The following is a 144,179-nucleotide window of genomic DNA, read 5'->3' on the forward strand; positions in this document are numbered from 1 at the left end:
TGTGTTGCACCACACTGCTTTCGGCGCTCTGAGAGAGTGCATCAACTCCGATGTCTCTCTCCTGGGCGGGTGCAACTAGGCAACACAGTGACTTGAGGTTTTGTTCTCACTATAACGGAGGCCAAGCATCTACTTCGCCAATTGCCAATAAACCAGTGAATCGGACTTGCTGCATTCCACATTAGCAATGTCCAACATGGTCTTGCATTCACAAGAAAACTGACTAAGACAATCACTTGTTGTTAGACTGCACACCTCCTTTGCACATCCACTCCGATGCCCCTCTGGCACAATCCACACCAAGTCCAACTCCTTCAGTTTCTCCCCCATCAAGACCAGTATTACTTTAAGTTATTAATGTCCAACAGGGTCTTGCAATGGACAAATATGTTTAAAAAGGACAATAACACCTGTAAAAGCTGCTACATCCAAGTGCGCTACCATCTTGTCGGTACTCTGCCAGGCCTTACCTTCTGCTCTGAAGAAGGGAGATACAAATTAATATCAGCATGTAATTGGACCAGGGTAGAATGCAAGCCAAAGTTAGGGATTCTTCCCTTTAGTAAGAAGTTTAGTTTGTAAATGCTATGCCCCTGTTGTGTTACTGTACCTCCCTACCTAACTGTAGGTCTTTAATTCCTTATACATTTCCTGTTCTCTTTAGTTGTTTTGGATTGATATCCATACCCCTCTGCCAGTGAAAAGCTCTCAATTCTAGTCAAAAATATGCACTGAGTTACTTAATAGCTCAGAAAGTTATTTTTCTATTTTCTACCAACTAGCAAAGATGGAGGCTCAAATTAGTATTGCATGAGTGGTTCCATAAGAGTAGAGGTAGTGGCTTGTAGTACCTTAGATATGTGGCTTGATGTTAAGACATTGTGTTGATAAAGATGCATTACTGATTTGATTCATTTGCAAAAATGGCCCATAATGTGCCTTTTATATTGTAGAACAATGTACTAGTCCTGGCACTGTAACCTTTGTGAATTAATACCAGATATTGTTAATTGCAGACATGGCCACCATACAAAAATGATCCTTCTAAGCACTTGACAAAAGAGAAACTTCCAGTTTGCCCTAACAGACAACCAGCTTGCAGCTATTTTTTTGTGATCAAACTGCCAGGAGAGGGGTCCCAGCGGACGGCTGTATCCCCAGTTGGGATAATTTGCTGGACAGCTTTCCTTTTCAAAAGCTTGCAGCCTGTGACAGAGAAAAGGGTGTCACGGTTCACTGGTGGCTTCTGCCTGACTGTGACTGGCAGCCCTGGGTCTCGGTTCCAGAACCAGCAGTCTCCTGGACCCCCCCTCTCCACTGTGACGGCTTTAGCTCTGCCTTGGCACATCAACAAAGGCAAACCACTGAGCTCTCGCCCTTTATTTCATGCTTCTGCTGATGAACAGTGAATGATGTTAAATATCTTTTTGCAAGTTATTAAAGGTATATATATGTATTCTATTCCACTGGTTTCATCTTAAAGTCAGCAATGAATAAACTGGTTGTTAATTATCCCACATCTTTAATTGCAGAGGAGAGCCTTTCACTTGGAATCTGAATGTTGACACTGAACCTATTTGACACTAAATGAGGAGATCCTTGATAGATCTGAGAGGGTGGGTATGTTGTTTTCCATCAGTGTAGTTGTTTATACTGTGTAAATTATAGGAAGGTAAAGATCACTAATGTATGATGACTGTGTATGACAACTATTTTAATTAAATGGTGTTCTGCAGCTTATAAGACCGTGCGACCATAAGGCATAGGAGCAGAATTAGGCCATTTGTCCTACTGAGTCTGCTCTGTCATTCAACCGTGGCTGATCCTTTTTTCCCCCCTCAGCCCCACTCCCCAGGCTTTTCCCTGTACCCTTTGATGCCATGTCCAATCAAGAACCCATCAAGCTCTGCCTTAAATACATCCAACGACCTGGCCTCCACAGCTGCCCATGGTAACAAATTCCACAAATTCACCACTCCCTGTCTAAAGAAATTTCCCCGCACCTCTGTTTTAAATGGCCGTTCCTCTGTCCTGAGGCAGTGCCCTCTTGTCTACCATGGGAAACATCCTTTCCGCATCTATTCTGCATAGGCCTTTCAACATTTGAAAGTATTCAACGAGATAACCCCTCATCCTTCTAAATGCCAGCGAGTACAGACCCAGAGCCATCAAATGTTTCTCGTGTAGGGTTCTCAGTAATATTAATTGTAATGTTAACTGTTAACTGCTAATTATAAAATGGCTTCTCTGAAGTGTTATAATGAAATGGCTTCTTTGTAATGTTAACTATGAGGTAATGTTCTCTGTAGCTGAAATGTTTGGGTTATAGCTATAGATAACCGAGGAACTAACCAAGGAAGCTATGTTATTCTATCTGTATGAATGGGAACCTGAGTCAGTGCGCAGGCTTTTCGGGAGGAGAACCGAAGAGAAAGGACGTGCTGGACGCGCTCTGGTCGACCTCCGTGGTTGGTCCCAGGTGGTGGATCGAGGAGGTCGGAGGAGATCGAATGGTGGAAAGAAGGCCCCGTTAATTGAGCTCCAATGGTTGTGCACAAAGTGGTTGAACTCTGGTAAGTTTGGCGCCTTTTACTTTCCTTTTATATTGTATCTCTATTAATTACATAGTTCCAGTAAGATTTATAAAGTGTAATCTGTAAATCGTACATTGTGTGCTGTCTGATATTTGATGTGTGAGTTTGTACCAGGGTGCATTACACAGGAACTACGCAAATGTGAGACACGGTTTGGCAGGCGGACGGGATTTCTGCTAGACAAACACGAGCGGATAGCCCTGAGCGTTACACTTGTATGATAAACCTTTCATTCCCAGAATCATCCATGTGAACCTCCTCTGAACCTTCTCCAGTACTAGCACATCTTTGCTTAGATGAGGAGCCCAAAACTGTTTACAATACTCAAGCTGACTCCTCACAAGTGCCTTATAGTCATAGCTTCACCATTTGGTTCCATTTCTTTAATAATTAAAAATAGAAATGTGTATTCTGAATTTCTTGCTGCAGTTGTGGATAGCAAGACAGCAAATATGATCTCTTCTTATTTAAACCTGTTGTCCTTATGTTGCCATTTCTCCATCTTTATCCCTTCATCTTCTTCCCCAACTGTTTTACTCACTCTTCTTTCCCCTACCTCAGGTGAGAGATGATGTCAAGACATGGTGGGGAAAGGAGGCTTTGTGGGTTGTGGGTAAAGTGATTTCCACCAGCTTATCTCTTCCCACGCCTCTTCTCTTCCCCACTCTATCTGACTTATTGATGTTAATTATCATTTTTCCATTTCCACTGACCTCTCCGCTTCCTTACATTTCACTCATCGCATATTTCACTCGACATTAGTCCCCTCACTCTTTTCCTCATGGCACTTCTCCCAAGGACAAATACAAGTGAAATAAAGACCTCAAACCCTTAACCTATTTATTTCTTATGCATTTATTTTAATAAATCAGGATTATGAAATCCACAGTTATGAAAGCAACAAATTTCACGACATATGCCAGTGATATTAAACCTGATTCTGATCCAGCTTACCTTGTTTTGCAGCAGTTTCGAATAGATGTAGTCATATCTACTTGCTTCTTGTATTCCCTTTTATAATTCTTGCCACAAAAACATGGATCACAGATGGTTAGAATTCAGCTTTGTTTGCAAGCTGAACTCAAATTAAGACAAGAAAAGATAGAACTGATTAGGTTTGGATAGTAAGCAACAAAGGGTTTAACAGATATGTAACTAGTAAACTGTCATTTCAATAATAACAACCAAGCAAAATCTAACCAAAATGAAACCTTAAATGAAAGGGTTAATGTATGAGGAGCAATTGATGGTTCTGGGCCTGTATTTGCTGAAGTTTAGAAGAATGGGGGTGGGGGGGGGTCTCATTGAAACCTATTGAGTATTGAAAGGTCTGGAGAGAGTGGCTATAGGGAGGATGTTTCCTACAGTGGGTGAGTTTAAGACCAAAAGGCACAGCCTCAGACCAGAGGGATGTCTATTTAGACCAGAGATGAGAAGGAATTTCTTTAGCCAGATGGTGGTAAATCTGTGGAATTCATTGCCACAGACAGCTGTGGAGGTCAAGTCATTAAACATATTTAAGGCGGATGTTGATAAGTTCTTGATTTGTCAGGGCATCAAAGGTGAAGGTGGGACAATGGGGTTGAGAGGGATAATAAATCAGCCATGATGGAATGGTGGAGCAGCCTCGATGGGGCAAATGGCCTAATACTGCTGCTCTGTCTTATGGATTTATAATTCTTTATACTTAAGAAAAAAGATTTACCTAGAAATTTGAATTCACCCTCTTTTGGTTTGCAAAACATGTTACATATTGGGGTAATGACTTCTGAGATTTCTGTTAAGTTAGCCAAGAGTATATTAAAAGTGATACAACTGCATTCACCAGACAAGTACATGCAGGGGTGTCTCCCATCCAGCTGACATACACTGTAAATGCTGCACTGGTAACTGGGAAGCAAGTCAGTGTTTACTGAAAGCTCCACATAGCAGTTGGAGCATGGTGGGAAAATTGGATGTAAGGGGGAACCTCTAAGAAGTGAGTATTGTGCTACTCTTTGTTGTGCACACCCCCCTACCCATATCAATGTACCTGCCAAATTGACCTCAACCCCACAGATGTTTCAAAGCCACTTTGAAGTGCAGATTGATCACGAGGTCAGTGCTTTCAGCTGGATCTTTAGTAAAAGGCTGCTATCAGTGAAGAGAGGACCATTGATCACTGCTCCATCATTTTCAGCATAGGACACTGAGCCTAGGAGATGTCTGCTTAAAACATTAACAAGGTATTTCATTCAAAAACCCTCGGTGAAGAGATCCTAGAATTTTTGTGTGTGAAAGTGAATAACAGAATTGATATGCTTCCACAAGAATCTCCACTCGGTGCTGGTAGCAGAGAAAACAAGTGCTGTAAGTTCTTGATTTGTCATTGTCTTCAGAAATGACACCAGGCAAAAGACATCTGGAAGTGCTGACATCAGAGGGACAATGTGATCTGGGATCAGTCTACCATGTAGTTAAACATTATTTTTATGCACAGACAAGCACAATTTCTGGGCAATTTTGAATAAACTTTTGGAAATGAACCCACCAAGCATTTTTTTTTAGCAGTTTAGCCTCCCAGAGAACATCCAAGGAAATTGCATAGATTGATATGATGTAAGGTGAATCAACTGAGTCATAAATCTAGGCAAGGTTATCAGGCCAAGACTGAAAATACGATGAAGCCCTCAATAAAAACATTAAGACTTTAAAACAATTAGACTAAGTCAGTGCATGGTGAAATAGATATGGTAATGCGTCAGATGTACAGTCCAGTAGTCCATCCCATGCTTTATAGGAGACTTTTCCTTCCCTTTTCATCTATTCCATTCCTTTCATCTTTTGTATTCAGTTTCCCCCTCAATGCCTCTCTGCTATTTATCTCAACAGCAAGCGTTCATGTAACATCTTCAATGCAGTTAAGCCTTAAGATGCTTCAAAAAAAACCACTATCAAATAGAATTTGTCACTGTGCTTTATAATAAGACTGTTGAACCAAAGCTTGTGTATCACAGAGGACCCAAGATGACTAGACAAACAGAGACGGAGAGTAAGGGGAGGGTTTCTAGAGCATAGTGCCTGGAGGGCTGAATGCGAGGCCACTAATTATGGTGAAAATCAAATTCAGAAAAAGGCCAAATCTTAAGAAATGCAAAACTCTCAAAGGACTGCTGTGTTCAGATTTGGCTATCCAGCAGTAGGATAGATGCCATTAAGTTAGCAAGAGTGCAGAGGAGATATACAAAGATTTTTCTGGATTTGAGGGGCCAAGTTATGGAAAGAGACTGATCAGATTTTCAAAGAAGGGTAGGAGAATAAAGAAGTGTATAAAATCATGAGGGACATAGGATCAGTGTGCATAGTCTTTTTCCCAAGGTTGGGAAATCAACAACTAAAGATTGTGGGTTTAAACTGAGAGGTGAGAGATTTAATTGGAATCTGAGGGATAACTTTTTCACCCAGTGTATGGTTACTATGTGGAATGAGCTGCCTGAGAAAGTGGTTAAGGTAAGTACATAAGTAATATTTAAGAGGTAATTGTATAGTACAATGGATAGAAAAGGTTTCAATGGGCTAAATGGGACTAGTTTAGATGGAAATCTTCATCAGCATGGACTAGTAGGGATGAGCAGCCCATTTCCACACTGTATGACCCTATGATTCTGAATCTAGGGCTAGAGCAAGTTACAGAGTGGTAACTGAGGAGTGACAACTATTGTGAAATCATAGAATGATTTGAAAACAAGGATGAATAGGTTAAAATCAAGAGGTTACTGGACTAAGACAAGACAGCAAGCACACAGGGATGGGAGTACAAAATTTAGTGTGGATAATGATACAGAATTCTCCATGTAGTAATGTACTAATAATTCAGTGAGGAAAGAAATGTCTCCTAATTTCACTACTGGAGTTATCAATGACTATCTCACAGTTTTGGGCTCTAATTTTGGTCTCCCCCACAAAAGGAAAAAAATCTTCACTTTCATAAGACTAAATACCTCTGTCTCAAAACTCCTTGAACTTTTCTTTTTAAAGCAGCACAATGGCATTGACAGATATAAGATCTTGGGTGTGGTTTCATTCTAGTGAATCTTACATGTACCTTTTCAAAGCCATTTTATTTTATGAAGACCTTTCTAAGACTATTTAGGCTATATTCTAAGTAGGGAGAAGACATGTAGGTCATATATATTATTTGTAATATTTCGGTATCAAATTAAGTGGGTGAGTCCATTAAATTAATTAGAAGATTGATTCCTACCATCAGTGTCTAACAATCATCTTCTCTCCAGGATATGGTTATACGCCAGAATTGTGGTTAAATAAGCTTCCTCATGCTGTTACACTGGCATCCTGAATAAAATTAATTTCTTCCCAGATATGCACCAAATAAAAGGATAAATCTAATTTTAGATCAGGATTAAATTGAAAAATTCCATTCAGTAGCCAAAACAACACTACTTTAGAACATGAAAACACAGAAAGGATAGGGCAAATGTTCTGAGAGAAAATATTCTGGTGTGTGTTATTAATAAGAATATCCTCTGCTGTTTAATACCATTTAGTAGTTTTTCCATCAAAATTTATTGAAGTCTTGAAGAAAAACAATCATACCTAAGCTTCCACGACTGAGAAAAAGCTTTAGCTATAGCTCTGGCAATATAAATGCAAGCATGACTTCAGCAATTTCGTTTACATTCAATATGTCTATTTGATTATAGACAATAAAGAAATGGCTCGGCTTGCATAAGAGCCCCTACTCTATCGGAAAGAAAGGATTGGACAAAGGTCTGGCAAATGGGTTATAATGTGGGAAAATGTGAAATTGTCCATCTGGTAAGAAATATATAGAAAAGAATAATACCTAAATAATGAGGGATTGCAGAGCTCTGGGATGACGAGGAATCTGCATATCCTCATTCATAATTCACTAAAGACAAGTATTCAGGTACAACAAGTAAATAGGAAAACAAACAAAATGTTGTCATTTATTTAATGCAAGAAAGAAAGATTATACTTCGATTATAGGGGCACTAGAGAAACCTCAATACATTAGTGATCTCCTTAAACAGAGAAGGACATAAAGGTGTATGGAGCTGCTCAGAGAGTGATTACTGAACTGCATCTAGAAATGGAAATTGCCTTATGAAGAAAGATTGAACAAGTTAGGCGTATATCCACTAGGAGTTTATAAAAATGGATATGAGAGGCTGGTTCCTTTTGTCAGAGAATCTTAAACCAGGGGTCATAGTTTTTAATGATTAGCTTCTCTACTTAACACAGGAATGAGGTGAACATTTTCCTCTAAGATAGCCTAGAGTCTTTGCTTCCACTACTGAAAGAGAGATAAGAAACTTTGAACATTTTAAGGCAGAGGAGGATAAATACCTGATACTAAATAGGAGTGAAAAGTTACCAGTGATATACCAGAATGCAGATTTGAAGTTACAATCAATCAGCCACAACCCGATTGCATGCAGAACAGGCTTAAGAGAATCTGACACACATGCAGGTTTATTTTCACTGACGTATGTCATGAAATTGGAACTCAGCAGGCCAGGGGGCATCTATGGAAAAGCAGAAACAGTTGATGTTTTGGGCCAAGACCCTTCATCAATACTGGAAAAAAAGCGGAGAAGTCAGAGTAAGAAGGTAAGGGGACGGGTGGAACAAGTACCAAGTGGTAGGTGATAGGTGAAACAGGGATAGGGGGAGGGGTGAAGTGAAGAGCTGGGAAGTTGATAGGTGAAAGAGATAAAGGGCTAGAGAAGTGGGAATCTGATAGGAGATGATGGAGGACCATGGGAAAAAAAGAAAAAGGAGGAGTATCAGAGGGGGCTGGGGCAATTACCAGAAGTTTGGGAAATCGATGTTCATGCCATCAGGTTGGAGGCTGCCCAGACAGAATATAAGGTGATGTTCCTCCAACCTCAGTATGGCTTCATCGCGGCAGTAAAGAAGGCCATGAACTGACATGCTGGAATGGAAATGGGAACTAGTATTGAAATGGATAGCCACTGGGAGATCCTGCTTTTGTGTCGTATGGAGCAAAGGTGCTCAGCAAAGCATCTGCCAATCTTCATTGGGTCTCACCAATAGAATAGAGAACCAGATACAGTAGATGACCCAAACAGACTCACAGGTGAAGTGTCACCTCAGGGGGAAAGACTGCTTGGGGCCCTGAACACATCACGCACACTGGATCTTTTCAATGACTTCAAGTTCCCCGGTCCCAATCATCTCATATTCACCATAGTTGTCTAGTCTGTATACACCTCCATCAGGAGGCCTTAAGGCACTCTGCTTCATTCCAGACAACAAACCCAACCAGTTCCCCTCCACCAACACTCTCTTTTGTCTGGTGGATCTGGTCCTCATGCCCAATAATTTCTCCTTCGGCTCCTCCCATGTTCTTCAAACCAAAGGTGTAGCCATGTGCACTCACATGGCTCCCAGCTATGCCTGCCTTTTTGTCGGCTATGTGTAACAATGTATGTTTTAAGCCTACAGTGGTATCACTCCCCAACTTTTTTCTACACTGTATCAACTACTGTGTCAGTGCTATTTCCTGCACCCATGCTGTGTTCATCGATTTCATCAACTTTGCTTCCAACTTCCACCCTGCCCTCAAATTTACCTGGTCTATTTCCGACACCTCCCTCCCCATCACTCTGGAGACAGTTTATCTACTGATATCATTTATAAATCCATTGATTCTTACAGCTACCTGGACTATACCTCATCCCTCCCTGTCAATTGTAAAAATGATACCCCTTCTCTCAATTCCTCCGTCTCTGTCGCATCTGCTCTCAGGATGAGGGTTTTCATTTCTGAGCTAATGAGATGTCCTGCTTCAAAGAGGGTGCTTTCCCTCTTCCACCATTAATGCTGCAGTCACTCGCATCTCTTCCATTTCTCACGTCTCTGCCCTCATCAAAAATCCTCCCGCCACCCCACCTGGGATAGGGTTCATCTTGTCCTCATGTATCACCCCACTAGCCTCTGCACCCAGCACATAATTCTCTGTAACTTCCACCATCTTCAATGAGATCCCACCTCCAGGCACATCTTTCCCTCCCCTCCACTTTCCATTTTCGGCAGGGATCACTCCCTATGTGACTTACTTCTCTATTTTGTCCCTCCCCACTTATCTTCCTCTTGGTACTTAACATTGCTTCAAAGTGAGCATCTACACTCTGTCTGCAACAAAAAGCGGGATCTCCTGATGGCCACCCATTTCAATTCCACTTCCCATTCCCATTCCAACATGTCAGTCCATGGTCTCCTCTACGACCATGATGAGGCTACACTCAGGTTGCAGAAGCAACACCTTATGCTTCGCCTGGGTTGCAACCAACCTGATGGAATGAACATTGATTTCTCAAACTTCCGGTAATGCCCACAACCCCGCTTCTCCTACACCATTTCCCATCCCCTTTTCCCTTTCTTCCATGGTCTTCCACCGTTTCCTATCAGATTCCTCTTTCTCCAGCTTTTATCTCTTTCACCAATCAACTTCTCAACTCTTTACTTCATCCCTTCTCCTCTCCCGGCTTCACCTATCACCTACCACCTGGTACTTGTTCCTAATCCCCACCCCCACCTTCCTGTTCTGACCTCTCATCTTTTTTTCCAGTCCTGATGAAGGTTTTTGGCCTGAAACGTTCACTGTTTACTCTTTTCCATAGATGCTGCCCGGTCTGCTGAGTTCCTCCAGTGCTTTGTGTGTGTTGCTTGGATTTCCAGCATCTACAGATTTTGTCATGTTTACAAGTTTGTTGTTTAGTGGCAGTGGTACAGTGCATACTACAGATGAGATGCACCGAAGCAACTTACCCGGTCGTTGCACCTCCTAAACCCACCATTTTCACAACACAGCAGAATGGCAGCTGGTACACCAACACATAGAAATTCCCCTTCAAGTTGTACTCCATCCCAACATGAAAATATAGGCTACACTCATCAAAGTTGCTGGTGAACGCAGCAGGCCAGGCAGCATCTCTAGGAAGAGGTACAGTCGACGATTCAGGCCGAGACCCTTCGTCAGGACTAACTGAAGGAAGAGTTAGTAAAATTTGAAAGTGGGAGGGGGAGGGGGAGGGGGATATCCAAAATGATAGGAGAAGACAGGAGGGGGAGGGATGGAGCCAAGGGCTGGACAGGTGATTGGCAAAGGGGATATGAGAGGATCATGGGACAGGAGGTCCGGGGAGAAAGACGGGGGGGGGGGAACCCAAAGGATGGGCAAGAGGTATAGTCAGAGGGACAGAGGGAGAAAAAGTAGAGTGAGAGAAATAATGTGAGTATAAAAATAAATAACGGATGGGGTACGAGGGGGAGGTGGGGCATTAGCGGAAGTTAGAGAAGTCAATGTTCATGCCATCAGGTTGGAGGCTACCCAGACGGAATATAAGGTGTAATATAGGCTAGTAAGTTTGATGTCGGTAGTAGGTAAATTATTGGAAGGAGTACTAAGAGATAGGATCTACAAGTATTTGGATAGACAGGGACTTATTAGGGAGAGTCAACATGGCTTTGTGTGTGGTAGGTCATGTTTAACCAATCTATTAGAGTTTTTCGAGGAGGTTACCAGGAAAGTGAATGAAGGGAAGGCAGTGGCAGTTGTCTACATGGACTTCAGTAAGGCTTTTGACAAGGTCCCTAATGGGAGGTTAGTTAGGAAGATTCATTCATTAGGTGTACATGGAGAGGTGGTAAATTGGATTAGACATTGGCTCAATGGAAGAAGCCAGAGGGTGGTAGTGGAGGATTGCTTCTCGGAGTAGAGGCCTGTGACTAGTGGTGTGCCACAGGGATCAGTGCTGGGTCAATTGTTATTTGTCATCTATATCAATGATCTGGATGATAATGTGGTAAATTGGATCAGCAAATTTGCTGATGATACAAAGATTGGAGGTGTAATGGACAGTGAGGAAGGTTTTCAAAGCTTGCAGAGGGATTTGGACCAGCTGGAAAAATGGGCTGAAAAATGGCAGATGGAGTTTAATACTGACAAGTGTGAGGTATTGCACTTTGGAAGGACAAACCAAGGTAGAACATACAGGTAAATGGTAGGGCACTGAGGAGTGCAGAAGAACAGAGGGATCAGGGAATACAGATACAAAATTCCCTAAAAGTGGCATTACAGGTAGATAGGGTCGTAAAGATAGCTTTTGATACATTGGCCTTTATAAATCAAAGTATTGAGTATAAGAGTTGGAATGTTATGGTGAGGTTGTATAAGGCATTGGTGAGGCTGAATTTGGAGTATTGTGTGCAGTTTTGGTCACCAAATTACAGGAAAGATATTAATAAGGTTGAAAGAGTGCAGAGAAGTTTTACAAGGATGTTGCTGGGACTTGAGAAACTGAGTTACAGAGAAAGGTTGAATAGGTTAGGACTTTATTCCCTGGAGCATAGAAGAATGAGGGGAGATTTGGTAGAGGTATATAAAATTATGATGGGTATAGATAGAGTGAAAGCAAGCAGGCTTTTCCACTGAGGCTAGGAGAGAAAAAAATCAGAGGACATGAGTTAAGGGTGAAGGGGGAAAAGTTTAAAGGGAACATTAGTCGGGGGCTTCTTCACACAGAGAGTGGTGGGAGTGTGGAATGAGCTGCCAGATGAAGTGGTAAATGCGGGCTCACTTTTAACGTTTAAGAAAAACTTGGACAGGTACATAGATGAGAGGTGTATGGAGGGATATGGTCCAGGTGCAGATCAGTGGGACCAGGCAGAAAAATGGTTCGGTACAGCCAAGAAGGGCCAAAAGGCCTGTTTCTGTGCTGTAATGTTCTATGGTTCTATGGAAAATACATCACCCACTCCTTCTTTGCTACGCAGTCAAAATCCTCGATTTTCCAGCTGCTTCCTGGGTACTGAGGATGATTTGCTTCCAGTCCATTTCTCTGATCATTGAGTCGAATGGAAAAATTGCAGAGATTCACCAGTATCTTACCTGAATTAGATGACTTTGGGTATGAGGAGACGTTGGATAGGCTCAGCTTGTTTTCCCTGGAGTGAATAAGTTGAGTGGTGAACTGATAGAAGTATATAAGATTCTGAGATGCATAGATAAAATGGGCAGTCAATGTTTTCCCCAAATTAAGGATGTTAAAAACAAAAGGGCAGTGTTTTAACATGAATGGAAGGAGTTTCAAAGGAGACCTGACCATCTCCTTTTTTACATGGTTTATATCTGGAACATGCTGCATGAGGATGTAGGTAAGCACAAGAGAGTCTGCTGATACTTGAAATCCAACACAGCAAATACAAAATGCTGAAGGAACTCAGCAGTTCAGGCAGCATCCATAGAGAAGAATAAACAGTTAATATATTGGGTGAGATGAAGAGTGAAGTCCTGATGAATATTGACTAGTTATTCCTTTCCATAGATGCTACCTGATTTGCTGAGTTCCTCCAGCATTTTATGAGTGCTGCTCTATAATTACTAAGTTTTAAGAGGCATTTGCCGGACATTTAAATAAGCAAGATACAAAAGGATACAGTCATATTGCAAATAAATGAGATTAAGATGGATGGGTTAATTGTTAGCATAGAGCTAGTGGACAGAATGTGTAGTAAACCTCTATGATTCTATGACCCTATGATAAGGCCAATGTGGAACATGTCTGCTGCCACAGACAGAGCAAGTTATCTCAGTGGGGCAGATAGGCAGGTAACTTTTGTGAAATTCTTCATTTCATGACGGTGGCCCACTAACATCTTGTCAAGAACATTTAGTGATGGGCAATAACACTGCCCTTGCCTGTGAAGCCTTATGCATAATGAGTATTTAGTTAAAGCTATATTGTCTATAGATTTTTTCGACATTTTTTGATGTTACACAGTATTATGGCATATTTTCTAGTAGATGAAGTAAGTTTAAAGGGAATGAGGAACCAGTCTCCAGTGGATGGCAGTGCAACATGGGAACCTGGCCCCTAGTGAGCAGTAAATTGTCACAATAAACATCTCTGGATGAGACAGATCCCAAGCCAATGGGATTCCCAAACTAGTGGGCAGAGGACAGAGGATTATTGGAGTTTTATTTTACTTTGTAAACTTCAGAAGAATGTTGGACAAAAGACGATGAGATGGAGATAATCCACACACGTAGTAATCCATGATCCATAATCTTCATTTTTCAAGTTTTTCAGTAAGTGGAAAGGTAATTTTTTGAACATTATTTCCTAAGGGTTGGCTACAATAAGGTAGGATAAAGTTTCAGAATACCATTCCAAGACAAATCACTTTCATCAGTAATGACGATGAAACAGATGTCCTCTGTGATTTTGATAAACAAAATGTCACCTTCATTTGCAATACCACAGTACTTATTAGGTTTTAAACATCCCCATATCCTAACTGATATATGCCATGGTGAATGGTTGAGCGTTACAAATTTAAATCAAGAAAACATATCATAGTTCTAATAGCATCCCAAGATGTTTTTTAAATCTATTTTATAAGTTTGAGCATTTGTTAACTCGGCTGTAAATACCAGATTATAACTTTGGTTCTGGCTGGCTTCATAGTCTGATTCAATCATTCTATAAATATGATAAACTATCATCAGGAGCGACAGATGCTCACCACCAAAAACAGATTAGTTGGCCATTTATCCCTTTTGCTTTGTGTGGGACGGCAGTGACTGAAGATTGGCTGGAGCATTTGCCTTTATAACAGCACTGAGTGCATTTCAAAAGGAATTAATTGGCAGTGGAGCACTTTGGGGCATCCTGAGGATGTGACGGTCTATATAAATGTAAATTGTTCCTCTTTATTCCAGATCCAAAGAAGAATACTGCGTTTTGGAACCACATAATGGAGAGATGCAATAACAACTTGCATCTATACAAAGTGCTTTTATGTGTTAAATGTCTCAGGGCATTTTTACTGAGGGATAAGGAGGAACTGGTAGGTCAATGATCTAAAGAAGTAACCCTTCTTCTCTCTGTGCAGCTGTTGTCTGGCTGACTGCTCATTCCAGGATTTCATGTTTCTCTGCAGGAGCAGACAGGTCATGGTGGTTTGAAGATATAACTGAAAGCTGTTCAAAGTAGGACAGGGAGACAGAGTGAGAGAGAGCAAAGAGAGAGTGAGGGTTTTAGGAAAATTATTTCAGAATGTAACGCTGAGCTGAAGGGGTCTGCCTCTGATCCTAGAATAAACCAAGGTTGGGAAGTGAAAGAGATCAGAGTCACTTCTGAATCACTGAATAGACATGGTGTGGAAGGAGGATATTTTGACTATTGAGTCCGTGCTGGCTCTAAGCAAGAGCAATTCAACTAGTCACGCTCTCTGCCAATTCTCCATTGAAAACGTAGAGCCAGAACCAAATAGATTTACAGCTGAGAAGAAGGATTTTAAATGTGACATGTTGCTGAACAAGAGCTTCACTGTTAGGGCAGATAGAAATAGGGAGAGGGCAGCTGTGAGGAGAGGTGTTTTGAATGAAATGCATGGATGCTGACGAATGAAGGGACAATAAGAGAATGGAGGCCCCAGTGCTTGAACACAGGGTTCATCAGCAGGAGGTCAGAGAAAGGCAATATACAGAAGACGAAGGTAAGCCATCTTATGCACACGCTGAAATGGATGGCAAAACATGCAGCTCACCATAGGTTTGAGTTTGTTCCATGGCTCGAGTTAGCAGTCATAAAAGGACATGACACCTGTGTGACTCAAAGATAAGAATACCTCAGGCTTACCCATATTCTGTTGAAGGTAACAGACATTAAATAAAATTTGGGCTTGTTTCTCAACTTCAGCTGGGATTTGGGCAGGTATGTGATTGGGGAAGGAAGGAGCAGCAACACCCCAGCGGCCATATGCATTAATAAATCAGCTATCTACTTCACAGCAGGAAGGAAAATGTTCTGCAACGAAACAAGGGACACGAATTTTTGGTAGATCTTGTATAAGGCAAAAAATAAAAAGAGTACAAAATACCTTTGCTTTCATTGGGGCTGCAGAGAGTTTAATCAAGGTAAAAAAATACTTATTTTTACTTAAAAAACTGCCTCAAGATGCCCTTAGGAAATACTTCAGGACATCCTTAGTTTGTGATTTTGTTGGGCCTACCATGAAAGTGAATCCAATTCCGCCCCTCCCCCCCCCCGACACACACACACACACACACACACACACACACACACACACACACACCTCTAATTCACTCTTTCCTCATGCAACCAATGGAATATTTTGGAAATTGCAACTGCTGTTGTAAATTAGGATGAAGGGCCAATAAAACCCAGCTCACTGTTAGAGTAATGCTGATCATGGGTTCAATTATTGGCCAGAGACATGGAGAGAACTGCCCAACTCTTTCACATCAGCTTTCCCCTCTTATGACTTTGCCTGTGACTGGGAATCACCCCTGGCTTCGACATTCAAGCCTGACAGTCAAAGCCCAGTGGTATTTCTGCATGTGTCACCGAGGACCCCACAGACGGCTCAATGAGTCATTCAGAAGCCCAGATCAATTCCTGAATTCAAGATTCAAGATTCAAGATTGTTTATAGTAATTTTTTAGTACATGACTGCAAGAAAGAACAAAATGATTATTACTTCTAGCCTTTCTGGAGAGCCACAGGTTGCATAAGGAAATAGTATATTTTCTGACTGCACATCTGGCTTTGCCTGCAGGGTTCAGTCAAGGTTACCCCATGATTTCAGGCAAGTACCGTGACAGTAGCGTAAAAGAAATTATTGGAGAGGTACCATTAACCTGAAAAAGTTTTCAGTCCTACAGAATTAATGAGTAACATCACTGATAGGCAAGTATTTCTGAATGATAATCCAATGACAGCACACTTCCCAGTACTATTTATTATGAGTAAATAGGGTAATTTCTAGAAATTAATGTTTCTATATATTTCCATAATATTTATTAGTGTCAGTAATTGTTCAATTAATCTGTCGGGTATTCCCCAGGCCAGTCTGATCTGCCTAGATGCTGAATGTGGTACAATGGACTGATCATGTTACTTCATGTAGTAGACTTGTTAATATTGGCTAATTGCTTCCAAAAGAAATAACTTTTATTTAGCTTCAGAATTTAAAATGTAGCTCTATATGCAAAGAGTAATTTACACAGAGCTGGTCTCTTCTTTTAATAACTAGTGCACTAAGCCAAGAGAGGCAGTCTTATAAATAACCCTCAGACTGGAGTAACTATTGAATCTCTTCTTTGTGGAGATGGCTAAATCTCACAGAACCAAAATACTGCAACCTCCTCAGGAACCAAAATGCACTTTTGTAAATATTCTGTGTGCAAGCAAAGCACAATCTCTCTTCTGTATTTTACCTGTGTTATTCCATTATTTTATTTAATAATATATTTCTCACATTATAGTATTTCAATTCTTGCACTTTTTTTTACTTATTTTCTTTTTTTCTTCATTTGAAAGATTTAACACTGGTAAGAACTTTTATTTGTTATTCTACATCTCCACCTGCATTGATAAAAGCCTAAACTCTTACTCACTGCTGAAATATTCTCCACCAGTTTCTTTTCATCCCTAATCACTTTCCCCCATTGCCTCTTTCCTCTTATCTTTTATCCTCACACAAAAGGCAGCACCAGCCACACCAACTCAGACCACCCCTCACTTCCCCTCTTTGGGTTAAGTAGCAAGTCATCTGCCTCAGCAACATTCCTGATACAGGCTTTCGTTAGCACAGGGGAGGGCTGGCTGGAAGGAATCAGGGAACCCAGAATGCTTTTTATCGTGTCTCTGCTGGATCCGTGTGCTTCCAGGATGACAACAAGCTGTCTCAAACTCGCCTCATCCTTTCAGCCTCCACTCAGACACTCTGAAAAGACAAATACACACCAGACGTCACCCAATCTCTGTTATAGCCCGCTTTTGTGCCTCCTTCACAAAAGCACAAAGGAAGTGGGGGTAGGGGGAATCTTCACATTTCCTTTCCCTTTGATATGAGCTGTAAATCTTGTTCTCAAACTAAAAGCAAGCAGAGGATTTGAAGTCATTTCTGAACAAAGGGGGGGGGGGTCATTCAAATAAAAAAGAATTAAGTGCATCACGGCAGAGTCACAGAGCAACTTCTTAAGAGGCTGATACCATGTTTGAGTTGTATCTGCTGCTGATTTGAAATTGAATAGGACCCCATTGAGAGTTTCATTAAATTCAGATCAGACTTTCATTTCATATGGTTTCACTTGAGGGAATATGTCTAAGGCTCCAAAGTAATAGAATTAGTTTAAAGGCAAAATTTCAATCGTGGAACAGATGTGCTAACCCTCAACACCACCAGCAGATGTATGAGTGATAATGTTCAAAATAGTGAGAGCCGCTAGAAAGCAACAGGGGAGGAGGATGGGATTTGAGTTTGGGTTTGGTGTTGTTGCAGTGATTGGCGCAGAGAATAATAATGTCTGGTAAGAAATTTTGCTCACCCGATTATAGGAACAATATCATTAAGCTAGAAAGAGTGAATAGAAGATCTACAAGAATGTTGCCAAGATTTGAGTGCCTGAGTTATAGGGAGGGTGTGACCTTATATAGAGGTGTATAAAATCATGAGGGATAGGGTGAATGCATACAGTGTTTTTGTTCCAGCGCAAGGCAATTAAAGGGATCAACAATTGGAGGATATAATTATAAAGAGAGAGGGAACTTTTTTTTGCATTGAGCTTGGTGCATATATGAAACAAGCTGAAGTGGTTGAGGCAGGCAAAATAACAGAATTTAAAATCACTGAAGAATAATTTCCAAATCCGGACAAATGGGCATCTTGGTGGTGATGAATAGGAATGCTCACACTCACTTTGATGAACATTGAAGTTCCAGTGAACACCAGATCTACTGAACAAGATCTGGGTACTGAGGTATACAAATTTATGAGCAACACAGGTAAGGTGAATAATAAGAAAATTTTACATAGAACATAGAACATAGAATAGTACAGCACAGTACAGGCCCGTTGGCCCACAATATTGTGCCGACCCTTAAACCCTGCCTGCCATATAACCCCCCACCTTAAATTCCTCCATATACCTATCTAGTAGTCTCTTAAAGTTCACTAGTGTATCTGCCTCCACCACTGACTCAGCCAGTGCATTCCACACACCAACCACTCTCTGAGTAAAAAACCTTCCTCTAATATCCCCCCTGAACTTCCCACCCCCTACCTTAAAGCCATGTCCTCTTGTATTGAGCAGTAGTGCCCTGGAGAAGAGGCATCTTTTCCTCTTACTATCTTCTATACCTCTATCATGTCTCCTCTCATCCTCCTTCTCTCCAAAGAGTAAAGCCCTAGCTCCCTTAATCTGTGATCATAATGCATACTCTCTAAACCAGGCAGCATCCTGGTAGATCTCCTCTGTACCAATGCTTCCACATCCTTCCTATAGTGAGGCGAACAGAACTGGACGCAGTACTCCAAGTGCGGCCTAACCAGAGTTTTATAGAGCTGCATCATTACCTCATGACTCTTAAACTCTATCCCTTGACTTATGAAGGCTAACACCCCATCAGCTTTCTTAACTACCCTATCTACCTGTGAGGCAACTTTCAGGGATCTGTGGACATGTACCCCCAGATCCCTCTGCTCCTCCACACTACCAAGTATCCTGCCATTTACTTTGTACTCTGCCTTGGAGTTTGTCCTTCCAATGTGTACCACCTCACACTTCTCCAGGTTGAACTCCATCTGCCACTTCTCAGCCCATTTCTGCATCCTATCGATGTCTCTCTGCAATCTTCGACAATCCTCTACACTATCCGCAACACCACCAACGTTTTCCCATAGCAAAGGTGCTTAAAATTAGAAGACAAATGTTTACGGGAAGGAAAATGAAGTGTGGAGGAGATCAGAGGAAGAATTTTTTAAATCTGCCAAGGCATTGTCAATTGCTTTCCCTCCCACAGATGCTGTTCAACCTGCTGAGTTCCCTCAGCACTTTTATTCCACTGCGTATTCCAGCATCTGCAATCTCTTATATCACAGTAGCTAAAGAGGTTCAGTGACTACTTAGTTAAGTGAAAAAACTGCAGAGTTATTAATTGAGCTCATCTACGTAAATATATTAGATTGTTTTTTAGTGTTTTGATTTTTTAAACTTAACTTAATAATGTACTAAATATACTTAATAGTGATCCATTTTTAAATTCAATTTTGCACATGAATGCTTCTGAATGTTACAGACATTAGAAACCATCAACTTTCTGACAGTTCTAATAGCCAGTCAAACCTAGAACACAGTTTAACTAGCTAGCAAATCTTTTACGTGGGCAGGAATGGTCCCACCATATACTACTAATTCCTGTAAAGTAGCCCTGTTCTACAAAAGGCTTTGCCAACGAAAAAAGAAGTTGCACCTATTTCAAGTAAATATCAGCCAATGGGTAAGGCAGTGCCAAGAAATTCCAGGCCAACATGACAAAATTTTGGCAAAGACGAAGGAAAGATTTAGAATGTAGAACGTATATTAAAACAAAAAAACAGAGAACACAACAGCATAGTACAGCCCTATTGGTCCATGATGTTGTGCTGACCTTTTAACCTACTCTAAGATCAATCTAACTTTTCCCTCTAGCCCTCCGTTTATCTGTCATTCATGCTTAAGTGCCCCTAATGTATCTGCCCCTACCACCTTGCCTATGTAAAAAGCACCCACCACACTCTAATGTAAAAAGCTTACCTCTGACAGCCCCCCTATACATTACCCCAATCATCTTTGAATTATGGTATTAGCTATTTCTGACCTGAGAAAAAATCTCTGGCTATTCTCTCGATCTATGCCTCTTATGACTTATCAAAATGAAAAGCCTGAGCTCACTCAACCTGTTCTCATAAGACATGCTCTCTAATCCAGGCAGCATTCTGGTAAATCTCCGCTGCGCTCTCTCTAAAGCTTCTACATCTTTCTTATAATGAGGCAGCCAGAAATGAACACAATATTCCAAGAGTAGTATAACCAGGGTTTTATAGAGCTGCAACAGAGTTTTATAAGATTGTTGTTCAAACCCATGTTATTACTTTCTCAAAGGAAGAAGCTTTGATAAAAAGTATATGACCTTTCAACTTTATTAGCCATAGAATCAGACTTTCATACAACACAGTAATGGATCCTTTTGGTCTACCTTGTCCATGCTGAATGTTGTGCCTATCTATGTCAATCCCATTTGCCTGCATTTGGCCATATCTCTCTTTTTCTTTCCTGTCTAAATTCCCATCCAATTGTCTTTCAATCCTTGTAACGGTATCCTCCTCTACCACGTCCTCTGGTAGTTCGTCCTGGGTAACGACCTCCCATGTACCAATCAGATCTTCTTTAAGTTTCTCCCTTCTCACTTTAAACATGCGGCCTCTTGTTCTAGCTTCAAATCAAAATCAAATCAAGTTTAATTATCATTGGATACAGTCGAACGAGACAGCACTCCTCTGTGGCCAAGGTGCCTAACATATATTCAAAAAAGCGAGAGAGGAAAAAAAACACTCATCGTTATGCAAGAAAACACATATATAGTCCAAGTCCCTGAGCGACATGCAAGTTGATGGTACAGCTCCCGGCAATCCATCCTGTAATTCCACCCGTTGAACACTGGAGGGCAGCACTGATGGGAGAGGCCAGCTCCCAACTGAGCATGGACGCCAGGCTACACAGGCTCCTATGCCTATTCATCTGGACTGCAACATCAGGCAAGCCCATGGCTTGAGGCCTAATCCTGGGTACACTGAGCGCATGCTGCTGCCTTGTCACCTGTCTCACCACCAAACAAAGGAAACAGGCCTGTGGCACCTTATACTATCGATGTCCTATACTATCAGGGTCTTGCAATCGTAAGAGAAATATCCGAGGCAGTCACTCATGGTTTCGCTGAACACTGCTTTCACACACCAACTCCGATGCCTCTGGGTAGCAGGCAGCAGCATGGTCTGCACCTAGCTCAGCTCCTCTGAACATTCTCCAGCCCATCCACTGGCTTTACCTTCTCTGGCCTGTCTGCCGGTTCTCCTTCTCCAGCCAAGCATCAGCTTTTTCTCCGGCCCGAGCACTGACCTCTCCTTCTCTGAAATGAGTATCGGTTTCTCCTTCTCCAACCCGACTGCCGGTTTCTCCTTCTCCAACTCTGTCTTTGACACCCCAGCTGGCAGCTCCAAACAACAAACAAATCACTGATGTGGTAGACCTTCTGTGCCCGTTGCACTTGGAGTCCAGTATAGTCTTATGATTCCCCTGCTCTAAGAAAAAAAAAACTCTATGTTTCCTAACTTTGCCCCTCATGGTATCAAAACCTTATGTAAGATTGTCATGCATTCTGGTGAGGATAAACCCATCCTATCCAGTCTCTCCTTATAACTATGGCAACATCCTGGTGAATCCCTTTTGTACTCTCTCTATCAATACCACATTCTTCCTGGAATGTTGTGTCCTGAATTATGCACAACAGCCCAATGTGGTCTAACCAATGGTTTGAACAGCTGCAACATGATGTCCCCACTCTTACATGGTTCTTAAGCTCCAGGCTTATGAAAACAAGCATATGACATGTCTTCTTCATTTCCCTGTCCATCTGTGCTGCTACTTTCAATGAGATATGAATTTCTATTCCAAAGTGATTTTGTACATATACAATCCTAAGGCCCCTTCCATTTACTCGATATGTCCTATCAGAATTTAACATCTCTAAGTGCATTACCACACAATTGTTTGAATTAAATTCAATCTGCCACTTTTTCACCCACTTCTAGCTGATCTATGTCCCAATCTATTCTTAGACTACCTTCTCCACTAGCAAAAATGTCACCTGGACTTAAAAGATTTATAGACCTCAATCATGTGTATCATTTATAAAGATTACATTGTAATTTGCTAATTGTTATACTTCCCTTTGCCTCTTCTGACTGAACAATCTCCTCTGGCTGGAGCATGCATTTAAATTGCCTTAATTGCCAGTGCCACTCCAACACACCCAAAGAAAGCAACACACACAAAATGCTGGTTGAACGCAGCAGGCCAGACAGCATCCATAGGAAGAAGCACAGTTGACGTTTCGGGCCGAGACCTTTCTTCTGGACTAACTGAAAGAAGAGATAGTAAGAGATTTGTAAGTGGGAGAGGGAGGGGGAGATCTGAAATGATAGGAGAAGACAGGAGGGGGAGGGATGGAGCTAAGAGCTGGAAAGTTGATTGGCAAAAGGGATACAAGGCTGGAGAAGAGAGCGGATCATGGGACGGGAGGCCTAGGGAGAAAGAAAGGGGGAGGGGAGCACCAGGGGAAGATGGGGAGCAGGCAAGGAGCTATTGTGAGAGGGACAGAGACAGAAAAAAGAGACAGAGAAAGAAAAAAGAGAAAGGAAAAAAATAATGAATGAATGAATAATAAATAAATAAATTGATAAATAAATAGCTAGATAAATAAATAAATAAATAGAGGATGGGGTAAGAAGGGGAGGAGGGGCATTAATGGAAGTTAGAGAAGTCAATGTTCATGCCATCAGGTTGGAGGCTACCCAGGTGGAATATAAGGTGTTGTTCCTCCAACCTGAGTGTGGCTTAATCTTCACAATGGAGGAGGCCATGGATAGACATATCAGAATGGGAATGGGACATAGAATTAAAATGTGTGGTCAATGGGAGATCCTGCTTTCTCTGGCACACAGAGTGTAAGTGTTCAGTGAAATGGTCTCCCTGTCTGCATCGGGTCTCACCAATATATAGAAGGCCGCATTGGGAGCACCGGACGCAGTATATCACACCAGCCGACTCACAGGTGAAGTGCCGCCTCACTTGGAAGGACTGTCTGTGGTCCTGAATGGTGGTGAGGGAGGAAGTGTAAGGGCACGTGTAGCACTTGTTCCGCTTACAAGGATAAGTGCCGGGAGGGAGAATGGACAAGGGAGTCGCGTAGGGACCTTCCCTCACTCTTTCTGCTTTCCGCAGGGGTCGCATTTTACATGTCTGGTTTCTCCACATTACTGTTGGAATTGCATCTCAAAAGTACTTAATTGGTGAAGAGGTTCTTTGGAAAGATGTGCAATCATTAAAAACAATATTTAGTCATTGTTCACACAATAATTTGGCGGCTTGGTATAAAGGTAGCTACCTTAGTGTTCCATTTTCTTCATGACAATCTCCTTGGTCTATCCCACACAGAATGTGTCTGCCAACAATGGGGAGAGCACAAATCCTCTGAAATATTATGCCTATTGAATGGGGAATATAGGTTAAATGACAATATTTGAAACAAATGTAATCAGAAGAGACTGAATGCTTCAGATATCAAGAGAATGTTAAAGTACATTTCAGAAAGTGATTTATTTATCAGAGTTTAAAATAAAACCCAATTTCTTTGTTTTACTGAAATAGTACTTTTCACAATTTCCAAACAGGCATATTTTCATATTAATAGACTGTCTAGTTTCACACCTACACAGTGAGAAGCTAAACTCCCACAGCTGTCATCTTCCAAGCACCATATTGTTCAAAGCTTTGTCCAAATGACTAGCTGTCAAGTCCTCTCTCACTGCCAGTGTGATTATACTTTGACAGCTGCTTTTCAGTCAGGCTGGTGTGGCTGACAGCAACTGGCATGTTTCCTAAGGGGCTACCTCCACCTCTGTACCTTTGACCCGAACAGCAGGTAATTACTATATTTGGAACGGCTGACAAGCCCTGCAATGGCATGAGGCCATACCATAGCAAACCCTTTACACCCCTCAAGAAACCTCAATTTACTACAATGGCAAGCACCTGTCTGGACATACCTACATATTAAGAAAAAATTGCCCCAAATTGTTCATAAAATTAACCTTGTGAATACACTGCATGCATTTACTTGTAAACCTTTTATTGTGGAATTCGCAAGATATGCAAATATCAGATTATTAATATAGTTCCCAAAATTGGATGTATAATATTCAACTTCCTCAGAATATCACTTTATCTTTTGGAGTACAGTACATCTGCCATTTTAATAGAATTGGCATAGTTAGTATGAGGTTACGAAGGATGGATATGTTGAGGAGGGTGAAACCGATATTTACTTCTCAGAGAAATACATGAGATATAAGAAAAACTGGAATTAAAAGTTAAATACAGAGAGTACTAGTGTCAATCTCTAACATCACAGTGATTAGTTCATTTTTATCTTTTTATGACTCATCATCTTAGAGCAATATTCACTTCTATTGCTCCTCTTCAGCTCCTCTCGAATATTTGTGGTATGTTGAGTGGACTATACATTATGCAGCTTCAGCAAAGATGAAGAAGACTTATATTCAACTGCTCCAAGCATATGTCACCACATTAATAATCGTGTTATCTTGTTCAAAAAATTTTAAATGGTGCACTTATTCGTATTAAATATGCAATTGTGAATCTTGCAATTGCAATCCATTCCATTTTGCATCTTTTCATTCTGAATTACAGATGTCAAGATTAAATGTAATTTGCCAGTTTTCATAAATGGCAACGTATCTGAGAGGAGATGGAAGAGTTCTGTCTGTCAGTGTTTTCTTTACTTTGTGATAAAGGATTTTAAAAACAGTTTCTTAGGAACTGTGGACAAACTTTCAACTTGTGTTGAGTTTGCATTTTCATTAATGTGAAGAGCATCCATCACCATTGTGTCGAGGCCCATTAAGCTTAGGCCTCATGCTGTGTGTGGCTTTTTCCCACAAACAAAAAAGCCTGATGTTTAATGGCTCATTGTCTGAAATTCTTGAAAGGGATGATCTCAAGCTGTTCGCAAACCCGACATAACACTGAACTATTGTACACCTGGATTTTTTTTAAGCAATCTTAATTATTTTAACCATGGCATTAAATCATTTCTTCTGAACAGATTAACACCAATGCTAAATTAAACTGATCACGTGTCGAAAATAAGATCTATACTTTTGCAGCAAACTAGCCTCGTGCTTGGACATGCTAGGTTGGCACTGGAATGTATTGCAGCATTTATGGGCTGCCCCAGGACATCCTTAGGTGTGTTGGTTGTGAACACAAATGATGCATTTCACTGTATGTTTCAATGTATGTGTGATTAATAAATGTGAAATTAATTCTGCTCCGTACAATACAAAGTTGTCATCATTGAGACATAATTGAAGAAGGGGCAGGTTTGGCCACTCAGTTTCACAGGGTATAAAATATTCAGACAAGACAGTGAGCGAAGTAAGAGAGTGGTAAAATTGCAGTATTACTCAATGATAGCATTACTTCAATATTGAGAGAGAATATCCAGGAAAGCTCCTTAAATTAGTTAATATGGGTAAAGATTAAGAACAAAGATGGAATTGTCTCTTTGCTGTAGGCATGTTACAGATTTCTCAATAGCCGACAGGAGATAGAGGAACAGATACACAGGCAGATATCAAAAAGCTGCAATGAAAATAGAGAGATACATTCAGTGGCCACTTTATTACAAACCCTGAGTGGGAGTACTGTCTGTGAAGAGAGCTTTCTTTTTGATCAGGTCCTCACTAAAGATTAAAAAGGCAGAACTTCACAGCAGGTTTTCGGAGCTGGACTGTGACCAATCACTGAGCAAGATTCATCAGAATGGGTGAATAAAAATAATGCAAGCGCAGGCGGAGCGACCATTGTCATGAGTGTGCCGGTGTTTGGAATGCCTTTGGCTCATCAGGCTTCACCAAGATCAGGCTTGGGCCTGATAGTATCTGGTAATTTTCTGTTTCTGTTCTTAATTCTTCATTCCTCAGCTGTTAGGGCATAGTAGGGCAGTGAGAATGGGTCCAGGGGCAGTGTTTTATACTGTGTGTGAGATGTGTGAATTCTGGGAGACCGTCAGTCTCCTGGATAAACACATCTGCACCAGGTGCATCAAACTGCAGCTCGATGATCTTTGGCTCATATGAGAAAATGAGGAGGTGAAAAATAGGATCTACATGGAGGTAATCACCCCTAGGTCTCAGGAGACAGGTACCTGGATGACTGTCAGGAGAAGGAAGGGAAATGCACGGCCAGGTCAGAGTACACCTGTGGCCAAAGTATACTACCTTGGATAACGTTGAGGGGGACAAACTACCGGAGGGAGCTGCAGTGACCGGTTCTCTGGCATGGAGTCTGGTGCTGTGGCTCAGAAGAGAGGAGAGGTGAAGAGGACTGCAGTGGTGATAGGAGGTTCCATAGTCAGAGGAACAGAGACGAGATTATGTGGCAACGATAGAGGCACCCAGATGGCATGTTGCCTCCCAGGTGCCAGGGTCAGGGATGTCTTGGATCAGTTCAATGGCATTCTCAAGGGTGGGGGTGAACAGCCAGAAGTCTTGATACATATTGGCACCAATGTCATAGGTAGAACAGGTGAGGAGGTCCTGTAGAGAGATTTTAGGGAGCTAGGTGAAAAAAGGGACTTCCAAGGTAGCAATCTATGGACTGCTGCCCACAACACATGCCAGTGAGGGTAACAGCAGGATAATTTGGCAGATTTATAAAGCATTGGGATCTTTGCTGGGGAAGATACAACCTGCACAAAAAGGATAGGTTTCACTTGAACCCAAGGAGGACCAATATCCTTGGGGGGCAGATTTGATAGGATTGTCCAGCAGGGTTTAAACTAATTTGGCAGGGGGTTGGGAACTGGAGTGGTAGTGAAGATGAGGTTGGTTTACAAACAGAAGCAACATGTAATGAGGAGAGGCTGTTGACAGAGCAAAATTTCAGTCCACAGGAAGAGATACAACATAAGAGACCTACAAAATCAAAAAGGGTGAAACAGGACTGAAGGTGTTATATTTGAATACACGTTGTATATGGAATAAATAGATGAACACAGTTACAGATTAACATGTATGATGTTGCGGACATGACGGAATCATGGCTGAAAGAAGATTATAGCTGGGAGCTTAATGTCCAAGGATACACGTTGTATTGAAAAGACAAGCAGGAAGTCAGAAGGGGTGGCATTGCTCTGTTGGCAAAAGAATGAAATCAAATCATTAGAAAGAGATGACTCAGGGTTGGATGGTTTTGAATCATTGTAGTAGAGCTAATGGATTGCAAGGGTGAAAGACCCCATTGGGAGTTATATACAGACCCCCAAAGAGTAGTAATAGTGTGGTCTACAAATGACAATGGGAGATAGAAAATGCATACCAAAATGGCAATGTTACAATAGTCATGGGGGATTTCAATATGCAAATAGATTGGGAATCAGATGGGTGCTGGATCCCGAGAGAGGAATTTTTAGAATGCCTATGAGATGGACAGAATGCCTAGGGGATCAACAATTCTGGATTGGGTGTTGTGCAATGAAAGGGAATTGATTAGAGAGCTTAAGGCAAAGGAACACTTTGGGCCAAGTGATCATAATATGATAGAATTCACCTTGCATTTGAGCAGGAGAAACTAAAGTCAGATGTATCAGTATTACAGTCGTGTAAAGAGGCACAAGAGAGGAGGTGGCTAGAATTGATTGGAAAAGAATACTGGTAGGGATGATGGCAGAACAGCACTGGCTGGAATTTCTGGAAGCAATATGAAAGGCGCAAGATATCTATATATATCCTAAAGAGGAAGAAGCATTCTAAAGGCAAAATGACATAACCGTGGCTAACAAGAAAAGTCAGAGCCAACATAAAAGACAAAGAGAAGGCATATAATAGAGTAAAAATTAGTATGAAATAAGAGGATTTGGAAGCTTTTAAATACCAACAGAAGGCAACTAAAAAAAGTAATTAAAAAGGGAAAATGGAATACAAAGGTAAGCTAGCCAGTAATATTAAAGAGGTTAACTAAATTTCCTCAGATTCATAAAATGCAAAAGAGAGGCAAGAGTAGATATTGTACCACTGGAAGATCATGCTGGAGAGGTAGTAATGGTAGTAAAGGTAGTGAGGAAATGGCAGATGATCTAAATAAGTATTTTGTTTCAATCTTCACTCCTTAGTACACTAGCTGTATGCCAGAAACTCGAGAGTCTTAGGGGGTAGAAGTGTGTGAAACTGCCATAGCTAGGGAGAAGTTTCTAAGGAAACTGAAAGGTCTGATAGTGTACATCCCTTGTTCTAAAAGAGGTGACTGAAGAGATTGTAGAGGCATTCATAATGATCTTTCAAGAATCAATAGATTCTGGTATGGTTCCGGAGGACTGGGAAATTGCAAATGTCACTCCACTCTTCAGCAAGGAGAGAGGCAGAAGAAAGGAAATTATAGGCCAGTTAGTCTGCCTCAGTAGTTGGGAAGATGTTGGAGTCATTTGATAAGGATGTGGTTTTGGGGTATTTTGAGGAACATGATAAAATAGCGCATAGTCAGCATGGTTTCCTTAAGGGAAAAGCTTGCCTGACAAATTTATTGTAATTCTTTGAAGAAATAACGAGCAGGATGAACAAAGGAGAATCGGCAGATGTTGCATATTTGAATTTAGAAGGCCTTTGACGAGGTACTACACTTGAGGCTGCTTAACAAGTTAAGAGCTCGCGTTGTTACAGGATAAATACTAGCATGAATAAAACAGTGTCTGATTGACAGGAGGCAAAGAGTAGGAATAAGAGGAGCCTTTTCTGTCTGGCTGCCAGTGACTAGTGGTGTTCCATAGGCATCTGTTTGGGACTGCTCCTTTTCATGTTAAATGCCAATGACTTGGATGATGGAATAGATGGCTTTGTGGCAAAGTTTGCAGATCACATAGTCATAGTCATAGTCATGGTCATACTTTATTGATCCCGGGGGAAATTGGTTTTCATTACAGTTGCACCATAAACAATAAATATTAATAGAACCATAAATAGTTAAATAGTAATACGTAAATTATGCCAGTAAATTATGAAATAAGTCCAAGACCAGCCTATCGGCTCAGGGTGTCTGACCCTCTAAGGGAGGGGTTGTAAAGTTTGATGGCCACAGGCAGGAATAGCTTCCTATGACGCTCTGTGCTACATCTCGGAGGAATGAGTCTCTGGCTGAATGTACTCCTGTGCCCAACCAGTCCATCATGTAGTGGATGAGAGACATTGTCCAAGATGGCATGCAACTTAGACAGCATCCTCTTTTCAGACACCACCGTGAGAGAGTCCAGTTCCATCCCCACAACATCACTGGCCTTACGAATGAGTTTGTTGATTCTGTTGGTGTCTGCTACCCTCAGCCTGCTGCCCTAGAACACAACAGCAAACATGATAGCACTGGCCACCACAGACTCGTAGAACATCCTCAGCATCGTCCAGCAGATGTTAAAGGACCTCAGTCCCCTCAAGAAATAGAGATGGCTCTGACCCTTCTTGTAGACAGCTTCAGTGTTCTTAGACCAGTCCAGTTTATTGTCAATTCATATCCCCAGGTATTTGTAATCCTCCACCATGTCCACACTGACCCCCTGGATGGAAACAGGGGTCACCGGTACCTTAGCTCTTCTCAGGTCTACCACCAGCGCCTTAGTCTTTTTCACATTAAGCTGCAGATAATTCTGCTCACACCATGTGACAAAGTTTCCTACCGTAGACCTGTACTCAACCTCATCTCCCTTGCTGATGCATCCAGCTATGGCAGAGTCATCCGAAAACTTCTGAAGATGACAAGACTCTGTGCAGTAGTTGAAGTCTGAGGTGTAAATGGTGAAGAGAAAGGGAGACAAGACAGTCCCCTGTGGAGTCCCAGTGCTGCTGATCACTCTGTCGGACACACAGTGTTGCAAGCACACGTACTGTGGTCTGCCAGTCAGGAAATCAAGAATCCATGATACCAGGGAAGCATCCACCTGCATCGCTTTCAGCTTCTCCCCCAGCAGAGCAGGGCAGATGGTGTTGAACGCACTACAGAAGTCAAAAAACATGACCCTCACAGTGCTCGCTGGCTTGTCCAGGTGGGCGTAGACACGGTTCAGCAGGTAGACAATGGCATCCTCAACTCCTAGTCGGGGCTGGTAGGCGAACTGGAGGGGATCTAAGTGTGGCCTGACCATAGGCCGGAGCAGCTCCAGAACAAGTCTTTCTAGGGTCTTCATGATGTGGGAGATCAATGCCACCGGTCTGTAGTCATTGAGGCCACTGGGGCACGGCGTCTTCGGCACAGGGACAAGGCAGGACGTTTTCCACAGTACAGGAACCCTCCGGAGCCTCAGGCTCATGTTGAATACATGGCGAAGTACTCCACATAGCTGAGGGGCACAGACTTTGAGCACCCTGGTACTGATACCATTCGGTCCTGCAGCCTTGCTTGGGTTGAGACGTTTCAGCTGTCTTCTCACCTGTTCAGCTGTGAAGCCCACCGTGGTGGTTTCGTGTGGGGGAGGGGTATAGTCATGAGAGCAGGGTGGGAGCACATGAAGATAGATGGGGAGGGGAGGTAGTTTTGAGGAAATAGAGAGGAATATGAGTTGGAAAGTGCATTCATTCACTTCGGTAGAAGAAATAAAAGAATAGATTATTTTCTAAATTGAGAGAGAATTCAAAAATCTGAGATGCAAAGGAACTTGGGAGCCCTTTTGCAGGATTCCCTAAAAGTTAATTTGCAGGTTGAGTTGGTGGTGAGGAAGGCAAATGCATTGTTAGCATTCATTTCAAGAAGACTAGAATATAAAAGCAAGGATGTAATGCTGAGGCTTTGAAAAGCACTGATGAGGCATAACTCGGAGTATTGTGAGCAGTTTTGGACCCCTTATCTAAGAAAAGATGTGCTGATATTGGAGAAGGTTCAAAGGAGGTTCACAAAAATGATTCCGGGATTGAAAGGCTTATCATATGAAGAGCATTTGATGGCACTGGAATTCTATTCACTAGAATTCAGAAAAATGAGGGGTGACCTCATTACAACCTATCAATTGTTGAAAGGCTTTGATAGAGTGGACATGGAGAGAATGTTTCCTATGGTGGTGGAGTATCGACCAGAGGACAAAGTCTCAAAATAGAGGGGTGTCCTTTTAGAATGGAGATGAGAACGTAGTTCATTAGCCAGAGAGTGGTGAATCTGTGGAATTCTTTGCCACAGATGGCTGTGGAGGCCAAGTTATTGGTTATACTTAAGGCAGAGATTTGTAGATTCTTGATTAGTCAGGGCTTGAAAGTATATGAGGAGAAGGCAGGAGATTGGAGCTAAGGGGGAAATAGATGATCCATGATTGACCAAATGGGTCAAATTCTGCTCTCATAAATATGGTCTTATTAGGTACCTGCTGTACTTAATAAACTGGCCATTGAATGTATGTTTGTGCTCTTCTGCTACTGTACATTTCAAGGTTTCAAGGTTCAATGTGTTATGCATTCAGAAATGCTCTTCTGCACACCACTGTTGTAACACATGGTTATTTGAGCTACTGTCGCCTCCCTGTCAGTTTAAACCAGTCTGGTCACTCTACTCCGACCTTTCGCTTTGTCAAGGCATTTTCATCCACAGAACTGCTGCTCACTGAATTTTTTTTTTGTTTTTCACACCATTCTCTGTGAATTCTAGACAGTTGTGCGTGAAAATCCCTGGAGTTCAGCAGTTTGTCAGACTCTGAGATACTCAAAAAAAAAACTGTCTGGCATCATTTTGTGGTCAAAGTTACTTAAATCATATTTCTTCCCCATTCTGATGTTTGGTCTGAACAGCAACTGAACCCCTTGACCACGTCTGCCTGCTCTTATGCTTTTGAATTGCTGCCACAGATTGACTGACTAGATATTTGCATTAACGAGCAGGTGTATCTAATGAAGTGGCCAGTGAGTGCATTACTTGGGGATTTTATTTGCTTGAATCTTAACTGCGACCGCCTCAGAGTAAGGGGTGCAAAGAGGAGCAGAATTTTTGAGAGATGTTCAGGAGAGATTTTTTGATATAGCATGAAGATAGAGTATCAAGGAAAGGGACTCCTTTCATGGGGAATGAAACTGGTCATGTGGAGGAAGTGCCAGTGGGGGAGCATTTTGGGAATAGTTACCAGAACTCTGTATATTTCAAAGCGGATATTTTAGAAGAGATGTATGGACCATAAATTGGGAGAAGGCTAATTTCATAAGAATAAGACAATATCCGATTAAGGTTGACAGGGAGCTTTTATTTATAGTCACGTCTACATCTGCGCAGAAGCAATTAAAGAAGAAATATCAAGATTTCAGGACCATGTTCCTGTGAGGGTTAAGGCCTGGGGTAATAAGTTCAGGGATGCTGAACATTATTAAGGAGACATTACTGAACATTACTCAAGAGGAAAAAGAAAGATATGGCAAGAAGAGGGAATTAAAGATGAACGAAGCCCACTGAGAATATAAACAGGTACAGCTACCTGCTGAATAATGGAAATTAGGAAGACAAAGAGGACAATATCATAAATAATCACTAGTAGTCAAGATTATGGTTAATCTGAAGTTATTATATGAGTAAATTAAGAGGAAAAGAATAATCAAGGAAAGAAGAGGGCCCATAAATGATAACATATGCAGTCTGTGTGGACTAAGTAGTCCTAAATGAACACTTTTATTCAGTATCCACTAAGGAAACAAAGTTGATAGTTTGAAGATTTAGCTAGGAGAAAGGCAGAAGTCTAATATGTTTTAGGTTAGAACTGAAATGGAGACAAAAGAGGCAGTAGGGAGGGTTGGGAGGGGAATGCCTCCGATAGGGAAAACCATGGAGACTAAACTGTAAACAAGGATATGTGTTGAATGAGAGAATAGGAGCAGTAGGGAGAGAGAGCATAGATAAATGAATGGGTGTTGCAAGACTTGTTAGCTCAACCATGGAGTTAGTGTGATGAGAGAGGAATAAATTACTATCCTTGTTTAATAACATTTAAATGGGTGAATGCCCTCAATCTGGAGCAGAGATAAGCAAAGAGGATCATGATGGTCACAAGACAACAACACTGAATAATTATAATTGTTATCCATCAGACCATGATAAAAATTATAATTATAATTATTGTCATGGAATGATGGATAACAAATTTGAGGAATATATCGTACAGAGAATGAAAATACCTCATATCAATTAATAAATTCTCACGAGAAATTCTTTGCATATTATTGTGGGATTAATATTACAACATCAACTGCCCAAATGAACACTACAAATTTATATCATCATCATCATCAAGTATGTTCTTCCAGGCTGGCTTAAGTTTTTTCTACCTAGTGACTACCTGAAAACTGCCTTGAAGCCGTTTCCCTTATAGGAAGTAGGAAGGCTGTACCAAGCCTGTAAATTGGCTTTTTTTGATTCTTTCATTGATTTTGCTCAAGGGAAGTCAGTGCTGCTGAGTCCAATCCTGACTTTAGATGCTATCTGAATGGGGTTTGTATATTCTTCAGCTTATCGCATGATATTCCTCCCACATCCCAATGATGTGGAGGCAGACTACTTGGGCACTGTAAATTGCCAGTATGTTTAAGCTAATAAGAATCAAAAGGGGATTTGTTGGGGACAAGCTAGAATACAGGGAAATAAAGAGAACGTATAGGACTAGACAGAATTCTCCCCTTGGAGCCAATATGAACCCAATGTACTGGATGAATTCTGTGTTAGAATATCACATACAAATGACCAAATATAAAATGTTCCAATGTAATTTCCAATGAATGAAACCAAAGGGAGGATTGACAATTGTCCTGAATTAGTGATTTGAAGACAAAGAGATTGATACTCAAAGCATAAAGTGTTTGCAAAATCAAAACACAGTTTGAATTACAAGCATATACACATGTCATGGATAAATGCAAAATTGATTTCTCTGCTATTTTATCACAGAAGTTACCCATGTAAAATAATGAGTTCAAGGCTTTCTGCCTGCAAGCACATTGCAATCAAGGTATACAGTAGCTTCAAAAAATAAAGGTGTGAATGAAGAACAAAATGTTCGAGGCTTCCTGAAATGTATATACATTGTGCTTGGAAAAATAGCGTGAAATAAATGTGCATTCATGAGAACACATTGACAATAATAAAATAAATTGTGTTGCTGCCTCTTCTAAAGCTGCAGACAGAAACTACAGTCAAAAACTTTTTGCAATGGCAGAACCATATAATTTTACAAGCAATGTATAAACCCACTTTAGCTGTAGCAACAGTGAAAATTCTTTGCAAAACCATACGGATCTTTTACCATTTGCAGTATATTCATCTTTTACAAGTTCTTAAGCTCTTCTATTTTACAGTAAAAAAGTTCAAAGTAAATTTTATTATCAAAGTACAGATACAATTCATTTTCTTGTTGGTGTACTCAGCAAATCTATAGAATAGTATCAGGATCAATGAAAGTTCATCCAGGATGCAGAAGGCAACAAATTGTGCAAATGCAAATATAAGTAAACAGCAATAAATAACAAGAACATGAGATAATGAGATAAAGAGTCCTTGAAGTGAGATCATTGGTTATGGGAACATTTCAATGATAGGCAAGTGAAGTTGAGTGTAGTTATCCCTTTTTATTCAAAAGCCTGATGGTTGAGAGGTAGCAACTGTTCTTGAACTTGGTGGTGCAAGTTCTGTTGCAGCAGCGACAAGAGAGCATGATCTGCGCGGTGAGGATCTCTGATAATGGATGCTGCTTTCCTATGACACCATTCAATGTAGATGCCGTCATCCATTATATACTAGGCCGAATCTATTACTTTTTGCTGGATTTTCCATGCTCAATCCTAGCTGATTTGATTTAAAGTAAACAATGCATTTCACTTTATGTTTCAATGTTTTGATGTACATGTGACAAATGATGCTAATCTTTATAATCAATCTAAGCTAAATGAATTCTATTCATTCAATTCTTTCTTTTGCCTGCCATTTTCTTTCAGAATTTTGAACATCCACATTACATCTTTTGAGGATGTCAAAAGATGTTAAAATCCCAGTACCTAAATGAATTACAATATTATAATTGCAAGCTAAACAATGAATGATGTGGTACAGATTGAGCAGCTGTCTCACAGTTCCAGCAAACCACAGGTGACGTCTATATGGAGTGTTCATGTTCTCCCTGTGACTGCATGGGATTCCTCCTGATGCTCCAGTTTTCTCACACATGACCATAAGACCATAAGACAAAGGAGCAGAAGTCGGCCATTCGGCCCATCGAGTCTGCTCCACCATTTTATCATGAGCTGATCCATTCTCCCATTTAGTCCCACTCCCCCGCCTTCTCACCATAACCTTTGATGCCCTGGCTACTCAGATACCTATCAATCTCTACCTTAAATACACCCAATGACTTGGCCTCCACTGCTGCCCATGGTAACAAATTCCATAGATTCTTCACCCTCTGTCTAAAAAAATTTCTTCGCATTTCTGTTCTGAATGGGCGCCCTTCAATCCTTAAGTCATGCCCTCTCATACTAGACTCCTCCATCATGGGAAACAACTTTGCCACATCCACTCTGTCCATGCCTTTCAACGTTCGATATATTTCTATGAGGTCTCCCCTCATTCTTCTAAACTCCAAGGAATACAGTCCAAGAGCGGACAAACATTCCTCATATGCTAACCCTCTCATTCCCGGAATCATTCTAGTGAATCTTCTCTGTACCCTCTCCAACGTCAGCACATCCTTTCTTAAATAAGGAGACCAAAACTGCCCACAGTACTCCAGGTGAGGTCTCACCAGCGCCTTATAGAGCCTCAACATCGCATCCCTGCTCCTATACTCTATTCCTCTAGAAATGAATGCCAACATTGCATTCGCCTTCTTCACTACTGACTCAACCTGGAGGTTAACTATAAGGGTATCCTGTACGAGGACGCCCAAGTCCCGTTGCATCTCAGAACTTTGAATTCTTTCCCCATTTAAATAATAGTCTGCCCGTTTATTTTTTCTGCCAAAGTGCATAACCATACACTTTCCAACATTGTACTTCATTTGCCCATTCTCTGCCCATTCTTCCAATCTATCCAAGTCTTTCTGCAGACTCTCCGTTTCCTCAGCACTACCAGCCCCTCCACCTATCTTCGTATCATCAGCAAATTTAGCCACAAAGCCATCTATTCCATAATCCAAATCGTTGATGTACAATGTAAAAAGAAGCGGCCCCAACACGGACCCCTGTGGAAAACCACTGGTAACCGGCAGCCAACCAGAATAGGATCCCTTTATTCCCACTCTCTGTTTCCTGCCAATCAGCCAACACTCTATCCACGTATGTAACTTCCCCGTAATTCCACGGGCTCTTATCTTGTTAAGTAGCCTCATGTGTGGCACCTTGTCAAAGGCCTTCTGAAAATCCAAATATACAACATCCACTGCATCTCCCTTGTCTAGCCTACTGGTAATTTCCTCAAAAAATTGTAATAGGTTTGTCAGGCAGGATTTTCCTTTAAGGAATCCATGCTGAGTTCTGCCTATCTTGTCATATGCCTCCAGGTACTCTGTAACCTCATCCTTGACAATCGACTCCAACAACTTCCCAACCACGGATGTCAAGCTAACAGGTCTATAATTTCCTGTTTGCTTCCTTGCCCCCTTCTTAAATAGCAGAGTGACGTTTGCAATCTTCCAGTCCTCCGGAACCATGCCAGAATCTATCGACTTTTGAAAGATCATCACTAATGCCTCTGCAATCTCCACAGCTACTTCCTTCAGAACACAAAGGTGCATTCCATCTGGTCCAGGAGATTTACCTACCTTCAGACTATTCAGCTTCCTGAGTACTTTCTCTGTCATAATTGTGACTGTGCACACTTCTCTTCCCTGCCACCCTTGAGTGTCCGGTATACTGCTGATGTCTTCCTCAGTGAAGACTGATGCAAAATACTCATTCAGTTCCTCTGCCATCTCCTTATCTCCCATTACAATTTCTCCAGCATCATTTTCTATCGGTCCTATATCTACTCTCACCTGTCTTTTACTCTTTATATACTTGAAAAAGCTTTTAGTATCCTCTTTGATATTATTTGCTAGCTTCCTTTCATAGTTAATCTTTTCCCTCTTAATGACCTTCTTGGTTTCCTTTTGTAAGGTTTTAAAAACTTCCCAATCCTCTGTCTTCGCACTAATTTTTGCTTCCTTGTATGCCCTCTCCTTTGCTTTAACTTTGGCTTTGACTTCTTTTGTCAACCACAGTTGCATCCTTTTTCCACTCGAAAATTTCTTCTTTTTTGGAATATACCTGTCTTGCACCTTCCTCATTTCTCGCATAAACTCCAGCCACTGCTGCTCTGCCGTCTTTCCTGCCAGTGTCCCTTTCCAGTCAACTTTGGCCAGTTCCTTTCTCACGCCACTATAATTTCCTTTACTCCACTGAAATACCGACACATCAGATTTCGGCTTCTCTTTTTCTAATTTCACAGTGAACTCAATCATGTTATGATCACTTCCTCCTAAGGGTTCCTTCACCTCAATCTCTTTAATCACCTCCGGTTCATTACACAATACCCAATCCAGTACAGCCGATCCCCTAGTGGGCTCAACAACAAGCTGTTCTAAAAAGCCATCCCGGAGACATTCTACAAATTCTCTCTCTTGAGATCCAGTGCCGACCTGATTTTCCCAATCCACTCGCATGTTAAAATCCCCCACAATTATCATAACACTGCCCTTCTGACAAGCCTTTTCTATTTCCAGTTGTAATTTGTAGTCCACATCACTGCAGCTGTTTGGAGGCCTATAAATAATTGCCTTCAGGGTCCTTTTACCCCTGCTATTTCTTAGCTCAACCCATAAAAATTCTGCACCTTCCGATCCTATATCACCTCTTTCTAATGATTTAATATCATTTCTTACCAATAAAGCCATGCCTCCCCCTCTGCCTACCTTCCTATCCTTCCGATACACCGTGTATCCTTGGACGTTCAGCTCCCAGAGACATACATCCTTTAGCCAGGTCTCAGTGATGGCCACAATATCATACCTGCCAATCTGTAGCTGTATGATAAGATTATCCACCTTACTCCTTATGCTGCGTGAATTTAAGTACAACACCTTAAGACCAGTATTTGATACTTTTCGCTTTGATTTCACTGCAACTTTATTGCACTGCAACTCATCCCAATGGCTACAAATTTGCCCCATCACCTGCCTGTCTTTCCTGACATCTTTACTGCTCACTATCTTAGATTTATTTCTGTTTTCCCCTTCCTCCACTCTGTCATTCCAGTTCCCATCCCTCTGCTAAATTAGTTTAAACCCTCCCTAACAGCTCTATTAAATTTTCTCGCCAGGATATTGGTCCCCTTCGGGTTCAGGTGTAACCTGTCCTTTTTGAACAGGTCATACTTCCCCCAGAAGAGATCCCAATTGTCCAAGAATCTGAAGCCCTGCCCTCTACACCAGTCTCTCAGCCATGCATTCATCTGCCTGATCCGACTATTTTTGCCCTCACTAGCACGTGGCACAGGTAGCAATCCCGAGATTACTACCCTGGAGGTCCTGCTTCTCAGCTTCCTTCCTAACTCCTGGAAATCTCTCTTCAGGACCTCCTCCTTTGTCCTATCTATGTCATTAGTACCAACATGTACCAAGACAACTGGCTGCTCACCCTCCCCCTTTAGAATGTTCAGGACCCGATCCGAGACATCCCGTACCCTGACACCTGGGAGGCAACACACCATGCGGGTATCTCTATCAGGCTCACAGAATCTCCTGTCCGTTACCCTGACTATGGAATCCCCCATGACTACCGCATTTCTCTTCTCCCTCCTTCTCTCCTGCACAACAGCGCCAGGCTCAGTGCCAGAGACCCGGTCACCATGGGCGTCCCCTGTCAGGTCATCCCCCTCAACAGCATCCAGAACAAGATATTTGTTGCTGAAGGGGACAGCCACAGGGGTGCTCTCCACTATCCGGGCATTTCCCTTCCCTCTCTTGACAGTGACCCAGTTTTCTGACCCCTGTAGCCTAGGGATGACTACCTCCCTGTAGCTCCTGTCTATCACCTCTTCACTTTCCCTAATAAGCAGTAGGTCATCAAGCTGCAGCTCCAGATCCCTAACACAGTCTCTGAGGAGCTGCATCTCGATGCACCTGGCGCAGATGTAGCCCATCAGGGAGGCTGGAGGTCTCCCAGGATTCCCACATCTGACACCCTGAACAAAGCACTAACCCTGCAGGCATGCTATCTAATTCTACAGGAATGAAACAGGAAAAATAAGTCTACTCACCCACTTACCTCGCCAAACAGATGAACTTTTTAAACCGTTAGCTCGTACCGTTAGCTGTGAGAGCCCTGCTGTTCCTGTATGTCCAGGCCGATTCGCAAAAAGTGGTGGGGGGTGGGGGAGGAAAAAAAAAGAGTTGGTGCTTCGCTCTCGCCTCTTCCCGTTTACCGCCGAAGCCCTTTGAAGCCAAAGCCCTACACTCTGCTCCCACTCACTCCGCTGCCTGCTCCGACAGCTGCCTGCTGTATAAGGTGATCTCCTTTTTAAACTCTCCATGCGGTCCTGTTGATGTAACACGCCTGCGCAGTCTCACCCTTCTTGCACTCAGAGAAGTTTTTAAAAAAACTGCCTTCCTTCAGAATTCAGCTCCCACGACGCTCTGTAGTCCCGATCCAAAAGAGAGCCGTTGGCTCATAGGTGTCAAAGGTGTGCGAGCTGGGAGATTAATTGCCCAATGTAAGTCACCTCTAATGTGTAGATAAGTAGTGGAGACTGGCGGAGGAAAACTTGCTGGAAAATGTGGGGAGAATGCAATGGGTCAAGGTAGGATTAATGGAATAAAATGATGGCTTAATGAGTGGCTTGGACTTGTGGGTTGAAACGCCTGTTTCTATGTGGTGTCTCTCCAGAACTGTAAAGTTTTAGCATTACTTCTCCATTTTCAATCTCAAGGCTTCACTTCGAAGGCCTATTTTTTTCTCCAAATTTATCACCTCAGCTTCTTACACTTATTTATATGTTCTTTCTCTTACATAATCGGCAGAGTGTAGAAATCACTGCACTTCCTTAGTTTATATAGTTGAACTGCATTTCTGAATCACTGTAGTCTATAGAGTGGAGGTACACAGGGTATATTGTAGATGATCAAAGTAAAATATTAATGCTACTGCTTCACAACTTCAGAAACCCTAGTTCCACACTCATTTGACACAATAACATGGGAACAGAGTTAAATGCTGAGATTGCAATGACGCTTCAAGTCCAAGGAAGGAAGATCAGGAATTTGGTAACGGTGATGAACCTCAAAGGTTCATTGTTGTTGTGCCACTAATCCATAAGATAACTACAAAGTCTTATCAGCAGAAAGATTATAAGAAATACACAGAGAGTGGCAAGTGTGTGGACTGTGCTGCTTGGGATGGTGGAAGAGGCAGACACATTAGGGGCATTTAAGAAACTCTTAGATAGGCACGTGCATGATAGAAAAATTCTTGGCTCTGTAGGAGGGAAGAGTTAGATTGATCTTGGAGTAGATTAAAAGTTTGGCGAAATATCACGGGCTAAAGTCCTGTACTGTGCTGCACTGTTTTATGTCCTGTCTTCTCTAACAGTTTCATTCTGAAGATCATACTGCTGCCAAGTACTATGAATGAAGAAGCACCTTCTCTGTTACACTTTATACTTTATTGTCACCAAACGATTGATACTAGAACGTACAATCATCATAGCGATATTTGATTCTGCGCTTCCCACTCCCTGGATTACAAATTGACAGTAAATATTAAAAATTTAAATTATATATCATAAACAGAAAATAGAAAAATGGGAAGTAAGGTAGTGCAAAAAAAAACGAGAGGCAGGTCCGGATATTTGGAGGGTACGGCCCAGATCCGGGTCAGGGTCCGTTCAGCAGTCTTATCACAATTGGAAAGAAGCTGTTTCCAAATCTGGCCATATGAATCTTCAAGCTCCGAAGCCTTCTCCCAGAGGGAAGAGGGACGAGAAGTGTGTTGGCTGGGTGGGTCGTGCCCTTGATTATCCTGGTAGCACTGCTCCGACAGCGTACGGTGTAAAGTGAGTGCAAGGACTCACTTATTCTGCAATCTGATGAGCGTACTTATGTGCGATTGATATTCACTAAAAATAGTGGGGAGCACTAAGCAAATTGCTGTCAATTGTGAAGCAGAATTTAGTGATGCTGCCTCATAACTTCAGGGACTGATTCAATCCTAAACTCGGTGCTTTGGGTATCCTTTGGGTGCTCTGATTTCCTCCCTTAACGTGGTTAACTGTAAAATGAATCAAAGGGGTATGCGGGAGAGAGAATAACTTAGAGATAAAGAGGGCAAAAGGCCTAATTGGGATTACACCACTCAGAGAGTACAGACCAGTTGGGCCAAATGGCCTCATTTTTCATTGTCCTGAGTATAATATAAGAGCTAATTAAGTACTATAGGCATGTGATCAACCTTTAATGTGAGCACTCTCCACTCTATGGCTGAAGTATTCACTTAATAGCTAGCGTAATGAGGAGAATTTTACTTTCCAATGACACGCAGGATGAATGTAACACTAATGTGAATACTTAATATCAGAAGCTAATCCATAATTATCAAAGCTTTGTGAAACTTGGCTAAATAGTGATCTTTGCTTCCTCCTAGAAATCATCTGAATGAACCTTCAGTAAAGGGAAGTTTACACCGCACTGTTGCACCATATTCAATAGATATGTTACTTATAAGAAAAAACAGATTAGCATTGTGAAAGATATTCATGCAAAACCACATTCACATATCCATGAGTAAACTACAGAGGCGATTGAAGCTGTTAGCAGCAAAGATAGCTGAGTCCAGAGGGAACAGTAATCGTATAGATAACTTTCATGTCCCTTTGTCCCTTTGGAAGGGGGAGATCAACAGATAATGTTTGATCTTTTTGTCTGGAAAGTGAATCGATGCAAAAATAGGAACTAGCATTTATACCTAATGTATCTTTCCAACATTCACAATCTGGGCTCATGTCCAAGGAATGATCAGTAACACAAACAATGCTTAATTAACAATGAATATTTTAGCAGAATATAGCAGTAAATGGGAAAATAATAAACAGAATTCATTGCATGGGCTTTTTTTTAACCTATTGGCATTTAATATTGTATTGTCTAGTTAAGATCATAAAAGTCAGTAGCAGGAGTAGGCATAACTCTCTCCAAATCTATTCTGCAGTTCAATACAATAATGTTCGATCCATAACATGAACTCCACTTTCTCACCCAGTAGCTAAATCCATTGATTCCCTTCATGTATATTGATCACAGTTTTGAATATATGCAACAACCGAGCATCCACAGATGCCTGGTGTGGAGAAATCTGAAGATTCACAATTCACTGAGTGAAAAAAATGTCCTTTTGTCTCAGCCTTGGATGGCCAGCCCTTTATCTTTTGACCTTGACCTATCGGTACAGATTTCAATAGACAATAGGTGCAGGAGTAGGCCATTCAGCCCTTCGAGCCAGCACCGCCATTCACTGTGATCATGGCTGATCATCCACTATCAGTATCCAGTTCCTGCCTTATCCTCATAACCTTTGATTCCACTATCTTTAAGAGCTCTATCCATCTCTTTTTTGAAAGCATCCAAAGACTTGGCCTCCACAGCCTTCTGGGGCAGAGCATTCCATATATCCACCACTCTCTGGGTGAAAAAGTGTTTCTTCAACTCCGTTCTAAATGGCCTACCCCTAATTCTTAAACTCTGGCCTCTGGTTCTGGATTCACCCATCAGCGGGAATATGTTTCCTGCCTGCAGCGTGTCTAATCCCTTAATAATCTTATATGTTTCAATAAGATCCCCTCTCAGCCTTCTAAATTCCAGGGTATACAAGCCTAGTCGCTCCAATCTTTTGACATAGGACAGTCCCGCCATCCCAGGAATTAACCTTGTGAAGCTATGCTGCACTCCTCAATAGCAAGAATGTCCTTCCTCAAATTTGGAGACCAAAACTGCACACAGTACTCCAGGTGTGGTCTCACCAGGGCCCTGTATAGCTGCAGAAGGACCTCTTTGCTCTTATACTCAATTCCCCTTGTTATGAAGGCCAGCATGTCATTAGCTTTTTTCACCGCCTGCTGTACTTGCATACTTGCTTTCAGTGACTGATGTACAAGAACACCTAGATCTCGTTGTGCTTCCCCTTTTCCTAACTTGACTCCATTTAGATAATAATCTGCCTTCCCGTTCTTACCACCAAAGTGGATAACCTCACATTTATCCACATTAAACTGCAGCTGCCATGCATCTGCCCACTCACCCAGCCTGTCCAAGTCACCCTGCATTCTCATAACATCCTCCTCACATTTCCCACTGCCTCCCAGCTTTGTGTCATCAGCAAATTTGCTAATGTTACTTTTAATTCCCTCATCTAAATCGTTAATATATATTGTAAACAGCTGCGGTCCCAGCACTGAACCCTGCGGTACCCCACTGGTCACCGCCTACCATTCCGAAAGGGACCCGTTAATTGCTACTCTTTGTTTTCTGTCAACCAGCCAATTTTCAATCCATGTCAGTACTCTGCCCCCAATACCATGTGCCCTAATTTTGCCCACTAATCTCCTATGTGGAACTTTATCAAAAGCTTTCCGAAAGTCCAGGTACACTACATCCACTGGCTCTCCCTTGTCCATTTTCATAGTTACATCCTCAAAAAATTCCAGAAGGTTAGTCAAGCACGATTTCCCCTTCGTAAATCAATGCTGACTCAGACCGATCCTGTTACTGCTTTCCAGATGTGTTGTAATTTTATATTTTATAATTGACTCCAGCATCTTTCCCACCACCAACGTCAGGCTAACCGGTCTATAATTCCCTGTTTTCTCTCTTCCTCCCTTCTTGAAGAGAGGGACAACATTAGCTACCCTCCAATCCACAGGAACTGATCCTGAATCTATAGAACAATGAAAAATGATTACCAATGCGTCCACGATTTCTAAAGCCACCTCCTTAAGTACCCTGGGATGCAGACCATCAGGTCCCAGGGACTTATCAGCCTTCAGACCCAACAGCCTATCCAATACCATTTCCTGCCTAATATAAATTTCCTTCAATTCATCCATTACCCTAGGTCCTTTGGCCACTATTACATCTGGCAGATTGTTTGTGGCTTCCCTAGTGAAGACAGATCCAAAGTACCTGTTCAACTCATCTGCCATTTCCTTGTTCCCCATAATAAATTCACCGGCTTCTGTCTTCAAGGGCCCAATTTTGGTCTTAACTATTTTTTTCCTTTTCACATACCTAAAGAAGCTTTTACTATCCTCCTTTATATTCTTGGCTAGTTTACCTTCGTACCTCATTTTTTCTCCACGTATTGCCTTTTTAGTTACCTTCTCTTGCTCTTTAAAAGTTTCCCAATCCTCCGGCTTCCCACTCATCTTTGCTATGTTATACTTCTTCTCTTTTATTTTTATGCTGTCCATTACTTCCCTTGTCAGCCACAGCCTCCCCTTACTCCCCTTAGGATCTTTCTTCCTCTTTGGAACGAACTGATCCTGCACCTTCCGCATTATTCCCAGAAACACTTGCCATTGCTGTTCCACTGTCATCCCTGCCATTGAACTTTGGCCAGCTCCTCCCTCACAGCACCATATTTCCCTTTGTTCAACTGTAATACTGACACTTCCGAGTTTCCCTTCTCCCTCTCAAATTGTAGATTAAAACTTATCATATTATGGTCACTACCTCCTAATGGCTCCTTTACCTCGAGGTCCCTGATCAAATCCGGTTCATTGCACAACACTAAATCTAGAATTGTGTTCTCTCTGGTAGGCTCCAGTACAAGCTGTTCTAAGAATCCATCTCGGAGGGACTCTACAAACTCCCTTCCTTGGGGTCCAGTACCAACCTGATTCCTCCAGTCTACCTGCATGTTGAAGTCCCCCATAACAACTGTAGCGTTACCTTTGCGACATGCCAATTTTAACTCTTGATTCAACTTACACCCTACATCCAGACTACTGTTTGGGGGCCTGTAGATAACTCCCATTAGGGTCTTTCTGCCCTTAGAATTTCTCAGTTCTATCCATACTGACCCTACGTCTCCTGATTCTATGTCCCCCCTCACAAGGGACTGAATATCATTCCTCACCAACAGAGCCACCCCACCCTCTCTGCCCATCAGTCTGTCCTTTCGATAGGGCGTATACCCTTGAATATTCATTTCCCAGGCCCTGTCCACTTGAAGCCATGTCTCTGTTATCCCACAACATCATACTTACCAATTTCCAACTGTGCCTCAAGCTCATCCACTTTATTTCTTATACTCCGTGCATCCATATACAATACTTTTAATACATTACTCCCCTCACCTCCCATATCAATTCCTATTTCACTTGGCCATACTGTACGATCCCTTCTTGAGCTTTCTGCTCTGTCAATTCTGCTGTCTTTCTTAACTTTTCTTATTCTCACTTTCCCTTTATCTCCATCCTTATGTTTCCAGTTCATCCCCACCCCCCCACAACTTAGTTTAAACACATCCATGTTGCAGAGGCAAACCTGGCTGCCAGAATGCTGGTGCCCCGCTTATTAAGGTGCAACCCGTCCCTTTTGCACAATTCAGCCTTACCCCGAAACACACCCCAGTGGACAAGAATGTAAATCCTTGCTTCCTACACCAGTTCCTCAGCCACACATTCAGATCCATTATCTCCCTGTTCTTGACCACTCCAGCATGGGGAACTGGACGCAAACTGGAGATAACCACCCTGGAAGTCCTACTTTTCAGCTTTCTTCTGAGTTCTCGGAAGTCGAGCTGTAGAATATCTTTCCTCTTCTTCCCCACGTCATTTGTGCCGACATGCACCACCACTTCCGAATGTTCTCCTTTACCCTTGAGGATTCCTTGCAATCGGTCCGTGACGTCCTGGATCCTGGCACCAGGGAGGCAACACACCATCCTTAATTCCCACCTGTTGCCACAGAAACCCCTTTCTGTACCTCTCACTATGCCAGGGGAAACAACCTTTCAGCTTCTAACCTGTTAAGCCAACTCAGAATCAAATATATTGGCTTTAATTTTTTTTAACTAGAGTGAGTACATGCTTCTACTCAATTCATCATATCGCAGGAACCAATCACATGAATTCTCATTTCAAAAGGTTTGGTATATCATTTCTTAGGGCCAGGAACAAAGCTGCACATAGCATATTCTCATCAAAGGTAGATTGAGAGATCAAAAGTTCATTTTTCAAACATAAGAAGTCTAATCAAGAGACCGATAACTGTGGGATAGAAGCTGTGCCTGGAGGTACTGTACATGTTCCAAACCTTTTGTACCTTCTGCCCAATGGGAGGACAGAGAAGAGAGAATGGGCAATGTGGGAGAGATCCTTGATTATGTTGGCTGCTTTCCAAGCTGGAGGGTTTCAGGAATTTGTTTGCACAAGGACAAGCCAGCACATAAATGTAGGCTGCTTCAATACTTCTGACGAATTTGTGATAGAACATGTGCATGATCAAACAGTGTGTTGGGATTTTAGGAAAGATTTATAATAAGCAAATAAATATCACAAGTACAACATTAGCAGTTGTGGCTATTTTGTTACATTTGTTTAAATCAGTCATGCTTTTTTTCCACACTATATTTCTGTAAACCCCTTTGCCATCATAGCGCTCTGGAGCTTCTGCATTTTTCCACTTCAGGTCTCTTGGTAATCCATGAGTTTCTCAGCCTACCACTATTTCTGGAATTCTGACTTTCATCTGGATCATCTATCTTATTTGTTCTCGTTTAAGAAGCTATCCAAAAACAACAGTCGCAAAACATATGTGACTTAATGTCAATTTTTTTTCCTGATAGCACTAGCATGAAGTCCTTTGGATATTGTGTATATTTAAAGCACTATATAAATATGTTGCTCTTCTTTATAGCCCAAACCCCAGTGACCTGATAACGTTTTGCAACCTGAACACATAATTGTTGGTCACTGTGACATTTAATGCAACTCCATATTTGGGCTTTTTCCCAAAAGTCTCCTAAAACTGACATCAGAAGTTGCATGTTTGTCTTACTTATGCAATTTGTCATTCACATTGGCATATGCTGTAACTAGTGGGCCCATCAGGAGGAGACCTTAACATAGGTGAATTCCATCTTGCTGTATTTGAAAGGTATTTGGATGGCAAATTTATCTTCCCTCCTAGTTAAGTCAGAATTATCCTACATTAATGAGATCATAATCCTTTATTGATTAAGGAGAAAGAATGCCACAATATTCCCGAATAGGTTGCATTCCTTTTCGCTGTTACCTTACCAAGTTGCCCATTAATATAAGGGTGATGAATCTCTTTGAAATTTGAAATTTCAAAGAACTATATGAATCTCTTTGAAAACCATTGAGGCTAGATCATTGGAGGTACTTAAAGAGATAGGTACATTACTGAAAGACTGGACAAATATCTCCTCATGTTGATGGTGGAGTTTGAGTTTCCAGGTGGCCTATTCCTGCTCCTATTTTCTTAAGTACTTGTAGATATCCTAGTAAATGTGAGAAGTTGTCAGTTGAGCTTTATTAGCAATGAAATCAAAAACCAGTCAAAAGTAACTACTTCTGCAGTAATAGAAGCAGCATGAGCTTAAAAACCAAATTTAGTCGTACTTCAACAGCAATGTTTAGAAATACAGGAAAAAGACGTGCCAAATTACTCATTCACATTACTTTTTAAAATAAGGAATGTTGAGAAATGATAGATTTATTAATTTTGGCAGAGAATCTAACATTAACACAATCAAACAGCAAAGTGTAAAGAACTAAACTTGGATCCTACCAAAGAAGATATAACCTAAAATACATTTATTCAAGTAAACAATCTTCAACATGAGTATAAGCTTAGTTAGTACATTTAAGAACACCATAAAAATAGAGCTGATACCTCAGGATAGCTGATACTGTTCTATCTGTCACAAAAGAATTGAACCTATTTGCAAGGTTTTCATCAAATTCAGTTGAGGCTTCTGTTTAAGAGATGCTTAACTAAGTTTTTTAAGATTGTATTTAATTTAGTAAGCAATGATAATTCATAGAATATTACCTCAGAAATGGAAAGCAGAGTTGTCAATGAGACACTTGAACCCAATGTGCCATTCACAGTAACATCACTACTAGACATCTTCTGCTTCCCTCAATAGTGGAAAATCCACTAATCTCAGGCTTGAACATATTGGGTATCTTTGGCTCTCAAAAGATTATGAATACTACATGTAATAAGTTTCTGCTCATTTCAATCCTAAGTGAATTTCAGGAGGTAAAGTTAAGCACTTACCTCAGAGTATTTCAATTTCTGAGGAGTCATTGGAGAACATTCCACTAAAACCACCAAACTATTAATTTTATCAAACTGAAATGTCTGAAAGTTTTCAATTCAATAAACTTAACTGAAGAGCATTGGCAATACTCACTTAGAATCGTGTTGTGGAAACCATGAGCTACAGCTTGCTGAACATGTTATTTGTCAGAAAGTTTAGGAGCCCTATATAAACCCATAAGATTTGAACCAGCTGGGGATTTGCTCACTCTGCTCACAGTGCCTGGACTCCAAGATTCAAGATTCAAGATTGTTTATTGTTACTTCCTCAACACAAGTGTGGAGGAGGACAAAATAATTGTTACTCCAGATCCAATGCAGCACCAAAAAAAAACCCTACAAACAATAATGAAGACAATAATAAAAAAACGATAACTATAACGAGCAAACAGTCAACATTTTGAGCTGAAACATTGACTGTTTACTCTTTTTCCGAGATGCTGTGTGACCTGATGAGATCCTCCAGCGTTTTGTGTGTTTTGCTTTGCATTTCTAGCATCTACAGATTTTCTCATGGTTACGATAACTATAAATAAATAAGATGGCCTATATACATTGATTGATTGTATGTCCATAAAGTGATGCTAGGCTGCACATAAAGTGACTGACAGGAACTGATAATGTAGTGGTGGAGTTTGTAGGTGGAGGTGTTGATCAGCCTTACTGCTTGGGGAAAGTAACTGTTTTTGAGTCTGGTGGTCCTGGTGTGGATGCTGCGTAGCCTCCTCCCTGATGGGAGTGGGACAAATCATCTATGAGCAGGGTGTGTGGGATCCTTTATGATGTTACTGCATTTTTTCCAGGACTTTTCTGCATATATGTACTTAATGTGATGCGTTGAGCAGTTTTGATTACCCATTATAGAGCCTTCCTGTCTGTCACAGTGCGGTTTCTGACCCAGACAGTGCCAGGATGCTCTCTACTATGCATCTGTAGAATGATTTGAGTATGGATATGCAAGGTCCAGCTCGCGTCAGCCTCACCAGGAAGTAAAGTACACAGTGAGTTTTCTTCACTGTGTAGGATTTATTCTGGGATCATGAGAGGTTGTTTGTGATCAACACTCCCAGGAGTTTGAAACTGCCAATGGTAGACCGTAACCTTGCTGTTTCTGTAACATTTCTATTGAGCTTTATGCAGAGTCAGTGAACTTATTTTGCAGTTGCAAGGTAGAAAATATGAACAACAGAGTTATGTATTTTTCATGCAACTTAAGGATCCCCACCACTCAGGACATACCTCATTTCGTTACCATCATCGGAGCGGAGCTACATAGACTACACTCTAGAAACAACTTCTTTCCTCTGCCATCAGGCTTCTGAATGAACAATGATCTCATAAAACACTACCTCACCTTTTTTGCTCTACTTACTTAAATTTTATACAGATATTTCTTATTGCAATTTATAGTACTGTATATTTTATGTATTGCACTGTACTGCTGCCACAAAATGACAAGTTTCATGACATATGTCAGTGTTAATAAACCTGATTTTGATTCTGACTCTGATTACTTTAAGAACCTCTTTCACCTCAGACGGTTGATGAAGTTTGGTATAGGCCCCGAAATCCCAAGAACTTTCTACAGGAGCACACCTGAGAGCATCCTGACTGGCTGCATCACTGCCTGATGGGAACTGTACTTCCCTCAATCACAGGACTCTGCAGAGAGTGGTGTGGACAGGCCAGCACATCCATAGTTGTGCACTTCCCATGATTCAGGACATTTACAAAGACAGGTGTGTAAAAAGGGCCCATAGGATCACTGGGGACCCAAGACATCCCAACCACAATCTATACTAGCTTCTACCATCTGGGAAACGGTACCACAACATAAAAGCCAGGACCAGCAGGCTCCAGGACAGCTTCTTCCACCAGGCCATCGGATGAACTCACACTGATTTGAGTGTACTCTATATTACATTGACTGTTCTAGTTATTAAAAATTATTATAAATTACGATGATTGCACATGGCTCATTTAGATAGAAACATAACATAAAGATTTTTACTCCTCATGTATGTGAAGGATGTAAGAAATAAAGTCAATTCAATTCAATTCAATATTCAGAGACTATGGGATGGGAAGGGGTGCTGTGGGTTTCAATGTCTTGAGCTTTTTCTCAGTTGTTTTGTGATTGGTCTATTTATCTGAACTGACCACAATATACAAGATTCCTGCTGAAAAGGTTTTTCGATTCCTCATCCAGAAGGTTCATCCCACAGGATACAAATTACATAGCTGTGACGACTAAACAGCAGTATGACTTTCCCAATCTCCCAGACACTGGTTTGGTGGCTTGGTTGGAAATAAATAAAAAATAATAATAAATGAAGAAAGTTCCATCAGAGGAGTGGAAGCTAAAATTTAGTGAAATTCCATGAGCAAAATTGTGTGCTATGGGGAAAGGGGACTCAGCAATCTTTCAAAATCTGGGAATGGGAATACTACAGTTATCACTGTGAAGACAAATGATGCTCAAAGTGACCTGAACCAATTAAAGAAATGAGATCTAGAAGATAAAAGCTCTTTTCTGTGGCAGATGGATAGAGAAGGTAAGGCGATGTGCATAACAAAAAAGTACTTAATATGGACACATGCAAAATATTGGAGGAACACAGCAGGTCATCAGAATCTATAGAGGGGAATACGCAGTCGACGTTTCAGGCCGAGACCCTTCATCAAGACTGGAAAGGAAGGGGGAAATGCCAGAGTGAGAAGGTAAAGGGAGGGGAATGAATACATGTGGGCAGGTGAAGCCAGGTGAGGGGGAAGGTGTGTGGGTATGTAAAAATCATTTCAATGAAACTTAATGTAAGTATTGCTAATCTAAAATGGGAGTAGTTCAAGGATACTTAAGGTAACCTGATACAGACTTGTCACTGAACAGCTGGACAGTTGTATTTGCAACTTTGCCACAGTCTTTGGTACCTTCCTGTGGTCACACAAGATAAATTATATCAATTCTGTATCTAAGAGATTTATCATCAGCAGGTTGACGTGTTTGAATTTGCAGGCTAGATCATGAAGGAAAATAACTAGAAAATCAAAAAGAGATGTGAAAATGTAAGTAAATTGATTCACTTGGATTATAAGCATAGAACTAAAAGACACAAACAGATAATTAGCAAGGTTTAAAAGAGATTAGATTAGTGGCTATGCAGTATTGGCTGTCAGCAAATGTATGCAGTGTTGATTAGTTTCTCCAGGAAGTCAGATAAATATCTGGTTAGAAATTGGATTGAAGTTTAGAGGGATGAGTATTGACTGAGATGATGAAATACACAGTGGAAATGATGGTTATAGTGCTGTAGCTGCCAGGAAATTTTCAATCTACACAAACCAGCACTCCAAGCATCAAGAGCAGAGTCAATGGCTTTCTTCACCCTCCTTCGGCAATTTAGGTGTGCATGGAGGAGGTCAAAGGTTTTGGAAGAAGTAAGTTCCTTCATATTCCATCTAATTTTTGCACTCCTGATAGAGGATATTGTTACATTGAGTTCTGAAGTAATCTTGTGCTCTGTTGTCTTCTGGTTTTTGGATTATGGTGGTTTATGTTTTAAATTAAACAAGATTACCTATGTACACTGAGGTGAATTTCAATACAAACTTTTTTTAATCATTTGATAACATTGACAAGGGAGGTGATTGTCGTGTATTTAACATTTCAGTTATATTTGAGAAATCTTGTATATATATATTGGATGATTAAGCATTCTTGTTTGTTTACGTAACTAATTACACGTTATATGTAAAAATACATTACATGCATATGTCACCACGCTAACACGTGATACATGCGCACCTCACTTAAAGTAAAGACAAAGTTAGACATGCATTTTTGGAATCCCATATATTCCTTAGAATTAACTTAATGTTTGAAGTTACAAAACATAACATTGGCAATGAGGTATTTTTAAAACAAACCCAACATGGGTACCAACCTGTTAAAGTGTAGCGAGACATTTGAAATAAAATAGAACACAGAGAGGAAAGGGCAAGTTATGAAAAGCACATGTCCTTCAGAAAGGGAAGAGATTATCAAGTTTTTTTAAGTGGCCATAAATGGAAGAATTCAGGACTCATCACTCACTTCTCATTGGATGTTTCATTTGCGTCAAAATATTGTTCCAATATGGCTTATCTTATGCCAGAAGTGAACGACAAATAAAGTAAAATGGAATTGGACACTGGTTCGGCTGGTTATTCCACAAAATGAGTTTGACTGGCATTTCAAAGATACTGAAATGAAGTCTGCAGATATCCAACTAAAAACTGAAACTCCTGTGGGAATGACATTCATAGCAGAGAAATACAACAACCAGCAAGCCAGATTGAGCTTGTATGTGGTAAAAACACAAGGACCAGCATTGTGGGGCATGATTGGCTGAGACAACTACAAGTTGATTGGAGTTCCATCCACCATTTGTATGCCACATTCCCAGCAATGAAGCCAACTAAAAGTGAATTAAGGAAAGTACTGAATGATGCCACAACTGTCCCCATGCTGTGCACCATGAACCATTGTCCAACAGAGGTCAAACAGGTATTGGTGACAACCTCTGTGCCTCTGGTAGGAAAGCATATAGGACCAAGGAAGAACCATACCGCTCAGAGGAAGCATGAAACTGACAAAAGCAGTGGTCTGACTATGACAGTTTTTGTAGGCAACATTTCTGAGAAAGCTTCTGATGTATTATTCAGACAGTTACTTGTGAAGTGTGGTTATGTATTAAGCTAGAAGAGAGTTCAAGGAGCTTCAGGAAATTTGCAAGCTTTTATGAGTATAAAGAACCAGAATCTACTCTGTGTGCATTAAGGTTATTGCATGATCTTCAAGTGGAAGACAAAATGCTGCTTGTGAAAGTAGATGCCAAGACAAAAGCCCAGCTGGATGAATGGAAGGTCAAAAAGAAAGGAATCAATGGAGATATGAAAACAAAGGATTTGTCAGATGATATTGTTGTTGCAGAAATCAAGAGGAGAGATCAGATTGTAAAAGGAGCAACAAAAGGGTTAATAAGAGAATATTCCAGTGAACTAAATGGACCTTCCTAAGATCAAGAAGCAGAAACTGGAACAAAAAGGAGGGATGAGATGAAGAGAAAGGATGTAAGAAAGAAAAAGAAAGGGACTGAAGGAGATCCAGAGTGAGAAAAGGAGAAGAAAGGTGTCCAGAGCTGTCAGAACCACTTCCTACAGACTCAGAATCAGCTCCTACGACCACCACGGAGGATGCCACACAACCGCAGATTGTTTCACGGCCACAAGTCTCACCTACCAAGAGGAGCGACATCCGCCCTTGTCAGAAAAGCCCTTAACCCACAAGAGTAAGAAATATGAACAACGATTAAACTTTTCGGCCTGAATGGGGCAATTTAAAATTTACAATGGTGTGGATGTCTGTATATAGTAGTTCTATTATATAATATACTGCGTGTATTACATACACAGAGTATCACCTACCACCACACCAGCCTTCGTGTCCAGCACATAATTCTCCAAAACTTCGGCCACCTCCAACAGGATCCCAACACCAAGCACATATTTCCCTCCCCTTGAACCCCACTTTCTGTCACTCCCTACACAACTGTCTTGTCCATTTGTCCCTCCCCACTGATCTCCCTCCTGGCATTTATCCTTGCAAGTGGAACAAGTGCTGCTGCTGCCTCTACACCTCCTCCGTCACAACCATTCACGGCCCTAAACAGTCCTTCCAGGTGAGGTGATACTTCACCTGTGAATCTGTTGGGGTCATATACTGGGTTCAGTGCTCACGGTGTGGCCTCCCCTATATCAGTGAGACCCGATGTAGGTAGGGAGACTGCTTCGCTGATCACCTACGTTCGGTCCACCAGAACAAGTGGGAACTACCCAGTGGCCACCCATTTTAATTCCACTTCCCATTCCCATTCCGATATATCCATCCATGGCCTCCTGCACTGTCGTGATGAGGCTACACGTTGGTTGGAGGAACAACACCTTATATTCCGCCAACCTAATGGCATGAATGGGTAGCCTCCAACCTGATGGCATGAACATCGATTTCTCAAACTTCCGGTCGGTAATGCTCCCCCACCACTTCACCATTTCCCATCCCCTTTTCCCTCTCTCACCTTAACTCCTTGTCTGCCCATTGCCTTCCTCTGGTGCTCCTCCCCCCTTTTCTTTCTTCCATGGCCTTCTGTCTCTTTCCAGCTCTTTACTTCATCCTCCCCCTCCAGGTTTCACATATCACCTTGTGTTTCTCATTTCCCTCCCCCCACCTTTTAAATCTACTCTTCAGTTTTTTTCTCTAGTCCTGTTGAAGGGTTTCGGTGTGAAACGGCGACTGTACTTTTTTCCTAGATGTACCTGGCTTGCTGTATTCCTCCACCATTTTGCGTGTGATACTGTGTGTATAGTCCAGCTGCATTCCCTGTTAAGTTGGAGTTTATAGTTAAGCAGGGAAGAATGTTGTATATTTAATATTTCAGTCATATGAGTAATCTTGTATATATATAGGTTGATTAAGCATTTTTGCTCGTTTAAATAATGAATTACAAGTTGTATGTAAAAATATGATACGTGCATATGTCATCACACTACCACGTGATACATGCATGCCTTGCTCAAGTTAAAGATGAAGTTAGACCTGTATGTTTGGACTCCTGCATCTTCCTTAGAATTAATTTAATGTTTTGAAGTTACAAAACAAAACAGTGATATGTGGATCCATGTGGTGATTGGCTATTTTTCTAAAAAAAGTCCAGAATTCCTTATAACTTCAAACACAATGTTTTACATTGTAGCTCAACTGCAACCCAAAGCTGCTAGAGTTGAAATTATCCACAAATGACCTTTATACAATGGTATAATGGTCATGGTTGTGTCTGGCAAAAACTGTGAGCCAGGAGTTGGATGAGGCATAGTGGGGGTTGGCAGTCAGATCTGTGAAAAAGAACCAACTAATAGTCTGCAGGGGGAACTCTGGGTCAAGCAGCATTTTGTTGGGGAGGGGAGGAATTATCAATTTTTCAGGCCAATACCCTGTATGAGGGATGAATAATTACTCAGTATAACTCAGTGTCTCTTATATTTCTTTCCATTTAAAGTAAATAAGCATTTTCCCCAAATTATTATGCGACTCTATATTGTGTTGAGAACTTAGAATTCTTTACGTAACAGAGCTTGTGGTGGTGAGGGGTTAACCTATTAATCGTAATATTTATTTAAAAGAGACAAAGAGAGCAACTAACTAAATAGCTTTCACCACAAAATTAAAAATAAAACCTGAATCAATGTAATTCACATAAAAGATGTAATTTTGTCTTGTTTTATTGCCTAAGTGCTGTCAGCCTATTTTAATTACCAATGGAATTATATGGATTTATGCAAGTTTATGTTTTTTGTAAATGTCATGTTACCATAAATTTTCTTTGAACCGTTTGTTGAATTCTTCATTGCCACCATAAAACAGCATGTTTCGGACAAAATATCATTAATCTTGAAATACACCTTCTCTTTATTGCCTTTTACAGAGCAAAGTAATGGAAACATAGTTAAAAACCACATTTCATACGAAATATTGCCACTAAGAGCAACCAATAGATTAATACCCCCAACACGCTGGAGGAACTCAGCAGGTCAGTCAGCATCAGTTGAAAAGATTAGTCGGCGTTTCGGGTCTAAACCCTTCGTCAGGACTGAAGGAAGAACTTTGGGGAGGGTTTGAAAAATGCTGGTACTTGAGAAAAACAGTAATTTGAAAGACAAAGGGGTGGGGGAAGAGGAAGCAGGGAGGTGATTGGCAGGAGAACACCCCCCCCACCTCCCCCACCCCTTTGTCTTTCAAATTACTGTTTTTTTTCAACTGCCAGCATTCTTCAAACCCTCCCCAAAATTCTTCCTTCAGTCCTGACAAAGGGTTTCGGTCCGAAACGTCAACTAATCTTTTCAACTGATGCTGACTGACCTGCTGAGTTCCTCCAGTGCACTGTGAGTGTTCCTTTGACAACAGCATCTGCACATTATTTTGTGTTTGAGATTAATATCCCACCACCAGAGGTTTTGGTGCAATTTTTAAAGTTAGGAATTTCTGTTCCAAAACTCAATTCTGTGCATAAATCTTGGATTGTACAATCATAGCATATTCAGGGCAAAACTCAATTTGATTTCAATGAAAATTAAAACATAAAATCAAAGATGATGCAAATTAATGGATTTGCCCTCTTTCTTTTCCTCTGCTTGGGACCATTCTCTGACACACTGCTGGCCACCAATCTGTTACTCAGTTTGCCGTTTGCCCCATCCTGCAACCATTGATTTACAATCTGGCACAAATTTCCACCTGACTGTTGATTTGCTGACTCCTCCCTAACCATAATTGTTCCATTATCTCCAGCATCTCCTCTACCAGACCTATGGACTCCTAACCAATGCCCATCTCCCCAACTTTCTCTGCCCCACTTCCATTCTGAGCCTAAGGACAACCCCTGCAACCTTGACTTGACCCCACATCTAATCCAGTTTATTTTTTCTGTATCTGTTTTTCTCAGCTTGTAAGTGGCAAAGGCAGTGTTTATGCTTTCCTTGAGGTGAGTCATCTTCTCAACCCACTGCAGTCCTTATAGTGAAGTTAATCCCCTTGTAGGAGGGGGAGCTCCAAGATTGAGATCGAGTGATGACAAATGTCCAGCAATATAGTTCCAAGTCAGGATACTGTGTGACTTGAGATTTAATTATGTTTCAAGGTACTTGCTTCCCTTCAGGTATAGACCATCTTCTGTCATAGTATCCATGAGAATAATCTGCTGTGAGCTTTGTAAATGGTACTTACAGCAGCCACTCTGTACCAATGGTGGAGGAAACTAACGTGGCACCTCATCAAATACTCTCTGGAAATCCAAATACCCTCATCTAATAACTTATCTTTATCCAATATTTTGTCATGTCTTCAGAAAACTCCATCAAGTTTGTCATACACATTTTTAGCATTCAAAAAAACATATGACTTTGCTTGACAATCTAGATTTTCTATATGTCCTGTTCTTACTTCTTAACAATGGAACCCAGTTTTTACAAAATTAGCTGGGCTTTAGTTTCTGTTTTGTTTCTCCCTCTTTTTTTGAACAGTGGCATAACATTTGTAGTCTTCCAACCCTCTGAGGCCTCTCTGAAATCCAAGGAATCTTTCTATCCACTGTCTCTGCCGTTACTCATTTTAAGACCTTGGGATAGAGACCATATTAATTTGCCCAACATTTTGTTTTTCTGCACTATTGACCCCTTGAGTATATTTTACATGCAGAGACATATTTTTGAAGTTCTGAGCTGGAGCCTCTGCAGGCATTCAAAGTTTAAAGTCATTTTATTGTCAGAATATATATATGTCACCGTATACTTAAGATTCATTTTCATGTAGGCATTTACAGGAAAATAAAGAAATGGAATAGAAGTTATGAAAAAGCCTACATAAACAAAGGCTGACACACAGCCAATATGCAAAAGACAAATTGTGCAAATGATAAAAAGGTAATCACTGCAAATAATACTGAAAGCATGAGTTCATAGTTCATACGAGGGGTGATTGATAAGTTTGTGGCCTAAGGCAGAAGGAGTCAATTTTAGAAAACCTAGCACATTTATTTTTCAACATAGTCCCCTCCTACATGTACACACTTAGTCCAGCGGTCGTGGAGCATACGGATCCCTTCTTTGTAGAAGGGGTCCACAGCAGGGGCAACTGGTAAGTTTGTAGCCTAAGGTAAAAGGAGATGAGTTATTAACTTCAAACTTTCTGTATTATCACTCAAAGAATTGAACTGCATGTACATTTAACGAGAGTATCTTGAACCTTCAGGTGGTCCCCAGCAGAGGTGATTGATAAGTTTGTGGCCTAAGGTAGAAGGAGATGAGTTATATAGCTCTTGTTACAGGCATGTGCAGTTCAACTGTTTGAGTGAAAATGCAGAAAGTTTGAAGTTTCTCCTCATCTCCTTTAGGCCATGAACTTATCAATCACCCCTGCTGTGGACCACTTCCTGGAGGTCCAAGATGCCGACTTCTACAAAGAAGGAATCCGTATGCTCCACGACCACTGGACTAAGTGTGTAAATGTAGGAAAAATAAATGTGCTAGGTTTTCTAAAATTGACTCCTTCTACCTTAGGCCACAAACTTATCAATCACCCCTCATAGTTCGAGTTTAATTGTCATTTAACCATACATGAATACCCATTAATGCAGCCAAATAAAACAGTATAACCCCGGGGCCAAGGTGCAACACACAGTATCAAACAGTCGCACACAGCACAAAACACATATAGGACATGATAGCAAACACATATAAGATATCTGTGAAATACAGTCACACAGAAAATATACGTAGTCCAAGATCCTGAGTCGAAGAATATTGCAGCAATCTGCAGTAGAACACAATATGGTTTGTCTCCTGCCGAACAAACATGGGGGTAGGGGGATGTACTGACTCCATCTTGGATGCTGTACCACAACACCTCTGGTGGAGTGCACCGACCCGGATGCCTCTCTCCTGGGTGGCTATAAGCAGTTGGCACCACGGCTTGAGGCCTAGTCCATGCTATGACTGAGGCCATGTAACTCCCTGCCATCTGCCATTAAGTCAGCAAATCAGACTTGCAGCATTCTACATTAACAATATCCAACAGAGTCTTATGATTACAAGAAAAGCAACTTAGATGATCACCAGTTATTAGGCAGCACATCACTTTTGCACACCGATGGCTCTGACGCAGGCAGCAGTATTACCTGCACCGTCCAGCTCCATCAGTTTCTCCACCAATTAGCAATTCACCAATGGAGCAGACCTGCATACTTTGAGCCTCTAGTGTCCAACAGTGTCTTGCAATTGTAAAAGCATACTTAAAAAGGAAAATAACATTTTTCTGAGTTGTAGAGTCCTTGAATGTGAGTCTATAGGTTGTGCATTCAGTTCAGCATTGAGGTGAGTGAAGTTATTCGCTGAAAGCCTAGATAATGCTCTTGCTTTCTGTTCTGGCCAGATAAAATAGTGCTAATGCCCCTCTGGCTGAAGTCAATGATTAAACTTGCACTCTTGCTGCATGGCCTAGCAGCAGCCTAGGCACTGAGACTACCCACTGAGCATTTAGTTAAGCATCCAATTTTGAAAGCTGAACCAAATTTATGAAGTAATTGGACCTCTCACTGGGACAATCTTTGGTGAATTATGTTCATAGTTATAAATGGACTCTGGGGGCATTCTAAGGATTTTTCTTTACAATGATGGGGCATTACTGTATGATTGATGATCTCATTGAAAGGAGAAACAACCAAATCGCCGATTCAGATTGTATGAATAACGCCTTTACATTTATTTGTCACATGTACATCAAGATATAGAGTAAATTGTATTATTTGCATCAATAACCAACACAGTGCGGATATGTACTGGGGGAGCCACAAGTGTTGCTCTACTGCCCTTGCAGGGCATTGTGTACAAATCTATGCAAGGAGTTAAACAGCTTCTTATAAATCACCCAAGACAGAAGCTCTCTTCAGAGTTTTTAAATGAGAAAACTTTGTGAAATCGCGGAAAGTTAAGTAAAACACATTTTAGATTCAATACAGAAATTGCATGCTTGAATATACAAATTTTGTTGATTATTCTCAGGATCAGCATCAAAAAAGGTAATTCACACATGTAACATTCGCTAGCTATGCTGTGGACTGGAATGACTCATGGTGCAATTATACCTTAACGACGATGAACAACAAACATAACACTTTCTTCAAAGTACATCTGCTAAATGTTTACCAATCAAGGCACACAGATATTGCTGTTTAAAAGGCAAATAAAGAATGGATGGAGATGGTGCCTCTCTACAGTGTGTGCTTCAAGATGAAATCCAAATTAACCCACACAAGAAGTGATGTAAAAACAGCTTAAGATGAGGAAATGATGCTAGTATATAACAAACTGCATACAAAGTGAACAGTGCTGCTAGAGTTCAAAGTTCAATGTTCAAAGTACATTTATTATCAAAGTATATTTATTATATACAATTTTAGGATTCCGTCTCCTTACAGGCAGCCACAAAACAAAGAAACCCGATAGGACTCACTAAAAAAATAAGACCGTCAAACACCCAAAAAAAAACACAAATCACGCAAATAATGACGGTAAGTAAATAACATTCAAAACGGAATTTTACAGCCACAAAGCCAGTCATGGCTAATCCAGGAACCCATTAATTGTAGGCCACAGTGCAGAGACGAGTAAACCTCATGAGCAGTGAGCCGAACACCAGTCTATCAGTCTCCTCCAGTTCAAATGTTCAAAGGCCAAATTTAACGTCAGAGAAATGTATAGAACATACATCCAAAAATGCTTTTTCTTCACAAACATCCACGAAAACAGAGAAGTGCCCCAAAAAATGAACAACATGAGAACCCCAAAGACCCCCCCCAGGCTCCCCCCTACTGTGCGTAAGCAGCAGCGAGCAACAATCCCCCCTCCCGCCACCGGAAAAAAAATACGCGCATCAGTACCATCACCGAGCTCAAGTGTGTGCTAAGCAATAGCAAAGACACAGACCAAAGTTACCCCAAAGCCTCGCATTTCATCCGAAATTCGACAAACCACAGGTGCTCTCTCTCATTTTCATAGCGAGCGGGTGACATAACAACGACCCGCTGATTTACGATCTTAAAAGTCCGTTTCATCGCTTTTTTTGAGCTCTGTGTCTGAAGATTGCAAAGACCGCGGGTCTTCGAGCCCACAACAAAAGATTTTCCGGCCTCCCCGACAAAACACGAATCTCCTGCTGTGACATTGACCCTCAATCCACCTGTCTCCAGAGCCCCGAGATCTTAGGCTTCCGAACACGATCGAGATTCTCAGGCCAAACCCTTGGCAAGTTGAATAGCGGCCAGTCGTGGAACCCCGAGAATGGGTCCCATTCCCACAAAGAACCGAGGCCTGCATGTAAATCCAGTTCAGGGTCTTCAAAAGAACCCTGAAAGGGAAAAATAAAGATATTAAAGGTAGAAATAGAGCTGTTTCTGAAGATGCAAGCAAAGGAGTTGCCATTAGGTGCCACCATCCCTCCTAAGCTCCACCTCAGTCCAGTCTCCCTGACCTTTTCAATCTGACCTGGTGCTTAAATCAGCTAAATAGCAGCTCCTTGATCTCAAAACCGGGCCCTGCCACTTCAATATGCTCTTGGTCCCAGGATCCGCCACCTCAATTTAGCCCATAACTGACGTTTCCAATATGGTTTGAAGTTTAAGCTGATCAAATATCAGCTTGATCCTTGCTCTCAGACCTGGCAGCACCACCTTGACTCTGCCTTGCCTCGGTTTGCCACACCTAGGTCTTGCAGCTTCAAATCAGTTGCAAGTCTGCTCCGGCAATGGCCAAACATTGGTTTATTCCCTGCTCTTGGGCCTAAGCCCCGCTGCCTTGATATGGCCTGTACGTGCCGCACCGCAACCATCCTGCACCTTTGAGACTTCAGTTCCCACCTCAAAAATGCCAGATCGTACAGGCAGTGACAATTCAACTCCGAAAGGGAAGTTACAGGATATTGATTGCAGTGATTATTTTCCAGATAAAGTGTGATTATTAAAGTAGTTAGTACTTATATTGCTGCCAGCAAGTCATCACTGTGTTTCACCGGCGCCTTCTTAAAATGGATGTTTAAACCAGCTAAACCATCATCTTGAACTTTGAACTGACCACTAATTGGTGGCGCTGTAAACTCCCTGCAAACTACTTGATAATATATCTGCAGTTGAGAGAAAAGTATATATTTGCATATTTATAGTGTAGTTGAGAGGAAGACTGAGGAATCCAGTCAGCTCAACGACATGGACCTCAGCACAGATTTTGTGATCCTTTTCCTCCCCAGCAGTTGGCCAAGTTGACAGCATTGCCACAGCCATGGGTATGTGGGGATGGCCCCCCGCAATCAAGATGATGATGAGAATAATGAGTGAGGCTCAAAGGGCAGTGTGCAGTACAGAGTGAGGGCAGATGGGTGATTGCCACAGGGGGAAATATTGTGTGGGCAACATGTTACTTCCAGGTTGCAAGGTGGTAGAGCACCCCCTCTTTGTACTTCACTTTATATGTGAGTTGGACTCACTGCTCAGCAACCCATTACGCCCTCCCTTTTCTCATCACCCATCCCCCGCTTCCAATCAACCACCTTCAAAGCAAAATCCTGCAAGGGAGCAAGCACCAACCCAATGAATTTGACCCAAAGCAAACCAGGGTCTTGCAATCGCACGCTCCACAGAAGCACTTTGACAGCTGGTGAAGCCGTGCTCCAAGCAAACAGGCTGTTGAAGCTGCCAAACTGTTTGAATTCTTGACATTCTCTGACATTTAGAAACATTCACACACCCTTGCAAATAAATCCTAATATCTAAAATAAAATTCAAAGTCCAAAGTAAGTTTATTATCAAAGTACATATATGTCACCATATATTACCCTGAGATTCATTTTCTTGCAAGCATTCACAGTAGATGAAAGAAACATAATAGAATTAATGAAAAACTACACACATAGATGGAGAAGCAACCAATGTACAAAAGAAGACAAACTGTGCAAATACAAAAAGGTAACTACTACAATAACTAATAACAATCGTAAAATAATAAAAAAGTCATAAAAGGCACCATAATTTACTATAAATGTAAGCCTGATCCAGTGTTAAAGAGTCCTACTAATTATATCATGATTGATCCATTATTCCAGAAAGGACAATCCATAATAACTGCCCAGATGTAATATCACAGGATAAACAAGCAAGAACAGCTTACTTAATAGATATAGCCATTTTAAGCACACATAACATACAGAAATCAATAAGTGAAAACACTAGAAATATGCTGAACTAAAAGAGGAAATAGAAAGACAATGGAACATGAACAGGGTTTACATTGCCCCAGTAGTAATATCTACAACTGGTATCATCCCAAAGTCACTACACAACGGCATTAAACAATCAGACCTACACAACAATATTTATGTAAATCTCCAGAAAGCCACAATACTAACACCACTAGGATAGTCTGAAAATTCTGAGCAATTGAAAAAAGATTGTGTTTGGCCTGTACCTCAGGTTTTACCACCTTGAGCTGAGCAAAAATAAAAATAATAATAATGTGAATATATTAAATGTTTAAGCTTAATTAATTTTTAAACACATGCTTTATTACCTTTAATGAAAATTTCCCTTTATTGCTCACATACAGTACTGTTACATACGTCAAGAAGATCTGTGATTTTTTTGGGGGAGAATGATGTAATTGTCTTTTGGAGGTCACCTGATGTAATTTTCCCGCTGCTATGAGGTCACGTGATGACGTGCGCCATGGGTATATAAGGGAAGACTCCAGATGACGCAGTTAGTTCTTAGTTTTTAGATTTCCAGCTAGAACGTACTGTGCCTCCATTTCTGTTGCGTATTTGTTTTTATGATGCAGTTTCATTTTTTGAACGGAGTGTTACGTTCTGTTGTAAGGTACAATATTGCTGGACCGAAATTTTTCTAGATGTGTTGATGTACCTTATTCCAGTAGTAGTACAGGAGAGTGAAGACTTTATCGAAGTACAGGACTCAAAGGATTGAGAGGAGTCCATTTCGTTTGGCAGTTCAACAAAGAATCGACCTTATTGAGTCTTCGTTGAAGGAGTAGTTACCTGCATCGAAGATAACTCTTGCCAAAAGAGAAATGAGTTCATGCAAGGTTTGCTCTCTAGAATTTAAGGTCAGTTGTCTTAAACTGTTTATTTTCTGCATTGTGAATCCTTTGGCCAGAACCAGCAGGAAAGTCGTGTCTATGAAGAAATCCTTCTCCAGAGAAGTCTCTCCCAAATGAACATATAAATCTGTTGGACTTTTGAATTTACCATTTTAAGAACTATATCTGACTTACTGTTTTAAGAACTGTTTTCACATTTAACGCTTTAAGAACCAGTGCCGAGTGACGACTTGTTGAACTGCTGCATAGCATTTAACTTCCGGTTAAGGTTTTCGTTTGTTTTTTTTATTGTTTATCCGTGTTTGGTTGTTCTTATATAACCTGTCTTGATTGATATTCATTGTTGCCGGTTACATAACAGTACATATATCTGTAAAGAATGGAGTCACTGAAATTGTGGCAGGTTTAACCTTACATTGCGAGGACATTCAGCAGGCACTGTTCTCTTCATGACTGCTATAAAGCTGTGGAAGTCCAGCCCTCACGGATGAACTGCTCAGAACTAAGGGACTTTGGCTAATTTCTTACTCTGTTACATAGGTAATAGCCAGCAATTCCATGTGAAGCTGTCACCTTGCTGTGACACATTATGTAAACTTGGGAACATAATTGAGAAATTCCAGAATTATATTTTTTTAAATGTCAATCTCAAATTTGGTATATTGCACCAAATCAATTACATTTTCTTTGTCAAACTTAAATGGGACTCTCATCACATGTTACACTATGTCTTTAGTCAACGTAAGATCTACTTTATAGCTACATTTATTACAGCTACAAATTATGGAGAAGTTCTGCACCTGCCATGCCTTAAGTGATAAGTGTTCAATAGTTCCTTTGTAGAAACCTTTAGAAACTGATATTCTTGTGATTATTCTCCAGTACCCAAAATGAATCAGAATCAAAATCAGGTTTAATATCACTGACATATGTCATGAAATTTGTTGTTTTACAGCAGCAGTACAGTGCAATTCATGAAAATATTATAAATTACAATAGGTTATATATATATAAATTAATGGAGGAGGAGAAGATGGCGGCGCGACACACGGCCACTCTGGTGAATGATATCTGTTATGTGTCAAGAGGGGTACCGTGCACAATTCTGATCTGATGGAGACAGACGTGAGAGTACAGAGGAACATGTGGAGAAACTTCTGAAATGCTCGCTTCGCTGCTGCTGCTACTGTGTGGTCCGGAATCTCTGGAGGGGAAGGCCCCGAATTCTCAGCTTTGCTTGTTTCAGCGGTCAGGGCTAGGTCGAAGGCGCTCAGCAGAGGATGGCGCTGGGGAGGCTGTATCGGAGGGGCTGGTCGGAGGCTCGAAGTTTTCGGACAGACGAACTCAGTGTCAGCTGTGGTCGGGTGCTTCCAATGCATCGGCAGTTGTCGGTGCCTGGAGGTTTATGGCAGGGAGTTTCTCCCTTTTGCCGCCTGCTATCGGGGACTTGGGAGTGGATTGGGACTTTGAGACTTTTTTTTAACCGTGCCCATGGTCTGCTCTTTATCAAATTATGGCATTGCTTTGTGCTGCTGTAGCTATATGTTATAATTATGTGGTTCTGTCAGTGTTAGTCTTTGGATTATCCTGTTTTTCTGTGACATCACTCTGGAGGAACATTGCATCATTTCTTAATGCATGCATTTCTAAATGACAATAAACGAGGACTGAGTGTTCTCATAATCTAAGTTAAATGTATGTCGAAAAAGAGAGCAAAAATTGTGAGGTAGGGTTCATGTGTTGGCTCAGTTTCCATTCATAAATCTGATGATAGAGGGGAGGAAGCTGTTCCTAAAACACAGAGGGTGTGTCTTCATATTCCTGTGCCTCCACCCCTGACAGTAGCAATGAGAGGAGAGCAAGTCCTGGGTGATGGGGGTCTTGAAGGACGGATACTGCCTTTTTGAGGCATCTCCTTTTAAAGATGTCCTCAACGCTGGGGAGGCTAACGCCTCTGCTGGAGTTGGCAGAGTTTGCAATACTCTGCAGCCTTTTCTGAACCTCCGCAGTGGCCCTCCATCTCCACGATATATTTGTAGGAATTTTCTGAAATCTTTGTTGGCATACTATCCTTACAGTACAGATATGAAAAACTGAGGTTTTTTTTTGAAACTGATAAGATCCACCCTGATTTCAGTGAGTAGCATTTTACTCCTCATAGATCCACAGATCTAGTATAATCATCTCCAATACTGGCAAATACTAATTACTTACTGATTTGAGTTATGGACATTGTGCAGTAAAGCTTTGCAATTTTCTGACTTGTCAATTAATTTTGTGGACAGTCTTGCGCAGCTGTCTCTGTACCTGGTAGTTCTAAATGATTAATTCTTCTTCGTCCCGTATTAATTATGAACAAGGTTGCATTTGGCCAGACTGTCAGAAATGCTTGGTTAGTTATTAACATTACAGTTCTGGTGCAGTGAGCAGATGTCTGAAATGTGTCATAGTTTTATTAGCTTGTTGGGCCCGAGCCTGGTCATCAACACTCAGAGGGTTTTTGTAATGGAAATGAAGAGACAGATTCTTTTGATCTTAACTCACAAGGAAATTGTCAGCTCAATAAAAATGCTCTGAGCAATAACATTGTTAATCTATCGGTTACCCCTTGGAAAAAAAACTGATTTTTCACTTTCTGCTATTGTGATTTTAAGTTCTGATTGTTGGTATAAATCCAATAGATAGTGTGCTCACAAGGCACCCCAGTATGTGGTGCATTGGCATTGCCAAAACAAGCTGGCCAAGATCTCCACACAATCCACAGTTTGCATTGACTTGCATCATCTGCTATATTTGAAAATTCAGGGTGATGCCACGTACCAGAGGTGTACACCAGAACCAACTTATGATATTAATCCTCATCCAATGATGATTTGTGGTCAGCACTGCTGAATGACTCTCAACAATTATCAATTATTTTGAAATTTGGTGATGACTGACTGTAAGGTGGTGTCTAGGTTTCCTTGTTTAATTGTTAGGCAACTGTATTCTGTTTAAAAGACCTTCTGAGAGTGTTGCACACAAAAATGATGTAACCTGAGTCCAGCTCTGCTGCTCCCAAGCACAGTTTGATGTCCCTAATTTCCAGATCTTCAGCACGATAGAAAAAATACATAGATGAGCTGAGAGTTCTCAGCAGGACACTAAATCATAGATTTTTTCTTTTGGTGAGCATTCTCCCCGAGTCACTATTCTGTGCAGGAATTTCATTTCTGCAAGGAGGTCCTCACACAGATCCAGGATAAACTGCAGCCACTCCTGCAGTCATGGGCAAAGACCATTTGTCCCTGTGAGCAATAATGAAATGTCATTGCCACAATGAATTTTAGGTGGATAATGAAGACATTAATAACATCTCATAATACTTGTATTTTGTAGTTAATTGCAGCTGTATACTTCAGAGGAGCCAAATGTACATCTTTTTCCTAGATAGACAGCAGCAGGCATAGTAAATGCCAATTCTCAAAGATTATTGATTTCCCAACAATGTAGGAAGCTACCAAGCCAGACAAAGGAACTGCACCATTTCCTAGCACGCATGGGATCCACGAGAGATTCCACACCTTCAATTTCTAGCCTATCTCTTATAATTCAAACAAAAACATGGAATAGTGCTGAATGTCCAACACCCACTATACTTGACTGTCAGTGGCCACTTGTAATGGCTCTTTGTTCAAACATAACATCAGAACAAGATACAGTCTCTCTGCTTAATTATACCTGTTGAACACACATTTCTTCCGGTGACAGGAAAAATAATATTTCTGTGAACCAAGTGAGCTCTCAAAATATTATAATCCTAACCAGAGGAAAGCCATTTCACAGGCGATTTGGCAACTCCAGGCCAAACTGGAAACACAGAAGGATGCTCGACAGCTGTGTAGGGCTTGAATGCTATGACCTCATACAAAATAAAAGCCATTGACATATGTGATAACACGGTTTCAGCCCCAGATGAGCTCAATGCTTTTTATGCTTGCTTTGACCGACAAAATATGAAGACATTTTCACAAACTCCCACAGCCCCTGATTAGATTAGATTAGATTATGAGGACACGCAGTCCTCTTTTATTGTCATTTAGTAATGCATTCATGAAGAAATGATACAATATTCTTCTGGTGTGATATCACAGAAACACAGGACAGACCAAGACTGAAAATCTAACAAAAACCACATAATTATAACATATAGTTACAACAGTGCAACAATACCATAACTTGATGAAGAACAGGCCATGGCACAGTAAAAAAATTCAGTCTCTCGAAAATCCCACATCTCACGCAGATGGGAGAAGGAAGAAAACTCTCCCTGCCATGCCTGACCACAGTCCGACTCTGAGTCGTCTGAAAACTTCGAGCTCCGATCAGCCCTTTGACATCGAGTACCGAGCACCATCTCTGCCAAATGCTTCGACCTCAGCCTTGGTCACCAGCAGCAGGCAAAGCCGGAGATTTTGGGGCCTTCCCTCCGGAGATTCTCGATCGCACAGTAGCAGCGGCAGTGAACCGGGCATCTCAGAAATTTCTCCAGATGTTCCTCTGCTGCTCACGTCTGTCTTCATCAAATCAGAATTGTGCAAGGCATCCTACTTACAAATATGGTATCATTTCACTGGAGAGCTGCGCACGCTGCGTCGAGTCACCATCTTCTCCTCCCGCCAATGACCCTGTGATTTCAGTCCCTGAGGCCAACTTGAGGTCATCCTTTAGGAAGGTGAACCCATCAAAAGCATCCAGCCCAGGTGGGGTACCTGGCCACATACTAAAGATTTGTGCTAATCAACCAGCAAGTGTGTTCACTGATATCTTTAACCTCTCTCTTCAGCAGTCTAAGTAACCTACCTGTTTCAATCAGGCTTCAATTACAATGGTGCCCAAGAAGGATGTAGTAACCTGCCTCAATGACTATCAACTACTAGTACTCATATTCATTATGATGAAGTGCTATGAGAGGTTGATACTAAAACATCTCAACTCCTGGCTGAGGAGTGACTTGATTAGTTCCAATTTGCCTAGCGTCACAACAGGTTAAAAGCAGATGCCATTTCATTGGTTCTTCCCTCAACCCTGGTAAATCTGGACAGTATACACCAGCATGATCTTCATTGAATACAGCTCAATATTCAATATTATCAATCCCTTAAAACTAACCAATAAGCTCAAAAACCTAGGCCTCAGTACATCCGTGTGAAACTGGATCCTCAATTTCCTCACTTGCAGACTCCAGTTAATTCAAATTGGCAACAACATCTCCATAATCACCATCACCACAGCTGCACCACAAGGTTGTGTGCTTTGCCCCCTGCTTCACTCGCTTTATACTTATGACTATGAGGCTAAGCACAGCCCCAATGCCTTATTTACATTTGCTGATAACACCCCTGTCACTGAAAATGTCAAAACTGGTGATAAATCAGCATATAGGAGGGAGATTGAAAACTTGGCTGAGCGGTGCCATACCAACAAGCATTCACTCAATGCCAGCAAGATCAAGGAGAAGATTATTGACTTCAAGAGGAGAAAACTGGGAGTCCGTGAGCCAATCCTCATCAGGGGATTTGAGGTGGAAAGGGTCAGCAACTTTAAATTTCTCAGTTTTATTTTTCCAGATCTGCCCTGGGTCCAGCACATAAATGCCATTATAAAGAAAGCATGGCAGTAGCTTTACTTTCTCGGAGGTTTGCAAAGATTCAGCACGTCAACTAAAACGCTAATAAACCTGTATAGATGTGCAGTGGAGAGTATACTGACCGGTTGCATCATGCCCTGGTATGGAAACGCCAATGCCCTTGAATGGAAAAGCTAACAAATGGATACAGCCCGTTCCATCACAGCTAAGGCGCTCCACACCACTGAGCACATCTACATGGAGCACTGTCACAGGAAAGCAGTATAGCTAGTCCATGGCCCTCACCACCCAGGCCATCTCACTGCTGCCATGAGGAAGGAGGCCTCAGGACCCACACTACCAGCTTCAGGAACAGTTATTCCCCCTCAACCATCAGGCTCCTGAACCAGAGGGGATAACTTCACTCAACTTAACTCATACTGCAACTAAGCTGTTCCCACAAGCTATGGACTTAGTTTCAAGGACTCTTCATCACATGTTCTCTATATTATTTATTTTTTATTATTTTGTTTGTTTTTTTTATTTTTGAATTTGCACAGTTTGGCATCTTTTGCTCACAAGAAAACAAAATGGTTGCATATGGTGTCATATATGTACTTTGATAATAAGCAACACACACTTCCCACCTCACAGTTTCGGCCTGAAATATCAACTGCACACTTTGATAATAAATTCACTCTGGACTTTAAACTTTGAAAGCAGTACTCACATAACCAGAGGAATACTCAAGTAACCCTTCCACTTTCTGAGCTCCACTTTTTCAGTATAGTGCAGTGGTGTTGAAATTTATTGTTAGCTGATGGAAGTCCAATAACTTGCTGGTAACACATGCAAAAACATTGTCAGTAATTTGAGAGCAGAAGGTGGAATGACAAGCAAGTCAGGAGGAGGAGGAGGTGTGGGTAGAGAAAGGCCAGAAGCTCTTTCCGGCTGGGCTGTCAAGGAACATATGACACTGAGATTTCATTAAAGTGATTCCTCAATGTTGTCATCGTTCCTCAGATAATGAAATGGACTATGGCCAAATGTGCCATGACTAAGACAATATTCAGACCTGGCTGATAGTTTGTTTATACTGTTCACACCTCACAAAAGCAGTGGATCAGCACTCACAAAGTGCTGGAGGAACTCAGCAGGGCAGGTAGCATCTATGGAAATGAACAAACGGTTGTTGTTTCAGGCCAAGACCCTTCTTCAGGACTGAGAAGGCAGAAGGAAGATGCCAGAATAAAAATGTTGGAGAAGGAGAAGAGGACTAGCTTGAAGGTGGTAGGTGAAGTCTGGTGGGTGGGAAAGGTCAAGGGCTAGAGAAGAAGGAATCTGATAGGAGAGGAGAGTGGACCGTAGGAGAAAGGGAGGAAGAGGGGACCCAGGGGAAAGTGACAGGCAGGTGAGAAGAGGTAAGAGGTCAGAATGGGAAATAGAGGAAGGGGGCAGGAGGAATTTTTTTTAATGGAAGGATTTATTGATATACATCGCATCTGGTTAGAGGCTACCCAGACGGAATATAAGGTATTGCTCCTCCACCCTGTAGGTGGCCTCATTTTGGCACAAGATGAGGCCACAGGATAACATGTCTGAGCAGGAATGGGAATTGGGAATTAAAATGCTTGGCCACCAGGAAGTCCGCTTTCTAATCTCCTGTCATCAACATTCTGGAGTTATTGATAAGCAAGATCACTCTAGCAAGTAGGAGATAGGTGAGATTTTGCCAAAGATCATTTGTGTCTGGTAGTAACCACATGGGGATTCTATGTCTAAGCTGGCCTCCACACAAAGTGTGTCTAAGCTGGTGGCTGTGAGCCGTAGTTGAGTGACTCTCAGCATCTTCATTCCTTTCTTGTCATCTGTGCCTAGTCTGGAAGATAACTATCTGAAAGGAGAAAGGACAAGGGTACTGTTGTGGAGAGAGGAAGGGGTGAGCAAGTGAAAGCTGTATGCTGAGACCATCATTACCAGATTGGAGCAACACACACAAATATGTTGATGAAGGGTCTTGGCCTGAAATGTAGACTGCTCACTCTTTTCCATACATGCTGCCTGGCCTGCAGAGTTCCTCTAGCATTTTGCCTGTGTTGTTTTGGATCCCTAGCAGATTTTCTCTTGTTTTTGATACTACCAAGTTGGAATTGGAGTTGTTTATTCTCCTCACATGCACCAAAAAAAAACCAGTGAAAAGCTTGTCTTCCTGCAGTTCATACCGGATCAATTCATTTTGCAGTGCTTTGAGGTTGCACAGTTTAAGATAATTACCGAATGCAGAATAAAATGTAACAACTGCAGAGAAAGTGCAGTGCAGGTAGGCAATAAGGCACAAGATCAAAACAAGGAAGATTATGACAGCAAGTAATCACAGCTGGTGTATTCAATAGTTTTTAAGAGCAGGGTAGAAGCTGTCCTTGATCTTGGCGGTACATGCTTTCAGACTTTAGTATCTTCCACCTAATGCAAGAGGGAAGAAGAGAAAATGTCCAGGGCAGGTGGGGTCTTTGACTATGCTAGATGCTTTACTGACACCATGAGAAGAGTCCATAGAGGGGAGGTTGGTTTCTATGATGTTCTGAGTTATGTCCACAACTCTCTGCTGTTTCCTGTGGTCTCATGCAGAGCAGTTGTCGTACCAAACTGTGATGCATCCAAATAGTGTGACTAGAGATCTTGACAAGGATGGTTTGGACCCAAGTGCTGGAGTATCTGAGACTGAAATCAAGACACGGTGTAGAGCTGGAACGAGAACTGGACAAAAACAAAGCACTAGATGTTATCTCTAGTTAGGCTTACGATTGAGCGCCAACTCTCAATTCACGTGCTCTTTAAACACTCAATTCTTGGCACCCAAAACACGATTGCCAATTAGCAGAACAGTCCTAAACCCTTAAAGGGGCCACAGCAGCTATCGATTTTCCAGAGAGTTAGAGTGTCTAAACACCAGAAGCTGGTGCAGTTGGGTGCATGTTGTATCAGGACCCCCTCCCCTAAGGTCATCTCCTGATGTCCCTCACTGCTCAGAGACGATGGTGGTAGTCATTGATGAGATCCAGAAATAAATGTCTCTTTCAGGAACCCAGCACTGTTCCTCGGGTCCCAATCCCTTCCAGTCCATGATCAATTACTGAACTCCCTGAACAGAATTCTTCTCACAGTCAAAACCTGTTACCGGTCAACAAATCTGGGTGGCTGTGGGGCTGATGGTGGCAGTGCCAAAGGACTAGTATTCACATGTTTCAACTTGGAAATATGGAAAATGGGATTGTTCTTAAGGGTTTTGGGGTGCTGTAAGGTGCAATCCACTGGGTTTACTTTTTGAGAACCTTGAAGGATCCAATAAACTTGGGCACCAGTTTCCTGGACTCCACCCAGAGAAGCAAATCTTGTTGACAGCCATACCTGTCACACAGGCTGCAAAACTTGTCCCTGCCTTCTCTTGTGGTTAACTTTTATTTCAGCATTCCAGGTAAAGGCTAACAAAATCTCCATTGCCCTCGTCCATTTCTCCTTGCAGCATCAGTTGAGATCTTTGGCCACAAGAACCCCAACCTTGGTTGTTTGGTAACGAGGTGTAACAGATGATCCTTACACCCCCGGGAATAGGCTCCAAGAGTCTGCATTTAAGGAGATTTCCCTTTAGTCGGGACCTTGTGGCTGAATACCTTAGGCTTTGGGTTACCTCACATTGATGTCTGTCCCCTTGCTGGTCGTTGGACCTGGGAGAGTCTAGGGGTTGGAACATCACACCACAAACATGCCACCTTACAATAACTGGGTCAAGCAATGATTCTCTCCTCCCTGCAGTCAACATACAGGTTATGCTGGGATAGCCAAGGGTACCTGAGGTTCAGGAGTATGAGTGGTGAGTCAACGACGGAGAAACAGATGTCTTCCACATGATCTCCTATCCTCATCCACAAAACCACAGTCTGTTGCTGGATCTGCCCGGAACCTCGCAGGTGGTTGTCCAAGACATTTGCAGGCATGGACTGGCTCAACGTTTGCATCAGTATGTCGAGCTGATGGGTGGTTCCTAAGTCCAGAAAATTGCCCATTGCACCAGATTCCACAAAAGCTTCACCTGCCTTCCTCGCAGTAATAGCAGCAGCCTTGATTTTAATGCCGAGACCTCTCGTCAGTGAAGAGCGTCATGTAATTGATCTGCATGAGCTCGACAGAGTCCTGAGCAGGAGATGGCTGGCCACAGTCTGAGCTCAGATGGTAGAACAGCAATGGATTGAGGCTAGGCTCGGGCTAGCCCGCTTCAGCCTCTTACACTCTGCCGGACAATTGTCAAGGCGGATGGACTGGTGGATGTGGACCCTGAGTTCCCTGTTGGCTCATCCAAGGTGAGTGCATGCTTTAGTTAATCCTGGAGCCTGTGGCCAATGCTTTTCCATTCCAACCACTCTCTTGTGCCAAAGTTCAGAACCCAATAGCACAATAGGCCACTGACAGACTTCCCTTATACAGCTTCAAAAGAAGGTCCAAGCCTCTGTTTGCTCTGGTGGGATGATAAAATACCTCTCTCATGGTGGCCATAAATACTTCTGCATCCGCGCAAATCTCTGACCTTCATTCCCAATACTCGGTGGCTCAGGCAAGGGCTCTCCCACTCAGGAGAGAAATCATGAAGGCTACTCTTCTGTCCTCCGAAGGGAACCAGGATGACTGGAGTTCAAACACTAATTAGCACTGAGTGAGGAAGCCGCAGCAAGAACTCGGGTCTCTGTTGAAGCTCTCTGGGGATGGAAGATGTACTGGCTCCAAAGAGTGACCAACAAACCTCATCCAAGTAACTCTGGGATCTTCCTTTTGATAGCTTGTGCACAGGAGCCTGAAGGTCATGTATCTCCAGATCCTGTCTGGAAACCTTTTTGCTGTGTGGCTTTAGTTAGGCTTACAACTGAGCACCGACCCTCATGTAAAATCTGTGTAGCACCAGTCTTATCATGTGTGACTAGTCGCCGCACTCTTTGAGAAAGTCAAATTGAGAAAGTCAAGGTGCTAGTAGACCATCAGAACAATCCAGGTAACGGAAGGAGGCAATGAGTAGAAACCACACACTTCAGGGGATAAGGTTTTTCCTTATTAGAAAAAAAACAATGTCTACAAAATATTTACATGAGGAAGAACAATTCAAAATTCCAACATTCTGTTTAGGTTCCAAATGTTAGATATCAAACCACAACAAATTCCTTTTTAATCAGAATCAGTGAGAATCTAATCTAACTAATTAGACCTAATGTCATTCCCCATTTAAAAGTTTACAGTCTAAACTTTCCTTTTTACTTATCCCTAGTTAGTTAGAAAACCAAATATAATTCCTATTCTCAAATATTTTTGTTAACTTCAGTTTCAGTTCCAGGCAGTATATATACAAGTTTAAATTCAAATTCAAAAATCTTACAGGTATATACACAGTTTAATTCCTTTCAAGACAATTCTCCAAAATCACAACTTTTAAACAAAGTAAATCTCATTCAGTAACTTGTCAAAGTCTTTGCAAAAATAATTAGTTCTTGCAGAAAATCAAATTCGGATTCTTCGAATGAAAGTAACTTGTACATCCAACCATATTAAATCTTCTGCGTCATTACACATTGCATTCCACACAGGTTCTTCAACTTGGGTGACTCGCCATCTTGTTTCTTGGTTCATTGGATTGAAATAGCTTATCATTCGCAGTTAGTCAGTTCACAAACTTGTGCAAAAACTTGAGCAAATCCCTTGGTATGATTTTACAGAACTAATGCCCGACTACATGGTAGGGATTTTGGACTCTGGTCTCTGCTGATATTGTCTCATTAAAGCTGCTGCATGTTATAGCTTAGCTTCAATAAATCTTTTATCGCTGTTGTCTCTCCTCCAGGGGTTTCATCCTGAGGATTTCAAGTTAGTAGGGTAAAGATAATCACTATTAATTCCACTCTTAACAGTTCACGTCTTCAGCTTCTAATCATTGCTGTGTTTCTCTCCTTTCCGTCCTGTGTCAGCCACACCCCTCCCTTACATAACACTTTGTTCAAATTCTTTTTTTATAAATAAGTAAGTCTCGTTTTCATCCCCCCAGAGACAGAACTTTCTAACTTTACATCTTTGGGTTTAATTAACCTGGGTTACACTGTCTGTCTGTATCTTGTTTTATGGTGGTTGGCATCCAGCTTAATGGTGCATTACCGCCACCCTCTGCTCCAGAATGTGCACTAGACATACATTCTAAATTCCTTCACCCAATCACGCGCGCGTGCGCGCGCGCGCGCACACACACACACACACACACACACACATATATACAAACCTACACTTCACCCTCCCATCTTTGACCATCCTAGTATCCTATTCCTGTTTATTCGTCATATTCTATAAAAAACCCCTGTACCCCTTAAAAACGCTAAAAATACCCGGACGTGCTCTCTCACCCATGCCCAGCAACCCTTTTAATGTGAATTCCTGCATCCCCAACTCCCTTAATTTATTTCTCATCATCTCTCTCTGTATCCCATACTTCCTGCAACACAAACCTGGGTTACACTCATTTCAGGTGCTCTTTAAATACTCAATTCTTGGTGCCAATTAGCGAGACAGTCCTGAACCCTTGAAGGCCAATTATCCATATTCTGGAGAGTTAGAGTGCCTGAATGCTGGAAGCTGGTACAGTTGGGTGCATGTCAAAACAAATAGGGTGTCTTCAATGATGCATCAATAGAAATTGATAAAGATCGATGGTACATGCCAAATTTCTTTACCCTTCTGAAGAGGGCTTTGGATCAGGATAGTGGCCATCACCAACAACCTCTGTAATGTTGACGCAGACAGCAGCATGTGTACCACCTCACTCCCAAAGTCAATGACCAGCTTACTTTATTTTGCTAACATTGAGGGAAAGTTTGTCATAACACCGTGTTACTAGGCACCCTCTCTTTTTCCTGTACCATAGAAGGAAATGGTGATATTATGAGGGTAAAGAGCATTATTTGAGGTTAGATTATATATGGCTGCAGGCTTTGTGATTGTGTGCCAGGGTTTATGCTCTCATATGTGGAATCATGCAGCATAGAAAGTGGCCCTCAGGCCGATTGGTTCCACACTAGACGTTAAGCACCCCATTCACAATAACCCTACATTAATCCCATTACATTCTCTCCATGTTCCCATCATCGCTTCTGACACTAACCCCACCCCCTCCACAATTCAACGAAGGGCTATTTACAGTGGCCATTTCACCTGTCAATCTACATGTCTTTGGGAGGTGAGTTGAAGCTGGAGCATGCAGAGAAATTCCATATGGTCACAGGGAAAATGTGCAAACTCCACACAAACAGCTCCAGATTCCAGGATTGAACCCAGGCAATGAAGATTTGAGGCAGCAGGTTTATTAACTGTGACATTGTGCCACCTCGTTAGTGAGTCGCTGGACCCATTCCTGTCCTGTAGCTTGCTGCTGACTATGATCATCAAGCTTTAAAGGTAAATTTAATGTCAGAGAAATGTATACAATGTAAATCTTGAAATGCTTTTTCTTCACAACCATCCACGAAAACAGAGGAGTGCCCCAAAGAATGAATGACAATTAAATGTTAGAACCTCAAAGTCCCCCCAGCCCCTCTCCCTCCTGCGCATAGGGGGCAGCAAGCAACAATTTCCCCTCCCCGCACCAGCAACCAAAAAAGCATCGGCACCCACTACCGGGCACTCAAGCATTTAGCAAAAACAACAGAATGACACAGACTTGCAGTACTCCAAAGACTACCTATTCACCAGGTATCTGGCATACTGCAGGCTCTTTCTCTCTCTCCCTAATAAGGGAGAAAGAGATATCTCCATTTCACAGCGAGAGGGGAGACATAACAAACAACTTGCTGGTTTATGATGTTAAAAGTCTATTGCATTGCTTTTTCTGAGCTTTGTGCCCAAAGATCTCAGGTCTGTCGGGACACTGACCTTCAATCTGCCCGTCTCCAGAACCCCAAGATCCTAGGCCTTCAAAGGCGAGCTGAACTCTTAGGTCACGCCCTTGGCATGCCGGATAACAACCAGACATGAAACCCCGAGATCAGGTCCCATTCCCACAAAGAACTGAAGTCAGTGTGTAATTCCAGGTCAGGGTCTTCAAAAGAACCCTGAAAAGGAAAATGTATGCCCTATTCATGTTCCAAAGTCCTTCAATTTCCTCTTTTAATTCAGCATATTTCTGGTGGTTTTCACTTATTAATTAGTGTAGGTTATGTATGTTTGGAATGACTGTATCTATTAAGTAAGTTGTTCATGCATGCTTATCCTGAATTTTTATATGTGGATGGTTATTATGGATTGTCCTACCTGAAATAATGGATCGGGCGTAGTATAATTTGTATTCTAACTCTAAAGCTGGATTAGGCTTGCACCTATAGTAAGGTATGAGTGCTTTTATGGGTTTGTATTTTCAAACAAGATTTTGGTGAATGATTGTGCCTATGTAAGTAATCAGATTGTGTTAAACTGCTACAGGATCCTGTCATGCGTTGGATTGTTTCTGCTTTTTCTCGGCATTTTCTATATTTATCATCTTGAATTTGTTTGTCTTTCATTGTGTACTTTGAATACATTTTTGTGATAGCCACCTGGTCCTGTATTGTCACAAGGAACCCTTCTGTTTCTGGGAAGAGGACTCCAACTCTGACCCAGGCATTTGACACTTATTACTATAATTATTAATTCTTTATTTTTATATTTGCAGTTTATTGTCTTTTGCACATTGTTTCGACACCCAGGTTGGTGCGATTTTTCATTTTTCTGATATGGTTATTATTCTATGGGTTTATTGAGTATGCCCACAAGACAATGAATGTCAAGGTTATATATGGTGACATATATGTACTTTGATAATACATTTCCTTTAAATTTTGAACTTTGATCATCCATGAGGCTCTAATCCTTATCTCAATCTCATTTGATATCTCCACCAAAGATTCCTGACCCCTTTAGGAAGGTAATCCATTTCCTCTTTATCACCTCATCACTAAGGTCTCTGAAGCTGCATCAGAAAAATTGAAGTGCCTGAACTCACTTATCTTTCCAGTAAACCTGAGAAACCTACAGAGCTTGCGTGTAACTGGAATGCAGAATGCACACTCCAAAAGTGAGATGCAGGTAAATTCCATTGCGACCTTTAAAATAGAATTCAGTACATTGAGAAAAGCTTGCAATGCCGCATCAAAAGGATAGTGGGTGGAACTAGAGAACGGCTGATGTATATATCAGGCAAGGACATGAGGGGCCAAATGGTTTCTCACTCTGCTGCTACTGCTCTATGATTCTATGAGTCTATAAAGACAAAAAGAAATCTCCATTGAAGCCCCTAATCCTGAAGATGTGTTTCTTCAATAAATATTGACTCCTCGGACCTGGTATTGGTACTAAAAGAACTAACTGTACTGTTCCTCCTGAGAGTACAATTAGTTATTTCAATTAATGAGACTTCAGAACCAATCTTGTGTGGAATTTGCACTAGTTGATGGAAAAGGGATGAAGTGTACACAAAGGGCAAGTATAATAGTAAGACCACAAAAGTTATTAAGGAAATTTATAACATAAAGATTCACTCAGTGTATGTTCATGGTCTTCTGCTGCTGTAGCCCATCTACTTCAAAGTTCGACATGTTGTGCGTTCAGAGATGCTCGGCTGCACATCACTATCGTAACATGTGGTTATTCGAGCTCCTGCCGCCATCCTGTCAGCTTGAACTATTCTGGCCATTCTCCCCTAATTGCGTTCCTCTCTGTGCCTTGTGGCACATTGGTGACAAGCTTGTTGTTTCTCTAGCACTTGTCTATTTTTTGCAAGATCAGGTTTCCAGCTCGATGGCTCGACTCAGCACCGAGTGAAAGCTTGCAAGGAGCTGGCTGGATTCAAACCTGAGAACACTCGCCTCAAAGTCCAGTGCGATTGCCACTACACCACCAGCCAGCTATTCTCCTCTAAACTTTCTCATTAACAAGGCATTTTTGCCCACAGAAATGTCACTCACTGGAATTTTTTTTGTGTTTGTATCATTCTCTGTAAGCTCTAGAGACTGTCTACATCAAAATTCCAGGAGATCAGCAGTTTCTGAGATAATCATACTACTCTTATTTGAAGCCAACAATCATTTATACTTTATACTTCATACTTATACTTTATTGTCGCCAAACAATTGATACTAGAACGTACAATCATCATAGCGATATTTGATTCTGTGCTTCCCGCTCCCTGGATTACAAATTGATAGTAAATGTTAATAATTTAAATTATAAATCATAAATAGAAAAATTAGAAAAATGGAAAGTAAGGTAGTACAAAAAAAAACGAGATGTAGCTCCGGATATTTGAAGGTTATGGCCCAGATCCGGGTCAGGATCCGTTCAGCAGTCTTATCACAGATGGAAAGAAGTTGTTCCCAAATCTGGCCGTACGAGTCTTCAAGCTCCTGAGCCTTTTCCCGGAGGGAAGAAGGACAAAAAGTGTGTTGGCTGGGTGGGTTGTGTCCTTGATTATCCTGGCAGCACTACTCCAACAGCGTGTGGTGTAAGGTGAGTCCAAGGACGGAAGATTGGTTTGTGTGATGTGCTGTGCCATGTTCACGATCTTCTGAAGCTTCTTCCGGTCTTGGACAGGACAACTTCCATACCAGGTTGTGATGCACCCTAGAAGAATGCTTTCTATGGTGCATCTATAAAAATTAGTGAGGGTTTTAGGGGACAGGCCAAATTTCTTTAGTTTTCTCAGGAAGTTAAGGGGCTGGTGGGTCTCCTAGGCAGTGGACTCTGCTTGGTTGGACCAAGTCAGGTCATGTGTGAGATTGACCCCGAGGAACTTGCCACTTGCGCACCACCGATGTAAATTGGGTCGTGCGGTCCGCTACTCCTTCTGAAGTCAACAACCAATTCCTTCGTCTTGCTGACGTTGAGGGATAAGTTATTGTCTTCGTACCATGCGCATGCCACCAGGTTCTTAATTTCCTCTCTGTACTCAAACTCATCATTACCCGAGGTACGGCCTACAATTGTTGTGTCATCAGCAAACTTATATATTGAGTTTGATGGAAACTTGGCTACACAATCATGGGTGTACAGTGAGTAGAGCAGGGGGCTGAGTACACAGCCTTGTGGGGCACCAGTGCTCAGAGTGATTGTAGAGGAGAGCTTGTCCCCTATTTTTACAGCCTGGGTCCTGTCTGTGAGGAAGTTGAAGATCCAGCTGCAGATCTGAGTGCTAAGGCCCAGGTTCTGGAGCTTAGGAATCAGTTTATTTGGAATGATGGTATTAAAGGCAGAGCTGTAGTCAATGAAAAGGAGCCTTGCATATGCGTCTTTATTCTCCAGGTGTTCTAAGGAGGAACGTAGGGCCAGAGAGATGGCATCTGCCATTGACCTGTTGTTCCAGTAGGCAAATTGCAAAGCGTCGAGGTTGACCGGTAGGCTGTGGTTAACCTGTGCCATAACCAATCGCTCAAAACACTTCATAGCAATTGATGTCAGAGCCACAGGTCGATAGTCGTTCAGGCATACCACCTTGCTCTTCTCTGGCACTGGGATTATCGTTGCCTTCTTAAAACACGAGGGGATCTTAGACTGAAGCAAGGACCATTTTTCATGGTCAAAGTCACTTAGATCATATTCCTTTCCCATACTGATGTTTTGTTTGAACAGTAAATGAACCTCTTGACCATGTTAGCATGCTTTTATAGATTGAGTTGCTGCCACATGATTGGATGATTAGATATTTACATTAACAAGCAGGTGTACCAGTGCATCTAATAAAATGGCCATTATATGTATAAATATAATATGTTTAAACTCCCCTCCTAAGCTAATCAAATGTAACTTGCACATGTTCATGATTTGCAGCTTCATCTTACATTTTACTGCTTTATCCAATTTAGCCCCTTTGCTGCTGATTCAATAAAAGACAGCACATCTGTCAATATATTGCTCCTTCATTTCACATTATGCATAAACCTATCAACAATTCCAGGGAATGATTTATGAAACCTCAACATCCAAGGGACAAGATGGCTAATCAAATATTAACTTAAAAATTGGAATCTGCTTTCAATGGACAACAGCAGTCTGATTTTTCCAGCAATATGATTTGCTTCTCAAACAAAATAATACCTGTTTTTTTCCAGCATGTTCATTGTCTAGGAACACACCTTTCTAGGAAGCAGGTGAAGCCTGTGAACTAATTACAATGAGCTCATCTATTCTGGGAGATTGAGAACAAAATGATCACTTTGACTGCTATCTGTTTTCCATTTGTGTTAACATGGTACACTGGCATTGCTGGATGACTAAAATAGTCAGCATAAACAAGAAAACCATTTTAGGTAACAGAGTCCCCTAGTTTATTGATATGTGTTTATTAAGCTGTGTTGGGGAAAAGCCTTTTGGTCAACAAACTACACTGCATATTTAAAAAACTCACGTACAGTAGGAATCACTGAAGAACCTACGTGCTGGTATTCCAGCTGACTCATTCCTTCCTGGCCTAATGAATATCTCTAATACTGTAATGTCCTAACTCAACAAAGACCAGATATTCAGAAAACTCCTCGGCCGGTATAGCTCAGTAATAATGCCAAAAATGTCAGCTATTACTATATATGAGGGGTGATTGATAAGTTTGTGGCCTAACGTAGAAGGAGATGAGTTATACAGCTGTCGTTACACGCACGTGCAGTTCAACTCTTTGAGTGATTATGCAGAAAGTTTGAAGTTAACAACTTTTTGTGGTATTTCTGTTTCAGATAATTGAATATTGCAAGTAAGCACTGTCTGACAAAATGGACCTTAGGTCACGAACTTATCAATCACCCTCGTATATGAGTTCTCTGCTGGGGCACTAGGGGAAGATTAATAGTGCTAGTCCACTGTATTAATTAAAGCAAGTAGAAACTGCAGTCTCCTTCTTTGTAACCCTTATAGGAAAACACACTTATGTTAAAAGCTATGTTAAACATGTGCAATTTTGAACCATCAATAAGACCTAAGCATGTCAATATGCCACAATCCCAGATCCTTTTATATCATTCAAAGGCAAGATAAAACCTAAGCTATCAAAATTTTCATTCTTGTTCATGTTCCATTTTAATCTAGGATTTGTCTATCAGTTCATGGATCAAAAACTATATCAATTCTAAGTTCTTGAAGTGAGTACTGAAGACCCTAGTTGCATTATTTGGGAGGTTTTGTGCTAGTTGTTGCTTGCTTGCCATTTTGAATGGTGCAGGACAAAAGAGACCCACAAAGCTTTTTGTCTAGATCTATAAATGTGGCGGGTTCCCTTAAAGATGTTTCAAGTGTAATGCTATTTGTTATTAATGCTTCCTAGGAAGTATTCTCACACTCTAATGCCTTGTTTAATAACATTCTTTGCTTTCAATTCAAGAAGGCAGAAAGCCCAAGCTCTATTGAATAAAGCTTCCTGCACTTGAGCCCAAAAATATGTGAAGAGCCTTTTCCATTTGAGCGTGGAACAGAAGTACAAGGCACAGACAAACAACAGCAAAACAAAAGAAATAAATGAAAGTGCCAATCTCCATGGCAACCCTCTGCATGCTACCTTTTATTGTCAGTGGGTTGCAAGTTGCCAGCAATCAGAGGAATTTTCTACAATTATTTACTCTGCATTTGACAGATGTTTGGCCTCACTGGAGTGGATTTTATAATATGAAAGAAAATCAATATCAAGGTCAGGCTTATTCAAATTTTTTTTTCATTTCTTTTTCTGTTTTGGGGGCAGAGCAATGGTTGTGGGTGAAGGGAGAGAGTATAATTCTCTCAACAGGCCATCAAGTGCACCGTCTGAATGCCTTCTTGATCCTCTTAGAAAAAGGCAGGCTTACATTGATGTGCACCAAGTTTGCAGCAAACTCTGTTGTGATCTTGTTGAATTTATACAATCCTCAGAGTAAGGAAGGCCAATGCTAGGAAAATGTTTCTCCACCTTTACACATTTTATCAGTGTTAAATTCAAACTAATACTCCACAGTCAATTGAGGTAAAACACATTTTCAACTAACTCAATAACTTGCCTCAAGTTCGGAAGTAACACACCATTTTTATGTTTACAATTTACACACTAGCTCTGAATCTTAATTCAAACTGAGTTGAAATGCTTTATTTCCTGTGACTCACTCATCAATCAGTCAGGCCCAGTAAGCACCTTGAGCATAGGTAAGACAACTTATGGAATGCTCTAAGGTAAAAAGAAGTCCAGGTTTTTGCAGGCATAATTTGTAAAACCCTGAAATTCAAATTTTTCAAATGATGCAGAATATCTAATATTTTCCATTTACTCTTTGGAGCCTCATCACATTGAGATTCCTTGACATAGTGCTGGAAAAATCAGCTCCAGGAACCTACGCCGGGCTGGACTACCTTTGACTCTACTAATGCACAACTCCTCACCAAGCATAGTAATTCATGTCTGCATGCAGCAAGCAGTCGGCAAAACCAGCTATGTGCAAAAAAAAAAGTAATCTGCATCAAAGTACCAGGCAATGATCATCGACACGAGAAATTCTGCAGATGCTGGAAATCCAAGGTAATGCACACAACACAGACAATGATCATCGCCAACAACAGGGAGTCAAAAAAGATACCCCTGACAATGAATAATAATCAGCAGGTCCCTCACCATCAATGTCCTGAAGGTCATAGCAGTGTAGGAGTTGGCATAATGCTATTACAGTGTCTGCAATGCAGGTTCAATTCCACTGCTATCTTTAAGGAGTTTGTATGTTCTCCCCATGAATACATCGGTTTCATCTGGGTGCTCCAGGTTTCCCTCATGTTCCTTAGATGTACAGATTAGTAGATTAGACCATAAGCCTTAGGAGCAGAATTAGGGCATTCAGATATCGAGTCTGCTCTGCCATTCCATCATGGCTGATTTATTATCCCTCTCAACTCTATTCTCCTGTCTTCTCCCAGTAACTTTTAATACACTGACCAATCAAGAATCTATCAACCTCCACTTTAAATATCCCCAATGACTTGGCCTCCACAGCTTTTGTAATTTGTACCTGAAATCCTGGTTACTATTCAGAGGCCTGTATATAACACCCATTAGGGTCTTTTTACCCTTGCTGTTTTGTTAACTCTACCCACAAGGATTCTACATCTTCCAGTCCTATGTCACCTATTTCTAAGAACTTGAGTTCATTTTTTTTAACCAGAGCAACCCAATCCTCTCTGCTGACTTGCCTGTCCATTTGATACAATGTGTATACTTGAACATCAAGTTCCCATGTATGATCATCTTTCAGCCATGACCCAGTGATGTACATAACAAGTCCAGAGGAGCAGCAAGTCCAGAACAAATGCCACCTCATTGGCTCTTCACTCAGCCCTGGAACATATGGACAGCAACGCTGCATAGATCAGGATGATGTGTATTGAATATAGTTTGGTATTTAATGCCAGCATCCACTCAAAACTACTTAATAAACTCCAAGACCTTGACCTCAATATCTCCTTGTGCAATAGGATTCTGGATTTCCTCACTTGTAGATCCCAGTCAGTTTGGATTGGCAACATTTCCACCATGATCTCCATCAGCACAGATGCATCACAGGTCTGTGTGCTTAGCCCCTGCTGCACTCATTTTACACCTATGACTGTGTGGCTAAGCACAGCTCCAAAATTATATTCAAGTTTACTCATGATACCACTATTGTGGGCTGCATCAAAGGTGGTGATGAATCAGCTTAGAGGAAGGAGATTGAAAATTTGGCTGAATGGCATCATGACAACAAGCTCTCACTCAATGTCAGTAACACCAAGGAACTGATTATTGACTTCAGGAGAGGAAAACCAAAGATCCATGAGCCAGTCCTCATCAAATGATTAGAGGCAGAGAGATTAGCAATTTTTAATTCCTGGGTGTTACTATTTCAGAGGACCTGAACGGGACCCAGCATGTAGGTTCAATTGTGAAGAAAGCACAGCAGCACCTCTACTTCCTTAGGAGTCTGTGTAGAATTGGCATGACATCTAGAAATTTGATAAACTTCTATAAATGTGTAGTGGAGAGTGTATTGACTGCCTGCGTCATGGACTGGTATGGAAACACTAATGCCTTTGAACAGAAAATCCCACAAAATGTAGTGGATTCAGCCAGTCTATCATAGGTAAAGTCCTCCCAACCACTGAGCACATCTACATGAAACGCTGTCATGGGAAAGCAGCATCCATCATCAGAGATCCTCACCACTCAGACCATGTTCTTTTCTCACTGTTGCCATCATGTAGATGGTACAAAAGTCTCAGGACTTGCACCAACAGGTTCAAGGACAATTATTACCCCACAACCATCAGGCTCTTGAACAAAGGGTGTTAACTACACTCACATTGAGATGTTCCCACAACCAATGATCTCAATTTAAGGACTCTTTATCTTGCTATTTTGTATTTTATTGCTAGCTATTTATATTTGCATTTGCACAGTTTGTTGTCTTCTGCTCCCTAGCTGATCTTTCAATAATCCTGTTATGGTTACTATTCTATAGATTTGCTGGGTATGCCTGCAGGAAAATGAATTTCTGGGTTGTATATAGTGATTAATCTGTGCTTTGATAATAAATTGACTTTGAACTTTGAACTTTAAACATCATACCTGCCAATATTTAACTGCGCTAGATTATCTACCTTATCCCAAATACTGTGTGCATTCAAATATAACACCTTCAGTCCTGTATTCATCACTTCTTCCAATTTTCAATTTTATCCCCATGTTCATCTCACTTTCATTTCACCATCTCATCTCACTGGCTGCAATCTTGCCCTATCATCTGCATGCACATCATTCCTCACAGTCTCACGACACACTGCAGTGACTCGTATATCAATAGCTCCATCCTCAGCTCTATCACTCCGATTCCCAGCCTTCTGCCAAATTAGTTTAAACCCTCCTCAACAGCTTTAGCATACCTACCTGCAAGGATGTTGGTTATCCCACAGGCTCAAATATAACCCGTCCTTTTCGTAGAGGCTCTACCTTCCTCGGAAGAGATCGCAATGATCCATAAATCTGGAAACCTGCCCATGCATTCATCTGCTTATCATCCTGTTCTTACCCTCACTAGCACATGGTATGGGCAGCAGTCCAGGGATTACAATGCTGGAGGTCCTGCTTTTCAGGCTTCTACCTGTATTTTCTCTTCAGGACCTCTTCCATTTTCCTACCTATACCTTTGGTACCAATTTGTGCCTCAACTCCCAGCTGCTCGCTCTTCCCCTTTAAAATGTCATGGACCCAATCTAAGGCATCTCTGACCCTGGTACCAGGGAGGCAATGTACCATCCAAGGGTCTCATTCACATCCACAGAATTTCCTGTCTTCTCCTCTAACTATGGAATCCCCTATCACTACTCTACTACTTTTCTTCCCCCCTTCCCTTGTGAACTCCAGTGACCCAGAGCCAGACTCAGCACAGAGACCTATTCACTATGGCTTCCCCCTGGTTTGCCCTCTCCTCCAACAGTATCCAAAGTGGAATATTTATTATTGAGAGGACCACCCTCAGGGTTACTCTGCATTGGCTGGCTTTTTGCTCTCCTTACAGTCATCCAGGAACCTCCCTTCTGCAACTTAGGGGTGACTACTTCCTTATCTATCACCTCCTCCTTCTCCCATGTGAGCTGAAGGTCTTCGAGCTGCAGCTCAAATTCCTTAACATGGATGCCTCCCAGAATTCCCCCATCTCACACTATTAACATATCATTAACCCTCGACCGCACTAGCTATGTACAAATAGACAAATGAAAAGAAAAAAAAAGGCTTAATTAAAGCTCCCCGTCTGTTCTTGCAGAAGCCTATTGAGCCAAAGCCAAAGCACTCTACACTGCCCACTCCAACAATAGCCGCTCTGCTTACAGCTCGCATCTTTTTATTGGCCTTGGCTGAGTGCCTAATATATCATTATGACTGTAGACTGCTGAAATGTTCTGAAAGGCTCCAAGCTCTGTTTAAACCTCACAGCAGCTCTGCCAGACAAGCAACTGCTCATGATGATTGCAGCTAGCCAAAACGTTCCTAAATTGGTCACACTGGAGTAATTAGGTGGTATGGACTCAGTAGGCAGAAAAGACCTGTAACCATGTTGTATCAATAAACAAACAAACAAATACGTAAATACATCACGGTTGCGAAGCAGTTGGTGCGACACTGTTACAACTTGAAGCATCAGAGTTCAGTATTCAATATCAGCGTCCTCTGTAAGGAGTTTGTACATCCTCCCAGTGGAATGCCTGGATTTCCTCCAGGTACTCCAGTTTCCTTACAATCCAATGATGCACCGGTTAGTAGGTTAATTGGTTATTGTAAAAAGTCCCCTGATTAGGCTGGCTTTAAATTGGTGGGACACTGGCGACACAGGCGGAAGGGTCAGAAGAGCCTATTCCACAATGTTTTTCTAAATACAAACAAATAAATAAATATTTATTATAAGTATTTAGTCACGAAAATACGATAGCTGCAACAGTAGGTGTCTATTGTGAGCGACTCATCTCTTGACAATCCAAAGCCTTTTCACTATCAACGAAACAGAAATCAAGAGCATGATGGGCTCTTACATGAGTCAAAAATCTTGACCTTCTTCCGTACAAACAGCCCATTTGATTAGTGCCGCATCCACCAGCAGCATACAGAGAGTGGAGGGCTTACTATCTGCAAGAGGCTCTAGGGGTATAAGCCGAGACTTCTCCATTAATACCTCCCAGAGGGCTTTAGGTATACAAGTTCCCCTCACTGTATTACGGGTCCTTCAAAGGGTCGAGATGCTGAACGGCCTCCCCTTCTGCAACATAGGAATTGATTTACCTTAAGGATGGCAGTTTTGGCTCTCTTTTTATTATTTTGTTTTGTTATGTTATTAAATCATTTATATCCCTTCATTAGCTTTGAAGTGTCTCTGAATAAACATTCAGTGACACTGAAAATTCTTCACAAGATTGACAGCCAGCAAAACTGAGGATATGACTGTTAAAGGTTTCATAGTGACTTGGTGGCTTCTTCAAGGTGCAGTGTAAGGCTCTACTGTGACTGGAGCCATGTTATGCAGCCGCTCAAAATGTATCTGCTGCATCCAGACTGGCAATTGCATGCAATGCCCCATCACTGGCAAAATCAAGCCCAATACTGCAAGATACTATGACATCTGAATAAAACAATAGTAATGTGAGAGCAGCTGAGGATATGCTAAGTATAATCACTAGAACGCTAGTGGGCATGTGGCCAAGTGGTTAAGGCATTGGACTTGCGATTTGAAGGTCGTGAGTTCGGTCCCCAGCTGAGGCAGCATGTTATGACCGTGAGCAAGGCACTTAACCACACATTGCTCTGCGATGACACCGGTGCCAAGCTGTATCAGCCTTTGCCCTTCCCTTGGACAACATCGGTGTCGTGGAGAGGGGAGACTTGCAGCATGGGCAACTGCCGGTCTTCCATACAACCTTGCCCAGGAATGTGCCCTGGAGAGTGAAGACTTTCCAGGTGTAGATCCATGGTCTCGCAAGACTAACGGATGCCTTTAAATCACTAGAACAAGTATGGTCACCTCTCTAGGAATGCTAGATGAAGTATAGTGTAAACCTGGAGCTATGGCACACAATCAGAACTGTCATTCATTCTATTTTAGATCTAAAACAGATGAGAACATATATATTCAGTGGGAGATAAATTCTACGATGACTCTTGTGCTCTACTACTGGTCAAAGTTCTGTTGAGAATACCGTGTGTAAAGGTACTTGCTATTCTGCCCAGCACCTGATATGAAAAATAATTTCCCATTGGAAACTGAGACGTATTGAGCTGGGAAGATCTTGGACACAAACCACTTGCAGGCTGCTCTTGACAGTAGTATCGGCTTTCCACTTCACTGCCAATCACATTGCTACCTTTAATAACCAAGTGGCAATTCTCAAGTATTTTTCTTTCTCCCATTTTGCACAAAATATTCAAGTGATTTAAACTCTTGTGAAGGCAATATCAGGTACCTTTAGTAGCACCACAGGTAAGAAGATAAAGGAAAGAAAATCACTCCTTCCAGCTTTGTCTGTGTTATTTCCCTTGCAATTTCATGTTCTATTATAGAACATAGTCTTTACTGAAAAGTATTCAACAATCCTTAAGTGAGGGTTTATAGAGATAGGAGACAGCTAAGTATTTGGATTGACAGTCAAATAACTTGAAGTTGGCGTTGACACAATTCTGTCAGATGTATGGAAACTAAGGAGACAATGTGGGCTGAACACTGACATTGTCATTTGAAATCTCATGTCCCTTTAAAAACAAATCCTCCTTTAAAGACAGTGGCCTAAAATTCTCTTGCATGACACCCTGCTTTTATGTGGCATGGGTGTGTATTTTATTCAAAACCTTGTTGGCATGTGGTACGATGCTCACAAAACCAGTTTCTTGCAATTGTTCAGAGTGTTCCAGTTACATACTGTGATATCCGTCAGCATGATGGATGGTACTTGTACAAAGTGTAATGGTGAACATGCTGTTTGCAAAAGAGCTGGCCTCAAATACTGAAGTGAGTCTTAACTAGAGGGTCAAAACAATCTCCAGCAATGCTCAAAGGGCTCATCCTTAGCTAGGTGCCTGTTGGGGACTCTGAGGTCTTGATCTTGCTTTATTTAGATCCCATTTAATCCTCACAATTGAATGACTGGACCTCCTAAGTCTGCACACACCTCAGTATTGTTTGCCGCTGCCTCAGCCCAGCTGCAGTAGTCATTCCTCCTCTCTCCTTCTCGTCATCATGTGATACACTAATTCTCTATTTCTCTATATGAGAATTAGATCTATATCACTGACATATTCCCTGAAACTTGTTGTTTTGTGGCAGGGGTACAGTGCAAAGCATCAAATTGCCATAAATTACAACAATAAATTAATAAATGGTGTGGACATGGTGGAGGATTACAAATACCTGGGGATACGAATTGACAATAAACTGGACTGGTCAAAGAACACTGAGGCTGTCTACAAGAAGGGTCAGAGCCGTCTCTATTTCCTGAGGAGACTGAGGTCCTTTAACATCTGTTGGACAATGCTGAGGATGTTCTACGAGCCTGTGGTGGCCAGTGCGATCATGTTTGCTGTTGTGTGCTGGGGCAGCAGGCTGAGGGTAGCAGACACCAACAGAATCAACAAACTCATTCGTAAGGCCAGTGATGTTGTGGGGATGGAACTGGACTCTCTCACGGTGGTGTCTGAAAAGAGGATGCTGTCTAAGTTGCATGCCATCTTGGACAATGTCTCCCATCCACTACATAATGTACTGGGTGGGCACAGGAGTACATTCAGCCAGAGACTCATTCCACTGAGATGCAGCACAGAGCGTCATAGGAAGTCATTCCTGCCTACGGTCATCAAACTTTACAACTCCTCCCTTGGAGGGTCAGACACCCTGAGCCAATAGGTTGGTCCTGGCCTTATTTCAGAATTTACTGGCATAATATACATATTACTATTTAGCTATTTATGGTTCTATTACTATTTATAATTTATGGTGCAATTGTCACGAAAACCAATTTCCCCCGGGATCAATAAAGTATGACTATGACTATGACTAAAAGGGAAATTGTGAGGTAGGTATGCATTGTTCGGAAATTTTTTGGCAGAGGGGAAGAAGCTTCTTGTAAAATGTTGCGTGTAGGGCTTCAGGTTCCTGTACCTCCTCCTGATGGTTGTAATGAGAAGAGGACATGTCCCAGATGGCCAGGGTCCTTAATGATGGATGCCACCTTCTTGTGGCACCTGTTTTTGAAGAAGTCCTTGACAGTGGGGAAGCCAATGCCCACAATCGAGCTGGCTGAGTCGACAACCCTCTGCGGCATTTTTCCATGTTAGTGTGTTGAATTTGAAAGTTTTCACGTCACTGTGCAGTTTTCTCCCAAATCCGAAAGAAATGTGGGTTGATAAGCTAATTGGCTGCTATAAATTGTTCCGAGAATACAGTTCGGAGACAGAACCTAGGTGTTGGATAGAAATGTGGGGAGAATAAAACAGGATTAATGATTTCTTGATGTCCAGTGGAGCCTTGTTGAGTAGAAGGGCCTCTTTCCATGGTGTATGACTCTGAATTAGCCAGCTGTCAATGCTGTTGTGGTGGAATTCCTTGCAGATGGTCTTATGGTGGCTGGATAGTATGCTATCCCTGTGCTGTCAAGCCCCTGCCTAATGTAGAGTTCAATCTATTTTTATGTCAGTAGCAGGCCAACCATGGCCAGCACTGACCCCTATATCCTGACAATTGCATCTCTCCTAGTCCAGGGCTTGGGCTTTGTAGGTCGAATTCCTTGATCAGAATAGGCAGGAAATAGAATGTCCAGCATTTAAAGTGGGTGGGACAGCTAATTTCACAACTGAATATAAAGCATAATCCTTCAATACAGGATCGTAGGCAACCATTCCCCATCCTATGATCATAACCATCTAATGTACTGCATCAGTAACTCTACAACGTCCCCTCTCTGTGATGTGGGAGACCTCGGAGGAAAGGACTTGGTGCATCATCGTGGCCTATTCTACCTGCAGCCTCAGCCTAAACTGTTGGGGAATCTCTGTGCAGCACACCTTCAATGTGTGAAAACACATACCAAGGAATTCCTACATATATCAAAGAGCTGTTGAAAGCAACCATATATTTTTAGATGCCAGTGTAAAAATGATCATGAGGCTCAGGCTTTCTCATAAACAGGTAATTTGGCAGAAATATTGCGCTGGCTGGCAGCTTTCTTCCGAGAGACAAAAGGTAGAAGGCACAGGAAGACAAACAGGCATTGCCTAAACAAACACTGGCTAATCAGAGCACTGAGATTTCTTTTCTCTGAATGTCAGAAATAACTGTTAAAAGTTCTAATGTCTTAATTGTAAGATCCTTGCTTGGTGCAGCACTAAACAAACTGCTTAACTGATCTGTGCCAGAATCACAGTTGAGGTGTGATAATTAATCTGAGAGCCTTTGGGCTAAGGAAAGAATGGCAGGAGGCTAATACTGGAAATTAGCCCAAGCCTTTGCTGCTGACTGTTTCCACGGTTTCCTGCCCAGTGATCTGAGCCTCCACTGTCCTAACACTTCATCACCAAACTCAACAAAATTCACACAAAAAAATCACGCAACAATTTTACAAACCCCCGAAAATTTTTCCTCAAAGCGAAAGCAAAAAAATATAATGAGCCACTTGAGCAGCAAACTTTATAAAGAAATGCCTACCATACACACCATTTCTTAAAAGAAGGATTATTTAATTTTGTTCCCCAAGATATCTTGGTGCACATGCTGTGGAACTAATACCATTGTAGATGTGCAGAAAAGCTGAACAGGATGTATTACAGAAACCTTGTTTGCTTTGCACAGATTAAACGAAAATAGAGCTCTTCAATCCTAAAGGGGATTAAGGTGAGTGGTGCCAGGAAAACTCTGAAATCCCCTAATTCCAGTGCATTCAGAGTGAGCTGGGATAATGAAAGGCTCTGATGATAACGAATCAGTCTTATTTCTGTTTGTTATGATTGTAGACGATTACAGCTTAATGAGGGGGAACTCACTGTAAACACATACAGCAGGTGCACATTTACATGAACAGACACTAATCAGTTGGCATCGGTCTCCCTCCCCCCTCCCCAAGTGCTGTGATTTCATTGCAACTGTCTTCACCAGTATCAAAACAAGGGCAATTGTGCCCATAGGTCTATTAAGAGAACACAGCAGGCTTCAAATTTATAACAGAAGAAATACTTTATTTTGCACTTTATATTATGCTTACACCCATGGAGAGCAGCACAATCTATTAAACTGATGCAAGCAATCATACAGTAATTTTCTTTTAAAAATTACTTTTACTTAAGTTTTTCCGATTATAAAAATATTGGAGATGGGGATGAAAGGTTGTTTAAAAAAAAGCACAATTCATACAATTGCATAATAAAGTGCCCATACTTTCCAATGGTCTTCAAGTTAATCTCATATGAATACTGTATGGATAGTGCTGGGTGCAAATTTCAGATGGAGTGGTTAATATAGGTTAGTGTTTGAATAGAAATAAGATGTCAGAGAAAAAAATATTGGAACCTTGTTTTCCTTCCCTTCCAGCACTTATTCAACCAGGATATACCAGGGTACAAAACCAAGTTTTACCCCATTTGGTGCTAAAGGAAAACAGCTATTACATTAACAGTCATTATCTAAACATGTTGGACAAGTCAAAATTTGAATAAGTACCAAATAAATGCAAGTTTGTTGCTTTATCTTTGTAATTATTTTCTGACATTGAAATGAGATAAAATAGTATCTTCAGATGATTGCCCAGCACTTTTCACTAGTAGCACATCAGCTTAATTCTTGAACTATTAATCCAAATGACTGAACTAATGACTTGTCGGAGTAATTTTGAATCACACCACAGGAGTTACAGAATTTAAATTCAGTCACTAAATGATATTCAATTATAAAAACAGTAAACTGAAAAGCAAATTTCTACATAGATTGAAATTTGAAATGAAAACAGTCACAGTTAGAAATACTCAGCAGGTCAGGTAGCTTCTGTGTAGGATAAAAGGGAGTTAATATTTCAGGTTAATGACCTTCCATCATAACAATGAGAATTTAGGAATCAAATGTGTTTTTTGTTGCAGAGAAATGGAATTAGTAGAGAGAATAATGGGGATATCTGTACCAAAGATGTGAGGTCAAAAACATCACAAAATACTGGAGCTATCAACCAGAGTGTCTGCAAAAAGAGAAAAAAAAATAATGTTACGGGTAGATAACCTTCTACCAGAACATCAGGGCACTTTGCCACACAACTGCAGGAATTGGAACACCTGCTCTTCTCACCATCCAAGAACTCTTACAGTACCTCAAGGTGAGGCAACAATATTTCCAATTTATTGTAACACACATCAAAGTTGCTGGTGTGTGTTGCTTGAATTTCCAGCATCTGCAGAATTCCTGTTGTTTCCAATTTAGTGTATTACAGCTGGTGCACTCAATGTGGTCTCCTCTACATTGTAACAATCAAACACAGATTTGTTGGCCATTTTATAGAACACCCCTTTCAGACCACAAAGAGATCCTGACCCTTCTGTTGCCTTGATTCCCAATCGCACTCCTATTCTGAACTATCCGTCTTCTGTCTCTATTCCAGCAAAGCTCAATACAAGCTTGAGGAACAGCATCTCACCTTCTAACTAGACATGTCACTGCTCTTGGCATAATACTGAACTCAACAATTTCAGAGAAGCAGCTGTCCAGGTCAAACCAGAACTGAGCACTTCCAAAGAAGAACATGTTACGTTTTGTAGCTCCAAAGCATAAAATTAATTGAAAGAAAAATTCCGGAGCCAGGGGTACATGTCTTAGTTTCATTTTTTACTTTAAATGAGGTGTGAACTTATGACGTGATGGTGTGATGACGTATGCCATTCACATACTTTTATATATTACCTGCAATCTTTATGTAATCAACAAAGAGTGCTTGATCAAACAGTATATTTACAATATTCCTAAAATAATACTGAAATATTAAATGTACAACACTCCTTCCTGATTAGCTATAAACTCCAGCTCAATATAGAATCCAACTCAACAAAAATAAATATGTAACATGTTGCTCTCCAGTCATAGACACACACACACACATATATATATATATATATGTATGCATTACTCTTGGGGAATAATGTCTTTCCTGACAAACGAAGTCACTCTGCTTTGCAGGAAGAGTATTGTGGCTGTGAAATAATCTCAGGTTCTGGAGCCTTTTCCGTGGTGGTTGAAGGACTGGACTTTAGGACTGCAGGAAGTGGTTCTGACAACTCTAGATGCATCTCTTCTCTAATAATTAAATTTGATCTCCTAAACTGATCGATGTGTTGTCTCCAGATGACATTAGATGCTATTTCCACTATGTAGGAGGGTGGTTCATTTCTGTCCTTAATCTTTCCAAGTACCCAGTTTTGATCACCTCTGTAGTCCCTCACTAGAATTGCTTGTCAAAGAGGGAAACATGAACCTCCTTATTTGAGGAGACCTCAGTTCGTCTTACATACTCCTTATGAGATTGGGTTTGAGAAGATCCAAGCATGAGTGCAAGGGACAATATGGAGGTGCAGAGCTGTTAAGTTGTTGATTGTGGAGTGTGCTGCATTGTGATATGCAAGGAGGAAATTGGTGAGCTTCTGATTCAATGCTAGTGTGGTGTATTCTGCTAACATTGCTTGCAGTGCATTCTTTAGACTCTAGACAAACCTTTCCGACAAACCATTTATAGCTGGCTGGTATGGTGCAGATGTAATATGTTTTATTCCATTCAATTCAGGAATGACTGAAACTGTTCAGCAACAAACTGGTCCATTGTCACTGACCAACTGTTCGTAGTCCTTGGAATAGTAGTCCTTGAGAAGAGGCTTCTCAACACATCAACAGTGTGCGAGGCTGTAGTGGAGGTTATTGCAAACACCTTTGGCCACTTTGTAGCTGCATTCACTACTACCAAGAAATTTTTGTCGATGAATAGCCTGACAAAATCCACATGAATCTGCTACGAGGGCAGCGTAGACCTTTCCCAGGGATGGAGAGGTGCTGCTCTTGGCATCCTCTGAATGTGTTGGCATCCCAAACAGTGAAAGGCAAGCTACTCGATCCGGTGATCTATCCCAGGCCACCAAGTAAGGCTTCAAGCAGCTGCTCCAACACTTTAGCTCTCAGTTTGGAAGGTACAACAATTCTCAATCCCCACTTACGGCAACTCTAGACAAGGGAAAGTTTATCACAGCGCTGGCAACAATGGGGGAACTGGAATTTCAGCTGCACACTCCAGTCATCTGAGCCAGTGAAGGTTCTTTTTTGTATTCCCTTTGGATTATCTCTGCCATAATAGGGTGACTTCCAATTGCATTAGGGGGAATACATTAAGAGGAGTGCCCTCTTTTGTAAATTTTTCAGCTATTTCCTTTCCCAAGGGTAAACAGGGCAATCCATCAGCAATTCCGTACTTAGTTGCCTCTTGAATTTGATGTTGTAATTGTGTCCTCCAAGAAACAGAGCCAATCTCCACATTCGTGCTGCTGCTTTTAGTGGAATAACCTTCTATGGATTGAAAATGGACAACAGTGGATGATAATCAGTAATGAGGGTAATCTCTCTCCCATGCAAGTACTGGCTGATATGGTTTATGCCACAAACCAGTTTCAAAGAGTCCGTGTCAATCTGTGCATAACTTTTCTCTGCAATGGTTTGGGAATGTGATGCAAAGGCTATGGGATATTCACTTCCATCAATCATAACAGATGACATAACTGCACCTATACCATCATGTGAGGCATTACAGCAAGTTTCATTGATGATGTGGAACATATTAAAAACATAGAAACATAGAAAACCTACAGCACAATACAGGCCCTTTGGCCCACAAGGCTGTGCCGAACATGTCCCTACCTTAGAAATTACTAGGCTTACCTATATTTTTCTAAGCTCCATGTACCTACCCAAAAGTTTCTTAAAAGACCCTACCGTATCCACCTCCACCACCGTTGCTGGCAGCATATTCCACGCACTCACCATTCTCTGCGTAAAAAACTTACCCTTGACATCTCCTCTGTACCTACTCCCAAGCACCTTAAACCTATGCCCTCTGTGGCAACCATTTCAGCCCTGGGAAAAAGCCTCTGACTATCCACACAATCAATGCCTCTCATCATCTTGTACACCTCTATCAGGTCACCTCTCATCCACCGTCGCTCTAAGGAGAAAAGGCCAAGTTCACTCAACCTGTCTTCATAAGGCATGCTCCCCAATCCAGGCAACATCCTTGTAAATCTCCTCTGGACCCTTTCTATGGCTTCCACACCCTTCCTGTAGAGGGGCGACCAGGATTGAGCACAGTACTCCAAATGGGGTCTGACCAGGGTCCTATATAGCTGTAACGTTACCTCTTGGCTCCTAAATTCAGTTCCACGAATGATGAAGGCAAATACACTGTATGCCTTCTTAACCACAGAGTCAACCTGTGCAGCTGCTTTGAGCGTCCTATGGACTTGGATCCCAAGATCTCCCTGATCCTCCACACTGCCAAGAGTCTTACCATTAATGTTATATTGTGGGTGACCTCTGCCCACATCAAAAGGTCCACTTGTTTGTTTTTTCTGAAGCCAGGCATCTTAGGGTTCATTCTGTATCCTAGTTTACCTGCTTCATCTGGCTGCTGAACTGCATGTGAACCCCAAAGGAAAAACTCGTAGTTGCCCAATCAGCAGCATCCAGAATACCCTCCAAAAACAGATTTGAATTGAGGACTGCAATCCGACACAACGTTCATTGGAAATCTGTGGATCCTGAAGACTGGTGCAGGACATTTCAGCAGTTTCTGCTGCAGATGGTAGTTTATCCAAGGCAGTGAATTTGCAGGCCTTCAAAAAGCAATCTACAATTACTATGATGACAATCTTCCTCTTGGAAGGCAGAAGACCTGTGACAAAATCCATGGAGGTTTGGGTCCATGGTCTGTCCAGAACAGGAAGTGGATGAAGGAGTCCTTGATACTGGGTGCAGGGCTCTTTGTACTGAGAGCACACCTCACACATCTGCACATGTTGTCGGACCTCTCTCACCATTCCAGGCCACCAGAATCTTCTCTTGATGAACTTAAGGGTCTTGGCAATTGCCAGGTGAGCATTCATTCTCGATGCGTGTCCCCATTGAAGTACCTGAGACCTGACGGAACTTGGGAGGAACAGCAGACCTAGAGGACTGCAAACAAATGTGTCAGTTCCCCAACAAATTGGCGCTATCACTTTAGCTTGGGGCAAAATGGCGGTAGGCTGCTCTTCTCTTTTGCCTTCATCAAAATGACAGGATAAGGCATCTGGTTTCTGATTCTTTGACCCCAGTCGATAGCTCAGGACAAAATTGAAGCAGTTAAAGAAAATGGACCACCTGGCCTGCCTGGAAGTCAGTCCTTTGGCCTCCTGAATATAAGCCAGGTTCTTGTGGTCTATCCATACAAAAAAGGGTTCTTGGTCCCCTCAAGTCAGTGACACCATTCCTCCAAAGCCAATTTCCAATTTATTTTCAATGTCATAGTTCACCTCTGCCGGGAAAGGCACCTAGCGAAGAACACACACGGGTGCAGCTTATTGTCCAAAGGTGTCTGTTGAGACAACACTGCACCCACTCCAATGTCGAAGACACCCACCTCCATGCTAAAGGGAAGGTCCAGGTTAGGTGAAACCAAAGTGGGAGCTGTCGTGAAGAACTGTTTGAGCTCTGCAAAAGCAGCCTCAGCTTCGCAAGTCCAAACAAAAGGGCCTGGGGATCTCCTGCAGATTCACCCCCTTGGAAGTCTTCATATTTTATTTGTCTTACAACATTGAATCACAGTGGATTTAATTTGGCTTTTTTTGACACGGATCAACAGAAAAAGACTCTTTCATGTGAAAGTGAAAACAGTCTCTACCAAGTGATCTAAATTAATTACAAATATAAAACATAAAATAATTGATTGCGTAAGCATTCACCCCCTTTAAAATGACACACCAAATCATTACTGGTGCAGCCAATTTGTTTTAGAAGTCACATAATTAATTAAATTGAGATCACCATGTGCAGTCAAGGTGTTTCAACTGATTGTAGTAAAAATACACCAGTATCTTGAAGGTCCAACTGTTAGTGAGTCAGTGTCCTGGGAAAAACTACACCATGAAGATAAAAGAACATTACAAGCAATGCCACGAAAAGGTTATTGAAAAACGCAAGTCAGGAGATGGATACAAGAAAATTTTCAAGTCACCAAATATCTTTTGGAGTACAGTTAAGTCAATCATCAAAAAACGGAAAGAATGCAACACAGCTAGCTGTAAATCTGGCTAGAGCAAGCCTTCATCAAAAACTGAGTGATCGTGCAAGAAGCGGACTAGTGAGGGAGGCCACCAGGAAACTTATGACAACTCTGGAGGAGCTACAAGCTTCAGTAGCTGAGATGGGAGAGACTGTGCATACAACTGTTACCCGGGTTCTTCGCCAGTCACAGCTTTATGGGAGAGTGGCAAGGAGAAAGCCACTGTTAAAAAAAGAGTACATGAAATCTCAGCTAGAGTTTGCCAGAAGGCATGTGAGAGACTCTGAAGTCAGCTGGTTCTATAGAATGGTGAAACCAAAATTGAGCTTTTTGGCCGTCAGACTAAGTGCTACATTTGGCGTAAACACCACACATCATCGTAAACATACCATCCCTACCATGAAGCATGGTGGTGGCTGTATCATGCAGTGGGGATGCTTCACTGCAGCAGGCCGTAGAAGGCTTATGAAGGTAAAGGGTAAAATGAATGCAACAAAATACTGGGAAATCCTGGAGGATTGAAAATCCAATGTAGTCTGCAAGAGAACTGTGACTTGGGAAGATTTGTTTTCCAGCATAACGCCAAAGCTACACAGGAATGGCTTAAAAACAATGAAGTTAATACCCTGGAGTGGCCAAGTCAGAGTCTAGACCGCAACCCAAATGAAAATTTGTTGCTGGACTTGAGAAGGGCTGTTCAATCACAATCCCCATGCAATCTGACAGAGACTGAGCAGTTTTGTAAAGAATAATCGGGAAAAATTGCACAGTCCAAATGTGCAAAGCAGGTAGAGACCTATCCACACAGACTCAAGGCTGTAATTGCTGCCGGAGGTGCAACTTAAAATACTGAATTGAAGGGGGATGAGTAATCATGCAATCAATTATTGTGTATCTAATAATTGTAATAATTTTAGACCAATTTGTGTAAATTTGTTTTCAATTTGACACAAAGACACCTTGAGGTGACCAGATATCCTTTCTCTAGTTCCAGTGCACCCCTGACTAGACAGGGTTAAGAATCCCACGGTCCTCTTGGTTGGAGCTGGCTTGTCTGCCCTTTGAAGTAGGTCCCCCAAAGGCTCCAGGTTATCCCAAACAAAAGTCTGCCTCCTCGTCAGCCATTGGTCTCAGGAGAGTCTCGAGGTCAGAACACCAAGCCGAAAACATAACCTCTTGCAATGACTGCTCTATGTAATGATCCCCCCTTCCTTCCAGTTCATGAATGGATGAGTTACGCTGTTGGAGAATCTTGAGTAGCCGATTTCCAAGGGCTCAACAGGACCCTGAGCAGGTGATGGGCTGGTCATTGTCTGAGGTCAGGAAGTGGAACTGTGATGTGTTGAGGCCAGGCTCAGGCTATCCCTCTTCTACCTCTTGAGACAGTCCCACTCACTCCCCCAGGCGGTTATCAAGGTGGATAGACTGGTCGATCAGAACCTCTAAGTCAGCTACCAGCTCTCCCAAGGCAAGAGTATCCTTTTGTTCACTTCAGAATCTGTGGTGGTACAGAGTGGTCAAGGTATCCCCATTCAAGCCTCCCTCCTCAGACAAAGTCAAAAATCCAATAGTGTAGTTCACTAGTTCAATACTTTCATTTAATAGGAGAGAAATGTATACAATAAACATCCTGAAATTCTTATTCTTCACAGACATCTACGAATACAGAAAAGTGCCCCAAAGAATGAGTGACAGTAAAATCATTAGAACCCCAAAGCCCCCCTAATCAACCCCCCCCCCCCACTTCCATGCACAAGCAGCAGCAAAGCATCGGCCCTCGATGGCTGCTGGCCGACCTTCATCAGACAGTCGGAGACTCTGTTTGCTCTGGCGGGATGATGGAACACCACGTTCAAAGGGCCATGCGTTCCTCCGAATCCAAGCAAATCTCTGACCTCCACTCCCAATGCGTGGTGGCCCAGGCGACAGCTCTCCCATTCAGGAGAGAGATCATGAAGGCTTCCTTTCCGTGCTCCATAGGAAACCAGAATGGCTGGAGTTCAAACACCAATGAACACTGAGTGAGAGAGCTGTGGCGAGAGCCCAGGTTACCATTAGATCTCTCCGGGGTCAGAAGATAGACTGACTCTGTAGAGTGACCAAACCCTCACCCAAGCAACTCTGGTTTCCTCCTTGCGATAGTTGGTGCATGACGACCTGGAGTTCGTGTATCTCCAGACTCTGTCTAGAAATGTCCTCACTGTGGCTAGCTGCAGCTGACGAGATGCAGGGATCTGTTCTGGGACCCCTACCCTTCATGATATTTATACATGACCTAGATGAGGAAGTGGAGGGATGGGTTAGTAAATTTGCTGATGACATAAAGGTTGGGGGTGTTGTGGATAGTGTCAAAGAACTGTCAGAGGTTACAACGGGACATTGATAGGATGCAAAACTGGGCTGAGAAGAGGCAGATGGAGTTCAACTCAGGTAAGTGTGAGGTGGTTCATTTTGGTAGGCCAAATATGATGGAAGAATATAGTATTAATGGTAAGACTTTTGGCAGTGTGAAGGATCAGCGGGATCTTGGGGTCCAAGTCCATAGGACACTCAAAGCTGCTGTGCAGGTGGACTCTATGGTTCAGAAGGCATACGGTGCATTGGCCTTCATCAATCATGGGATTAAGTTTAAGATGCGAGAGGTAATGTTGCAGCTCTATAGGACCCTGGTCAGACCCCACTTGCAGTACTGTGCTCAGTTCTGGCCACCTCACTACAGGAAGGAAACCATAGAAAAGATGCAGAGGAGATGTGCAAGGATGTTGTCTGGATTCAGGAGTATGCCTTATGAGAGTAGGTTGAGTGAACTTGGCCTTTTCTCCTTCGAGCAATGAAGGATGAGAGGTGACCTGATGGAGTTGTACAAGATGATGAGAGGCGTTGATTGTGTGGATAGTCAGAGGCTTTTTCCCAGGGCAGAAATGGCTAGCACAAGAGCGCACAGTTTTAAGGTGCTTGGAAGTAGGTACAGAAGAGATGTCAGGTGTAAGTTTTTTACAAAGAGAGTGGTGAGTACGTGGAGTGGGCTGCCAGCGACGGATAGGTACATGGAGCTTAGAAAAATAGAGGGCTATGGGTAACCCTAGCTAACTTTTAAGGTATGGACATGTTCAGCATAGCTTTGTATTGTGCTGTAGGTTTTCTATGATTCCCTGTTTCTGTTTCTTACCTCACTTGGAATTGCCTTTTCATCCTTACGATAGTCATCTATACGTTATATCTGGAATTCTGGTGCAGTTCTGGATCACCTGTCTTGAACATCACAGATCTAGCCCTTAGGAGACTCCAAATCCCTTGGTTTATCCAGCACTCATAAAATGAAAGAGGAACTCTGCAGGCCAGGCAGCTTCCATGGAAAAGAGTACAGTCGATGTTTCAGCCCGAAATGTTGACTGTACTCTTTTCCATAGATGCTGCCTGGCTTGCTGAGTTCCTCTAGCATGTTGTGTGTGTTGCTCAGATTTCCAGCATCCGCAGATTTTCTCTTGTTTATCCATCGTTCCTGGTTTGGGTTTGCAATGCAGTTGCTGATGACTGTGGCCTGATGGACAAACAACCAATGTGCAAAAAACAACAAATCTGAAAATACAAAAAGAAAGAAATAGTAATCAAGTCACCTTTTATTCTCATTTCGACCATAACCACTGGTACAGTACACAGTAAAAACGAGACAAATTTTTTCACCTGGTGTTCACCTGGTGGAGAATCTCACCTGGTACCTCAACACCAGCTCCATAGCAAAGAAAGCCCAGCAGCTTCTTTCTGCGAAGGCTGAGAAAAGTCCATCTCCCACCACCAAGAAATTTGGTGCTCTTTACGATCTCTACAGAGGAGTCGTCGATGTTCAGTGGAGAGTGGTCGCTTCTGAAGTCAACAACCATCTCTTTTGTTTTGTTCACATTCAGACAGGTTGTTGGCTCTGTACCAGTCCGTTAGCCGCTGCACCTCCTCTCTGTATGCTGACTCATCGTTCTTGCTGATGAGACCCACCACGGTCGTGTCATCGGTGAACTTGATGATGTGGTTCGAGCTGTGTGTTGCAGCACAGTCGTGGGTCAGCAGAGTAAACAGCAGTGGACTGAGCACACAGCCCTGGGGGGCCCCTGTGCTCAGTGTGATGGTGTTGGAGATGCTGCTTCCAATCTGGACTGACTGAGGTCTCCCAGTCAGGAAGTCTAAGATCCAGTTGCAGAGGGAGGTGTTCAGGCCCAGTAGGCTCAGCTTTCCAATCAGTTTCTGAGGAATGATTGTGTTGAATGCTGAACTGAAGTCTATGAACAACATTCGAACATACGTGTCTTTTTTGTCCAGGTGGGTTAGGGCTAGGTGGAGGGTGGTGGCAATGGCATCATCTGTTGAACGGTTGGGACGGTACGCAAACTGCAAGGGGTCCAGTGAGGGGGCAGCAGGGTCTTGATGTGCCTCATGATTAGCCTCTCGAAACACTTCATGATGATGGATGTGAGTGCAACGGGACGGTAGTCTTTGAGGCAGGACACCGAAGACTCCTTCAGCACAGGGACGATGGTGGCGGCCTTGAAGCACGTAGGAACGACGGCGCTGCTCAGGGAGATGTTGAAGATGTCAGTGAGAATCTCAGCTAGCTGTTCTGCACATCCTCCAAGAACTCTACCAGGAATATTGTCAGGTCCCCAGCCTTCCGTGGGTTGACTCTGCACAGGGTTCTCCTCACATCGGCCACGGTAAGACACAGCACCTGGTCGTTTGGAGGAGGGGTGATCTTCCTCATTGCCACGTCATTTTCTGTAATAAATAAATAAATAAACAAACAAACAAACAAACAAATAGATGAATGAACGAATAAATAAATAAATAAATAAACAAACGGACGGATGAATAAATAAATAAATAAATGGTTGAATAAATGAATGAATGAATGAATAAACAAATAAACAAACAAATAGATAGATAGATAGATAGATAGATATAGATAGATAGATAATACCCGCATTGAGAAAATAAGATGTGTTCTTGAAATTGAGTCCATAGATTGTGGGAACATTTCAATGAAGAGGCAAGTGAAGTTATATCCTTTGTTTCAAGAGCCTGATGGTTGAGGGGTTTTAATTGTTCCTGACCCTGATGGTGTGAGTCCTGAGGCTCCCGGACCTTGTTCTTGATGGCAGCAGTGAGAGGAGAGCATGGCCTGGATTATGGATGCTGCTTTCCTGCGACAGCACTTCAGGTGGTTGTGCACAATGGTGGGCAGAGCTTTACCTGTGATTATGAGACTTCAGCTCTTTGAGGCTCAATGAGGAATAGCTTCGGAGAGAGAAAGCGAAAAGCTGTAGGTAGATTTTTTTTTCTCGCTGTTTATTTACTGTTCTTCCTATTTTAGATTTTCTCAATTAGGGATGCCAGGCAGGCTGGTTGAATGCTCCTCTTGTGGGATGTGGCAATGCAGGGAGAGCTCCTGTGTTTCTGATAACGTCACCTGCAAGAAGTTGCAGCTTCTAACACTGCATGTTAAGGAGTTTGAGCTGGAACTGGATGAACTCTGGATTATTCAGGAGACTGAGGAGATGATAGATAGGACATATAGAGAGGTAGTTACACCCAAGGTGCAGAACACAGGAAACTGTGTGACAGTCAGGAAGGGAAAAGGGGTTAAATTGCCAGTACAGAGTACCCCAGTGGCCATCCCCCTCAACAACAGGAATACCATTTGGATACGGTTGGGGAGTATGACCTAGCAGAAGAAAATTACAGCAGTCAGGTGTCTGGCTCTGTGATTCACAAGGGAAGGAGGAGAAGAGGTGAGCTGTGCTGATAGGGGATTTGTTGATTCAGGGAACAGAAAGGAGCTTCTGTGGATGAGAATGAGATTGCCGGATGGTTATATTGCCTCCCAGATGCCAAGGTCTGGGACACCTTAGTTCAAGTCATCAGCATTCTTAAGTAAATTGGTGTAGGAGGGAGGACATCAGATATTTTGGTTCACTGGGCTCTCTTCACGGAAGGTGAGCACTGTGCAGAAGAGATGGTTTGCATCTTAACTGGAAGGGGACTAATATACTGGTGGGAAAGTTTGCTAGATCTGCACTGCTGGGTGGGCTAGGGGTGTGGATTAGAGTTTAAACTACAGTTTCAGGGAGGTGGGAACCAGAGTGCCAGAACAGATAGTGGAGAGGCTGTGGAGACAGATGTTGTTAAGACCTCAGACAAAATCAGGAATTAAAAGGTTGAGCCTGGTGTGATAAAATGTCCCGAGCTGCGTATATTTCAATACCGAAGGAAAGGCAGATGAGCTCAGGGCTTGGATCAACACATGGAATTATGATATTGCAGCCACTAGTGAGACTTGGTTGCAGGAGGAGCAGGACTAGCAGCTCGATATTCCGGGGTTCCGTATTAGATGCGACATAGTGGGAGGGATTAAAGGAGGAGGGGTGGTGTTCCCAGTCAGGGAAAATGTCGTGGCAGTGCTCAGTCAGGACAGACTGAAGACCTCAACTAGTGAGGTATGACAGGTGAAACTGAGTAATAAGAAAGGTATGACCACATTCATGGGGCCGTATAACAGACCGCCCAACAGACCAATACATTTAGAGGAACAAATTTGTTGCGAGATCGTAGACTGCTGCAAGAAACATAATGTTTGCTAGAGTCAGTGATTTTAACTTTCTACATGTTGATTGGGACTCCCATACTGTAAAACAAGTAGATGGGATAGAGATTGTCAACTGATTCAGGGAGGAGTCGTTAATCAGTATGTAGAAGTCCCAATAAAAGTGTGTATGATACTTTATCTGCTATTAGGAATGAGACAGAGCAGGTGGCAAAAGTTTGTGTAGAGGAACATGTTGCATCTGATGATCATAATGCCATTAAAGTAATTATGGAAAAGGATAGGTCTGTTCTGCAGGTTGAGATTCTAAATTGGAGAAAGGCCAATTTTGATGGTGTCAGAAAGGATCTGGCAAGTGTGGATTGGGACAGGCTATTTTCTGGCAAAGGTGTACTTGATAAGTGGGAGCCCTTCAAAAGTTAAATTTTGAGTAGAGAGTTTGTATGTTCCTATCAGAATAAAAGGCAATGATAACAGATTTAGGGAGACTTGTTTTTTTTAATAAATATTGAAGCCCTGGTTAAGAAAAATAAAGCATTTTTTAGCAGGTATTGGCAGGTAGGAACAAATGAGATACTTGACGAGTATAAGAAATGTAAGAGGACACTTAAGAAAAAAGTCAGGAAGACTAAAAGAAGGCATGAGGTTGCCTTGGAGACAAGGTGAAAGAGAAACCTATGAGGTTCTACTGACATGTAAGAACAAAAGGATTGCAATGGACAAAATTGGCCCCCTGGAAGATGGTAATCGATGTATGAAGTCAAAAGATTTAAGGGGAGATCTTAAAACAATTTTTTGTATCTGTATTACTCAGAAGATGGACATAGAGTGGACTTATAGACCCTATAAAAATTACAGAGGAGGAGGTGTTTGCCATCTTGAGACAAATTAGGAAGGATAAACCCCCAGGGCCTGTCAAGGTGTTCCCTTGGACCCTGTGAGAGGTAAGTGCAGAAATTGCCAGGGCTCTAGCAAAGATATTTAAATCATCAGTGACAAGCGAAGTACTGGAGGATTGGAGGATAGCTAATGTTGTTTTGCTGTTTTAGAAAGGCTCTAGAATAAAACTAGAAAATGATAGACCAGTGAGCTTAATATCAGTAGTGGGAATGTTATTGGAAGGTATCCTAAGGGACTGAATATATGAGTATTCGGATAGACACGGACTGATTAGGGATTGCCAGCATGGTTTTGTGCATGGTAGGTCATGTCTAACCAATCTTACAGAGTTTTTCGAGGAAGTTACCAGGAAAGGGGATGAAGGCAAGGCAGTGGATGTTGTCCACATGGACTTTAGCAAAGCACTTGACAAGGTCCCGCATGGGAGGTTGGTCAAGAAGGTTTGGTCGCATAGCGTTCGAGGTGAGATAGTAATTTAGATTAAACACTGGCTTGGTGGGAGAAGCCAGAGAGTGGTGGTAGGTGGTTGCCTCTCTGACTGGAGGCTTGTGAGGAGCAGAGTGCCACAGGCATTGGTGTTTGGTCCATTGTTGTTTCTCATCTATATCAATGATCTGCATGTGGTTAACTGGATCAGCAAATATGTGGGTGGCACCAAAACTGGGGGTACGGTCAACAGCGAGGAAGACTATCAGAGCTTGCAGCAGCACCTGGATCAGCTGGAAAAACGGGTTGAAAAATGGCAGATGGAACAATGCAGACAAGTGCAAGGAGTTGCACTTCAGTAGGACCAACAAGGGTAGGTCTTACACAGTGAATAGTAGAGCACTGAGGGGTGCTGTAGAACAAAAGGACCTGGGGATACAGATTCATAATTCATTGAAAGTGGTGTCACTGGTAGATGGGGTCATAAAGAATGCTTCTGCCACATTGGCCCGCATAAATCAAATTACTGACTACGGGAGATGGATGTTATGTTGAAGTTGTTTCAGATATTGGTGAGGCCTAATTGGAGTACTGTGTGCAGTTTTCATCAACGACCTACAGAAAAGATGTAAGTATGTTTGAAAGAGTACAGAAAAAAAATAGAAGGATGTTGCCAGGTATGGAGGATTTATAATTTATTCTTTGGATCGTAGAAGGTTGAGGGGAAATTTGACAGTGGTAAACAAAATTATGAGGGGTAAAGATAAGGTAAATGCAAGCAGCATTTTCCATTGAGGTAGAGTGGGACTACAACTGGAGGTCATAGGTTAAAGGTGAAAAGTTTAGGGGGAACACAAGGAGGGACTTCTTCATTCAAAGGGTCATGAGAGTGTGGAATGAGCTGCCAGTGCAAGGGGTGCATGGGAGCTCAATTTCAACATTTAAGAGAAGTTTAGGTAGGTACATAGTTGATAGGGGTATGGAGGGCTGTGGTCCCAGTACAGTTCGATGGGAGTAGGCAGTCTAAATGGTCCGGCACAGACTAGATTGCCCGAAGGGCCTGTTTCTGTGCTGCGCTTCTCTACAACTCTAAGGCCCTATAAAAAAACATCAATCATCTCAGAGAGAGGGAAAAATGAAAATAATTGTCTGGATTCTCAGTGCAATGAGGTAGAAACCTTGAGCAGCTCTGGTTTGTGGCCTTTGCTTGAAGGCAATTTGAGAAATATGCTTGAAGGTTGTCTCGTGTCTAATTGCACAAAGCTCAGTTAATGACCCATTTTGTTATTGTCAAAGATAAGTGTTTGTTGTATCATGTGCCTTAATGACTAATGGGAAGAAGATTGAAAATAATGACAGTTAATGGAAGGGAGTGACAATTAGAAGTAAATCTACCTTGATGAGCTCTAATTAATCCAGCTGTTTGCTTACCACTAAAATTATACTCCAGAGATAAATGTGGCAAAGTGAAGCACCCTTCCCTTAATATTAATGAACACAGAATTTAGAATGAGCTGAAATAATGATTTTCTTTCTTTTTCTCTCATTTATTTTAGCTTGGTTCTTTCTCTTCACCCACATTTTACTCTGTTAATTCACCCTGACTCAATGGCTGCATTCCCCCAAGTTCTGAAAGCTTTGTTGGGGATACTTGAAATTTCTGGGATAGAAGGGCTCCTGGTCTTTTAGTCCTGCTGTTCAGCAGTACATGAGGGAGCACTGGGGATTTGTCTGGAAATTTTGAAGAATTTCTCACTGCCAAAAAACAACTTAAAAATGAAAACAAGCATGGGAGAAACAATTTTGTAAACAAATACATTCCCCGATCAGAATAGCAATGCAGAGCAAAAAATTAGATAGGTAATCCAAAGGGTTGTTCTTTGAAAAGAATCCAGAAATTGAAACAGACATTTTCCAAAGCTTCATCAGTTTCAATTACACAATTCAACGAATGCAACTTCAATGAGCCTGGAGGAGAGCACTCAGAAGTTATTCCAGAACTATCATTATAGAATGTACATAGAGCATAGAATAGTACAGCACAGGACAGGCCCTTTGGCCCTCAATGTTATGCCAACCCTTAAACCCTGCCTCCCATATAACCCCCCATCTTAAATTCCTCCATATACCTGTCTAGTAGTCTCTTAAATTTCACTAGTGTATCTGCCTCCACCACTGACTCAGGCAGTGCATTCCACGCACCAACCACTCTTCGAGTAAAAATCCCTCTAATATCCCCCTTGAACTTCCCACTCCTTACCTTAAAGCCATGTCCTATCGTATTGAGCAGTGGTGTCCTGCGGAAGAGGTGCTGGCTGTCCACTCTATCTATTCCTCTTAATATCTTGTACACCTGTATCATGTCTCCTCTCATCCTCCTTCTCTCCAAAGAGTAAAGCCCTAGCTCCCTTAATCTCTGATCATAATGCATACTCTCTAAACCAGGCAGCATCCTGGTAAATCTCCTCTGTAGCCTTTCCAATGTAATTGATCTGTTGTGAAAAATGTAGAAATAGGTACATTAAAGATTTTCATTGATCACTAACTTACTTACCTACATTACAAACATCAAATGCTGGAGGAACTCAGCAGGCCAGGCAGCGTCTAAGAAAACAGTACAGTCGACATTTCGGGCAGGACTGCCGAAAGGTTTCAGCCTGAAATGTCAACTGTATTCTTTTCATAGATGGGCTGCCTGGCCTGTTGAGTTCCTCCACAATTTTGTGTGTGTTGCTCGGGATTCCAGCATCTGCAGATTTTCTCTTGTTAACATTACAAACATTTTTTTAAAATGGCTTTAGTGTTAGAACATAAGAATTAGGAATAGGCCGGCTAGCTCTTTGAGTATGGTCTTGCATACATCTAAATCAGGAGCACCCAACTTGTGGTTCATGGAGCCCTTGCTTAGTGATATTGGTCCATGTCATAAAAATGTTTGGGAGCTGTTGTTTGCCTTGAGGCAAATTAGAATGGATAAGTACCCAGGGCCTGACAAAATGTCCCCTTAGACATTATGGGAGTCTACTGTAAAATATCAGGGGCCCTGGCAGAGCTATTTGAAACAGTCTTAGCCCCAGGTGAGGTGCCAGAGGTCTGGAGGATAGCTGATGTAGTTCTATTGTTCTGAACAGTCTCTATGAATAAATTGTGAAATTATAGGCTGGTGAGCTTGACGTCAGAAGAGGGTAAGTTATTGGAAGGAATTGTAAGGGACAGGGTATATAGGTATTTGGAAAGACAGGGCATGATTCGGGATAGTCAAGATAGCTCTGTGTGTGGGAGGTTGAGAGCAAGCAATCTTATAGAATGTTTTAAGGAGGTTACCAGGAAAATCAATAAAGGAAAGGTAGTAGATGTTGTCTATGTGGACAAGGTTCAGTCACTTAGCATTCAGGATGAAGTAGTAAATTGGATTAAACATTGTCTTAGCAGGAGATGCTAAAGAGTGGCAGGATATAGTTGCCTCTCTGACTGGAGGCCTGTGACAGCGCTGTACCACAGGGCTCAGCTGCATCTTTTGTTGTTTGTGATCTATGTCAACGATCTGGATAATAAGCTGGTAAACTGGATCAGTAAATTTGCACATGACACCAAGGTAGGGGTGAAGGCTATCAAAGCTTGCAGCAGGATCTGAACCAGCTAGAAAAATGACAGATGGAATGAATGCAGATAAGCATGAGGTGTTGCACTTAGGGAGAACAAGCCAGTGTGGGATTTACAAAATGAATGGTAGGGCATTAAGGAGTGCAGAAGAAGAAAGCAATCTGGGAATACAGATCCATATTTCCCTGAAAGTGGTGTCACAGGCCATAAGGAGAGTGTTTGGTACATGTGCCTTCGTAATTCAAAGCACTGAGTTCAGGAGTTGAGATGTTATATTGAGGCTGTATAAGATGCTGGTGAGGCCAAGTCAGGAGTACTGTGTACACTTTTTGTCACCAACCTACAGGGAAGAGCACAGAGAAAATTTACGAGGGTTTTGCCAGGACTTGAGGACCTGAGTTATAGGCAAGTGTTGAATAGGTTAAGATCTTACTCCCCGAAGCACAGGAGAATGAAGGGGGATTTGACCGAGGCATACAAAATTATGAGGGGTATAGACAGGGTAAAGGCAAGTAGGCTTTTTCCACTGAGCCTGGGTGAAACCAAAGCTAGAGGTCATAGGTTAAAGGTGAAAGGTGAAATATTTAAGGGGAACCTGAGATGGGACTCCTTTAGTCAGAGGGTGGTGCGAATGTGGAATAAACTGCCAGCAGAAGTGTTGGGTGTGTTTTGTGTTGGAGTACTCTATGACTCTATGAAATATAATCCCCCCAAAATAACCACTATAATTTCTAAATGTGGACCAGAAATCATTGAGAGTTTCATTGATAAAAAATTAAGGTGAAGAGGTTAAAAAGAGCAGTGTCTTTTAATTACTATTCTGTCTGGGATTTGTATGTTTAACTGGCTATCTTACCATGGACAGTTCAATGCTTCATTTCCCAGGTCTGCCACACCATGAGCAAGGCAAGTGTGATAGCTCAATCCAGAAAGAGAGTATCATAGAAATATTTTATTCCAGCAGGCACACACATAAGTATATTTACTGCTGGGACTGGGTGGGTCTCTGACTGACTGACCCACACTCCATTGAAAGAACTTAGTAATGATTTAGATACCACTGAGGAATCGATGTCTCCAGCTATCCAGCTGAATTACCTATGTGTCAACAGAAAGGCTCTCCATTTCTTTCCACAGATAAGGTAGTTATCTATCTTTAAGAGTTTGTTCTATTGTTCAAAAGGTTTCAAACACACAAGCAGGATCCAGTACTCCACTAGCTACACAGAATTTTTATTAGATTTGAGATGACTAAGTAACAATGTGCATTTATATAGTGCCTCACTCATCACAAAGACTCTGAGGTACTCAGAAGTCAGAATTTAATTGTTTGTCAGTTTAATATTAAGCCCTGCAATTGTTTCCCAAGCCTGTCAGATCCACTGCAGCTCTTCCTTGATGTTTAATTTACTTTGCAGCTCTCTGGTGCTTTTGTGATCAAAAGTTCACAGCCAAGGTAATGACAAGAACTGTGGAAGCAGAGTCCGAATTAAACAGTAGTAGCTGCAGGCTTCTCTAGCACAGCATTCAGAAATAGAACAGCTACTGAGAAAGACACCAAGGACAAGAAATGCAAGGGCCCCATTTACCAGCCACACACACCTTTCAGATGAAATTTCAAATCACGTAGGAACTGAAGAAGTAGGAGTAAGCTATCCAGCCCTCTGACATTCAGTGAGGATATGGACGATCTTTTTACCTTATTTTCACTTTCCTGAATTTAAACACAAACCCATTGATCCTCAATATCTAAGAATCTAGCAATAACTGTCATGAAAAGACGAAGCAAATGAGTCTCTGCAGCCCTTCTCGGTAATGTATTTCAAATGTTTTCTTCTGTCTATGTAAAGAAGTTTTTGTTTATCTTAGTCCAGAATGGCCAAATCCTTATTTTGAGACAGTGATCTCCTAATTTTGGATATGCTATCCAGCAGGCATACCGACTCCACATCTGTCAAGCCCTTTGGAAGCCTTGTCTGCTCTCTATGCGCAATCAAAAGCCTTCCTGCTATCCAAAGAACAGCAGTAAGCATTGGGCTGAAATTTGATCAAAGTTCTTACAATGTCAGTGAGTGAATCTTACTTTATATTCCAGTATGACCAATTCTGCCAGCAGGCCCTCTCCTCCTTCTCCTAATCACATTGCAGTCCCGAGGATAACAAAAGCACCACGTCTGAGACGAACAGAGCTTTGCTGAAGCTGTGAAGGCATATCATCATGTCACTTCAAAAACTACCTCATGGTTGAGATGTGCCGGTACCCTGTGGCCATTCCCTTCCGCAGCAAGTATAGTCCTCTGGATACTGCTGGGGGAATGACCTTTATGGGCAGAGCGGCAGTAGTCAGGATGGTGGAACTGGGACCGGCTCTGAGACTCAGTGGGAAAGGCAGAAGTTAGGCAGGTCGATAGTTAGAGGGAACTCACCAGGAAGGGGCATAAACAAGAGACTCTTTGACTGCAAAAGAGATGTCCGGAAGGTGTGTTGCTTCCAGGTGCCAGGGTAAGGGATATTTCAGATCAGCTGCAGAACATTCAGAAGGGGGAGGGTGAGCAGACTGCGGTCATGGTGCATGTTAGTAGCAACAAAAAAGGATGAAAGAGTGATGAAGTTCTTCACAGTGAATATAGGCAGTTAGGAGGGAATCTAAAAAGCAGAACCTCAAGGGTGGTAATCTCTGAAATACTCCCAATGCCACGTGCTAATGAAGGTGCTCATGCTATGGAGGATTATTCTCAGTACCACCTGCTAAAATAATAACTCTGATGAATATGTGGCTGAGGAGCTAGTGCTGGGGATGGGGATTAAAACGTTGGATTACTGGAATTTTTCCTGGCATAGGCATGACCAGTAAAATTGAGATAGGTTCCACCTGAACTTGGAGGACTGGGAGATTTACTAGTGCTATTCGGGAGGGTTTAAACTGGCATGGTAGGTGGGTGGGCCCTGAGCACTAGAACATGCACCATGACTTCTGTCTCCTCACCCTCCCTTTGTGAATATTCTGCAGTCCATCTGAGACATCACTGAACCTGGCACATGGTAGGCAACACATCCCAACAAGAGCAAGTTTGGTCATCAGGTTAGACAGGAACACAGTAAAGGGAGAGGAAAGACCATTGGTTTAAAATGCATTTATTTCACGTGAGGCAGATGAACTCAGGGCATGAATTGGTTCTAGGGACCGGGATATATTAACCATAACAGAAACATTGCTGAAGGAAGGGCAGGACTGGCAGGTCAATATTCCAGGATATAGGTACTACAGGAATGACATAGATGCAGGTAACAGAAGAGGGGACATAGCTTTCTTGATGAAAGAGGATATCTTCTATAGTCCTTACAGAAGATATTCTTAGGGGATCATCCAGTAAGGGTATATGGGTAGAACTTAGAAATAACAAGGGATGGTCAGCCAATGGGATTGTATTATAGACTCCTCAATAATGAGCTGGAATTGGAGGAGCAGATAGGGTAGCGATTGGAGCTAGTTGTAAACATACGTAATAGGGTAGTATTAAAGGGAGATTTTAACTTCTTTAATATTGACAGGGCCAATAGCAATGTCAAGGGCTTGGACAGAGTGGAATTTGTCAAATGTGCCCAAGGAAACCTCTTTGATAGAGGGACATGCTAAAGAAGGTACAACACTGGATCTCCTCCTGGAAAATGAGGTAAGGCAAGTGGCAGAGGGGCTATCAGCAAGCACCTTGGTCTAGTGACCAGAATTCTGTAAGCTCTAAGATAGTTATGAAGGAGGATAGAGCTGCTCAAGTCCAAGTTTATTGTCATTCAATCATATGCATATATACAGTACCTCCCAGTTTCACCTATCAGCTGCCTCCTTGTACTCCTTTCTCTCCTCCCCCCACCATTCCTTTCCAGTCCTGATGAAGGGTCTCAGCCCCAAAACGTCGACTGTTTAGTCTTTTCCATAGATGTTGCCTGGCCTGAGTAGATTCAGAACCCTGATTCCACCACCGTCATTGCTGGTTCCGATGACCCTGAACACCTTCACACTGCTAATTGCACAGCCTCTAACTCCAACTCCAGCTTGGACCTTGGACCGACAGCACCTACAGGCTGAGACTTCACACACTGCTGCTGGAACCCCAATCTCCCTTTCCCCCACCAGCACTCCGCAATCCTGTGTCTCTCAGGTGTTGAGACTCCATCTTCCTCCCACCCCATCTCCCCTGAACCCTCCTCTCTCCTCAGACACTACCAACCCTCTTCTTCACAATTCACTCCAACCTTCCCCTCTCCGAGGCAGGATGTTCTGTCCTCAGTAAGGGCCTCATGTTTGTTCCCCTGCACCTGCACTTCAGTGAGTTCTGTGCCCAACAGAATGCCAAGCTCTTCTTCCATCTCCATGCCTAATTCTTTTTCAAGGACTCTCCAGCCCACACGGATGACGTCTTCCCCCATCTGCAACCCTCCTCCTTTTCCTCTGCTGTGGTCTTATGCGTGCTCTGGATCTTTTTATCGCTAACTGCCAATGAGATATCAACTACCTTGACTTTAACACCCCTCCCTCCAATTCTAAACTCTCTCCCTCTGAACATGCTGCTGTCCATCACTAATCCCAGCCTGACCATCAAATTCACAGATAAGATGGGTGCTGTAGTTGTCTGGTGGACTAACCTCGACTTGCTGAGGCTTGGCAGCAACTCTCAGAACCTCCTCTTATTTAACCCTTTAACCCTCTCCTGTCAGATTCCCTCTTCTCCAGCCTTTTATCTCTGTTACCAATCAACTTCCCAGCTCTGTCCTTCGCCCGTCCCCCTCTCCTGGTTTCCCCTATTACCTGCCACCTTGAACTTCTTCCTCCCCTCTCCCACCTTCCTACTCCTACTTCTCCCCTTCATTTCCAGTCCTGATGAAGGGTTTCAACCCAAAACACTGACTGTTTACTCTATTCCATAGATGCTGCCTGGCCTGCTGAGTTCCTCCAGCATTTTGTGTGTGTTGTTCTGGATTTCCAGCATCTGCAGATTTTCTTGCGTCTGTGATATTCCTCCAGACCAAGGTGCACAAGGGTATACATAAGTCACACACAACATATAAAGAAACATTACCACAAATAAATTAAACAATAATGATATATATTCCAGAAGATTGGCATTTAGCATAAAATGCATTTATAGCACAAGATTAAGAGTAAATTTGTTTAATATGACTGGTATTTCATAAGTTATGAGAGCTGGATGGTGGTGGGGATTTCTGTCATTTCCTGGCCTGGGGAAGAAGCTGTTTCCCATCCTAGCAGTCCTTGTGCTAATGCTACAATGTCACCTGCCTGATGGTGGGGATCAAAGATATTGTGGGAAGGAGGGGAGGAATCTTTGACAATGCTAAGGCCCTATGTACGCAGGTTAAAGACCTCAACTAGGCAGGGCAAATTTTGGAACCATTAGGTGGATCGTGCAGTGGATGATTAGATAGGACTGTTGCAGGGAAGGGAGTGTGAGGTCAAGTGGGAGGGCTTTCGAAGTGGGATGTCATGAGTTCAGCACCTGCATGGTCCTGTTGGAGTGAAGGGCAAGGCTGGCAGGTTTCAGGAACCCAGGTTGATGAGTGACGAATGATACTGAGGTACTGGTTCAGAAAAAGAGAGAGACATAGACAGTTCATAAGCAATTAGTAACCAGTGAATCCCTTAATGACTATGAAAGTGTAAGAGTGCACTTCAGAGTGAAGTCAGGAGGACAAAAAGAGGATATGAGAAGGACCGAGCAGCAAAGGTGAGACAAAATCCGAAAGGGCACAGGAATTAGCAGAGAGAAGGTACAGGAGGTTTTAAAGTGGATAAATCCCCAAGGAACTTGTGGGAAGCTAGAGAAGAAATCATGGAGCCCCTTGCAGAGATTTTTGCTTCATTTCTGACCATAGGTAAGGTTCCAGAGGACTGGAGAGTGGTTAATATATTCTACAAGGGTAGCAAAAACAAGCCAGAAACTGTTGGCCAGTGGGTCTAACATAGGTTATAGAAACATAGAAACATAGAAAACCTACAGCACAATACAGGCCCTTTGGCCCACAAAGTTGTGCCGAACATGTCCCTACCATAGAAATTACTAGGCTTACCCATAGCCCTCTATTTTTCTAAGCTCCATGTACCTATCCAAAAGTCTCTTAAAAGACCCTATCATATCCGCCTTCACCACCGTTGCCGGAAGCCTATTCCACGCACTCACCATTCTCTGAGTAAAAAACTTACCCCTGACATCTCCTCTGTACCTACTCCCCAGCACCTTAAACCTGTGTCCTCTTGTGGCAACCATTTCAGCCCTGGGAAAAAGCCTCTGACTATCCACATGATCAATGCCTCCCATCATCTTATACACCTCTATCAGGTCACCTCTCATCCTCCATCGCTCCAAGGAGAAAAGGCTGAGTTCACTCAACCTGCATGCTCCCCAATGTAGGCAATATCCTTGTAAATCTCCTCTGCACCCTTTGTATGGCTTCCACATCCTTCCTGTAGTGAGGCAACCAGAACTGAGCGCAGTACTCCAAGTGGGAGTCTGACCAGGATCCTATATAGCTGCAAAATTACCTCTCGGCTCCTAAGTTCAATTCCACAATTGATGTATGCCTTCTTAACCACAGAGTCAACCTGTGCAGCTGCTTTGAGCGTCCTGTGGACTCGGATCCCAAGATCCCTCTGATCCTCCACACTGCCAAGAGTCTCACCATTAATACTATATTCTGCCATCATATTTGACCTACCAAAATGAACCACTTCACACTGATCTGGGTTGAACTCCATCTGCCACTTCTCAGCCCAGTTTTGCATCCTATCAATGTCCCTGTCACAATGGCGGGGGCATTGGGAGCAAGAGTGGACCTAAATGCAAGACACATCTTGTGAGGTTATGGTATGGACTCCGAGCCAGAGATTGGGCAAGGACCCAGTACCTGGGTCTTGCCTCGGGCTCGGACCCCAGAACCAGGCATGCACATGAAATGGGCAAGGGAGAGGAGGAACATGGAAAAACAAAGCCTCAGTCTCGGGAGAGCAGGTACGTGGAACCATGGACACATACACAGAACACAGAGCCGGGACCCCTCCTTGGGAACAGGGAACAGGACATAGGGCCGGGACTCACACACAGAACAGAGAGCCAGTACCCCTCCTTGGGAACAGGACATAGGGCCGGGACTCATGACACCCTCCCCCCCCCCCCACGGGGGCAACGGCAAGACGGCCTGACTTACCCCACAGAGGCAAGGACAAGACAAGACAGGACATGACCCCCCGCGGAGCAATGGCAAAACGGCCTGACTTACCCCACGGAGGCGAGGACAAGACAAGACAAGACCAACACGAATGAATACCAGACAGTTCCTATCTAGCTCCAGCGATAGAACTAGACCGAGGTGCAGGCGAGGGCTACAGACGTGGGCTAGAGGCAAGAGGGGTAGAGAAGGGATTCATTCGGGAGGTAGGACAGGAATCACAGACCGCCAGTGCCAGGACGTGACTAGGTACTGGGATGCTGCCAGGGCCAAGACTTGACTTAGTACTCGGATGCCGCCAGGGAAAGGACTTGACTTAGTACTCGGATGCCGCCAGGGAAAGGACTTGACTTGGTACTTGAATGCCGCCAGGGCCAGGACTTGACTTGGTACTTGAATGCCCTCGGAGCCAGGACTTGACTTGGAGCCTCCGGGTAGTGGCGAGCTCTCGACTTGACCTGGGAACAGTAGACAGTGGTTCTTGATTCCCTCCGGTGGGTTAACTGATGGACCCACCTCGGTGAGGAAACTTTGCAGGCTCGCTTTAGCCAGGTAACTTGACAGGGTTGCTCCAGTGAGGAAAGGCAAATTACCAGCACTCGCTTTGGGTGGAGACTAGGCTTGCTCTGGCCAGATGACATTGACACGCCATACCTTTGGTAACTTTGCAGACGCTCCCGCGCTGAACGGCTGGAAGCCGGAGACTATAAACTACCGGTTTAGCCGAGTGTTAATTGCCTCTAATCACCAAAGCCGAGGGACACAGGTAAACAGGGTATCAACGGTCTGGATCGTAACATAAACAAGGTAAATTTAAAGGGACCCCGATCCGGACCATGACAGTCCCGTTGTAACATTTGACAGCCCTCCACTCTATCCACAACAACTCCAACCTTTGCGTTATCAGAAAACTTACTAACCCATCCCTCCACTTCCTTATCCAGGTCATTTGTAAAAATCATGAAGAGTCCCAGAACAGATCCCTGAGGCACTCCACTGGAGACCGACCTCCATGCAGAATATGACCTGTCTACAATCACTCTTTGCCTTCTGTGGGCAAGCCAGTTCTGGATCCACAAAGCAATGTCCCCTTGGATCCCATGCCTCCTTACTTTCTCAATAAGCCTTGCATGGGGTACCTTATCAAATGCCTTGCTGAAATCCATATACACTACATCTACTGCTCTTCCTTCATCAATGTGTTTCGTCACATCCTCAAAAAATTCAATCAGGCTCGTAAGGCACGACCTGCCCTTGACAAAGCCATGCTGACTATTCCTAATCATATTATACCTCTCTAAATGTTCATAAATCCTGCCTCTCAGGATCTTCTCCATCAACTTACCAACCACTGAGGTACGACTCACTGGTCTATAATTTCCTGGGCTATCTCTACTCCCTTTCTTGAATAAAGGAACAACATCCGCAACCCTCCAATCCTCCAGAACCTCTCCCGTCCCCATTGATGATGCAAAGATCATGGCCAGAAGCTCAGCAATCTCCTCCCTTGCCTCCCATCGTAGTCTGGGGTACATCTCATCTGGTCCCGGTGACTTATCCAACTTGATGCTTTCCAAAAGCTCCAGCACATCCTCTTTCTTAATATCTACATGCTCAAGCTTTTCAGTCTGCTGCAAGTCATCACTACAATCACCAAGATCCTTTTACATAGTGAATACTGAAGTATTCATTAAATACCTCTGCTATTTCCTCCGTTCCATACACACTTTCCTATTGTCACACTTGATAGGTCCTATTCTTTCACGTCTTATCCTCTTGCTCTTCACATACGTGTAAAATGTCTTGGGGTTTTCCTTAATCCTGCCCACCAAGGCCTTCTCATGGCCCCTTCTGGCTCTCCTAATTTCCTTCTTAAGCTCCTTCCTATTAGCCTTATAATCTTCTAGATCTCTAACATTACCTAACTCTCTGAACCTTTTGTAAGCTTTCTCTTCTTCTTGACTAGATTTATTGCAGCCTTTGTACACCATGGTTCCTGTACCCTACCATAACTTCCCTGTCTCATTGGAATGTACCTATGCAGAACTCCACACAAATATCCCCTGAACATTTGCCACATTTCTTCCGTAGTTTTCCCTGAGAATATCTGTTTCCAATTTAAGCTTCCAATTTCCTGCCTGATAGCCTCATAATTCCCCTTACTCCAATCAAATACTTTTCTAACTTGTCTGTTCCTATCCCTCTCCAATGCTATTGTAAAGGAAATAGAATTATGATCACTATCTCCAAAATGCTCTCCCACTGATAGATCTGACACCTGATTCATTTCCCAAAACCAAGTCAAGTACAGACTCTCCTCTTGTAGGCTTATCTACATATTGTGTCAAGAAACCTTCCTGAACACACCTAACAAACTTCATCCCATCTAAATCCCTTGCTCTAGGGGGATGCCAATGGATGTTTGGGAAATTAAAAAAAATCTTCCATCATGACAACTCTGTTATTATTACACCTTTCCAGGATCTGTTTCCCTATCTGATCCTCGATATCCCTGTTACTATTGGTGGCCAAAAAAACCCAGTAATGTTATTGACCCCTTCCTGTTCCTAACCTCCACCCACAGAAACTCTGTAGACAATCCCTCCATGGTGTCCACCTTTTCTGCAGCCGTGACACTATCTCTGATCAACAGTGCCACGCCCCCACCTCTTTTGCCTCCCTCCTTGTCCTTTCAGAAACATCTAAAACCCGGCACTTGACGTAACCATTCCTTTCCCTGAGCCATCCAAGTGTCTGTAATGGCCACCACATCATATCTCCAAATACTGATCCACGCTCTAAGCTCACCCACTTTGTTCACAACACTCCTTGAGTTAAAATAGGCGCATCTCAAACCTTCAGTCTGAGTGCATCCCTTCTCTATCACCTGCCTATCCTCCTTCTCACACTGTCTACAAGCTTTCTCTATTTGTGAGCCAACCTCCTCTTCCCCAGTCTCTTCAGTTTGGTTCTCACCCCCAACAATTCTAGTTTAAACTCTCCCCAGCAGCCTTAGCAAAACTCCCCGCCAGGGTATTGGTCCCCCTGGGATTCAAGTGCAACCTGTCCTTTTTGTACAGGTCGCACCTGCCCCAAAAGAGCTTCCAATGATCCAGAAATCTGAATCCCTGCGCCCTGCTCCATCCCTCAGCCACGCATTTATCCTCCACCTCATTCTATTCCTATTCTCACTGTTGCGTGGCACAGGCAGTAATCCCGAGATTACTACCTTTGCGGTCCTGCTTCTCAACTTCCTTCCTAACTCCCTGTAGTCTTTTTTCAGGCCCTCTTTTCCTTTTCCTAACTATGTCATTGGTACCAATATGTACCACGACCTCTGGCTGTTTCCCCCCCACTGCAGGATATCTTGGACACGATCTGAAACATCCCGGACCCTGGCATTTGGGAGGCAAACTACCATCCGAGTTTCTTTCCTGCGGTTACAGAATCACCTGTCTGACCCCTAACTATAGAGTCCCCTATCACTACTGCCTTCCTCTTCCTTTCCCTACCCTTCTGAGCCACAGTGCCAAACTCGGTGCCAGAGGCACGACCACTCTCGCTTCCCCCAAGTAGGCTGTCCCCCCCCAACAGTACTTAAACCGGAGTACTTATTGTCAAGAGGTACAGCCACAGGGGTACTCTCTAGTACCTGACTCTTCACTTTCCCCCTCCTGACTGTGACCCATTTGTCTGTCTCCCATGGCCCCGGTGTGACCACCTGCCTATAACTCCTTTCTTTCACCTCCTCGCTCTCCCTGACCAGGCGAAGGTCATTGGGCTTCATCTCCAGTTCCCTAACTCATTCCCTTAAGAGCTGCAGCTTGACACACCTGGTGCAGATATGGTCGTCTGGGAGGCTGGGAGACTCCAGGACCTCCCGCATCTGACACCGAGCACAGAAAACTGGCCTCACACACATACTTCCTCCTTTCTGCAAATAGCACATGTGGCCTTGTCCCATTACCGCCTAAGCCCTTTGAGCCAAAGCCCTATTATTCTGCTGCCTCTCACTCCTCTGCCCACTCCGAACACTGCCTGCTGGATATGGCAGTCTTCTTTTTAAACTTTTTGTGCTCTACTGGATGACATCACGCGCCTGCATAGTCTTGCCTCTCTTTTACTTCGAGTGGTAAAAACTGCTTTGGCTCCGAAAATCAGCCGTTCACTCACAGCCTTCTTGCTCCGAATCAAAATTATGTGTAAATCTGCTCCTATATATAATGGTCTTAAATTGCTGGAGGGGTTCTTAGGGGCAAGATGTACTAGCATTTGGAGATACGGGGTCTGATTCAGAACTCAATGTCAGGGGTGGTGGTGGAGGCAGATACTGTACAACAGAAACACTTAAGAGATTCTTCGATGGAAGAGAGAATAATGGTGGGTGTGGCTATGTGGGAGGGAAGCTTTAGGCACAGGCCTCCAGTCTGATAAACATCTCACAAGCATCACCCTCTCCTTCCTAACACTGAGCCAATTATGAATCCAAACTAGTATCTCCCCCTGGACTATCTAATAAACCTGCCACTCAAACCTTGGGTCTCATGTACTCTAATCTTCTCGACTACCCTTGTCAAAGGCCACACGTCCATGTACGTCAAGTATCATCTGTATATCAGTTTCTTATCCATCAAGATACTGAAAGGGGTTATTTGGCACATAACCAATTCCACAATGAAGCTGAAAATCAATCATCTTTCATACAATGCGGGATATTGTTGAACTGAACTCTATGTTTTGTGGGGTTAGATCAGCCACAGTGAACACAGTTTTGACTGCCAGCATAGCTGAAATGAACCTTCTGTAAAGTGCTCTCACAACTGCAGACTCCAATCCTTGCTCTTGTGACATTATTCAGTTTGTTTTGGAAAAATAATTTAATCCCACTGCCTTATTTCTACACCCCCCCAAGCACTTATATCATATCAAAGATTGCTACTTGCCATGCAAAATATTTTTCTAACATGACAGCCACCATTCCCTTTTTGCTCAGGGGTTTATACAATAAATGTTTAATATTTTATGTAGCAACAGTGAAACAGAGGAAGCTCTCTGTCCAGTTAGCCTTTCTCACATCAATTAATCCAATAATATGGTTATTTGGTGTGAAATATTACTATAATTTGCCTTTAAATCAAATACATTTAACGAATTATAAATTGTGATTTTCTAAACATCAGCTACTAATTATAAAACATTTCACATATACCACTGTGAGAATAATAAAGTCCTTTCATTGAAATTGTTAGACCAAATTGATATTTGGACAGAAAAAGGTATTGCTGAGAACTCGTCTAAGGAAACACCAGAAGCTATTCAACCCTGCTCCAAGTCATATGTTCTTTGTATGCAGCAGTGCTGCAAGTCGCCAAACCAGTAGCAGCATGAAATCCATCTGCTTTACAAAACTTAACTCTGCTGCTTAACAACTTAATTAGCATGTCAGTTAATTTGCGAACGAAGGAAGAACGAGATCAATAAGGAGCTGTGCAACGGTCATGGGTGGTAGTAGAGTGCTCAGCAATAATACGACACAATGTGTCCCATCTATTTGTGACAGTCAAAAAACATCATCACAACTTCCTTTTAATTGCAATTCATCTTTAAGGAGCACTCGAAATTTTAGTGACATTGATTAAAAGTGTTTCTGTTCAGGTCAAAGGTTTTACCTAGCAGCTGCATGCACGAAAGGGGGCATTATTGATATTGTTTTCAGGCTTACTGTGCAGTGGTTAACTCAATAAGTGCAGGGCCAGTGAATCTGGCTCCTCTTTCATCCTCTCGCTGCCTGGCCTGTTTTGTCCAGCTCCTATTCAGTTGAAGTGATGCAGTTTCTTTGATCGGAAGGGAAAGCTTCCAGAGTGGAACGAGCAAAGTGATCAGGCAGACAGGTTGAATTCTGCTCCAACTGGGTTTTAAATTAAAAAAAACGGAATCATGCGGTAGGGGTTGATGGGTTTCTAGCTAATAATGTAGTGGGAGATTGTGAGAATTTTTCAGCTTTGGTTTTGTGGTTAGCTATAGTTTTTAACTCAATCCTGACATTAAATTCCGTAATGCTTTGTTTTCAGGCCCTGTTCCAACTGATTAAATTAAAAGCCATTTCTGTTTTATTTCAAGTTTCCAGCATTTGCATTTTGGACCATAAGACATAGGAGCAGAATTAGGCCATTCAGCCTATCCAGTCTGCTCTACCATAGTATTGATTTTCACCTTATTATGCTTCTTTCTTGAAGATATCTCTATTTAGTCATTGTGTTATACAGCACAGAAGCCTGCCATTTTGCCCAACTTGTCCATGTCAACCAAGTGGCCTCTCTGCATTTGGCCCATATCCCCCTAAACCCTCCCTATCCACTACTAATCACTACTATTGAACCCGCCTCTACCACTTCCTATGGCAGCTCATTCCACAAACTGAACTGCTGTCAGTATGGGAAAACTTGTCCCTTTAAATCTTTTCCCTCTCACCTTAAATCTATGCTCATCGGTTTTAAACTCCTCTATCCATGGACAAAGACTAACCATTCATATTATTTATGTCTCATTTGCTTTGATGCTCCCCAAGCACTGCAGCCCAATAATCTGCCTTTTAATAGGTGACTCAGATGATATTTGTCGGAGGCTGTGGGGAAAATATCCCAATGCTGAACTCCAACACCCTTACTTTCATGATTTGACGCTCGGATTGTGGATATGGAGAAAGAGATCTGGTTGATCTTAATTCTACAGCACCTGTGATTCAGGTTCCATCCTGACCTCCAGTGCTATTGACATGGAGTGTAGACATTCTCCCTCTGACCATCCAGACTTCTTCTGGATGCTTTGGTTTCCTCCCGCAGTCCAAATATGTGCGGGTTGGTGGCTACTGACAACTACCTCTAATGTGCATGTGAAGGCTAGAGTCCGGGAAGAGTTGATGGACATGTGGGAAAAATAAAATGGAACTGGTGCAGGGTAGTTGGTTATCAGGATAGACAGTGGGCTGCACGGCCTGTTTCTGTGCTGCGTCTGACTACTACTCTACTGTTTTCCTGAATAGACTCCAGCCAAATAAATCTCAAATGCACAGTCCTCTATACCTATCCCTCACCTGTATGGGTCCTGTTTCTTCACTGATACTCTAATTCAGGGGTTTACAACCTGGCATCCACGGACTCTTCAGTTAATGGTAGCCTTTCATGGCATAAAAAACGATGGGAACCCCTTCTCTAATTAGAAATAATCTAACTCAACTAAATAACTATTTTGAAATTAATTCCATAAAATAAAATGAATGTTGGAATCCAGTTAAACTATTACTGTTTTTTTTAATGAAAATGATCTAATTGATTTAAGTGAGAGCTTTGTTTCCTCTATTGAAAGGATCAGGAGTGTGTAATGATGTTCCATGTTATTTCCATACATGCTTTACAACAGCAAAATAATTAATTCTTTACCCAGAGACTAGCTGCCTGAGAAGTTTAAGTGAAAGGGCAAATCCTATCTCATAGGAGTTGAGAGAGAAGGCCACAATGTTAGAAAGAAGTGAAACATATTGGGGAGTGCCCAGAACATACAAAAGCAAAATTGGACGGACTCTTGGATCAATTCAACTAGCTGCTTTGCATCTGAACAATGAAGTTCTCCATAGGTGCTCAGCGGCTTCTTTAAGGAGATGGAAAGCCCCATGAAGGTGGCTTAAAACTCACCTCTTTTCCTTAGAACAGATTCTCTGAAAGATTTCAAAGGTTTCATAGTCTGGATTGACAGACTGTGCCAAATGCTAATCAAAAGATTTTGAGCTGAAGCTGTGACCTCCAATTCTGGCCTTGTGCATATTCTACTTCTCTTCCACAAGCTGTCAGGCATTGCAGAATCCACTGCTTTGACATATTTCTTTGAAAATATTTCTTTGTTAAAGCCTTTGCCCCATTTATCTGAAAGTCCATGTTATTACCTTTTTGCTTGATTAAGGTCCTACACAACACTTTTGGTTATTGTACCATGCTGAGGTATAATATAAATATTGTAACTGATATAACATAGTTTAGAATCATGCTACATGAACATATTGGAAGGAAACTAAAACAGAATGCTGGAAATTTTCAGGTGATAATACAGCATTTTAATAACCTTGCTGCAGTTGGATGCCAGATCCAATCAAGTCTTTCAGGTTCTGCATCAGGAAATGACTCAGAAAAGAAAGCCAGTCATTACCATGAGAAGACTTCATCTCATTTACAATGCACACATTTTCAATTTCTGCATTATTTGGGGTCTAGTCGGAATTTCTGAGGTGGCAGGGTGGAGATATGTCTCGACCAAAGGTGCTTCTTCCCTTCACTGGCCTGCAGGTCACCTTTGGGCAAGGTTTATACCCCCCGTCAGGGTCACGTGAAGCCGGGGGAGCAGGTGGAGGATTGTTGTATGAGCAGCTGGTGCACATCACCAGTCCTGCTTATGCGACCACTGACACCGGGAAGACAATCTCTGAAGAGTATTGATCATGGTGAGGGTCACGTGTCTTATAAAGACCCCACTCAGAGGAAGGCAGTGGCAAACCATTTCTGTAAAACAATTTGTGAAGAAAATTATGGTCAAGACCATGATCATCCACATCTTATGACACAGCATCTAAAGAATGAATGAACGAATTTCCATAATTTTCATCCAGTATTTGAACTAGAGCAAATTTTATGTAACTCTATCAGGAAGACAATCTTCATTTATTATATTGGTTAATGCAAGAATATACTATTCGTAAAAGACTGTCCTTATAAATCAGACAAAGGAGCCTTATCTCCAGTCAAACCATATTAGAAACACTTCTCTCAATATTTGGCAGTGCAGCCAGCAAGTTCATTACAATGGATGATGAGAGGCATGAGAGATATAAGATGATGAGGGGCTTTGACCGTGTGGATAGTCAGAGGCTTTTTCCCAGGGCTGAAGTAGCTAACACCAGGGGGCATAGTTTTACAATGCCTGGCAGTAAGTATAGAGTGGCTGTCAGGGGTAAGTTTTTCACACAGAGACTGGCAAGTGCATGGAATGCACTGCCAGTGAAGGTGGTAGAAACGGATAGAATAGGGTCTTTTAAGAGACTCTTAGGTAGGTACATGGAGCTTAGAAAAATAGAGGGCTCTGCTGTAGGGTAATTCTGGACAGTTTCTTGTATAGATTACATGGTTGGCACAACATTGTGGGCCGAAGGGCCTGTAATATGCTGTGGATTTCTATGTTCTATGTTCTAATTGTAGTACTTGTCAACAATGTTCAAAGTTCAAAGTGAATTTATTATCAGAGTTCATATATGTCACCATATATGTGTACTTTGATAATCAATTGATCTTTGATAACAGATATGGGGGAAGTACGTCGAGATCTAGGTGTTCTTGTACATCAGTCACTGAAAGCAAGCATGGAGGTACAGTAGGCAGTGAAGAAAGCTAATGGCATGCAGGCCTTCATAACAAGGGGAATTGAGTATAAGAGCAAAGAGGTCCTTCTGCAGCTGTACAGGGCCCTGGTGAGACCACACCTGGAATATTGTGTGCAGTTTTGGTCTCCAAATTTGAGGAAGGACATTCTTGCTATTGAGGGAGTGCAGCATAGGTTCACGAGGTTAATTCCCGGGATGGTGGGACTGTCATATGTTGAACGATTGGAGCGACTGGACTTGCATACACTGGAATTTAGAAGGATGAGAGGGGAACTGATTGAAACATATAAGATTATTAAGGGATTGGACACGCTGGAGGCAGGAAGCTGATGGGTGAGTCCAGAACCAGAGGCCACAGTTTAAGAATAAGGAGTAGGCCATTTAGAACGGAGTTGAGAAAAAACTTTTTCACCCAGAGAGTGGTGGATATGTGGAATGCTCTGCCCCAGAAGGCTGTGGAGGTCAAGTCTCTGGATGCTTTCAAGAAAGAGATGGATAGAGCTCTTAGAGATAGCGGAATCAAAAGTTATGAGGATAAGGCAGGAACTGGATACTGATAGTGGATGATCAGCCATGATCATGGTGAATGGCAGTGCTAGCTCGAACGGCTGAATGGTCTACTCCTGCACCTATTGTCTATTGTCTATATGATTGATAATAAAATATTCCACTGTTATCTTTCCTGCACTGAACACTCAGAGAACAAATGATTGATTTTAGAATCAATGTGATTATTGAAAAGGGCAAAATGATTAATTTTCACAAAGCATTAATTGGGCCACAGTTAAGGTACACATCCACTTCACAGAATTTTCATGAAAGTAAAGACACAAAAGCTATAGAGTGAACACTATATATTCACTAGCATTTATCAAAGCTGGAAAACTGCAGCTATTTGGAGACTTACGATATTGCGATTACTTCCATTTAAATAGAGATGACTAAAAAAGTTTTTTTTTTAATTAACAAGGGTTTTGATAGGAAATGGAAATGCTGCCTGGCCTGCTGACTCCCTCCAGCATTTTGTGTTTGCAGTTATTTTCTCTGATAAGGAAGATATTGATTAAGGGTCATCAATTGCTAATCTAATTTTATTTGTTGACTTATTTACTTAGTGATACAGCAAGGAATTTTTTCCAGCCCTTCTAACCACGCACCCGAGTAATCCCCGACAACCCCGATTAACCCTAACCTAATCACAGGACAATTTACAAAGATCAGCTGACCTAGCCGGTATGTCTTTGGACCGTGAGAGGAAACCAGAGCGCCCAGGGAAAAGCACGTCCATTCCATTGGGAGAACGTACAGAGATTCTTTACAGACAGCACCAGAATTGAACTCTGAACTCCGAAGCCCTGAGCAGTAATAACATCATGCTAACTCCTACGCTACCATAGCGTACCATCACTGAATAAAGTACCAGTTAGGGAATTTATTTTATGTAGCTGATTGTCGGATCATACATGCTTTGCCTCAAGGAATAATTGAAGCATCTTTTAAGAATAACTGGATAATTATTTGAAGCAGAGGCCACAGCAGCAAGATTGGTTTTGGATTGCTTTAGAATAGAAATCATATTAACGTAATGGCTTTCTTCTGTATTATATACTTCTATGATTTGCAGTTTCATATACAGTAACTTACTTAAAAGCAAAAACTTAATGAATAACGAAGTCCAAAGGTAGAAACATAGCTGCTGATGTGAATTGATATTAGAGAGGAAGGCTAGGAATAATAAAATAATATTGTGCCCTGCTAGCTTGATGAGTCCATCAAACCAGTTGCTGAGTCAAGAAACTTCCTGTTAAGTCCTCCTGACTGAGAATTTTTCATGTTAGTTAGCCACAGGTGAGGTGCCAGCAGACTGGATTCCTGTTGAAGGATCTTGGCCAAAACATTGACTGTTTATTTCTCTTCACTGATGCTGCCTGACCTGCAAGTTCCTCCAAAATTTTGTGTTTGTTCCTCCAGGTCTCCAGCATCAGCAGAAACTCCTGTGTTTGTGGAGGATAGCTGAGTTATTCCTTTATTTAAGAGGACGTAGGCTGAAGGTGAGAGAAAAAAGTTTCATGGGGAGTTTCCAGCGACATCCTTGAGAACAATAATTGTTTGCAGATATTGTACATGCCAAGGTGCTTTCTTAATTGTATCCATTAAGTATTGATATACAGCAAACAACTGGAAAGGGGTCATTGATCTATACAGCACAGGAACAAGCCTTTCAGTCCATCACATCAATGGTGATCTGCTTTGCCTGTTTATAGCAATTCCAGTTGCCACACAAGGTCCATGTCCTTCCATGTGTTGCTTATTCATAAGGATATGGACCTTATGTTTGTTGAACATAGCGATTATATCTGGTTCCACCACCTCCTCTGGCAGCATATTCCTGGTATCAATCTGCCTCCCCTCCTACTACACTGCTACTATGCTTCCCACCTTCTCTGCCAAGTAAGTTTATACCAAATCCCAGCTGATTTACATTTCTATATCAACCTTTAGAACCCAGGACACCCCAAAGCTCCTTACAGTTCATTTTCAAACTTAGTCAGTGTTCAGATAAATGCAGTGGCCAATTTGTGCACAGCTGGATTCCATAGGCAGGAAAGTATAAAATAATCTGCAAAGTTGCTCGAGGGAATAAAAACTTGTCAGGACACAAGGAGCACTCGTCAGTGATTGTTCACAGAGTGCTGTGAGATCTGCTACTTGGTTCAAAATCCCATCCTGTTGATGACACATGTCAAGGAGCCAGTTCCTTGAATGGAACTAATGCTGTTTCCCACTCAGAGATAAGAGTCCATCATAGAGTCAGACTGATGTAGTGCATAATCTAACTCATATGGGTCTGTGCTGGTATCACTATGTGCAGACTGGATACATGTTTTCTTTCCACGAACAGAAAAATGACCATATTTCAAAAATATTAGCTGTGAAGCATTCAAGTTTATTCATTTTTTTTCTGCCATGTGACTCCCTATGCTTTGCCTAGCAACTGTTATAGTGGGCCAGAACTATTGTTGTTCAGACTATATTTGAATCTGTCTGAAATTCCTTGTGGGAATGTTGTTTCACTTGTCATGTTGGATGCTTGAAGACTTGTGGAGATATTGATTCTCTTGGTGAATGAATCATCTTTGAGTCCGCAGCTGAATTAGCTAAATGCTGAGATTTTTAGAAGCTGTTTGAATGAATCTTTTGGACTTGTATAGTGCGAATATCTGATGAAAACAAGTTTTTTTTTAAAAGTTACTCAAGCATATAACAATTCCTAAGCAATGCACACAAAATGCTGGAGGAACTTGGCAAGTCAGGCAACATCTATGGAAAGAATAAATAGTTGATACTTTGGGCTGAGATCCTTTGGGCCTGAGAAGGAAGAGGGGAAAATGCCTGAATAAAAAAGTTGGGGGAAGGGAAAGAGGCTAGCTAGAAGGTGATAGGTGAACCTAAGTGGGTGGGAAAGGTCAAGAGCTGGAGAAAAAAGAATCTGGTAGTAGAGGAGAATGGACAATATGAGAAAGGGAAGGAGGAGGGGACCTGGGGGGAATTAATAGGCAAGTGAGAAGTGAAAAGTCTGAGTGGGGAATAGATGGGGGGGGGTGAAATTTGTTCACTGGAAGGAGAAAGTGGTGTACGTGCCATCAGGTTGGCAGGTACCCAGACAGAATATAAGGTAACACACATCAAAGTTGCTGGTGAACGCAGCAGGCCAGGCAGCATCTCTAGGAAGAGGTGCAGTCGACGTTTCAGGCCGAGACCTTTTGTCAGGACTAACTGAAGGAAGAGTGAGTAAGAGATTTGAAAGTGGGAGGGGGAGGGGGAGATCCAAAATGATAGGAGAAGACAGGAGGGGGAGGGATGGAGCCAAAAGCTGGACAGGTGATAGGCAAAAGGGGATACGAGAGGATCATGGGACAGGAGGTCCGGGAAGAAAGACAAGGGGGGGGGAACCCAGAGGATGGGCAAGGGATATATTCAGAGGGACAGAGGGAGAAAAAGGAGAGTGAGAGAAAGAATGTGTGTATAAAAGTAAGTAACAGATGGGGTACGAGGGAGGGGTGGGGCATTAGCGGAAGTTAGAGAATATAAGGTGTTGCTCCTCCACCCTGAGGGTGGCCTCATCTTGGCACAAGAGGAGGCCATGGATTGACACGTCAGAACGGGAATAGGAAGGGAATGGTTAGGCCACTGGGAAGTCCTGCTTGAGGTGGATGGTGCAGAGGTGCTCAACGAAGCGCTCCCCCAATTTCCGACGGGTTTCACCAATATAAAGGGGACTTCATTGGCAGCACCAGACATCCCCAACAGATTCGCAGCTGAACTGTTGCCTCACCTGGAAGGACTGTTTAGGGTCCTGAATGGAGGTGTAGGAGGAGGTATATGGGGAGCTATGGCACTTAGGCCACTGGCAGGTATAAGTGCCTCAAAGGAGATTAGTGAAAAGGGATGAATAGACAAGGGAATTGCAGAAGGAGCAATCCCCACAGTAAACGGAGGAGGGTGGGTGGCAGAATATAAACAGTGAGAAAATAAAATAATTCATGGTGCTCTTGCTCGCCCCATTTACAATCCTCTCCCCTGCATTAACCACTGAAAGCATTAATATTCCATGAGATTCTTTGCATCCCACCCCACAGCTCAAAGAGTTACCCTACTTACAGTCTTATCCTCCATGACTCATAGGAATTGGTTTTGTAGTCCTGACAAAGGGTCTCGGCCCGAAACATCGACTGTACCTCTTCTTAGAGATGCTGCCTGGCCTGCTGCGTTCACCAGCAAATTTGATGTGTGTTGCTTGAATTTCCAGCATCTGCAGAATTCCTGGTGTTTTGGTTTTGTATGCCTGCTTCCATTATGTTCACTTGAATTTAACTGAATCTTATAGCAAAAATAATGACAGTCTCTTTGGACAAATGTATCCACAGCACAAAGGAAAGAATGATGCAATACTATAACATTGTCCACAATTAGAATCTTCACTTTCATCTGTCCGAAGTAGCTGGGAGAATGCTGAAGAAGTCCAGCAATCTTAAAAGCCAGAACAAAGGAATCACATGGCAAGTGTCAGCTACAGTAGCACTGAGATTGTAAGAAGTGGTCAGCAGCCACTTTGTATTGCAGTTTATCAGTGGTAATCAGTGTGCTAATGCTACTACACAGAGTACAACAGATCGTCAGTGGCCATGCCCCAGTGCAGAATGTAAGAAATGGTCAGATTCAATGTTATAATGTAGTAATAAATCACAATGCTAATTCTCACAGTTTAATAGTCAGTCAGTGGCAATACTGGAATTGAAGCCACGGTGTAGAAAAATTAGTAACAAGGTGTCTGAAAATTTGGTTCTATAAATTAATGGTTCACTTGGTTATTTAATGTAAAGAGGCAAGGACTACATTCATCACAGTAAGACCAATTGCTAAAACAAATCTCTGAAATCAAATTAATTTGAGGCTTTACTTTTAAAATGGTGATTATTTCAACGGGATTAAGTTATGGAAACCATCAACAATTTCTCATTGCTCTCCATGGACTACTGAAGTGTCAGGAAATTTCAGAAAATTCCATTAAATTTATCACTGCCACCTCAAATATGAGAAAGATCATCCAAAATAAAACATTGGTTTTGTTAGTTTCTTTAGAAAGATAGAGAGAGTGAACCATCTGATAGACAAAGCAATAGAAAAAACATTTCAAGACTCACAAGTTATCTTTCATGGACAGTCCCATTACAGAGAAGATTTCTTGTTTACCAGTGCAGAGGGATTGCACATATTATACTTTAAGGGTATAATAAATTACTCTAATATAAAACAACTTCAACACATCAATTACCCTTATATAAAACAACTTCAACACAGAAGAACTTAACAAAAATGCACATTCAAAAAGATTTCACCTAGTTATGAGCTGTGAATGAAACAGAGTTGATCAGTTCCTAGTTTCCATAAGACATCCCTAAGGCAATGTAACATTTATAATGAAATTTCGAGTGCAGGAAAACAACAGTTTGGAATGCAAGAAGATGAGGAGGACCACTCTAAGCATTTGGGTTAGTTTTTACTGTTTGACTAAGCAGAGAAAAGGACCCAGTTTGTAAATAGCAACCTACCAAAATATTCTGGTCCTGATGCCTCTATTTCGCCTGATGATCTCCAGACTCCTTTATTTCCAGTTTATAAATTATTTTCTATAGTCCAAGGCCTATGCAGCAGTGTGACCTTCTGCCCACATGTTCTTTCATTTTAAATCCATTATTCACAACAAAGTAGAAAGGAAGACCAAGCTCACTCCACTATGCCACACAGCAGGGTCTGGATGAACAACAAAAAGACATTCTCTGAATGGAACATGTTTCTTCCTATTAACTGATTCAGTTAAGTCTAGCACATCAGCAGGATGCTGACACCACACTCAAGGGGGTGATTCTCACACAACAGTCCAACCTGAAAATTATCAGGTCATAAGCCTTTCTGTTCCAGAAACGGTAGTAGACCCCTGAATGGAGTTTTTGTTCATTACCCAGCAAGGGAAACAAAGATACTGCCAATCATTCTCACTGTAGAGAATAGCCTCCTCGCTGAATGCTCCACAGTGCTAAAAATAACCTGCACCTGTGATATTTGGAGAAACAAGGATATTGAAATGCTCAGCATCAGAAAGGAACCAATATGTTTAAGCTGGTTGTTCCCATTGTCCACAAAATATCTCCTGCACTAAATGTACTCAGGTAGTAAGCCAATGTCTGTCAAAAAAAACATGAAATGCTTCAGACATTAATTTTCATCAGGTTCTTAAATTGAAAATAGTGGTAACTCTTTTGAAAACTTGAAAGTTTAGAAAACATCAATGGGATGCATAACTAAGGATAAATAATTATTAGCTCTGGTGATTAACCGAAGAATATTACCATAAGGACATATTTGTATGTGTGTAATATGCATCTGATTGATGTGCTCATCCAAATTAGATTTAAATTTCTATGCATGCTTCTGCCCCCCCCCCCCACCCAATCAACATTATGCCTTGTATCTCTAGTACAACACCATCTCAAATATCAACATGTCATGTACTTTCCCAGCCTTTGGAGGGAAAACAGAGAAAATGACATTGATCTGTCTTTTTGTCTGAAACTGATTTTCTTTCTTTGTCTGAGGAAATTAATAAATGTTATATTGTTAGATTTTGTTGACGGTTTGAAATTGGATATCAGATAAAGGGGTCACACCATGCCAGATAGTTCATGTTAGACTTCTGATCTTTCCTTGTACCACTCCCTTGTGCGTGTAAATAAGTTATGTGGGATGTACAAGGCAGAGGTGGTCACTGCAGAAATGTTGTTTATAGCTGGGCATGGCTTTCTCACTTATGATTCCTAATGAAAATGAATAAATCACTCACCCCATGGATTATGAGGAAAGTGGTCCCTTGCTGTATTTTGCACTGGAACCACTGTGCCAGATCAGTGACATGTGCAGAGACCAACTGAAAAAAATAGTTTGTATGGCCCTTGGAAATACCCACTGCCCCAAAGTACAAGGACCACAGTCTACACTCTAATTAAAGCAGAACTTAGGACAGTGCTTAAGAGATCATATGGAATCACAATCTCCTCACCCACAGAATGCTCTGTGCAGCTGCCTTCTACACAGGAATACATGCATAGCAAAGCATGGCTTACATTTTATTAAAGAAAAATGGACCAAAAATGACAGATGGAATTTAATGCAGACAAGTATGAGGTGTTACACCTTGGGAGGACGATCAAGGGTAGGACTTGCACATTGAACAATAAGACACCGAGGAGTGAGGTTGAACAAAGGAATACGTGAATACAGATCTATAATTCCTTGAAACTAGCATCACAGGTAGAAAGGGCTGTAATGAGAGTTTTTGACACATTGGCCTTCATAAACCAAAGTACTGATTACAGGAGTTGGGATGTTATGTTGATGTTGTATAAGATGAGAAAGAGGCCAAATTTAGAGTATTGTGTGCAGTTCTTGGTCACCTACATACAGGAAAGATATCAATAAGATTGAAAGGTACAGACAAAATTTACAAGAATGTTGCCAGGACTTGAGGGCTTGAGTTATCTGGAAAGGCAAAATAGGTTAGGATTTTATTCTCTTGTGCATAGGAAAATTAAGGGAGATTTAATAGAGGTATACAAAATTATGAGAGGTATACATAGAGTAAATTGAAGCAGGTTTTTGCATTGGGGTTGGGTGAGACAAAAGCCAGAGGTCATAGGTTAAGGGTGAAAGGTAAAATATTTAAAGGGAATGTTAGGGGGAACTTCTTCACTCAGAGGATATTGAGAGCGTTGAAATTTCTGACGGTATATGAGGTGGATGCAGGTTCAATTGCAACATCTGTGATAAGTTTGGATAAGTAGATAGATGGGAGGGCTATGATCCAGGTGTAGGTCGATGGGACCAGGCAGAATAACAGTTAGGTATAGACCCAGTGAGCTGAAGGGCCTGTTTCTGTACTCCAGTGCTCTATGACTCTAAGAGCAAAATATTGGGGGTAAATGGTCCTTTGAAAATGACTCTTTTGAGCTTTCCTGGTGTAGCGAATTTTAACAACTTCTTATCCCTAGTTTCCCAAACAATTTTAGCTAGGACTATTGAGATACTGTTTTTACGGATTTTTGTTTTTAATAAGTAAGTTTTTGCATGTTTTAGCTGATTTATTGTATCATCTTGTTTTAGTTTCTTGTGCTACTTATATTGCTTTGGTAACAGGACTAGTTCAAACTCTATTTTTTATAGCATTTTTTTCTTCTTTTATAATAGTTGAATGTTGCAGTTTCTATTGCATGTCGTGTCAACACACCACAGCAAATTCCAAATACATGTAAATGTTGATGGTAAATAAAGTTGATCCTTGATTGATTTACTGATTGCAGTATTTTCAAAAGATTTCCTTATACAGGGGCTTCTTCATCCATAGTTATTGTGGAAGTAGCTGATAGTGATGGTTTTCTTTAAAAGTAGATATCTCAAATTTAAGTGTTTTCCTCACTCCAGTGTAAATATGAGACTCAACACCTACTGCAAACCATACTCTGCCATTTTAATAGACTAATGGCAGAGAGAAACAATACAACTGCTCATTAGTGGATCCTGCTGTTTCTGAAGGGGGAGCTGGATTCCACAGGGCTAATAACTGGGAACTGTTCTTCCTGCCAAAGAAAACAGAGAGTATTGATTGCATATGTAGGTGGTATTATTTTAGGAAATTAATATTTATTTCAACACAGTTCTGCCATTTGTCTTTGCAATCAAATCTGTTTATTTCGGCTTCATTATTTGAAAGTACTGTATTGAGAAATTATCCACGAAGCTCTCCAAAATGCCAGAGTTTCCAATTGCAAGACATCGCTTATTTTTGAATCCAGGAACTTCTTCCCCTAAAGGAATTATGCATCTTCGATTTCCAGTTTGTTCTGAGTTAACCATGCCTAAAGCAGTTAGTACATTTAAAGGTCTCAACTTCTCAATTTATGTAGTGGGTAGACAAAATCAAGCTCAACAGATCGTGATGCATTATTATTGACTGCTTTTCACAGACAATAATAATGCACCCTGTGCATGTTAAAAAGTAAAGAACGCTTGCTAAAACTAATATGTGTGTATATATACTAGTGCAAAAAGAGATCAAAATAGTAAGGTAGTATTCATGGCTTTATAGATCATTCAGAAATCTGGTGTTGTTGAATATGACCTATACTCTGAAAAGCTATAAAAAGCCAATAGATATCAATAATGACTGCATCAAAACACCTGAGATCGTACCATATCAAAAAGGCCCCTTATTCAGATGTGAGAGTCACTCCAAACTCAGCCTAAAGTGCTCCGTTTTTGTCCCAACAACCCAAGGATTGTGGATAAATTGGGAGAGCTGCCTCGTGGATCAGCAAAGCACAATGCACACATAGTTGCTCCCACAGAACTACATGCACCAGGCACCAGCTAAATGTCTTTATCGTGATCCTTGCGGCAGTGATACAGTAGCATTTGGTTAGTAGAGAGTGGCCCTGGGAATTCAGAGTGTGGAATCTGGAGTCACGAACTCCCATGTGTTGTCAAAAGCTGACTAGTTATTATTAATTGGGCATGTCCAACTGATAGATTACCGTTCCTTCATGTCGAGCAGCTCTTGGAATTAGAATTGGAGTTGGCTTAGGTGCAAAACTCTCTATGGGTGGGGAATTTCAATGCAGCACCACCAAGGACTGAGCTAAATAAATCCTAAAGCTGTCAGAATGGTCCTAACATAAGAAAAATATACCAATTTATTTGTAGATTCATCTGTCCTTGATCGTGCTGGTAGGATTGAAGATCACCTGGACTTTCTGACCCATGTTCATCAGAATCAGACTCAGGGCTCACTATCACCGGCATACATCATGAAATTTGTTAACTTTGCAGCAGTAGTACAATGTAATGCATGATAAATATAGGAAAAAGACTGAATTACAGTAAGCATATATATGTATATTAAATGGTTAAATTATGATAAGTAGCGCAAAAGTGGTGAAGTAGCGTTCATGGGTTCAATGTCTGTGTAGAAATCGGATGGTAGAGGGGAGAAGCCATTCCTGAATCACTGAGTGTGTCCCCTCAGGTTCTGTACCTCCTTCCTAATGGTAACATTAAGAAGAGGGCATGTCCTGGGTGGTGGGAGTCCGTGACAATGGAAGCCACTTTACTGAGGCACTGCTCTTTGAAGATGTCTTGGATACTATTGAGGCTACTACCCATGATGGAGCTGTCTTAATTTTATAACTCACGGTAGCTTATTTCGATGTAACTTAACCACGCTATTGTGTTGCATGGGATGACCAATATACGAAATGGAATTGACTTTTAAGCATCTAAGAACTGGGCACGCAAGGTAGTGTGAATTAAAGCAAAAGCTGCAAATTGTGATCTTCCCTGTGTGTAACCTTAATCCATTGACATATCCTCTTCACCACTATTACATTCAAGCGAGGTCATCCCAGGAACAGTGAGTAACAGATACTAAGTCAAGCATACTCAAAAATAAGACGGCCATGAAGGTACAATACAAGACAGCAAAACACTGAAACTAGATACACACGGAAATAATCCCAAAGCCTAGAGATCAAATCGAGTTTCTGCTTTCCTGCCGCATACTGTCAGGAATTGTGGCGGTTAATTAAAGAATGGGAGGAGGGGACTCCAAGAACCTGCACATCCTCAATGAAAGCAGAACCCACCAGTTGAGTGCCAAAGTCAAGGCTGAATCATTTGCAGTCATATTCTGCCAGAAATGCAGAGCTGATCAGTCTCAACTTCCCGTCTGAGATCTCCACAAAATCCCAAAGCCAGTCTTCATCCGGTTTAAAAACTCAAACAAGAGGAATTCTGCAGATGCTGGAAATTCAAGCGGTGCACATCAAAGTTGCTGGTGAACGCAGCAGGCCAGGCAGCATCTATTGGAAGAGATACAGTCGACGTTTCAGGCTGAGACCCTCCGTCAGGACTAACTAAAAGAAGAGATAGTAAGAGATTTGAAAGTGGGAGGGGGAGGGGGAGATCCAAAATGATAGGAGAAGACAGGAGGGGGAGGGATGGAGCCAAGAGCTGGACAGTTGATTGGCAAAAGGGATATGAGAGGATTGTGGGACAGGAGGTCCAGGGAGAAGGAAAAGTGGGGGGGGGGGGGAACCCAGAGGATAGGCAAGGGTTGTAGTCAGAGGGACAGAGGGAGAAAGAGAAAGAATGTGTGTATAAAAATAAATAATGGATGGGGTACGAGGGGGAGGTGGGGCATTAGCGGAAGTTAGAGAAGTCAATATTCATGCCATCAGGCTGGAGGCTACCCAGACGGAATATAAGGTGTTGTTCCTCCAACCTGAGTATGGCTTCATCTTTACAGTAGAGGAGGCCGTGGATAGACATGTCAGAATGGAAATGGGATGTGGAATTAAAATATGTGGCCACTGGGAGATTCTGCTTTCTCTGGCGGACAGAGCATAGGTGTTCAGCAAAATGGTCTCCCAGTCTGCGTCGGGTCTCGCCAATATATAAAAGGCCACATCAGGAGCACCGGATGCAGTATATCACCCCAGCCGACTCACAGGTGAAGTGTTGCCTCACCTGGAAGGACTGCCTGGGGCCATGAATGGTGGTGAGGGAGGAAGTGTAAGGGCATGTGTAGCACTTGTTCTGCTTACAAGGATAAATGCCAGGAGGGAGATCAGTGGGGAGGGATGGGGGAGGGGTGGACAAATGGACAAGGGAGTCGTGTAGGGAGCAATCCCTGCGGAAAGCGGGGGGGGGGGGGAGAGGGAAAGACGTGCTTACTGGTGGGATCCCGTTGGAATTGGCGGAAGTTACGGAGAATAATATGTTGGACCCGGAGGCTGGTGTGGTGGTAGTTGAGGACCAGGGGAACCCTATTCCTAGTGAGGTGGCGGGAGTATGGAGTGCGAGCAGATGTGCGTGAAATGGGGGAGAGGCGTTTGAGAGCAGAGTTGATGGTGGAGGAAGGGAAGCCCCTTTCTTTAAAAAAGGAGGACATCTCCGTCATCCTGGAATGAAAAGCCTCATCCTGAGAGCAGATGCGATGGAGACGGAGGAATTGCAAGAAGGGGATGGCATTTTTGCAAGAGACAGGGTGAGAAGAGGAATAGTCCAGATATCTGTGAGAGTCAGTAGGCTTATAGTAGACATCAGTAGATAAGCTGTCTCCAGAGATAGAGACAGAAAGATCTAGAAAGGGGAGGGAGGTTTTGGAAATGGGCCAGGTAAACTTGAGGGCAGGGTGAAAGTTGGAGGCAAAGTTAATAAAGTCAACGAGCTCAACATGCGTGCAGGAAGCAGCGCCAATGCAGTCGTCGATGTAGAAAAAGAAAAGTGGGGGACAGATACCAGAATAGGATCAGAACATAGATTGTTCCATAAAGCCAACAAAAAGGCAGGCATAGCTAGGACCCATACAGGTGCCCATAGCTACACTTTTAGTTTGGAGGAAGTGGGAGGAGCCAAAGGAGAAATTATTAAGAGTAAAGACTAATTCCGCTAGACGGAGCAGAGTGGTGGTAGAGGGGAACTGATTAGGTCTGGAATCCAAAAGAAGCGGAGAGCTTTGAGACCTTCCTGATGGGGGATGGAAGTATATAGGGACTGGACATCTATGGTGAAAATAAAGCGGTGGGGGCCAGCGAACTTAAAATCATCAAAAAGTTTAAGAGCGTGAGAAGTGTCACAAGCATAGGTAGGAAGAGATTGAACAAGGGGGTATAAAACCGTGTCGAGGTATGCAGAAACGAGTTCGGTGAGGCAGGAGCAAGCTGAGACAATAGGTCGGCCAGGACAGGCAGGTTTGTGGATCTTGGGTAGGAGGTAGAAACGGGAAGTGCAAGGTGTGGGAACTATAAGTTTGGTAGTAGTGGATGGGAGATCCCCTGAGCGGATAAAGTCAGTGATGGTGTGGGAGACAATGGCCTGGTGCTCCTTAGTGGGGTCACGATCAAGGGGTAAATAAGAGGAGGTATCCGCGAGTTGTCGCTGTGCCTCGGCAAGGTAGAGGACAGTACTCCAGACTACAACAGCACCCCCCTTATCGGCAGGTTTAATAGTAAGGTCAGGATTAGTGCGGAGGGAGTGGAGAGCAGAGTGTTCGGAAGGAGTAAGGTTGGAATGGGAACAAGGTGCGGTGAAGTCGAGACGGTTGATGTCCCATCGGCAGTTAGCGATAAAGAGATCCAGAGCAGGCAGAAGACCAGAGCGGGCTGTCCATGAAGAGGAGGAGGGTTGAAGACGGGAGAAGGGGTCATCGGTGGGGGTGGAAGAGTCCTTGCCGAAGAAGTAGGCTCGGAGACGGAGACGGCGGAAGAACAGTTCCGCGTCATGGTGAACGCGGAACTCGCTGAGGTGTGGGCGAAGGGGGACAAAGGTGAGGCCCTTACTGAGGACAGAGCGTTCTGCCTCAGACAGTTGAAGGTCGGAGGGGATGGTAAACACCCGGCACAGATGAGAACTGGGATCAGAGGGGGGAGGGGGGAGGCTGGGGGTGTCAGTGGAGAGGGAAGGGTTGGGGGCGAGAGGAAGATGGAGCCTCTGAGTACCCAGGAGCTGACAATGGGATCTGAGGGAGACGGGATTGGAGAGTGGTGGTGGGGGAAGGGGAGACGGGAGTCACAATAGCAGCACATAAAGACCCGGCCTGGAGTTCAAGGCTGGAGTCACAGTTGGTGGTTGTGCAATTGATTTGAAGTTGTCCACGGTCGTTGCTGGAGTCCGGGTTTTGAATATGCCCTGAGGTCTTGGAGCCGGCGAGATCAATGGCAGAGGCCGCAATCTGAAGTTGATGCCTGCCCCACCTCCCCCTCATACCCCATCCGTTATTTATTTATATACACACATTCTTTCTCTCTCTCTCCTTTTCCCCCCCCGTCCCTCTGACTATACCCCTTGTCCATCCTCTGGGTCCCCCCCCCCCCCACTTTCCTTCTCCCTGGGCCTCCTGTCCCATGATCCTCTCGTATCCCTTTTGCCAATATCACCTGCCCAGCTCTTGGCTCCATCCCTCCCCTTCCTGTCTTCTCCTATCATTTTGGATCTCCCCCTCCCCCTCCCACTTTCAAATCTCTTACTAGCTCTTCCTTCAGTTAGTCCTGACGAAGGGTCTGAAATGTCGACTGCATCTCTTCCTAGAGATGCTGCCTGGCCTGCTGCGTTCACCAGCAACTTCGTTGTGTGTTAATTAATTAGCTTGTTTCTCTCCATATGACATTCAGAAGTGTTTGAGAATGCAGGACGTGACCTAACAGCTTAACATTCAAAAGACCTGTAATAAAAGTTGTTGTTTTGTTTTCCAACAATAGAAAGAAGCCATTTAGCCCAGTGACTACTTACCGGCTCATGATCAATCCAATCAATCCTACTTTTCCGCTCAGTGAAGGCGAGAACTTAGGAGGGTTAATGGCACCTAATGGCAACTCCTTTGTTTGCATCTTCAGAAGCAGCTCTATTTCCATCTTTAATATCTCTATTTTTCCTTTTCAGGGTTTCTTTGAAGACCCTGACCTGGAGTTACGTGCTGACTATGGTTCTTTGCGGGAATGGGACCTGCTCTTGGGGTTCCACGACCGGCCGTTGTTGTTTGGCACGCTAAAGGTTCAGCCTAAGATGTCAGCTCAGACTCAGAAGCCTAGGATTTCGGGGCTCTGGAGACAGGTGGATCGAGAGTTGGTGTCATGACAGGAGAGCCGTGTGTCGTCGGGGGAGTCAGAATATCTGCAGTTGTGTGCTCAGTTTTTTGGACACAGAGCTCGAAAAAAGTGACTTTTAACATCATAAAACAGCGAGTTGTTTGTATGTCTCCTCGCTCTCTGGGAAAAATGGAGACATCTCTTTCTCCCTTATTAGGGAGAGAGAGAACCTGTGGAATGTTGAATACCGGGTGAAGCACAAAGTCTTTGGGGTAACAGCAAGTCTGTGTCTTTGCTTGTGGCAGGTGCCGATGCTTATTTTGCTGGTGTGGGGAGGGGAGATTGTTGCTTGCTGCCGCTTATGTGCAGGTGGGGGGAGCTGGGGGGGCTTTGGGGTTCTTTCCTTTAACTATCATTCATTCTTTGGGGAACTCCTCTGTTTTCATGGATGGTTGTGGAGAAAAAGCATTTCAGGATGTATATTGTTTACATTTCCCTGATATTAAATTTTATCTTTGAACCTTGGAACTTTCCTGTAACTAATCCTCTCTCATATGCCCATCAACTTCCCCAGAATTTCCTACTCTTCAGTTATAACAGAGGCAATTTGCAGTAGTCATAACCCACAAATCAGAAAATCATTGGGAAGTGTAAAGAAACCAATGCACCTTGGGGAATCATACTCAGTCAGAAAGAAAACGTACAAACTCCACAGAGTTGGAACTGGAAGGCAGAATGAGACCCAGGTCACTGGAACTGTGAGGCAGCAGTACTATCCACTGCACCTAGATGAAGATAAGGCAACAGGGAGGAAGAACCATAGCTCAGAAAATCAAGTAGTAAAATAATAGTATCTGAGAAATTAATGAGACTAAATGCTGAGAGTTCCCAGCAGCTTACAA

This window comes from Mobula birostris, chromosome 16 (genome assembly GCF_030028105.1).
Source record: "Mobula birostris isolate sMobBir1 chromosome 16, sMobBir1.hap1, whole genome shotgun sequence".
NCBI classification, from domain to species: domain Eukaryota; kingdom Metazoa; phylum Chordata; class Chondrichthyes; order Myliobatiformes; family Myliobatidae; genus Mobula; species Mobula birostris.